We start from the raw sequence: 139,461 nt of genomic DNA, 5'->3' as shown, positions 1-139,461 counted from the left end.
GCTGTTGCTTGTCGTTGGCAGACGGTCAGTTCCTCTCCATGTGGACCTCGCCACAGGCTACGTGCGTGTCCTCATGACGTGGCTGCAGGGTCACCCCAGGATGGGTGAGCTGGGAGAATGAGGCCAGAGTGGCCGTGATGAACTGCGTACTTTTTTCCCCTCCTCCCACATTCGTATGTTGAAACCCTGATCCCCCAACGTACTTGGAGATAGTGACGATGGAAGGTGATTGAGGGTAACGACATCATGAGTTGGGGGCCCTAAGCTGAGAGGGCTGCTCCCTTTCTAAGAAGAGGCAGCAACCAGAGCCCTTCCCCCCTCCGGCACGTGAGGGCACAGTGAGAAGGCGGCGGGGGTCACAAGCCAGGAAGAGAGCTCTCACTAAACGTCGAATCTGTGGGCAGCTTGACCTTGGACTTGCCAGCCTCCAGGACCGTGAGAGATAGATTCATTTCCCCTGGTGACGGTCTGCCTGGCTATGGGGTCACGTCTAGCAGAGCTATCTGCTCGGCTTCAGCTTTGATTACAGTAGGTGGTAGAGATCTTAACTTCTGTGCCTCCATTTCTTCATCTGAAAAATGGACAGAAGGGTACCTACCTCCTAGGATTGATGTAGCATTAGGGGAGATGATGGGCAAAAATTGCCCAGGACAGCTCATGGTATGTAACAAAAGGTCACCATGAGTACTAGCAAAAAGCCCTCTTGGGTAGAATTTAGGATGTGAGCGGAGGGGTAGTGAGATAGAGCTAGGAAAGCATAGTTGTAGAGAGGAGCTTTTTTTTTTCTTTTTTATTGAGATATAGTTGATGTGCAATATTATATGTTACAGGTGTACAACATAGTGATTCACAATTTTTTAAATTTATTTTTTGAGGGGGAGGTAATTAGATTTTTATTTATTTATTTATACGGAGGTACTGGGAAATGAACCTAGGACCTTGTGCATGCTCAGCATGTGCTCTACCATGGAGCTCTACCCTCCCCTCCAATTCACAATTTTTAAAAGTTATACTCCATTTATAGTTATTATAAAATACTGGCCATTTTCCCCGTTGTGTGATATATCCTTGTAGGTTATTTAACACACAGTAGTTTGTACCTCTTAACTCCCCACCCGTTTTGCCCCTCCCCCTTCCCACCCCCACTGGTAGCCACTAGTTTGTTCTGTATATCTGCGAGTCTGTTTCCTTTTTGTTACACTAGTTTGTTTTTATTTTTCAGATTCCACATATAAGTGATACCATACAGTATTTGTCTTTCTCTGTCTGACTTATTTCACTTAGCATAATGCCCCCGAGTCCATCCATGTTGTTGCAAATGGCAAAATTGCGTTCTTTTTTACGCGTGAGTAGTAGTCCATTGTGTATATATGCAGTTTACCTTCTTTATCCACTCACCTGGTGATGGATGCTTAGGTGGCTTCCATATCTTGGCAGTTGTAAATAATGCTTCTGTGAACATTGAGGCACATGTATCCTTTTGAATTACTGTTTTGGGTTTTTTTTTTTTTTTTTTTGGCTATCTACCTAGGAGTGGAATTATTGGGCCATATGGTAGTTCTGTTTTCAGTTTTTTGAGGCACCTCCATGCTGTTTTCCACAATGGCTGCACCAGTTTACATTCCCAGCAAGAGCGTAGGAGGGTTCCCTTTTCTCCATGTGAGAGGAGCTTGTTTAGTGGGGTGTGAGGACCGTGCAGGAACCTCAGTCGGGGGTGTCTGCTTCCAGAACCCTGTGGGGAGGGGACTGGAGGCCTGAGGGCAGGTCTGGCCGCTTGGACTGTCCTCGCAGGGCCCTGGTGCAGCGTTCTGTTTGGACTGGTTTTGTTTTCTACTTCTCCCAGCACATTCAGGCCAGTGCCTAGTTCAGGGAGCAGATTAAGGATTAGGGCTCCCATCACTGGATCTGACTGAGCTGTACACAGCAAACAGGCACAGGGAGAGCCAATGGTCTGTTCACTGCAGGGGGCATCCTTCTGGGGGACCTGTTTCTGACTGTTCTGATCGTCCCTGCTGGCTACTGACTGCATGAGTAAGGGGGGCATATTTTTCTAACTGGTCCAGCAGGGCCATCTCCATCAGATGAAAAGAGCGTTGATCATGAGGTGGAACTCTGGGCGAGCCATGCTGAAAACGAGGTAGGTCATCATAGCAGCTTCTTATCTTTGGTGTGCCTTCCTCCAGGGTGACCTTTAGCACCACGGGAATCCTTACTTTGGTAAGTCCTGTCCAAGATGAGAGGGATGTGTGGCTCTCCCCGGTGGCCATCTTGCCCGCGGAGACTACAAGTCCCAGCATTCACTGCACGAGTCTCAGCCACAGCCCTTGTTGACGGCAAGGCCGTGGCCCTCCTGCGCCTCCCCCAAAATGCCCCTCTGTTATCTCTGGCAAGCTGGCAGCCTGCCACCCTGGCCTTGACTCGGCACATGCTTTGTTTCGGTGCAGTGGTTGTGATCCGTTCTGCCCGCGGTTTCTTTGCCCCAGGATGAGACAGGAGAAGCAAGATCTCTAGCAGAGAGCTGCCCCACTGCTCATTCACCCAGCCAGTCACCAGAACTCTGGCAAGACCGAGGGTTTCGTCAGATGGGAGCTGTGGTAGTGGATAAAAAAGTGAAACCAGATGTTCCCCCTCCAGTTGCTTCACATCCATGCAGGGGCTTGGAGGAGGAGGCTGTAAAAACGTCTCAGCCCTTGATTCCCCGAGGCCCAGATTTACGCTTTGGGTAACCTCACGCCATAAATCCACAGCCTCGCTGGAGCGTCAGCTTCCGAAGGGACCGAGCCCAGCTGCAGCGGTGACCGGAAGCTGAGGACAGCGTGGAAGGGACGAGGGTGGGGAGCACAGGGGCCGTGAGCCGGACTGGGGACTGGCACTTTTGCTTTCCAAGAATTTTCCAGTGGGCAGAAGATGTTACAAGATTGGCTTGGAGTTTGGCCTTCTTGGGAAACAAGCCAAACTCTGTCTCGCATTTTAGGCTGAAAGGGAACTTGATTTCTCTTTGGCCAATACTGGCAGATGCCAGAGAACTCAGTGGGAATGGAAATCACAGAAGCAGAGTTTTCACTGCAGGTTGAAGTGCCTGCAGAGGGAAGGACAGGTGGGCAGGGCCCAGACCCCACTGCCCGAGGGAGCCACCCTCCAGATGCTGGAATTTATCCTGAGTGCCATGGGAAGCCATTGGACTTTGGCTTTACCAATGGTGACTCTGTCTGCTGGGTGGAGAATGGACGGCGGGGCTGGAGCAAGGATGGACGCTCAGGAGGCTGTTAGACAAGGCCAGGTGATGATGCTGGCTTGGGCACGGTGGGCGCTGGGAACACGGAGAATGGCCCATGGGTTCAAGGTCTGGTGGCGAGATGGGAAGAATCAAGGAAGCCTCCCAATTTCTGGTGTGAGCAGCAGAGAGGACAATGGTGATGCCTTTGAAACGGAAGCCTAAAGGAGGGTCAGGTGTGTTGAAGGGATTAGGACTTCGGCTTTGGACACGCTGGGTCAGAAGCGCTTACAGGCACCCGCATGGATGTCGTAAAGGGACAGTTCGAGGTGTGGCTCTGGAGATGTGCAGAGAGGTCAGGGCAGGGATATAAATTTGAGTGTTCAATTATGGGTGATAATTGAAAAGATAGAAACGGAGCTGCTGGTCAGGCCACAGGCGCCCTGTACTATGGACACCACGACTGTGGTCACCTTCTGTCTGCGTAGACGCCGGCCAGAGCCTGGGGCCCTGGGTCACGTCCTCCTCCCGCCCGAGGCTGGGTGTCTGCCTCATCTTTCCAGCTGAGCCCGCAGGTGGCTCCACAGTTTCCCCGCAGGCTCCCTGGTAGGGATTGTTGGCAGTGCCAGCGTGGCAGGAGGACTCCTTCCCCTGCTGACCCCAGACTGGCAGCATTCTCCCCAGGTTCTCCATTTTTGTCTTTTTGCATCATCTGGCTCACATTTTCTGCTCTCTTAACATTTTCCCAGCTTGTTGACATTTTTACAGTGGGTATAACCTTATTATTTCACTATTAGTCACTAAACAGAAAGGATTTACTTTTTCATTTGATCCATGCTGCTAAAAGCGTTAGATTACTTTCTAGCACATTCTAAATGGCCAGGCTCTGAGAGCTGACTTGCAACAGTGCCTCTAGAGATGTGTCTACGCAGCTGATGGTCAGGCTGCCTCCTGGAGGTGGAAGATGCCCATTTACGAGGATGCAGGTGGCTGCAGACCGTGCGGTTCACGCTTATTGGCCCCGTGCAGTTGCTACTTTGCATGGCAACTGCGGCTTTTATTTGTTCTAATTACATAGGAACAATGTTCTGTTCAGTGGAGTCTCTGTATAGAATGACTCAAACTACCCCCCTTCCCCTGCCCCCGAATAAGGCTGAAAACAGATGCTGCTTGTACCGCAGTTAAAACCTGCACTTGTGTGGCCAAAGCCGGAACATATGTGTGGGAACAGCTGAGGGGCTTTATTGTGGGCCAGCGTGGAGCCCGTGGGCTGGGCGATCTAATGCACCAGCGGAGGCGGGAACTAGCACCTCGCTGGCTCTCTCTCCCTCTCCCCCCACCCCACCCCCAGCCCTTCTTCCTCTCCTTCAGTGCTCGGCCTTTGCTGGTACCTGGGTGACTCCTGGGGCTGGAGCTGCAGATATCCTCCCCTTTGGGGAGCCTTGTGGCAAATAACTGGGCTAAAATGCAGATTTGGGGTGTCTTGAGAGCATGTAGATGAAAGCGTATAGGAGGTCAGATTGCTCATGGAAAGTGTGCAGAGGGAGACGCGGAGGGAACCAGCACGGAGCCCTGCGAAGGACCAGTGGGTAGGCAAGGAGCTCACAGAGGAGACGGGCAGACAAGGCTTCTGTGGGGGGGTGGGTGCACAGGCAGTGAAAACCAGGGGAGGGGGTCATGGAAGCCCGGGAGAAGCAAATTTCGAGAAGGGACAGTGATGAGTCAACACACTGCAGACGATTACTAAGACGAGCAGTTAAGTGTCCCTTGGATTTGGAAATTCAGCGCTAATGGGTGACTTAATCAGGGCTGGTTAGAGGGAAGTGAGGGGGCCAGACGCAGCCTACGGGAGGTGGGAAAGTGAAGCAAGGAGACAGTGGGGGAAGTAACTCTCAGGGAATCTGGCGAAGAAGAGAGAAGGTCAGAAGCAGAGGAGCGCACGGGAGGGATAGAGGAGTTTTTCTGCTCGTTTCTGTTTGCCTGGCTTTGCAGGTGGTTGGGGTGGGAGTCACTTCGCTTTCATCTCCTGTTACAAAGAAGAAAAGTCAAGTGCTATCGGTGATGGCCAGGACTGTCTACTCTTGCTGTGTGGATTTTTCTGTCCCTTATCGTGATGGAGACCTCTGGTTTGCCCTCTCAAAGTTGTCCTGTTTCTCTAGAGGTGTGTCTGGAGGGGGGTTAGCCGAGCCGTGGTCAGGGGTGAGCCTGGGCAGGAAGTTCAGTGAAAAAATCTGTGATTTTCCCTGCTCCACAGGCAGGTGGCAGGATCACTGACTGAGGGGAAGACAAGATGTGGATAAACTGGGTGAAAAAAATCTGAGTTTCAGATGTTGTGGGGCCAGGAGGGGCTTCTTCATTGCTGCCTTGCTCGCCGAGGTCAATGTTGTGTGCAAGCTGACCCTGGCACCAGTGGTCTGGAGTTCCCCATCGGTGCCATCAGGATGAGGGAAGGATGGGGGTGTGTGGGGATCAGAGGAGGGGCTCAGGATGGGAGGGCAGGTGAGATCAAGGGCCAGGGGCAAAGGGGGTAAAGGGTTCCCACCTGAGCCACGTGGTTCCTTGCCCTGTCACTTTCCCACCTGCCCCCAGTCTCTTCACTGAAAAACTCGTTTCACTCCCTGTGCTTTTATCCAGAGAGGCCTTCGGGGTCACTTTCACTCCTCCTAGTAATTCACACCCTGAAACAGTGGACTTGGGCTGATGGCGACGTGTCAGTGTGGGTTCATCAGCGGTAACAAGTGCACCATCTGGAGCAGGGTGTTGCTGGTGGGGAGGCTGTGCACACGGGGGCAGGGGGCCCACGGGAACAAGGTCCTCCTGTGGGGAAGAGCCAGGAAGGGAGGTGGGCAGGCGGGCTGGGGGCTGGGAGTGGAACGAGCAGAGCCGCGCTCACAGACCAGACCACAATAGTGCTGATTTTCTTAATAGGCTTTATTTTTTAGAGCAGTTTTAGGTTCACGGCGTAATTGAGCAGAAAACACAAAGATTTCCTGTACCCCAGATGACCTCCCACACACTGCCCTCACCATCAAAGTCCCCTTCCATGTGGTACGTTTGTTACAATGGATAAACCTACACTTGGCACATAATAATTGCCCTGAGTCCACAGTTTACCTTAAGGTTCACTCTTGGTGTACATTGTATGGGTTTGGACAAATCTCTCCACCATTATAGTTTCATACAGAATGTTTTCACTGTCCTGAAAATCCTGTGTTCTGCCTGTTCATCCGTCCCTCCCCTCAACCCCTGGCAACCACGGGTCTTTTTTACTGTTGCCACAGTTTTCCCTTTTCCTGTCTGTTACATAGTTGGATCATATAATAAGCAGTCTTTTCAGATTGGTTTCTTTTACTTAATAACAGGCATTTAAGATTCCTACATGTCTTTCTGTGGCTTGATAGCTCCTATCTTTGTAGTGCTGAATAATACGTATTGTCTGGATGTGCCATGGTTCATTTGTCCATTCAGCCCTTGGAGGGACATCTTGGTTGCATCCAAGTTTTGGCAGTTATGAATGAAGCTGCTGTAAATATCTGTGTGCAGGGTTTTGTGCAGACATAAGGTTTTAACTCATTTGGGTAAATACCGAGGAGTGCAATTACTGGATCATATGGTAGGAGTATATTTAGTTTTGTAAGAAACCACCAAGCTGTCTTCCAGAGCGGCTCTGCCAGTTTGTGTTCCGCCCATCAATGGATGGGCGTTCCTGTTGCTTCACGCCCGCTATTGTCAGTGTTTTGGATTTTAGCCATCCTGACAGGTGTGTAATGGTTTCTCACTGTTGTTTTAATTTGCATTTTCCTGATGATGTGGGCTGTTGAGTATCTTTTCATATGCTTATTTTCTAATTGTATTATCTTTTTTGGTGAGATGTATGTTCAGACCTTTGACCCATTTTTAAATTGGGTTGTTTCCCTCTTGTTGAATTTTTTAAAGTTTTCCTGTGTATCTTAGAGAACAGTCCTTTATCAGATGTGTCTTTGGCAAATATTTTCTCCCCACCTGTGCTTGTTTTTTCATTCTCTTGACAGTGTCCTTTGCGGAGCAGAAGTTTTTAATTTTAATGAAGTCCAGCTTACTGATGATTTCTTTCATGGATAGTGCCTTTGGTGCTGTATCTAAAAAGTCACTCTCAAACCCAGGGCCACCTAGATTCTTTTTTATGTTATCTTCTAAGACTTTTATAGTTTTATATTTTACATTTAGATCTATGATCCATTTCGAATTAATTTCCATGAAGGACGTAAGATCTGGGTCCTGATTAATTTCTTTGCCTGTGGGTGTCCAGTTGTTCCAGCACCATTTGCTGAGAAGGTTATTCTTTCTTTTTTGTCAGAAATTAATTGACTGTATTTAAGTGAGTGTATTTCTAGGCTCTCTGGTCTGTTCCATGGATCTAGGTGTTTGTTCTTTTGCCAGTATCACACTGTCTTGATTTTAGGGCTATTTGTGATTTATCAATTCTAGGTAATGCCTGTTGACTTACTTGGGATTAATGAGAAAGTAGCACTCTTACACTCTCTAATTCGTCTCTCCCCATTCTCCTCATATCTCTGCTTTTAATTAAATCACTCTTCTGTTTATAAAACCCAAACTATGTTGATATTGTCTAGAGCAAGTCTGAGTGGCGTATTATGATTCTATTTTACAGCCATTTGTTTTCCCTTAAGTTACCTATTTGCCTCATTTATTACTCACATGCTATTTTTATATACACATTTGTGGCAGTTTATATACAAATTGTGGCAGAAATCCACAATTTCTTTGATGCTCTTCCCTTCAAAATGTAAAGCCCTACGTCACTTGCCTTGTGTGGGGGCATTCCATAGTGAACCTCTTCTAACACAGAGAAAATGGCAGCAGTGAAGGCGTGTTGCTCCTGAGACCAGGTCCTGGAAGGTAATGCAGGCTCCTTCCTGACCCTCCTCGTGGGTTGTTTGCTCAGGAAGAGAGCTGCCGTGTTGCGAGGCCACTTAATTGGCCCCGTGGCCAGATCCACGTGGGAGGGAGCTGAGGCTCCGTGTGCGAGCCACGCTGGAAGCCAAGCCAGGTAGTGGCGCTTCCAGTGGCTGGAGCCCCTGCTGACCCCTTGATCACAGCCTCCGGAGAGGCTCTGAGCCAGAGTCACCCTGCCACACTGCTTCCACCTGACCCTTAGACCCTGTGAGACAATAAATGTTTATTGTTTGAAGTCTCTAAGTCTTGGGATAATTTGTTATGCAGCAATAGATAATTAATATGGCTTTAATTTCTTTCTTTTTCTAACAATTATTTTTTAATGGCAGCACTGGGCATTGAACCCAGGGCCTCATGCATGCTAGGCATGCACTCTACCCCTGAGCTATACCCTCCCCCTTTAATTTCTTTCTGATTATCGCTTTGCCACCAGACTTGCCACATGACCTACTCTGTCAAGTCTAAGTATTTTTTTCCTGGCTCTCTCCACATTTCTGCTCCCACTGGGCTGGTTATTTTCGAGACCTGCCGCCTAGTTGTCATCCTCCCCACCCTGCGGGCTGAGCTCACTGGCTCTTGGATCTCTTGGCCTTCCTTTTCTTCGTTATTATTTCTTTCCCTGAAACCCATCAATCACTAGCTCTTAGGAAAAGGTGTGTGGGAGATATATTTCCTTCATCCTTGTTTGTCTAAAAATGCTTTTACCTGCTTTCATTGTTGATTCATTGTCGATCATTCGTTTGGTTGATCCCTGAGTTCAAGGTAGAATATCGTCTTCTCTAAGATGGTGATGTCACTGATTGCTCTTCCAGTGCCCGATGCTGTGTCCAGTACCATTTTCGTCCTTGTTCCTCTGTGTCTTTCTGAGCTTTTCCCTTCTTGGGAATTCTAGGCTCCTCAGTCTGTCCCTGGTGGTGTGCAGTTTTGTGATGTTGGGCCTGCCTTGTTGTTTCAATTAGGATGCTTTGCTGCAAGTGTCTTCACTAGAGCCCAGCTAGAATGGCTCCTCTGACACGTGGATTTGTTCACTTGCATAAGAAGTACTGAGATAAGGTGGCTCTAGGGTTGATCGATTTAGTGGCTGAATTACATCATCGGGACCCAGGTTTTAAGAATCTGTTTGTTCTGCCAGAATGCTGTAGGTAGCTCCCGTCATGGGCAAGTATGGGAGTGGCTTAAATTGGGACTGTGTCTTCCTCTGACTCTTTAAACCTGTACAATATTGGGGGGAGGGTATAGCTCAGTGGTAGAGTGTGTACTTAGCATGCATGAAGTCCTGGGTTCAATGCCCAGTGCCTTCATTAAACAAATAAACAAACTTAATTACCTCCCCCCTCAAAACAAACAAATAAAGATTATGGCTTAAAAATCATAAAAAAAAACCAACAACAACTGTAGAACATTTTCCAGAATTAATCCCATCATTGGCGGACTTTCTATCAAGGCCCCATGTCCAAAATTAGATGTCACGGCCCTTCCTAAGTGAATCATGAGACAAGGGAAATAAAATTAATATGATTGTCTTAGACTTATCAAGATTTGCTCCTTGGTGGGGAGTATAGCTGAGTAGTATCGTACGTGCCTAGTATGTACAAGGTCCTGGGATCAATCCCAAGTACCTCCATCAAAATAAATACATAAACCCAATTAACTTCCCCCAAACAAACAAACAAAAAAATTTAAAAAAAAAGAAAAGAGTTACTCCCTGGAACTGAAGATGGGGTGGGTCTTCCCTGACACCATAACTTGGCAGTGGAACCTCAGGACATTAAATAAAATCTGAATCCTGTTACAAGGAAGAATAAGGCAAGGGTTACTGGTGGGTGACCAGGATTGTCTGCTACAGCAGATGTGGGTTCTTCTGTTGTGATGGGGACCTGGTGATACGTCTTCTGAAAACTTGTTGAAGTCTCCTGTCTGTTAATATCCCCTCCTGTGCTCTTTGTCTTTGTGGGTTTCTGCTGTTTTGTTCCTTTATTACCATTTTAATAGGATCTCTGAAGGGAGAGCTGAAAAATGTGTGTTCACCTGTCTCCCTGTTTGGACGCTCCCAGCCAGTATCTCTCAAATGGTGAGTTGCAACCTGTTAGTAATCTACATCCAGTATTTTAACAAATGAAGCAGAGTCGAAAACGCCAGATTGTCAATATTGCACGGGAAGGTTAAATATTGTTTCATGAAGCGTTTAGGTTGAGGATGCCTGTGTTGTGTGTACTGGAAACAGATGTAAAATGTATTTCTTGCTATAAGTTGCATACAAAAAATATTGGGAAAGCATTGCTTTAAAGAAATCTCTTCTGAGCATTTTGTGCTGTGCAAGACCATCTTACTTGGGCTTGTTTTATAGGTATGTGAGGCTAAGAGAACATAGCGAGCCCAGCCGACTCTAGTGGTGTGGTGTAAGGAACTAGTATGTCGTGTACGTGTAAGGAAACAGCTCACTCTCACCGACTAACTCAAAATCCCGCAGAAGCATTGTTATCATCCTGTTCATTTCTTTTTTCCCGAGGAAGGGACTGCTTAAAGCCCGAGCAGGGCAGCTGGCAGGTGGGACTGAGAGGCACATTTCTGGACCCTGAACTTGGAGCTTGGCTAAGAGCTGCCCCCCCCACCCCGCCCCGTGGTCAGGGCTGGGTCACGGCAGGCGCTGAGTGTCCAGGGTGACCTCAGCAGACATCTATCAAAAGTTGGCATTCCCCGAATGTTTGGAGAGCCTCTGACCAGAGGGGATGCTAAGCTTCTGCTAAGTTACATAGCGTTCTGGGATCAAGTTTGCTTTTCAAGGCCGATTTTCACTCAGTCTTGCCCTTTCCAGGCAGTTGTCTTAAGCAAAGACTGATGGGTGTATTTCCTACGCCTGAAGATTCTCAGGGAGTGAAAACATCCTCCTGTCTGGTCGAGGTCACGTCAGCATGGCCACCTGGTACCTAGTTTCTGTCCTGGGGCCGCAGGGCCTGTCGGGAGGCCTCCTCCGCCCGGTGGCCCCACCTCCTCCGCCCGGTGGCCCCGCCTCCTCCGCCCGGTGGCCCCGCCTCTTCTGCCTGGTGGCCCCGCCTCTGCCTTGGCCCTCTTGTGGTGCTGCTCTGCCTCTTATTACGCTGCCCTTCCTCGTGTGTCCCCCGTCCTTCTTGCTGCACTGTTTTCTGCTTTCCATTAAAAATTTTTTTTTAAAGAAATATGTTTGACATAGAAAAATTATATCTCTTGAAAGTGTATCACCTGATGATTTGATATATGTACATATTGTGAAAAGATCACCACAATCAAGCTACAAATGGTGGCATCTCCTTTTTTAAGGGTGAATATTTAATATATAACCTTGTTTCTGACGCCTAGGTGATTGGAGAGCAATGAGTCCCAGTCCTTCCTCATTCCCCGTCTCAACAGCCAATATCCTTTCCTTCTCAATAGTTAAAAATTAAAACAGAAAGACTTGGTATTCTTTTATAGATCATCCAGCTTTTCAGCTGTTGTCAGGGGAAATCTAGTCTGAATGCCTCGCCCAGCGCTGTTAGAAGTTGGAAGCCCTCCCGACAGCGTGAAGCTCCCATTCAGTTCCAGGCGTGTTCTATTCTAGATTGTGAGTGTTACTTCTATAATTAGCCTGTCCCCAGTTTAGAGGCTCCACAATCCCTTTCACTTGAAACTTTGGATTGAAGGAGGAGGGAGGAGCGCCCAGAGGCTGATCCCGACGGCCACGTGTACAAAGCTGGGGATGCTCGGGGGTCCCGGCACAGTCCGTCTGGCCGCACTGCCTGCTAGGGACCACGACTGCCTTTCAGTGGGCAGGAGTTGAAAACCAAACATACGTGAATGGTGCTCAAAAAACCAAATCGCTCCGTAAAAGAAATGTCAAGTGTAGCACTGAACTATGAACTATGTTACATAGCATCTCGCAGTGCGGGGACTAGCTAAGGACTTGGCTGTGGGTTTGAGGCCAGGCAGCATCTCCAGGAGGAGAAGAAAAGAAAGTGAGTTGGGGGGATTGAAGCGAGAACCTGGGGCCTGTGCGCGTGCCGAGACCTCAGTGTGGGGACTGCGTCACCTTCAGTTTGACCCTCAAACCTGCCCAGGCCTTTTAGGACAGAGCCAGTCACTCAGAAGTCCCTCAGGCCTGTGGCATCGTGGATGGGGCTGCCCCCAAGGGCTTGTGGGAAGAAATGAATAAACAGGTGGCACCAGTGCCCTTGCTCCTGCCTCTGCTGACCTGGAAGGGGCGAGGACCGTCCACAGCTCATGTTCTTTTCAGCACACCGGCGAGCTCTCCCCTCAGGCGGGGTGCCCCGTGAGTCAGAAAGAGGGGTGCTGTGCCGGAGGAACAAAGGCTGGTCCTCATTGCCAGGAGCCCTTTGAGATGCAGAGCTGTTCTTGCAGGGGGGGACCTAAGCGCCAGCTCGAGTCTGTCTGTCCGGTGGAAGGATGCCAGGTTCTTGCGTTTCTGGCAAGGCCCCGGGCGGCGGGCTGGGAGGATGATATGCATCTGTTCAGAGCCAGGCGCTGCTCTCAGAACTGGGTCACCTCGTAGCCTGGCAAAGACGATCTCTCCCGATTGGTGAGGTGGATCTTGTCTTTCCTCGGAAAGCCCAGCTGTGCCCCCAGCGTCCGCCAGCATCAAGGCGTTCTTTTGTCCTCTTCTTCCTGAAGGCGGAAGAGCGAAGGACACAAAGGGAGTGGTCCTCAAGTCTCCTGCCCTGCCGTTTGAAGTCTGGGCACTCACACCCGCTTCTTGTCCGAGGCCACGGAGCCCATCAAATGTTGTCTAATGGGGCAGGAGGTGCCGACCTCGCTCAGAAACCTGTGTCTCCCCGGTTGGTTTTATATTCCTAGCATGTGCTGGGACACGCAGCCTGGCTCTTCCAAGAGCAGCGTCTCCCTGGCACAGCGCCAACTTGGAGGGATGTTCCTCCGTCTCCCACCCCGCCCCTCCCTCATGCCTTCCTCACTTGTTTTTCTGCTGACACTGGAGCCCTAGTGCTGTGCTCTCGGAGACACCCTGTAATTGGAAAAAGGCACCGGCTCGAGCTATGACTTATCCCACGCTGCCCTCTAACGGCTCCCGCCTGTGCCGTTTCCAGGCTCCCTTGGCAACAGCCGCCCCAGGCCTTCCTGGAGGGTCTGCAGCAAGATTGCTTCCAAGTAAGCTGGATTTTTCCCTCCAGGCAGCTCAAAGGGCCAGTCCTTGCTCTTGAAAGGGGTTGGGGCGATGTCAAAAGTCAGGCAGCTTTGGCGTGTCTGGCTGTGGGGGAAGTGGTCCAGTGTTTCACTGCCAGAAGTAAAAAAATGGGCTCTTTAACCAGAAGCCATCCTTGGACCAGCCTATCCTTTGGCCCATGCTTCCAGCAGCTCCTTGCAGCTCCTCCGTGCTGGGGCTGGGGAGTGGGGCGCAGTGCCCGCCAGCTGTGCCCACAAAGCAGCCTCCTTCTCCCACCCTTCTGGGGAGAGGGGCGCAGGATGAGGCGAGGAACAGTGTATGTTGCACCCTCGTCTCCCCCCATGGAGCCTGGCAAAGCAACTCAAACACTAAAAGGGCGAGGGAGGGAGGACACGCAAACCTTTGAAATAACATCTGTTGAGTTAATGTTTGAAGAACCTGAAGAAATTGGTTGGACATTGCCCAGTTCTGTTTTGAGGGGCATCTGGGACCTAATCAAGGAACAAAGTTCGTCGGTGTGGGAGGAGAGACTGGGAAACATTTTGTTTTGGTAGCTGGAAAGCTTGTCTCCAGAAGCTAAAAGAGGAACTCGTGTTTTTTCCTCCAATGAGCCCAAATCCGGCAAAAGTAAAGCCTCGTGCTACAAGTCCTGTGGCTCGGCAGGAAAAGACAGGAGCGAGCGTTCACGAGTGTACAGCGTTTTACAGAGCGAAGCTCCTCAGGGAGAAAAGACTCAGTGTGGAACAGAGCTCAGAGCTGGCCTTCTTCGGTTTTTCTTAAATTGGGGGTGGTGGTCATGAGGTTACAGTGCTAGTTCCCCAGGAATCGGAACCACTGTTTGGTCAGAGCAGATCATTGTTCTGCACTGACCCAGGGAGTGGGGATGGACGAGCAGGAAGTGGGTAGTTTGGGTGGAAATTCGAATTATAAGCCTGGTTTTCATGTGAGGTTTAAGTCACTAACCACTTGTGATATGATCACTTTTTGTAGGCATGGAAAAGAAGCAGGTTTTAATTTTGTATTTTATTTATTTATTTTAAATTTTTATTAGGGTCTCCACGCTGCAGAATCTTATCATTAGGAAGCATATCTTTCCCCACTCAACTTCTAAAAATGATTTTTTTCTTTTATGGGGAGGATATAGCTCAGTGGTAGAGCACATGCTTAGCATGCATGAGGTCCTGGGTTCAGTCCCTGGTACCTCCGTTTAAAAAAAAAAATTAACAAACCTAAATAACCCACCACCAAACAAACCAAAAAAAAAAAAAAAAAGGGGTGGTGGTGGTTGTTTCTCACTTCTGAAACCCTTCAGCAAATCCTGAAAAAATTAAAATTGAAGAATTTCCTCTTTTGACAGAACTGACTTGAAATTTGGGCTTGTCTGTCTTTGGGTGCCTGTTGGCACTTAGTCAGCCTCAGATGTGTGCAGTGGCTTTCTGGGTTTTTTGTTTGTTTGTTTGTTTTTTAAATTTTTTGGGGGTAATGAGGTTTACTTATTTGTGTATTTTTTTTTAGTGGAGGAGGGACTGGGTATCGGACCCACGACCTCGTGCATGCTAAGCATGTGCTCTACCCCTGAGCTACACCCGCCCCCTGTGTGCAGCCGCTTTCTAAAGGTAGTTGTATACATCCTAACCAGGCTGGACGGAGACAGCGGGTCCTGCTCCGGATTCTAAGGGCCTGTCAGGCAGAGGGTCAGGCTAGCTCTGAGTGCTGTCTCCTTCAGGGACCAGATCTGGGTCTGAAATAACACGTATGTTGTCCACCCCAAGATTTGGTTTGTTTTATAGTCTCCCCTGCCCCTCCAGCATTAAGATGGCTCCGTGTGGCTCTGGGAGATGTTTTCTATCCGGTGCAGCAGGGAACCCCGCCTCAGATGCAGAATGGGCTTCTTCGAGCCCTGTGCCTCGCCTGGACTTGTGGTCAGATGAGGGGAGGAACTGAAATCAAAGCAGAAGTAATACTTTGGGAGGAAGATGAGGAAATGGAGAGAGCAGCGCCAAGACCTCTTTTTCTTCTAGAGAAGCTTGTTCAGATCACAGCGTGAGCCCGTGACGGGCTGGGGAGCAGACATTTGGGAAAGAAGAGGAAGACAGAGGTCAAAGCCGAGGAGCCAGCTCTGCGTGGGGATCCGGCAGAGGATAGAATCTGGCAGAACCCCGGCTTAGGGTCTGGATGCCTGCGGAGAGAGATTGTGGCTGGGAGTAGAAAAGGGGGGCAGTGGGGGGAGCCAAACTGGGAACCAGTCCAAAGCCACTAGTCTGCCAGGCCGAGAGGGGCCTTGGAGCACCAGCCTGTTAAGCGCCTGATTAATGAGTAAGCTGTGGGCTGTTCAGGTAAGGGTGCACCTGTGATTTCCCTAATCCCCCAAAGCTCGTCCCGGGGGCTCCCCGCACACCCAGGCGTTTTTCACTCTGACTGCGTGGCTAAGCCCGAGTTGTGCCGATCAGCCCTTGGTGGGAGGGACCTCTGGGAACAAAGTTTTTTTTTGTTAAATCTGGCTTTTGGTGGTTGGCTGTTCTTGAGCGTTAAGAGAAGTGGCTATGAAAACAAAACCAGTTGCTTCATAAACTTGGGAGCCCCAGCAGCTGTCGGGGACAAAACGTGAGCAAAAGTTAATAGTCTGTAGAATGTCATTACAGATTTTAGATTCTCTTTCGTCCTTGTGGCCTTTCCTGTATTGTCGGGTTTTTATCTTTGTTAACATAATTTCTTTTAATCTTTTTAAGTATCACGGCGAGTAGGGGGAAGAATTGGATAAAGGCAGTTGTTTTACAATAGTTAAAACATTTTTTAAAAAGTGCATTCAGAAAAGTGCCAAAAGTCTAAATGTATAATTTGCTAAAGGTTCACAAATTGAACACGCCTACAAACGGCACTTAAACTAAGGAACAAAACTTGACCAGCTCCTAGGCGCCTCCCCACCTTTCCAGCACCAGCTCTCATCTAGTGCTGTAGTTTTTTTTTCCCCTTTAAAAAATAGTTTTTAATTGTGATGAAAAGCACAAAACGTGAATGATTTCTAAGTGTAGAGTTCAGTGGCATTAAGTACGTTTTCATATTGTAGAACCGTCACCACCATCCGTCCTTTTTTCATCTTCCGAAAGAGAACTCCATCTCCACTAATCACAGACTCCTCATTCCCACTCCCCAGCCTTGGGCACCCACCTTTCTATTTTCTGTGTCTACAAATTTTCCTTTCTCTGGGGACCTCGTGTTTGCCCTTTTGTGACTGGTTCATTTCACTGAGCATCATGCCCTCAAGGTTCATCCACGTTGTAGCCTGTGTCAGAATTTCCTCCCTTTTTAAGGCTGAATAGTATTCCACTGCATTTATACCAGCTTTGTTTCTCCAGTCATCCACTGATGGGCACTTGGCTGGCCTCCACCTCTCGGCTATTGTGACTAATGCTGCTATGAATATGGGTGTGCAAATATCTCTTAGAGGCCCCACTCTCAATTCTTTTCAGTGTCTACCCAGAAGTGGAATTGTTTGGTCACGTGGTAATTCTATTTGTGATTTTTTGAGGAACCTCCATGCTGTTTTCCACAGCTAGATTTGCCTGTTTTTAACTTTACATACATGGAACTATTCAGTATGCATAGTTTTGTCTGGCTTTTTTTTGTGTGTGTGTCTTTGTGAAACTCAGGTTTTGTTGATAAATATTTTGGGGGGTAATTAGATTTATTTGTTTATCTATTTCTTTCTTTTAATGGAGGCACTGAGGATTGAACCCAGGACCTTGTGCATGCTCAGCACGCATTCTACCACTGAGCTATATTCCCCCTCTTTGTTGATAAATTTTTAACAGCCATCCAGGGTTGTAAGAAGTTACTGTGTGCTTGATTTTTCTTCGTGTGTTTCCCATTCTCCCATATCATATTCAGCAGGGTTTTTATAGTAGATCCTTCCAGTTCCATTATTAACTGGGCAGCATTTTGCGAGAGCATTGTGTAGCACATTTCCTCCTTGACTCTCAACAGAAGCCTTTGCCGGCCACATCTGTAAGAGTTCTGTTAGGTTCTGGGCTTCCGGTCCCCAGTGGGGACATGAGCAATTTCTGCTGATCTCGCAGATCTCACAGCCCGAAGAGCAGACAAGTCAGATTCCTGCATGTTCGGGAGCCAGGCCTACTCAGACGGCAAATGTCCTTTCCAATTTGAAGATGGATTCTATAATTTTATGATGAAGTGTTTGACCAGTGGCTCAGTGACCTTGGTGATAACCGACTGCTTGTGATAAAATTGCTCTGTATTTCCATACCTACTCAAAACCATCTTTCCTAGTGGGAGGGTGTAGCTTAGTGGTAGAGTGCGTGCTTAGCATGCACAGGATCCTGGGCTCAATCCCCAGCATCTCCACTTACAAAATAAATAAGTAAACCTAATTGCCTACCCTCCCCCTGAAAATAAAATTACAATTAAAATTGGAAAAAGAAAAGCTTTCTTAACAAACCCTTCCATCCAATTTAAAAAACAAAACAAACCTGCAGTTGGAATCACATATTTGCCAAACCCTTGAGGCACCTTTGGGTTTCACTGAATACGTTCCTTTTCTTAAATCATTTATGTAGAGAACTGAGAGGAAAAGTATTTTGTAAGTCAGATGTGTTAACCTCAACTTCTAACAAGGTCCTATTTAAATGTTCCAGCAAGTTCCAGCTACTGGAAGGGAATACAGGAAGTGTGTCCCAACTTGGTCAGCTGGAGCGTGGCAACTGCCTAACAGTAAGAATTTCCTCAGAGGAAGTCACTTCCAGGAGTCGATGAGGGCCCGGAGGTCTGGCTGCCCCTTCTGGGCCCGTCAGCATCGGGCGATGGGAGCTGACAATTGTCCCTGCATGCTCGCTGCTGATTCGGGGCAGGGTGTGGAGGAGGGGTGGAGTCAGGGGTCCTGGTTCTGGCGTCTCCTCTGACCCCAGAAACGTGATACTCAGCAAGTCTCTTGACCCCACAGGGTCTGGCTTTCTCCACTTGTGGAAACAGCATAATTTATCATCTGAATTTTAAACTGCATGTTGTCCGTGGTCTTTTTTTGGTCTCCATTCCCAGAAGGTCAGGTTTTCCAGCTCCTTATCTCGCCAGAGGTTTGCAGTGCAGGGCAGAAGGCAGAGTTTGCCTGACGCCAAACCCACCATCTTGGATTTTATTTTGAAAGTGTGAGGCATTTAGGAGATGATCCTGGCTGGTGCCCAGAGGATGGGGTGTGTGCTCTGGAGAGAGGAGGCATTGGGGGTGGTGATTGAGACTCATGCTTTTCATTTTGTTTGGGTTTTGATTTTCGGTAAGAGGAAAAACTGCAGAGAGAGTGCTATCCTGAAACTCGGGAAGACTGGGTGGGCTGGGGATTCCAGGAGCAGCCCCAAGAATCAGTCCTGTGCTGTCACAGTGCCAGCTCTGGGGAAGGTGGCTGAACCTCGGTCCCTGTTAGCAACATGCAGACCCCTCCAAGGCATCAAGGGGGCCAAAGCAGTGGCACATCAGGGGTGACAGGGGGCTTTGCTTATGACTCTGAAACCTTTGCCTTTTGAACAACCAAAGAAATTGGGGTGAAAAGTGGTAGTGAAGAAAAAAGGGCCAAGATGGAATTAAATTGATATGATAAAAATGAAGACGTTGACAGTTCTTATGACCTGAGTTTCTGGAGCAAAATTGCTATTGGCCACATAGAGATAAAATGGAGACAGCCTGGGGTTCAGCTAACGTGACTGCGGGAATTAAGAGACGTGATGGTTGTGGGAAGCACGTGGCAAATTGTGATGCTCTCCTCCAGTCCCTGTGAGGACCTGGCTCTCCTGGCTGGAGAGGAAGGCGTGGCCTCGGGCTCTCCTGCAGGTCGATGGGAGTGGAAAATTACCTTGGGGAGGCAGGCTGTCCTGGCTTCACCGGGGGTGGGGTGGGGGTGTCCAGGGTCTGGATGTCAGTGACTCGGGCTGCTTCCGTTTGGGATGGAGCAGGGCATTGGCTCTGAACGCTGACATAGCAGATTTTGCTGTTTGTTACCGAGGTTAGAGAGAATCTGACACACCTGGGGGCGAGTGTTGGCGATTTTCTGCCGGGACTCTGTGTCTGCTCCGTCACGCTTCAGCTGTCTGGCCTGCAGACAGTCTGACAGATGCTTGCTTTGCTTGCATGGCAGTGAGTCACTCCCAAGGAATCTGGACCACCTGAGCTGGGAGGACCTTGGCGGGCAGCGTCTAGACCTGTGCTGACCAATAGAAATCTAATGCCCCACAGGGTGAGCCTCGTATATTATTTCAATTTTTTTAAGTAGCCACATTATAATAATAAAAAGAAGATTTGACACCAATTTTTATAATTTGTTTTATGTAACCCAGTGTATTAAAAATACAATCACTCTAATCAATAAAAAGTATGAAAATGTAGTGATATAAAATATTCATGAGATATTTGCATTTTTTCATTTAAATATTTGAAATCCAGTGTATATTTACACTCACAGCACACCCTGGTTTAAGCCAGCCACACTTTACATGCTCAGTGACCCCACCTGGCTTCTGGGCCAGAAGGTGCTGGTTTACAGCAGGGGTCCCCTGGGGGAAATCCTCCCTCCCACCAGGGTTTTGGGTTGTCACAACTGGAGGGGATGCCACTAGCATCTGTTGGGTAGAGACCAGAGATGCTGCCAAACATCCTACAGTGCACAGGACAGCCGCCCACCCCCCAGCAAAGAATCATCTGTCCCAAGATGTCGGTAACACTCAGGTTGAGAAACCCTACCCTGGACCAGTTCCCTCTCTCCCCCTTTTTACCACAGCAGTAAGAATGAGGCATCAAGAGTCAGTTGGTGGCAGGACAGGTGTAGACACACAGGCCTCCTGAGTTTAGTCCCAGAGCATTTCCTTACATCACCTGTGGCCTCCTTTGGGCAGTGATGGAAGTGGGTGTTCCCCACCCTTTCCCCTGCACAGCTCAGTGGATGAATATAAGTGACAGGGCACAAGCCACGGGTGAGAAACCAAAACCCCAACAGAGTTGCACAGCACAGAAGTTTCTTTTGTGTTTTATGAAAATTTAGGGAAAATCCGTGCACTTGTCAGAACCTGAAGACTAGCCTGAGAGTCACGGGAGATGCTGAAACCAGCAAGGAGTCTGCAGCTGGCGCGGGACCAGCTCTGGACGTGCGCTGCAAAGCTCGGGGTGTCGGTGGGGGTGGGCGCGAGCATCTTCCGATAAGCACAGGCTTCTTCCTCAACTACTGAGGACCGGGAACCGTTTTCTGCATGTCCATTTAAATGTTTACTCTCATCGGTCAGTGAAAAGTGCCCTTCAGTGGCTGGAAGCCACAGCTTACAGGTACGATGCCCACGTGTGCTTCCCCTCCCTTGGTCTCAGGAGAGGTTTTTCCCCCAGCATCGGTTTGGGTTTGCAGAGACGGAGTTTCTAGAAATGTTTGTAGAAGTTGGTAGGAGAGTGAATGAGCAAATGAGTGAATAAACCACATGGAGCAGTTTCAGAGAGAAGCTAGCCTCCCTCTCTGTTTGTTTCAATGTTAAGTAACCTTGTTCTGTGACAGTTATTCTTTCTTGACCCTGGGCCTCCTTTGCTGGCGTTGCTGCTGCTTGCCGTCGTACCTGGAGTGGTAGCGTCCAGCCCCACCTGCGTCCCTGCATTAGTTTGGGTGGCCCCATCGGAAGTGAAGCTGGGAGAGGTCCATGGGCACCCTCCTCCGCAGCCCTGGTTGGGGTTAGAGGCTCCTATAGAAAACGACCTTGCTCAAGATCCTCTGCCCCTGGAGACGATCAGACCTCACCTCCTGCATTGGTGACCTCCGGGTGCTCCTGGTGCCCGACCAGCATCCATCAGAGAAGGCGCCCTTTCTGTGTGGTCCTGCTGACCGGAGCCCTGCAGCCCAAGCCAGGCATACTTTCCACCTGCTGTATACTCGCTGCTTGACAAACTCTAGGCAGCCTTTTGTCCACTTTGTCTGTGGGGTGTTTTAGGACTGTTGCTTGTTTGTGCCGCCTTTGCACGTTTTGCAGCCCATCAGCTCAGGGGAGGATGAGTAGCAGGGCTGAAACCGGCTCTGGCCAGTGTGCCGTTACCTCGTGTTAAGGACAGAGTTAGAGAGGCCCTTAGTTTAAAAATGAGACTGATGGAGAAGCCGTGCGGCTCTCACCCATGGCTCCTTCCCCAGCCCTGCCTGTTTAACGAGCGGCTGACCGCTGATGCTCTCTCTGCCCAGTGGCTGCATCCTGGCCCTACTCCTCCATGGTCCCTATTTTCTTCAGGCCATCAGTAGGAGGTTGAGGGGTCTCCAGCTCCACTGGGTGTATCGAGTGTTAGGTCTTGAGGCTCCAGGACAACAGTCCCCGCCCTGGGATGTGAAAATATGGTGCCTTAAGCAGAGAACTGGAGGCACGTCTCGGGAAAGAGGAAGAGCACAGTACTTGGATATGGATCAGCCCCCTGAGTGACCACCAGCCGTGGAGACAAACTCCTGGAAACACAGAGACCAGCTTCAGGGGCGTGACCAGCACACCAGCTCTGGGCTCTGTGCAGCTGCCACTCTGCGCAGGTGCGTGGTGTGTCTGTGGAGAGGGATGCTGGCCCGACCAGGGGACCGCTCTGTCCGCTGATCAAGTAGAGATGAAGCCCTTTCTGGACAGCAGAGCTGTTCTTCTTGGGGAACTAAAGGATGGCTTTGAAAATGGTTTTCCTTTCTTTTTCCTTGCCTCCTCGCTGTTTTATTTATCTGAAACATGGTACACAATGCCTTTCTTAAAGGAGACGAAGCCCAGAATCCAGGGGTCTGTTTCAGGGACCGCAGGTTTCCCCAGATGGCTCTGCTTCATCCCGGCAGCCTTCTGCCCTCCTCAGCTGAACCAAGGCCTGCGGGTGAGGGCTGGTTTGCCTCGGCATCTCTGGGGCAGCTGGGCAGGGCCAGGAAGCGGCAGGCAGAGGATGCTTCCCTGCTGCTGTGCAGCTGTTAGCAAACAGCCTCTCCAGGCAGGCAGCTCCTGCAGCTGGACCGGTGGCATGCAATTATGCAGCTCTGCCTGTGATGCAGACCGAGGGCAGGACCGGCGCTAACTCCTTAGTGCAAACAGTGAAAGTAACAGGAAAAAGCATTTGCTTTGCACCAGGTCCTGGTTTTGCAGGCGCATTTCCTGACCCAGCACATCACGTGAGCTGCATCTTAATGAAAACATTTTTGGACGGGGCTGAGTGTCACGGGTGCTCTCACTCAACTGATGTCAGTGTGCCGTCGGCCCTGGGGCCCTGGTCCTCACTGGGATACTGGGCTTCCTCTAGTGGTACTGAGCAGCCATTTATTCCTCGAAGTGGCCGCCAGGAAGTTAACGCCAAAGAAGGTCCCCCTTCACGCTTCCTGCCCCATCTCTTTGCTCTGCTGGCTTTATTTTTATTTGAAGAGACAACACGATGTTTTGCCAGAGGGTGAAAGTCTGGGAGAGTCATTGTCAGGGGGAGGGTGTGGGGATATTGGCACAAAGAAAACCTTCTGTTCTCACTGCGTTTGTTTTTCTGGGCTTTTTTCTCTGGTGGCTCAAAAAGTTGGAAGTTCAGACCTTAGGAAGGGTGGAAGCTTGTTTTCATGGTACACAAATGGATCCTAAAACCATCCACCCCCCAGCTGACCTGGGTTGGAGGCCAAACGGCGCTATGAAGCTGTTCTGTGCGGGGCCACAACGCTGCCTGATGCTGCAGCCCGCACCCCACTTTGGAAGGGCGTTCGTCCAGTCTGGGCTCTTACATGGGTCACTGCAAGTCATTACCGCTCACTTTTGCACGCCTCGAAGCATCTCCCGGAAAGAAGACACGCTCAGATGCTGGATCTGGCCTCTCTCTCCTTCTGTGTCGTTTCCAGGTCTCTGCTTTGCTGCTCTCTTGCCCCCACCCCTTCCCTTGCTGAGCAGAGCAGCCTGGGTTGGGGTAGCCCTGGATGCCCACTCACCAGGGTGTTTCCCAAGGAGCCGGTGTGGGAAGGACTGGCCGGCGTTCCCTCTCTGTCATGCCTGCTGCCTGCAGCCCCCAGATCTCTCTTCTTGGCACTGAGCTCATTTCCCACCCGATTTCCAAACACAGAACTAGATTCAGATCATGGAAGAGCATGGCTTGTGGGGAGGCACATGCTAATTGGGTTGGGGCCCCTGACCAGGAGCCTCACCCTCCTGGGCTCTCCAGGTGGCCCCTGGCCTGGCTCTCCTCAGGCCCCCTTCACAGACCACCTCCGCCAACCCCTGAGCTGCGTGCGCTGGAAAAGCAGAGGGCCTGTTGGTCTTCCTCTTCCGACACGCTGACCACGTTTATCACAAACCCAGAAGCGTTCAGTTGGTCATGCAGCTCCGGCCTGGTCAGGACGCGCGGGGATGGGGGACTTGGGACTTCAGTGCCCCCAGGAAGTGGTAGAAGCTGAACACGTAATTAGGTTAAAAAAAAGAAGGTGTAGATTGATACAGATGTGGCCAGTTTGTGGGATTTTCAAAGGGATCCAGGCATTTCTTGTAGGTAAGCCTATGCTGTGTAGCAGGGGGCGGAAGGATGAAGCAGACATGGTCCCTGCGTTCAGAGAGCTTCCAGTCTGGGAAAGAGATGAGACGTGCAACCGGGGAGCTGGCCAGTGAGAGAGCCCCCTGCCCCGGAGACAAGCTTTCCTGCTCCCTCTGCTTCCGGGCCTTTCTCAGCCCAGGGTGGGCACAGGTTAGACTCCAATGGTCTTGAAGAGTCGTGAATATGTTTGCTAAACTATTCAGGAGGCTGTGAAGCAGGGAGGGACTGGGTATCACAGGGACCAACACACTGAGAATCTCAGGCAAAGGCATCTGCTGACCCACCCACCTCTCCAGGTCCAGGCCTCCTGAGACGGTGAACTCTCTCCTCGCATAACTGGCCGGTGTCCTGCTGCTGGGCCATCTCGTTCTTCTCTCCCCTTGGCCAGCCTCGCACCGCCCCTCCCCCTCCCCGGCCCCCTCTGGTCCCACAGATGCTTGCTTTCTTTTAAGTTGAAGTGCAGTTGATTTACGATGTTGTGTTAGCTTCTGGTGTACAGCAGAGTGATTCAGTTACACATGTGTGTTAGTTTTCATGTTCTTTTCATTATAGGTTATTACAAGACACTGAATATAGTTCCCTGTGCTCTACAGTAGGTCCTTGTTGTTTATCTATTTTATATATAGTAGTTTGTATTTGCTAATCCCAAACTCCTAATTTATCCCTCCCCCCACCCTTTCCCCTTTGGTGACCGTAAGTTTGTTTTCTATGTATGTGAGTCTCTTTCTATTTTGTAAATAAGTTCATTGGTGTCTTTTTTTTAGATTCCACATATAAGTGATATATCATTTTTCTTCCTCCTTCTGACTTACTTTACTTTGTATGACAGTCTCTAGATCCTTCCGTGTTGTGGCAAATGGCATTATTTTATTTTTTATGGCTGAGTAATATCCATATATATGTGTATGTGTGTATATATACACACACACATGCGCCACAGCTTCTTTATCCAGTCATCTGTCAATGAACATTTAAGTTGTTTCCATGTCTTAGCTTTTGTAAATAGTGCTGCTGTGAACATTTGGGTGCAGGTGTCTTTTTGAATTAGAGTTTCTTCCAGGTGTGTGCGCAGGAGTGGGATTGCCGGGTCATATGGTAACTCTGTTTTCAGTCTTTAAGGAATCTCCAGACTGTTTTCCGTAACTGGCTGCACCAAACTACATTCCCATTAACCACGTGGTGGGGGGGTGTCTCTTTTCTCTGCACCCTCTCCGGCAAAAATAATAAAAATTCAGTCACCTCCTCATGTAAATGCAGAGTGAAGGTTCCAGAGAAATTACAGCAAAATGATGACTGGATGTCACCCAAGGGGAAAGGAGCGGGACGGAGGGGGACTTTTCACCTAGCAGTGAGTGTGTGTTCATTCTGTGTTGTTTGGTTTTTATTATCTGTATGTATTATGTTGTTTGTATACTGTTTTTTAAAAAAGGTTAAAAACCAAACACATACACAGAGGCACTTGTCCTGAATCACACGAATCTGAGCCCAGTTCTGACTCCAGAGCTGGAAGCTGAGGGCCTCAGGGTGCGGGGCTTTGTGGTGAAGGACCACAGTGGCCTCCCCAGCGGCTCCAGAAGCCAGGCAAAGGGGTGGGGACACTCCGCCCGTGTTCTTCTGGGCTCCGGCCACTCTGGTGGCTCCACAGGTCACGTGGGAGCATACACCAGTGTGGAGGAGTGCCGCAGACTCTCCCACCTCCCCGTATTATTTGGCTACCAAGCTAAAATGATTGTGGACATTCTGTTGTTGTTGTTAATAAGTGTTTTCTAGTGGCAACCAAATAATCTGGTTTCCTCTTGATCAGTGGTTCTTAACTAGGGGCAGTTTTGCTCCTCAGGGGACACCTGGTAATGTCTGGAGACACTGCTGGCTGTCATGGTCTGAGGGGAGGAGGTGCCACCAGCAGCTGGCGGGCAGAGACCAGGGATGCGCTCTGCCCACCAAGCATAGGACAGCCCCTTGACCGAGGACTGTCCTGCCCCAAGCGTTGCCCGTGCCGAGTGGGAGACCCTGATGCGGACAACACTGCTTTCACGACACTCTCCGGTCTTATTTAAGAGATAAAAAAACCCCATCCAGCTGGCTTTAGTGACGGAGACTGATTCTCACAGAAGTCTTCTGTCTTTAAATGTTACAAGCTGCAGTGTGGAAGTAGAAACAGAAGAGTATTCTTCCTGTTTCTGGACAAAAGTTGGTCTTGGGCTGACGCGTGGAGGGCGAGTCTGGGAAGTTAGGTGCTGTGGTCGGAAGACAACTCGGCTGGGAGCTCGGCGCCCTGGGGTCTAACTCCAGCTGCCTCAGGCACCTGCCACGCGTCTTTGGGAGCTCGGCCCTCCTCGGGGTGGGACCCTTCAAGCTCTCTCCTGGCTGTAACAGGTTTTATTCTCCGACAAGTCCGGGCACGAGTCAGGGTGGAGAGTTGCTGAAACACGACAGGAAGAATGAAATAGGGAAGAAGCAGCCCGGGGAGCAGCCCTGTCACTCCAGGCGCTGCTCCCTGCGGGCCGGCCTCCTGGCCCCACACGTGCTTGAGGGGCAGCTGCTGGGCACGGGGCAGGTGGGGGCAGGCAGGGAGGCTGGCCGGGGTGAGGTCCCCGGCCCGGGGACTGGTCCTGTGAGAGGGGGCCGGGCAGGAGTCCTCTGTGGGCCTTGCCTCCCCAGTTGTTCTCAAGACAGAAATGATGACTAGTTGTGACATTTCCGTGTCACTCTTTGAGAAGGCCTGTACCTTTTTCTGGGATGAATTACAGCTCACTTACCATATTTCTCATTAGCATAACTTTTCTTTAGTATTTGTTAAAGAGGTTTGAGGCTTTTTTCCCTTAAACAAGTAAGAGCAGGTGATTTAAAAAAAATCTGCATGTTAGGCATTTTTTATAGACCGTCAACACCCAGGGTAAGACGTTTACATGTGGAAAAGGGTGTGCAGTGGAAGATCAGCCTTCCTCCCGGCTCCTCGCTGGGTGCTCCTTGGTTTCTTCTCAAAACGGCCTTGGGAGAACTGAAGAAGTTGGAGAGTTGCTGCTTTAGGGAAGTGAACACCAAACCGAGGAGGCTTTTTCTCATGAGAGCTTAGGAATGGAAGGTGGAGGGGCCAGAGTCCAGGAAGACGGCACTGTGTTCCGGACAGACATCCACGGCACGGTGACTGTTGCACGCAACTTAGGTGGTTGCCCTGCTGCTTTGTTGATAGAAGAAAGGGGGAAAAAATCAAGGGACAGGAACGAGGTAAGAAATTGAGGCTTTCAGGCTGGAGTTTTACTGATTTTCTTCCAGAATAGGCCACGCAGGTATGTTTGACAACCACATCCCTTTTTCCTTCTATGTCACCATTCTCACGGTTAAGTGCTTGGCACATACAGGGAAGTAACACAAGGTAGGAAGAATAGGATAGGGTTTCTTGGTCTTCTGTGTTTTCTTAGAACTCTATCGTCTTCTTTCTGTCCTTAAAGCAAGTTCTGGTTTGGATGGAAACCATGGTTTCTCGAAGATGTCAGTGCCCCTGACTCAGAGTAGGTGTATCGTGCTGGAGTCTCACTGGACTCCCGGGCATGTGGGTCCCCTGGGGCTCTGTGCCCATGGCATCAGGGATGTATGAATGGGGCAGCAGGGAAGGGTGGACAAGTATCTGTGTCCTCTGCTCATGTGCATGCTCAAAGGTACATTTATTAGGAATTTCAAGATGGCGACAGCAAAGCGTTAAACCAAGTGTGGGACCCTTGTGAGCACAGGGCCCTGGGACACTATTCAGACTGACGGCCCAGGAAGCAGCTCTGCTGGTCTGGATGTGAAACCAGGGCTGCTAAGGGCTCTGGAAATCATGAGACAAGATGCCTGAGGCCAACACCAGCACCCTGAGGATGGTAAAGCTGAGAGCTGGAAGGAACTTGAGTTCCTGATGACATCATTGACCCACTGGTTTTAATCCCCTGGGAGCTCACTGTGCTACAGGAAAAAAAAAAGGGGCGTGAGAGGATGGCCATGTCCTGGGTCTCAGGTAAGTCCCTGGGACACGCCCCACCAAGTGGGGGTCCTTGGCTTCGCGCAGGAAAGAATTCAAGAGCAAGCCATGGTTGAGTGAGAGTAGATGTATTCAGAGACATGCGCACTCCGAGGACAGAGTGCGGGCCGTCTCAGAAGGGAAGAAAGGCCTGGGAGAAACACACGCCACAGGCAGAGTGCGGGCCGTCTTCCTCAGAAGGGAGCGTGGCGGCCTCAGAGCACGGGGGCGGCCAGGGAGAATGAGGGCGGCCACGGGGGTGGGGGCTGGTGGCTTTTATGGGCTCGGTAACCTCATATGCTAACTAACAAATGGGAGGATTATTCCAGCCACTTCGGGGAAAGGGCTGGGATTCCCAGGAGCTGCTCTGCCCGGGAGCTGTCCTGGCGCCCTGGGAGGGCCGGGCAGCGGCTATTGTGTTTTAATGGGCGTGTATTGAAGCTCAAGTTCTCCTGGGAGCTGACTCTTCCACCATCTTGGTGCTCATTGCTGCGTCATTCTTTTACTGGCTGTGCCCTGCCCCCTTCCCTCCTGTCTCAACTGGACTTCTTATCACCTGAGATAAAAAAGCCCTTGTTTGTGGGGGAGGGTGTAGCTCAGTGGTAGAGTGCACGCTTAGCATGCACGAGGTCCTGGGTTCAATCTGCAGTACCTCCATTAAAAAGAAGGGAAAAAAAAGTCTGTGCTTGTTTTTAAAGCTGACTGGAGCTGAGTGTTCTGCTTCTTGCAGATGGAAGCATCCGAACGCACAGAGTGGGACATTCTGTCGTTCACGAGTCTGCTCCCTGCTTTTCCTCCCTTTTCCTACTGGCTGCACGTCTCTGTTCCTTGCTGTTGACGAAGGGTACATAACACCAGGGGCCACTGAGTCTATCCAGATAAGACTTTGGAACTTAGACGACTGAAGGGGTGGAGCTGGCAATCAGGCCTTGCATTCAGATGTCAGGCGGAATGCCCCTGAGAACAGTTCCCCAGCCAAGACATCTGCCCTCCTTAACCATGCTGCATTTACATGCGCTGCCCTCTGTAGGCAGGTGGATGACCTCGTAAGAGTTCTCTGTGACCCGAAGAAGCCTAGCCCGGTCACATCCAGGGTTAAATCAACTTCTCTGTCTTCATTCCTCGGGCTTCCAACTTCAAGGTCACCGAGTTTAGTAGGTTAAAATATAATGGTAAGGGGGCAGGGTAAAGCTCAGTGGTAGAGCACGTGCTTAGCATGCATGAGGTCCTGGGTTCAATCCCCGGTACCTCCATTAAAAAAAATAATAATGGTAAAAAAAATTAGTAAATCTGAGACCCTCAGAATGTGACCTCAGAAAACATTAGCTAAGCCACAGAGCAATAGCAAATCCTTGCAGATACCTAGACAGTTCTACCAGCCCGCAAATGTTTATCCATCTTTCCTAGACTAGGTACGTGCCCGCACGTGCTGAAATTGCCTCTGGGAATTGTTGTACAGACTGGCCTTACGGACTCAAAGCCATCCCCCCGTCTTTACAAGCAGACCCCAAGCTCTGCCAGTGGCCTAAATGTGTTACTCACATCAGAGCTGAAGAATATTTAGGGGGAATGAACACGAGTAGCCGGAAATTGCTAACAAGGACAGTTTGGCAACCTTGTTATCAACATTCTTAAGCACCTGCAATGCTTGGAATCCCAGAAGTTTGTGGCTGGAAACGTCCCCTCGGGGCGAAAGCCCCACCTGGTCTAGCTCTGCCCTGGAGGTGGCTGCGACACAGGTGCGACCTGCGCAGGGTCAGCGGTGACTGCGCCCTGGGATTAAGTGCTTTGATCCCTGCCCAGTGCTCCTTCTCCCCCACGCCACCGCTCCCTTATTGCTCACGCTGATTTATTACAGGTCCTGGGTCCACGGTCTCCTCTAATTGGTTTACACTCACAGGACACTCTCTTCGGGATAAGATTACGCTTTTTTTCATATCACTTCCCCCTCTTCCCCCACCTCCCCCAAAGCTGCAGAGTCTCCAGCTGAGATAGTTCAAAGGGACTTCCTGCCAAGTGACTTCTGTCCGGGCAGCGGCAGCCGGTGTGCAGAGCTGGGTGTGGAGGGGCATCTTGGCTCTATTCTTTCTGATATGTGTTACACATCGGCCCTGAGCTCATTTTGTTCGGCTGGAAAATGTGCCAAGCAACTCTGTAAACACTCAGAACGTCAGACACAGAGATGTCGGATGTGGCCCTGCATTTCTCTGTGTCCAGGGAGCCCTTGGGGGGGTGCCTTCTGTTTGACCTCTAAGAGCAGGTGGGCTGGGGAGCCGAGTAGACCGTCATTCCCTCCCCGGAGTCATTTTATTCATCTGGGGCTCTGGGGAGGATTTCTCCTGCAGAAAGGTTTCAGTGCTACAAAATAGTTTATAATGATGGATCTAGTCCAGAGTTCTCATTGTGACCGAGGGGAAATGAAGGCTCAGAAGGAGGGAAGGAGGACTGTAATCTCTCTGTGCAGGGCTGCACAACTTGTTAGGGACAGAGCAGGGCTGAAAAACTGGTCTGTAGACTCCACCCTGTGACCTTGCAGAGATGACCCGGTCTCTCTAACAAGCGGTATGTTTGGCTTGGTGGAGAAAAGGACAAACTCAGAATGCACTGAGTGACTCCTGGGTACACTGAAAAAATATACACATGCCCTGGCTCAGAGCAGATTCACCCAGCCCCTCTCCCGGAGCCGCCCCTTGGAACAGACACCCCGCTGTCTGACTTCCCTGGGAGCCTCATGACAGGCAGCAGGGAAGCTGTGACGTGTCTCCAGGGCGCAGGCTCGGAGAGGGGCCGTGACTCACAGGGCAGCCTGCAGGCCAGGCAGGGGCAGAGCCACATCCGGGCCCGCATCTCTCGGACCCCAACCTGTCAGGCTGGGCCGCACCACATCTTAAGACACTTTTCATCTTTTTTTTTCTTTTCCTAAGGCTGCCAGTTGCATTTGAGACTTCCAGAGACATGAAACTCAGTTTAAAAATCAAACAAACACCAAAATCATAACTTGAGTTTTCCCTGATCTATTTGGAAAGTGGCAGCCTCTCCTCCATGCCAGCTCTCTGGGGGACACAGCCTTTGATAACGGGGTCCCCTCGCAGTCCTGATCTCCTTTCTCCCTCTCCATCCAGGCTTCTGTGACTCACCACATGCAGCCCAGCCCCGCCAGCTCCCTGCAGAAAACACTGTTCATCTTGCGTTCAGCTCCAGGCGGGTCTAGAGCAGCCTCCCTCCCCAGGACCTGGGCGAGGCCAGCGGGGGCCTGTGAACAGGTGATGGGAAGATCACAGTTGTGCGCCCTGGGGGGAGACGTGCCTGCGGCTGAGGCCAGTTTTTGGTGGTGCAGGAAGTTTCCCATTGTCTTTTGAAAGACGGTGTATCTCAATAGAGCGCCAGCAGCTGCTGGAGATAGTTCAGCCCTTTGCCCCATTTGAGGCTTCTCCCTCCTAGACCTTGTCCAGCCTCTGGTCATCTAAATACTCTTCGCAGAGACCAGGAGTCATTTCGAATAAGTGGAACTGATGTGGGTGCCACGAGGGGAGGGATGATGGGGAGAGGAACGGGAGGGGAAGCCCAGGAAAGTCTGCTGACTCTCCTGGGACACATGGTGGCTGCCATCCCTCCGAACGCTGGCCTTTCAGCCTGGGAGACCCAGGCTTTCCGTCGATTGTGAGACATGGTGGGGGGTCCAAGAGGGCATTCCTGGGGGTGGGTGCTTACTGGGCAGGGCCCCGGTTGCCGAGGGGAGGAAGGCAGATGCCCAGGAAGCAAAATCTGCCAGCTGGACCCGTGCTTCTCAGATGTCGGGTGCATTCGGATTGTCCAGAAACCTCGTTAAAACACTGATTCTGATCCAGTAGGTCTGGCTGGCCAGTGACTCTGCAGGCTCCCAGGTGACTGATGCTGCTGGTCTGGGGACACGTCCAAGGGTCCCAGGGTCCAGGGAGCTGTGCTGTCCAGATTTCTGTGTCTCTCTGGGATGACTGCCTTTTCAAATCATCTTCTTTGTTCCAACCCTGACTTAGTGGGGCTTCTGGAAACCCAGGAAGTGGCTTTTGCCCTTTGGACAGTTTAGAAAGAGGAGCAGTGCCTCCCTGTGGCCACATGATGGAGGCGGTGATGAGGGAGAGGCCTCGGAAGGAACTCTAAGCCTTGGGCTGAGTTACACGAAGAAGCCATTTGCATAAGTGAAGTGGTGAATTATTGGCTGTTTCATTAGCTTGCAGTTATTAAATCTGGCCACCCGTCCCCCGAGAGTCCCCTTTCAGTACTAGACTTGGAACGTCTGCTTTTCTGGTACAGATCCCCCAGCAGGGCTTCCCGGACTCTCCCACTCACATCCCCAGGCCTCAGAGGGACATGAACCCCGGGCGTGGAGCCTGAAGCAGGCAGCAGAAAGGCTTTTGAAGTCTTTTTTCTTTTAATAAATAAAAAATCTTACAATTTCATGTGAATTAATGGAATGTATTTAGTATAATATAAAAATAATTTCCTTCCCAAATATCTGGGTAAAGCTGCTGCCTCAGGAGAACCACCTTGGATGGCTGGGTGACCTGGGAACAGCCTCTCCCAGCTGAGCAGTGTTGCCCCCACTCCAGCTCGGAGATGGCTCACCCTGAACTCCCACCTCCTACTCAGACCCTCCCGTTTCCTCACCCTCACTGACCTCTGTTCCCTCCAAGTTTCCTCTCCCAGCCTATCAGCCCTCTCTTCACTCTCCGTCTCTGCCAAGTGTGGGTCCAAGGTCAAGTGTTTCAACTGTGCTGGCAGTCATCTCCCACGCCCAGGACCTCCCACCGCGCCCTCCTGGGTGACCCCACCCTCCTATGTAGAGCACACCCCTTGGGTAGACCCCCCCCACCTGGAAGGACCCCACCCCCCGGGTAGACCCCACCTTCCTAGAAAGACCCCCACCCTTCTGGATGGATCCCACCCACTGGGTAGCGCCCACCCCCTGGGTAGACTCCACACCCCCCAGGGAAGCGCACCCTCCTGGATGGAGCCCACTCACAGGGCTCACCCCCACCATCAGTTTTCTCTCAAAGGGCTTCTGGGGGTTAGTATTTTGAGGTGAAAAGGACACTGAGGATTCCCCTAAATTTCATGTTCTGCGGCCTCTCCTGGGCTCTCCATGCTCAACCCACCGTTTCTCCAGACTTGCCTGCTGTGAAGTGTACACTCAGGCTGTCCTAACAGTGCAGAGTTCTGGTCTCGTCTCAGTTCTGGGGAGGAGTCGGGGCATCTGCATCTTGACGTCCCTTCTGGGGATTCTTCTCAGGAGGCAAGCTTGGGAAACATGCTGCAGCTTACCCGGGATGCCCTCCCCCGGACCCCTCCCGCCACTGGGACTTGTCCCCTCTCCGGTTCAGTCCTCCCCCAGCCCCACCCGGGCCAAATTCCCGGGCCTCCTTTCCCACTTGGAAGATTAAGGCCATCTGCTCTGTGCTCCCTGAAGTTCCCACCCTCCACCCTTGACATCCTCCACCCGCCCCACTCTCTCCGCTTCTCTCCCCTGAGCCGGGTGCCCTCCTGCCCACCTCCTCTGGCACCTGGTCCTTCATCACCTCCTTTTCTGAGCATTCAGTGTCTCCTGCACCTAAAGATTGTTTTTGTTTGTTTGTTTGTTTTGATTGCACTTTTTGACTGCACTCCCTAAACAACAGAACATCTTCAGTAACTTGGCTTCTTCCTCCGGCCCCAGCGCAGACCCCGCCTCCCTCTCTCCCCAGAGGGTCCATCCCCCCACCCCCCCTCCCCCCCAGCACTCTCTCCTGTCCCCATGTCCCTGTCTGGTCACACAGCGTGCCTGCACCCTGCTGGCAAGACCTTGACAAGTCCCTGGGTGAGCCGGTGGGAAGCGGAGGCCACCCGCCTACTGTGGACTGAGCAGTTGCCCATGTTGTTTCCCCGCCTGGCTTGCTCTGACGCGGAATCTAATAACCACAGACAGCCCACGGAGAAGGGGAAAAAGCACTGCCCAGTGGCTCTGAGGCCGGAAAGCTGCTGGGGCCCACAGGTGGGGAGTCAGGGAGCATCTGGGCCAAGTGCCACCGGTACTTGGGGCTGGTTCCCAGCACTGAGTGTTTGCATTCCCGCCAGCACCCAGCAGCCTGATAGATAATTTTTGTTGGACTTTATTATAATGATCTATGGAGGATGAAACTCACATAACATAAACTAAACCGTTTTACGGTAACCGTTCAGTGGCATCTAGCGCATTCAGTGTCGTGCAGACACCACCCTGCCTAGTTCCAAAGCGTTTTCATCACCCTAGAAGCAGCTCCCCCCATTCCCCTCCTCCAGCCCCGGCAACCACCCATCTGCCTTCTGTCCCTGCGGATGTATCTGTTCCGGAGGTTTCCTATAATTGGAATCATACAGTTAAGTGGCCTTTGTGACTGGCTTCTTTTTTATAGCATAATGTGTTCGAGGTTCATCCATGGTGTAACATGGTGTAATGTGTAGCAACACAGGCCTCATTCCTGTTGTTTCTCTCAGAGTATTTCATTGTGGTCAAATACGTACAGCATAGCGTTTGTCACGGAAACCCTTTAAGTGGACGGTCCAGTGGCATTAAATAAATTCACTGTTTGCCACCAGCGCCCCCTCCATCTCCAGAAAGCTTTTCCTCTTCCTGCGCTGAGACCGAGAGGCTGAGACTGTCGGAACCTAACACCAACTCCCCACCCCTCCCCCTGCCCCTGGCAGCCACCACCCTGCACGGTCTCCATGAGTTTTCTCCTCTAAGTGTCTCAGAGAAATGGAATGAGAGGCAATTCTTCAAGTAAAAATAGGCTCTCATCAGGCCTCCATGTCCTCATATAGCCCTGCCGCTCGCTCAGGGCTTCCTGCACGTCTCCCGGTGATGAGAATTCCATGGGGCTTGTGCAGCCAAGGATGACACGTGGGCTGGAAATCCCACGTCAGGGGAGACGCCAGCCGATTCCGACCGGGAACCAACGAAAAATCCCGGAGAACCCAGTGCCTTCAGATCCTCTCCTGAAAAACCTCTGTTTCTAGGCAGTTCTGTAACCATGATGTGTGGTTGGAGAGCGTTCTTTTATTAGGCCCTTATTACTGCACCCGCTTCTGGAAGGAGAACAGGTCTTGGGGAGGGAGCTTGGCTTTCAGTGGCTGCAGAGCAGGCTGTATCCCAGACACACCCGGGGCTCTCCCACCTTTCCACTGACCTCTGACGAGAAGCTATGATGGCCGGGGCCCAGAGCAGAGAGAAAGTTCATCAGAGGAGGAAGGGCTTGCAGTCACAGGGTGGCCCTGAAACAGACTTGTCCATCTGCTAGTGGCTCTTCGGATGAGGCCAACTGGTGTGCCCTGTCCAGCTCCCCTACCTGTGTCCCTACCACGGGACCCCCGCCCCCAGCCCACGGCCACAAGTTTAGCTCGGGAAGACAGTCTGGGAGTTGTGCTGCCTTCTTTCCTGTGTCTGCAACATCCAGTGCCATGCTTGTTCAAGTCAGAACCCGGTAAATGTTGTGGATAAGCCTGGGGCACTTACTTTTGTGGCACCCCTGTTAACCGTAAACAATTTCATTAAAAAGTGGATTACAAAATGTTTGGGCCCCCGGGAGGCATCATGATGGACTGACTGATAGACTTAGTGTTCTGGGTACAGAAGATGCGCTCACATATTTATTTATTGTCCTTTACGAAGATTCTTCTTAGTGTCCAGGTACCACTTCTTTCTGTTCAGGTCCAGGAACTATGTCTTCAGGTTCTTTTTTGTTAAAAATCTTGGCTAACTGTGCATCCTTCATGCAACATGATTACTACTTCACGGTACTGAGGCTCTTCCAAGCTTGCTTTATTGAAATGACATAGATCCTCTTGCCTCTGCAGGCTTTAATGCTATGTGTCTTTTTAAATTGAGGTATAGTTGGTTCACAATGCTGTGTTAGTTTCAGGTGTACAACCAAGTGATTCACTTATACATATACATACATACTCTTTTTCAGATTCTTTTCCATTATAGGTTATTACAAGATACTGGGTACAGCTCCCTGTGCTGTACAATGGGTCCTTGTTGTTCATCTCTTTTATATATAGTAGTGCATATATGTTAATTCCAAACTCCCAGTACCATGTGTTTAATGGCAGTTACAGGACCACTCACAAGGCTGCCTCGTCTGGTGTGTACTGGCTTCTGCTGACTCTCGAAGTTGTTACTGTGCTCTGTTGATGAAGGTCACAGTCCCAGGTCTTACTGAGAGCAGGCAAAAAATGTGACCAATGATTCTTCCTCTGGTTATGAAATGCATCATTCTGAGTTTTATAGTGGAGGGGTTCAAAAGCCACAGATTTCCAGTTATAAAATGAGTAAGTCCTGAGGATGTAACACACAGCATGTGGCTCTAGTTAGTAATACTGTATTGCATACTTGAAAGTAGTCAGGAGAGTGGATCTTGAAAGGTCTTATCACAAGAAAAAAATTTGCAACTATGTATGGTGAAAAATGAAATATTTATTACTGCTCAAAAAGCAGTGAATGTTATAGAATAAGGGCAGAAGAGCACATCTTTCAATGACATCTTCTCTCAACTCTTCAGACTATAATCCTGCGTTCTTAGAGTGTGTTCTCTTTCTATGTTGACCCCAGCCCACCTTCCACATGTCACCACCAATGCAAAGGATAGACCAGGGGCCCTGGGTGCAGCAACCAGAGAGTCCCATTCAGCAGGGAACGCCCAGCCCTCCCCCGGCACAACCTGAGCCCCTGCAGAGTGTGACATCTTCATATCGATGAAGTCAGGAGTGGGCCTGGATTGGAGCGGCCCATTGGCAAGGCAGAGTGATGGCTGGAAAGCCCTCCAAGGGCCTTTCCAGAGCCCCCAGGAAACTGCCTGACATGAGCAGGGGTGGGGAGAGCTGTTGTGTGGGCCACCAATGTTGCTTAAGCCAAGGGTCTATGAAAGGTCGTTGTCTGCCCAGAGCATAGGACTCATCCTAAATGTGATGTGAGTGTTGTCTACCACGCACCTGAGCGGTACCCTGCAGGCCCCATCTCATGCCATCTGGAAGCAATACCACAGAAGCCAGCTGGAGGATTCTGCTCAGGTGGGGGTTCCCTCCTGGAAGTGGGGCCTGATGGGGGTGCCCAGGACAACCCCTAGGCACAAGTCTAAGAGCCCTTCAGAGCATCTGTTCAAACTCACGCATGGGGTGGAGGGGTGGAGAGTGTTCCAAAGGGGAGATGGGGACTGGTGCCCACCAGGTCTCAGACAGGCCCAGGAACCCTGCCTGGGTGGTGCCGTCAGCCTGACCAACCCCACGCACCAGAGGGGAATTTACAGAGTTGGAGAAGGTGCCCCTGCATGGGCCCCTGAGACGTGGGAGCTGGCCCAGGACCCGGCCTGCCTGGATCTAAGGGGAACTCGTGGGCGACGCAGGTGCCAGCTCAGATTCTCCAAGAGGCAGACACTGAGACAAGATTAGATGTGCAAGAAACGTCTTCAGGGAGCATCTAGGGGAAGTGGGGCATGGGGAGGCTGAGTAATGCCACACAGATGTCCATGTCCTGGTTCCCAGAACTTGTGAAGATGTTACTATGCATGACCCAGAAGACATGGGAGAAGTGATTATGTTAAGGGTCTTGAGATGGGGAGAGTTTCCTAGCTCGTCTGGGGGGCTCACTGTGATCACAGGATCTTACGGTGTAAGAGGGGAACAGAGGGGCAGAGCGGGAGAAGGAGCTGTGATGATGGGAACAGGGATGCGAGTGACGTGAGGAAAGAATGTGGGTGGCCTCAGAAGCTGGAAGAGGCGGGGGATGGCTTCTCCCTCCGAGCCTTCAGAAGGAATGCAGCCCTGATGGTCTATTTCAGACCTCTGACCTCCAGACTGTAAGATGCTAGTTTGTGCTGGTCTAGATACTGAGTTTGTGGTGATCTGTTACAGCAGCCACAGGAGGCTAATACGGGGAGGAAGCCAGTGGGGGCTGGGAAAGAGTGGGATGTAGCTCCGACCCCTCCTGAGGAGGCCTCTGTGCTGGCTGGACATGCAGAGGCAGCAGGAGCCCCACTGGCCTTGTAAATGAGTTCACGCAGCGGGGCCTGGGCTAGCAGCTCATGCAACTCACTTGTGCTCTGTGGTGCTGCCCAGGTTTGATCTCAGATGTACCGTTTCCATCTTAGGATGCATCTTGTCCCGTCACTGACGCCTCCAACCTCGTGGGTCCACCAGATCACATGGCTCCCGTGGTGGGTGTGCTTGCATGGCAGTTTGGACCTCCTGCAGGCTCCACTGAGAGTTAACATCCTCCTGTGCCACCCAGGCTGTGGGCTGGAGCAGTATGTCTAGGTGTAGAGTGTTTTGCCTTCAGAATCAAATGAGGTACACCTGGCTCTGTGCTTCCTCTTCTGTGAGAGGGGATGCAAGATGTAGAAATGTGTATTTTACTTTGGAGACAGCATTCAGGAATTCCCTAGCCACTGGACTCCTAAAAACTTTATTGAAATGTAAGTTCCTGAATCTTCATAGGGTTTATCGACCCTCTGCCTTAGTGCATGCATTTTACCAAGGTCTCAGTGAACTGGCCAATGTTACTTCTTCTGTCCAATCACCATGATGTTCTGTAGGTTGTTCACATGGTCCACATATCATCATATTTTACAAAGGTAGGAGAGTTCAAAAGGCAAGAGGCAAAGCGCTAATTGAATACTGTTTTCCATCCCACATGAATGCAAACTGTTTCTAATCCTTTTTGTTCATTGGAATTGAAAATAATTCATCTGCCAGCTCGATGATTGTATGCCATGGACCAGATCCAACACAGCACCTGCGATCAGGGCTCCTATTTGTTTAATGTTTAATTTGTTGTACATTATATTCATTCCCTCACATCTACTCAGTTTCTGCAGGGACCAAACCAGTAAATTAAATGTACATAGGATGGGTACCAGCAGTTTGCACCCCTGAGGTCTTTGGTGGGGTACAAATTTCTGCCATCCCACTCAGAACGCAGTATTGGTTTTGATTTACTGCCCTGATGGCTAGTGGGTATTTCCAGAGGTTTCTATTTGGGGTTCTCCACTATGATGGCATTTATCCCCAAGGCCAGGGACCCAGTGTTGAAGCTGGTGGAACCGCCAAGTCTATCCATTACAATTATGCAATCAGAGAGCAAGGGGATGGCCACAGGCATGTCAGTGGAACCAGCAGGACCACTGTGAGCTGGACATTAACCAGGACTCCACTTACTGCCCGGCTCTGCAGGCCCTCGCTCCAGCAAGGGGGCCATGATGACACTTAGGGTCTCCAGGTGTCAATGTCAGCCTGAACGCAATAGTCCCTGAATTGTCTAGGTATTTCCCTTTCCTCAGTGATTAGCCACTGAGGACCATGGGGGTTCTGTTATTATGATTTGAGTTGCGTACCCCCACCAAAACAAGATATGTTGAAGTCCTAACCCCCATACCTGTGAATGTGACATTGTTTGGAAATAGAATCCTTGCAAACTTAACTACATTTGGATGGATTCAGTTCCTTAGGGTGGACCCTAATCTAATGTAACTGGAGTCATTATAAAATGGGGCAGTTTGAACACAGGGACAGACATGTGCAGAAGAAAGATGATGTGAAGACACAAGGAGAAGTCCGCATGGAGACGGAGGATTGGAGTGATGCATTTCCAAGCCAAGGAATGACAAAGGTGGCTGGAAAACCACCAGAGGCTCGCAAGAGGCAAGGAAGGGTCGCCTCCAGGTTTGGGAGGGAGCCTGGCCCTGCCAACACCTTGATTTCAGACTTCTGGCCTCCCAGATTGTGGGAGAATCCATTCTCCTGTTGTTGGCCCCCTACTTCTGGGACTTCAGGAAACAAACGCACCCACTGTCCCAGTAAACTTGCCGTGATGTTGCAGGTTCTGCCTCTTTAGCCAATTGGTTCCAAATCTGAAAACTGGCAGGAATCTAGAAACCAAACACGAAGCCATGGCATTTCACTGGGGGCGGCCCCGCAGCCTCCTGGTCCTCCATGGTTGCCTTTGGTGCTGTTGTAGGCGTTACTCGGCTCGCTTCTTAGCCGCCCGTTGATTTCGTCTCCCTTGGGAACACCGTGCCCTGTTAGCCGTGTCTGCATTTCCCTGGTGGTCAGGCCTCTGTGGCTGCCTCTGTGACCTCACCAGTCAGTAGGGTCATAGCAGCCCCGTGGCTTCTGGTGGTTAAACGCAGCCTCCTGGCTGCCAGTGCTCTGGGCTTCCTCCTCATTCTGACCACGGATATTCATGAGCCCTGCTCTGTGACCACCTGGCCTATGATCAGCAGAGCAGAGCCATCCTGAGCATCTTGGGAGGCTGGTGCCCCCTTCCCAGCACACCCCCCGCGGCCTTGGGCCTCCTGTGAGCGTCCTCTTCTGGTGGGTCTTCTGCCCCATCTACTGTGTCCATCCCAGCACACCTGCTGCCTCTCTGTCCCTTCCTCAGCCACCTGCCGGGGCCGCCTGGGCTTTTCTGCTTCACCCAGCATTGCCCATCAGTTTCTCCAGCAGAGAATTTGTCCATTCCCTGAGGTCTTTGCCAGGATGTTAAATCCTAACTCTGGAGCAATTGCCCTTGAGTTTGTGATTCTGATTCAGCCCCTGAAACAGTCTTACTACAGTGTAGCAAGTGATCTCTGAAATGAAATCTAATTCCTGCACAGGATCTAGGCACTGCTTGGCTCTCTGTCCCCAGAAAAATCTTTGTTGGGACTCCCAAGACATTTCAAGTCCACATGAACTGGTAGCTACATTTAGTGAATATATTCTGTAATTTCCAGGTATTCTGTTAGGATGCTATTATCCAAACAGCGCTGAGCAAAACTTCAGTTCATTGGCAGGGCACTCATTTCCTTGGGTTCTTTGCCAATTTTTGACTTAGGGAAGTTGAGGGTGGAGGCTGCGGTAACCATAGTGAAGAGAGGAGGGACAGTTGGATGTGGATGTGCAGAAGGAGAGTGGGTGGGGCTGTGGGGTGCACTGTGAATTCTCTGTGGGGGAGGGGAGTGGAGAGGAGGGGATTCCGCATCTCTGGGGGGCCCAGGGGATTCAGTGTCAACTGAATGCAAGTTAAGGAATACTGTGTTCTGGGATTCAACTTTAAAGGCTCCTGCACTTAGGAGTAAAATGAGGATGAAAGGAGAGGAAAAAATTTTTCTTCTGTCTGCTCTTTCCTCTTTGACTCTCCCACTGACTCAGACTTGCCTTGGGCAGCTCTCCTCCAAGCAGCCTGTGCTGGCTCCTCCTGAGATACAGACTCACGTGCACGCACATGCACCCCCCCACATGCACACACAGTCACACATGCACAAAAACACACGCACACACATGTGCAAATACACATGCATACACTCACATGCACACACACACACACACACACACACGCACTGTTTTCAGCATTGTTCCTACAAGAGTCATTGCAAGGAGGCTGGAAGGATCTCCGTGGTCAGTCAAGCTCCAGGCTGGGCCGTGTATTAATAGCTCACCAGCTGACACGCAGCACAGTATCTGATCACAAGGTCTTCCCATTGCTTGATTTAAACATTTTTTTTTCTTTTTGACCGACAGAGGAAATGGGCCGCATTCTCTTCCCTGCCTCCTTTCCGCTCAGAACTGTCTCCATGTACATTTTTCTGTTTAACTCTTTGGTGTCAAGGAAGAGGATTCTCATAATTTTCAGGCACACAGACTTCTGTCTGGAGACCTGTTGACCTTGAAACCGAATCCTACTTGTCTTTGGACAGCCTCAGGGAAATCTCTCATTGTAGCCCGTTTATCCTTCGGCGGGAGAGCTGTGTCACGGACGCCTCTCTGGGTGTGAGCTGGTTACGATGCAGGATTTCTGTATTTTCCGTATGCTTCATCCCCACCCCACCCCTTGCTCCTTGTAGGATATCTTTACATCCTAGAATTTTGCTGATTATTTCCGATAAGTGTCCTTTCAGATTTAAAGGGGTAATCTTTTTGTGTGTGTTGGGAGGGGAACAGAAGGAGGCGGGGACGGAGAGACAACCAGCTATCCGGAAAGAGCTACAGCCTCTCCGCCGGGCCAGCGATTTCCCTCAGTGCTACTGACGGAGTGAGCTGGGAGCGATTTTCTACAGCGGTGCGTTGGTGGAACAGGCAGGGGTGGCTGTTTGACTCTGCAGAGGACAGTGTAGCCCAGTTACAGAGGACTTGAGTCACAGGACAGGAAGTCTGCATTTAGCGGGTGGCGGGAGCAGTGGAAGCTGTGTGGGCCTGGAGACCCACGTGTGGGCTGCACTGGGGCAGCGGGGCCCGGAGGTGCGAGGTGCAGGGGTGGCTGTTGGCGCCCCTCGCGCAGAGGAAGAGAGGCCCCGACGGCGGTGGGGGCAGCAGGAGTGCCACGGAGCCCACCGACCGGGGCCACTTCAGAGGCCACTGCCAATTGGATCCGGAGTCAGGGAAGTGGGAGGTGGCTCCTCTCGGGTCATGACGAGGGAGGCCTGGAAGAGGGCAGGGCCTTGGGGAGGCAGGAGGTCAGGACAAAGAAGAGATTTCCCGTGGCTGGGGGTGGGGGATGAGTTTTGTTTTAGATGTGTAGCGCTGACAGTGCCTCCAAGGCACCTGCAAGGAGGGGTCTGGTCTGTCACTGCAGGTGTGGGTGGGACCGCAGGAGAAGGGTCTGGACCAGAGACGTGGAGACCAGCCTCATCTGCTTCCAGGTGACGGCTGAGACTGTAAGAGGCGGTGAGGCCCCTGGGGGGTTACGATTAGTCAGAAAATTCCGTGCCCTCAGCTCCATCTTGACATTTTCCTTTGTAGGATGGATTAGGTATATAGACAGATGACAGACATCTGCCATGAGCCAGATGATAGTGTGTCTACGAAAACGAGATTTTGTTGAGATTTCCTGGCTGTCTGCCTGTGCTCACAGAAAATTTACTTCTGTCATCAGAGGCTTAGACTCTTGGTCTTCAAGGGGCTCCAATTACTTGTTGTTAATTGCAGGGCGGTCCTGTCCAATGGAGGCGACCCTCCTCTCATGATGTCCCCTTCTCTGCTGGGCTGTTTAGGTGCTACATCCACACGCCATCAATCAGGATGCTTTGGGTTGCACATGTCTCCTGTCTCAACTGGGGCTGTTGACGGCTTCCACCATGTTTCTCCTAAACCCTGGGGAGGGACGCCTTCAGCCCCGCTCCCAACACTCAAATACACTCAACCTGGAAATGAGGGCCAGTGGGGCCCGGGCAGGGGCCAGGGGATAAACACTCCCGCCTCTCATCCTGCAGGCAGATGGTTCTGAGATGCAGTGTATACGCGTCTCCTTCCAGGTACCCACCGTGGTGGGTGAGGACACATCTCTGTGTCGACTTTTCCTCCTTCCCTCGCTCCTGCTCTGGAACCTTCTTCCCCAACAAACCACTGCAGGTGGCACCTGGCCTTCAGGGAGACCTGGGCTGACGCAGATCGGGTCTTAGAACTAGCCAGACCACCTGAGTCCTGGGTCTTTGCCTGGGGCTCCCAAGTAGGAATGGGGTGGGATGCGGTGCCGTGGTGATGGTGGGGAAAGGGCAGACGCCCAGCGGAAAGGAGAGCAGAGGGGAAATGAGCTGCACAGACCAAGAACAGGAGAGAAAGAAAGAGAAGATTACGCTCCATATATAAATGACCTTGAGTGGGGGTCGAGCTAGGCTTCCAGGAACGTGATTCACTGGGTGGCTGGGCTGGGAGCCACTCACAGTCGTGCTGCAGTCCCTCTTCGGCCCACCCATTAGAGGGAACAAAGCAGCCACGTTTCTGATGAGACCATTGTTCTCATTGTAGAGATGGGAAACCAGGGCCAAGTGGTTAATTGATCTCCCAGAGCCGGGAAAGAAAATTGCTTCTGGGTGTGGGATTACATTTCGGGCTTCCTGCCCACGGCCGCCAAGCCCCACCTTTGACTGGAACCAACCCTAGGGAAGGAGGTTTGTGGGATTCCTGGAAGGCAGAGGTTGGCATTTGCATGCCCTGTGCTGGGGCCTGTCACCTCATGGGCGGGAGGATGCTGTAGCAGGTGTGCCCCACGAGGTGCGGGGGAGCCCATCTGGGCTGCTCGCCCTGGGCTCCGGCTGTGTCATCGCTGGCTGTCTACCCAGGGCTGGGCTTGCCTCTGCCCGGAAAGAGTCTCTCTGACTCCGTCCATGGACACCAAAGGGCAGAGTGGAACTCTGCAGACTTGAGTCATTAACATATTATTCTAAAAAGATCACTCTTTGTAATAGAATGCAGAAAAAATTGCTCCCCAATCTTAAGATGTTATTTTTATATGTTGGTGAAAAATAATTTTTCAGGAGAAATTGTCCCCTTCTCAGGAAACTCTGAAATATAGACAAGAACATGCTCTTGTTCTCACTTTGTTTCTCTGGGTTTTTTTTTTTTTTTTTAAATTTTCTGAGTTTTCTGATTTATTTTCAGCCTTTGGGGTGAGCTTGGGGGCTGTAAATTGAGGCATGGATACATGGGGGGGTCCAAAACGTGTTTGGCTTTTATGAATAGCATTTCCATAGGTTGCTTTATTTATTCTGTTTGACACTCTGGACTGTAATCATCCTTTTTGCTGATGAGCAGCCTGGAGCTCAGAGAGGATGGTCACAGGGCGACTTAGGAGAAAACCACCACCCATGCCTCCCACGCCTGCCCCAAGCCCGTGCTGTTCTGTCTGGTGAGCCTCCCCGCCTCTCCCCACAGCCTGGCTCCCTAACCCACAAGGCTGGCTTCCCGCACGGCTGGTTCACGCTGTGGACTAGCTGGGTGCATTCTGGAGGGTTGACAGCCACGATCATCCCAGATCATGAGTTTGCCATGCTTTTTTTGAACGTGGTCTTTCCTACTTTTTTTTTACGGGTGTCAGATTTTCCTCCTTCTCCCCAAGTTATTTTTACACACACACACACACACACACAACCCCCTCTGATTCTGGGTGGGGGAAGTGGAGACGGGAGACAACAAGAGCACGTGTTAAATTCGAGTGATCCCACGTCCCAGGCAGTTCCGGCTGCTGTAACAAAGTGCCAGAGACTGCGTGGCTTACAAACATCAGAAATGTACTCCTCGCAGGTCTGGGGGCTGAAGGACGGAGCTCAGGGAGCTAACAGGGTCGGGCAAGGGACCCCTTCCGGGCCACAGACTTCTCATTTTCTCCTGGCATGCACAAAGGGGCGGGGCGCTCTCTGGGGTCCACCTTTATGACCCGGTCCCCTCCCTCCCAAAGGCCCCACCCCCTAATACCAGCACATGGGGGGTGAGCATTTCTACATCTGAATTCTAGGGGGACACAAAGTTCAGTCCATAGTACCCATTTCATTGATTTCTAGGAGGAACACTGTCTGTGCTTCCCCGATTCTGAAATCTCCAGGTCTTCCTCTAGCTGCCCACTAGGCAGCTGCGTGTCACCGGGTCGCTGCCACTGTATGGGCATCAAAGCTTAGAGAACGGGTGTCAGAGGCTCGGAGGAAAATCCCGAAGACAATTGTGGACCACTTTTCAAAGAAATACGGCCTTACCCAAACTCTCCTGAAACTCATGGGTCAGTGGTGGATGGAAGACAAGGATTCCAAAGGTCCTGCATCAAAGAGTGATTCCAGAGAGGCAGATTCTGCGTGTGGAAAAGCTCTAGGTACACCTTCACCAAGCCATGGAGCCTACATTTCCCTTTCGTGCCTGCAGGAGAGTGGTATGAGATTTAAAACGGTCTGTGTTCAAGTAGATCTAAAAGATCTCTTCTAACGTGTTTAAAGTAAAAATCCTAAGTGTTTCAGAAAGCTCGGTGACACACCTAGTCAGTTAGCTGTCAGCACTTTCCCTTGCCGAGTGCTTCGTTAAGTATCGCCATGTCTCACACCAGTGGAGCCTCAGATACCAAGAAATACGGTAGTACTTATGCTTCAGTGGTTATCAGTCTGTGTCTAATATATTCATGGAGAAGTATGTGAGCCATCTTGCCATTAAACCATTTTCAAAATCTCGTGGAAGCCTACCAGTGGAATTTTATAATTCAGCTAAGAAACTCTTTTGCTTTTGGGAGGGGAGTTTCCAATACCATGGCTATGTCTCTGGGTGTATTTTTGGTTAAGTTTTTGTTAATCCTGGCTTTTGTCTAAAATAAACAAACAAATAAAAAATAGATATAAAATATGTAAAAGGTGGAAAAATAAATCAATAGATGAAATTTATATATAAATGAAATAAACACAGAGCTATAAAATACTCGTGTTATAAAACGTGCCCTTTGGAGAGAACAGTCATTGGTGCAGATCTGACGTGGCTTTGATAAAAGTGTTCCTGCTCGTGCACTGACTGACCCGTGCTTAAGGACATGTGGGTCCTTGGTTTGTACTCATGGATTTGTTTATTAGTGTATTTATATAGAAAAATTTAACCTTATCATCAGTGCTGCAGGTGTATATGTATTTATACTATCTTTCCTTTTAGTAAAACACTATTATATCATAAAAATATTTCAACTTTAAATGACTCCCCTCCAGCCTCAAGTTTCGTGCTGTCCAAATCTGGGCACAAAGAGAAATCAGTCTGTTCTGGCTTGAAGGGCGCTGGACTTTGGCCTCGTCCTAAGTTTAGAGATAACAAAGGCTTCCCATAAAACAGATCATTCTTTCCGTTTTGTACGATTCCTGTAGTCCTGGCGCTGCCGTTCAGTTGCTGTATCTGAGTTGATGGAAGTTTCCAGGCTGGGAGGAAATAGCATTTCTAAAAGGGCAGAAGGCAGGCATCCCCCAGTTTATGTCCACCTGCCTTCCATCTAAAACTAGCCCCTGATCTCAGATTTGGTGGCCTGTTGGCCTTTTGAACAAACAACCCCTCTCTCCCTCTCACTCCTCAACTGAAGCTGAAATTCTCAGGGTGTCCCTCCCTGTGCACCGTGGGGTGAGCCTTCATGAGTACCCTGCCCCTCTGCTGAGTTACAGCCACGTCCCAACTCCCCACGGGGAGAAGGGTTCCCCCTTTGTGATCAGGTGGCCTCCCTGCGTAAAATGTTTTCATGGTGCCCTGTTGCCCTCAGAGTAAGTCCAAACTCCTGAGTGTCTTCCCAAATCCTCCATCATCTCCTCTGGCTTCTGTACACCTTCCCCAGGCCCACTCTGTTCCTTGGCCCTTCTTGTCAGTTCTCCCCCAAATCTGGCCTTGGTCCAGTCCCCCCTAAACTTACCATCAGGCTTTCCCTGACTCCCAGGTCCAAGCCTCCTTGTTTTGCTGGGAAAATACATTCCAAACCAACTTTCAAAACCACATCTGGGGCATAGGACGCAGTAAGCTGGGGCCTCACAGGTTTTGTTATGGGAATCCAGGTACATCAGAAGAGCCTGGGCCCAGCAGGGGCCTCCTGCCTCCTGGAAGACCCCTTTTCAGAGCTTTGGAAGCTTGGGCACCAAAGGCTGACCCATTTGGCACCTGCCCCACGTGGCCTGCGAAGGAAGGCATTTGAAATGGATCTGGGTGGAGCCTGAGCTCACTGGCAGCCGGGAAATAGGGCAAGTTCTCACAAGATGCCAGGTGGGGAGAGGCAGCACGTGGTGAGCAGCACACCTGGTTCACCTACAAGCAACACCTGGGGCTGGAGCGAGCCCTCGCTCGGGGGCGAAGAGGTGTGATTACCAGTTACCCATCAGCACTCCGGTGCAGTGAAAGAGGGCTGGTCAGGGTGAGCCCTGGATGGTGGCGGGCCAGAGTCAGGGCCATCCCAGGGGCGCAGAGTCCTGGGGGCTGAACCCCGGGTGGGCCCTTCGGATGCACTTGCATGCAGACGGAAAAGGGAACCCCCCAGGGCATCTTGGCTGGAGCAGAGAAGAGCCTCTCAGCTTCGGGGGTGGGAGTCGGGTGGAGGAGGAGCCCTCCATGCCTGAGTGTGTGTGTGTGCACGCGCGTGTGTGCACCTGGGGGCCATGGGTGTGATGAGCTCCAGCGCTCGCTCAGCATCTCCTGGTGAGTTTGCTCTGTTTCACGACCTCTTCCCAGGGCAAGTCTGTCCATGGGAATCAGTTTCCCGGGGGCTCTATCCAGCTCAGCGCTCTCCTAAGGACTTACCCCCAGGATCTCATTTCACCCTCACCGCAGTCATGTCACCTGTGAGGTCAAAGCACAGGTTGGAGAGCTTATGCTGCTTCTCCAAGTCCGGAAGCCGCGTCCCACTGATGCCACAGCCCGCAAGCTACTCTGCCATCACTTGTCTTGCTGAGGACTCGGTGGGGCTGGGGGCTGCGTCCCCTCCACAGACGCAGAGAGGGAGGAGCCTGAGGCACACTGCCGGTCTGCACAGTATGTTGTGAGAAGTACCATGAATGGATGCTGGGGTTCAGGACAGAGGAGAACGCCCTCCGTTTTCTCTCCATCACCAAGTCTACATTCCCTTCCATCAGCCCTCTCATCCCCCTGCTTAAAACCTCTGACTGCCCACTGTGCTCGGGGTCAGGTCCGGGCTCCTGGAGTGGCCTTCCCCAATCCCCCAGAACCCTTCCCTGTCTGAGCAGGCACCCTAGTCCCATAGTTTAAAAGGTGGCCATAACGCCCATTCAGTTAAACACCTCTCGGGAAAGGCCATCGGACTGTGTCTGCGTGAGGGAGACACTTGGGCGTCGCTGGTAGAAGCACTTGGTTTGAGTGACTCGGGACTTGGGAACAGCCCTCTTAACTCAACAGAACAGCTATTCAGCTTCTAGTCATTTCCTGCAGAATCCCCCGCGGGTTCAGCCTTCCTGGAGCTGGGACGTGATAAGGTGCAAGGCTTCAGTGTCGGGGGATGAAGTGTCCACTCCCGTCCCCTAGCCCGCAGTTCCTCTCACTGCTGGGAAAATACTTACTGAAGGTCTGGCTACAGCTAAGACGGTCTGACAACTTGTAAGGCACAAACATTCTTTATCTGCAGGATGAGGTTCGTTTCTGTTTGGGGCTGGTGTTTTTGTAAGAAGGAAATCGCTTTCATAAGCATCAGATTAGATCCAGGAAGCATCCGCTGGGGCAAAGGGTCAGGGTTTTCTCATTGGTCACGACTGCCACCTCCTGGCTGAGCCTGTAAATTACATTATATGGACTTCCCTAGGGAAACAGTGCCAAGAAAGCTTACTTACCTCATTTTCCTCCTTTTATAACCTGTGTGGTGCAGAAGGGAAATGAGAGGAACGTTCTTTAGGTAGAGTATTTATTTGCATACTTCATATTGGCAGCGATGATGAAGCAGACACAGCAACGATGAATAAAAACACAGGGGACTATTCTGACCTGAGGCCACAAGGGAGAGGCTCCGTCAGAGCAATTTATTGCACCTTCTGACTCAGTACTAGCTTTTCCAAAGCAAGGGTTTACTTCTTCTCCGAGTTTTTTAAGACCTGCCTACTCTCTAAAGCTGACTTCTTAGCACATTTAGATTACCCTACCAAACACTTCTGGAAAATTGGTACAAAATTAAGGGCTTAAGTGAAAAGTGCAACATAAAAAAATTATCAGCCCTAAGGCAGGTCTTAAATTATGCAATAAAAAGTATAAGATTTGGTATCAATCCTCATTGTTTCTTCATATTGATTTTATTCTTAAGATTGTACACTCTAGAAATTCAAACTCTAAGTCAGGTAGAGGATTATTGTAACACATACAATATACATACATTGACCAAGGAAGAAATACATTTTTCCCAATTATTTAAAACATTTTTGCGGGGGGGAGGGGTAAGGGTTGTATTTTACCTTTAATATCAAATGCGCTGAGATCCACAGGTGGGTGATTTCAGAGTCATATTAAGATGTTGGCAGGACTTCTCAGAACCCTTTGCTTTCTTATCCCTCAACAAAAGAAACCACAGACTCTGAGCTGGCCCGTGGCCTCCGATGAGACCACAGCCCCGGCTGGCACTCTGATTTCTGCTTTGTGAGAGATCTTGAAGCAGACGGTTGAGCTAAACTACACCTAAATCCTGACCTGCAGAAACTGCGAGAGAATAAACGTGTGTTGTTTTTAGCCACTAAATATTGGTGTAATTTGTTATGTAGCAACAGATACTTTGTACAGTCCTCTATCCAAGGTCGCCCATCAGAGAAGTCACAGGACTCCTGGAAGGAGCCTGCTCTAGGATCACTGACACGCTGAGGCTGGGAGCAGCCCGCGGGAAGCAAGGTCTCACTGCAGATGTGTATAAAATACAGGCTAGATTATGAAGTTTTAGTATGAAAACAGGAATGTAAACTTTCCCTGATATTTAAAAAAGTATTAATTACATTTTGAAATGCTAACACTTTTGGACATAGGGTGTTCAATAAAGTATATTATGGAAAGTAATTTCACCTGTTTCTTTTTCCTTTTAAAAAATATGGCTTCTAGATCATTTTAAATTATATGGATGGCTTGTACGTCAGATTTCTTTCAGAAGACATGGGGGTAGGCAGACAGGTGAGATGGGGGTGGAAACATACATCAGGAAATCACGGTCCAGTTGGTCAGTAGCTGGTGCTCAACAGGGGCTCAGACAAAAAAGCCAGAGGTTCGGGGAAGGAAATCTACTTCCCAGGGTGCAGTGGGTTCTGACACAGTTCAACTGCACAGGTGTTGACTGGGGTCAAAGGGTGGTCCTCTCAGGGATGAGCACTGGGTCATGTGAGTCTGAAGACAGGCTGAAAATCTGGGGGCTCCCCATATTCTGAACAGTGGAGGCCTGGAGAGTGCAAACCAGCGTCCAGGGTGGAGTCTAAGACCCAGGGCGGAACGTACTGTTAACAGGGGACCAAATAACGAGTAGTTATCAGGGACCTTGACCAAGAGGGCGGCAGTTTGAGGGCAGGAAATCCACTTCTGGGGCTGGTTGGTTCCGACACAGCTCAAGTCCACCGGTATTGATCAGAACTTACTAAGTGCCAAACCCCCTTCTAGAAACTGGAGGAAACCCGGTGCCCGCCTGCAAGGTGCTCCCAGTTGAGTGCGGGAGACAGCGATACACAGGTGATCATGGCTCAGGGCGGTTCGTGCTGTGACAGGACGTGCTGGAGCTCACTTCAGGGAAAGCAGCTCCATCTCGTGGGTAAGGAGCGGATCCCCAGAGAGAGAGCACATCTCGACGGAGACCTGTGGGAGACCAGCCAGGCAAGGAGGGAGACGCACACTCCAGGTGAGGGGGCAGCGTGTGCAAAGCTGGGAGGGTGGGAACACTCTGCTCCAGGAGGTGCGAGCTGTCCGGTGCTGCTTCACAGCACGGTGGGGATGCTGGAAGGTGGGGATGCTGGAAGCTGGAGCAAGGAGGAGAGGCCGGGTTACAGAGGCGGTTGCATCCCAGATGGAGGGGTTTGAGGGCACAAGGCAGGGGGATTTAAGAACTTTATGCAGAGGAGTGATGTAACTAGACTGTGCTTTAGAAAGATCTCTCTGACTACACGGGTGGGGCGGTGGTGGTTCTGGTAACCGGGTAAGATTAAACACTGCTCCACTGAATCTCTCCACTGAAATCAGCCGTAAAACCTGGACAGAATGCTCGGAGCACTGATGTGAGGACTCTGAAAAGTAAATAGTAGCAGGTGGATTGGGGGAGAAGAGCAGGTCTGAGGGGCCACTAAACCAGGGAGGAGGTACATCTTCCCCTCTGCTATTTCCTGGGCTCAGCGCGGCCAGAAACAGGGAGGCAGCATCAGCAGAGAAAAGCTCTGTAACCCAGGAGACGCTCTCAGGTTCAGGCTCAAGGAGTGGGGAAGGGACTGCCTTATGCTAAGAGTGGGTGGAGAAATCCTCATTTTTTCCCCCCTTTTCTCCATTTTCTTGCATCTCAGCCCCTAAGCAATCCTGAGGCAGCAGCAGGGACAGTGGCAAAACTGGGGAGCCCAAAACTCTAAGGGAGAGCACGTCTCAAGTTGGAGGAGCTGTGGCCCCAAGAAGGTGGGTTGAACCCTTGTTGCTTTTCTTTAAAACCTCTTCCATCCTTTGGTCCCAGACACGGACTCAGTTGCAGCAAGTGTATGGCAGAGTGAGGCACATGAAGCCCCAGCTTTCTGGCTGGAGACTGGAAAGAGGAGCTCCAGGGGGTCAGAAATTCTTAGGGAGATCCCAGAGAGGAAGGAGCTCAGGAAGGTGACAAAGTTGTTTATGAACGTCTGGGATCGCCCCTGAGCTGTCTCACATGGATCTGACCCTAAACAGAATGGCACACAGCTTGAGACGTGACCCATGGGGTAGACCAGAGCTCAGCCCCAGACTGTCCACTGGGTGGCACACACGTAAGACACGGCTGGATAGCACTTGCAAAAGCTGGAAATAGTGGCGCCATTTAAAGCACACCAGGAGAAGGCTGTTCAGAACTTGCAGCCTGAACTCCACAGCGTCTGCGAAACAAAGCAGTCTGGCGGCCTATGCAAAAACGGCCACATTCCCCACAGGCTTGAAGTTAGGCCCAGAGCCCTGTAATATCCAACACAGCCGGGAAAGAATCCAAAACTACTCAGAATGCAAAGAACAGGAAAATCCCAGCTTGCCAAAGCCAAGAGGTCTCAGATGTTGGAAATATCTGACAGAGATTTAAAGCAGCAATTACAACAATGTTCCAAGAAGTAAGGGCAAACCCTTTAGAAATGAGCGAAAAGTTAGAAATTCTCAGCAAACAAATAGAAGATACTAACTGAAAAAGAGAACCAAATGGGAATTTTAGAAGTGAAAAATGCAGTAGCCAACATTCAAAAAACTAAATGGGCTCCATGCAGATGATAGAGGAAAGAGTTGATGACTTTGAAGACACATCAATAAAAATGATCCAGAGGGAGGGTGTAGCTCACATGGCAGAGCACGTGCTTAGCATGCACAAGGTCCTGGGTTCAATCCCCAGTACCTCCTCCAAGAATAAATAAATAAATAAACTGAATTACCTCCCCAAACAAAAAAGAAAAAGAAATGAAATGATCCAATATGAATAATAGAATGTTCAGCTTCTGACATTCAAAATAGACTTTAACAGTCTGACAATAGGCTTTGGAAAAGCAAAATATCTTCTAATATTTTTTTGCTCCTATTTCACATCTCAAGAACCAAGACTGAGGGGCTTAGATCTTGGAGGTCATTCCATAGTGTACAGAGGGTGCCTGTTTCAGCTCACTGTTCTGGGTGGAAGAAAGAGGGAAAATTCAACCCTTAACATCCTTGGAGACGATAAGATGAAAAGCAGTGAAAAAAGAGGCAAAAGAAATACCTGGTTAAAAGTGGTTTTTTTGTTGTTGCAACTTTCTATTTTTATGCTGAAGGGGACTGAGAGTGCTGGGGTGTCAGAGGTGTGTTGGAGCTGGCTTGGACGCTCCTGAAAGCCGACTGTTAAAATTTCAGGAAAATTTTCAAACTGATCGTTACACAGTTGGCAGCTTGAAATTGGACATGGTGTGAGTATTTGCGCCATGATAATTGGCAAACCCTTCAAGTCCCTGGAAAGCCTGTCGTCCAGCTACCAGCACCACAGGTGACAGACGGATCAAGCAGAACAGGGGACTGGCAGAGGGCGGGGCATCCTGTTCCTCCTCACCTGGCGGAGCCCTGGAGGAAGACACCGTGCAGGGACTCAGGCCAGCACGGGCCGGTCTAGCACGGGGGACGGCACGATCGGGCTGAGAGCGAGTCTAGTTAGCACTCTCAACTCTACCGAGTTTTCCACATGGCGTAAATGTGGAGCTGAAAACCCGTGAGTTGGCCAAGGGGTAAGAGCCTGGCCAGGGAACGCAGACTCTGTGATCCAGGACCCACTGGGGAAGAATGGGCCACAAGTTCAGGAGGACAGGTGGCATCAGCAAACGGGCAGATCCAATAGCAAGATCAGGCCAGCGCTACCTTAGGTGGGGCTGGGTTGGTCAAAACAAGTACTGGACTGAGGAGGATTCCTGGATCCCAGCCCTCTTCATTCTGCCGCCATGGGGTCACAGGATGCCTCCTCCCCCACACACTAGACGGGCATGGAAGTAAGGCGACTGAGATAAAATTCTCTCCAGGACAAACACCAAAGGGACTGCTTAAATCGCTGCATCTAACTAAGGTTGAAAACCAGTCTGTACGTTCATTGCCTTTCTCTGCTGTCCAGCAGGCGGGAGCGCAGGGGGGAAGCCAGCTCCAGCGGAGACCAAAGCTAGAGACCACGTTTTCTCTTCCTCTCTGACTGGCAGTGCAGGGTTGTAACCCAGCCACATCTGTAAAACAAGCAGAGGGCTTCACTTGTGTTTTTATTCAAATGTGTAATTCAGGAAGTTTTCTTTTTTTATTTTCTTGAAGCTCAGTCATTCTTCGCAAACTGAAGTTTGACTGCACTTTACTTTCAGGTGGAGAAGAGGCTGGAGTTCATGGCAGTGGAGGGATTTGACGACAGCGTGACTGAATCTTGGGTGCCCCCTCCATGAGGTGAGAGGCCAGAAGCTGAAGGGGGTTCCGTGCAGCGGCGGCGGGACACCAGCACAGGTGGGTACCCCGGGGTCCTCTGCTCACACTTCGGGCTCTCCTGCTGCGACTGCCCGTCACACCAGGAGTGCCCTGGACATGCGTGCTGTGCCCGCCTCGTTCGCACCGGGCCCCCCTCTGTGGCGGGGCCTCCTCGCCTCCTGGGGGAGGGGCGGTGAACACCCCCTGAAGACGCACCGCTGACCGGGCGACGCTGTGTCGCCCAGGGGAGGGGGAGGCAGGCGCCGCGCTGGCCCGGAGCACGCGGGCTGAGGGGCGCGGCCTTCACGGGGGCGTGAGGAGCTCGGACAGCAGCCCCCGTCGGGGGCCGACGCCCTGGCCGACTTACACGCCTGGTGTCCGTACTTTGTAAAAGTGGGATCCTGCCAGGAGTAGCTCTCCGTAAACTGCCGACCAGACACCAGTTTCAGTCGTGGTAAATGGGTTGTTTATTTAACCTCCTGGAACTCAGTAAACAGATCTTTCAAGTGGAGATAACATTCCATTACCGGGTAGTGGTGGCTCTCACACGACCTGATTTATGAGAAGGCGTCTAGCACGGTGCCCTTAAAAGCAAGCCCATAATAAGCACCTTTCTGAGGTTTTTGAACAAATTCGTTTGCTAGTCTTGCATCAGAGCCCCCTGCTTCCTTCTTTTCTTTCCTTTAGAAAAAGAGAAAGGGAGAGGGAGGGGTGTGCGGGCAGCCGTGCTACTTCTCTGTGTTACAGACTCTGCGCTCCTCTGATAAGAGAGAATTTTCTGTCCCATCGAGAGTCTGAATTCACTCCCAGACTCAGATAAAAGGACTGCTACCCTTACAAAGAACAAAGCATTTTGAGAAAAATTTAAACAATGCCTTGGAACATGTTTTTATTATAGCATCAACGTCAGCCAAAATCTTGGGATCAGAGAAACCTGAGTAGATCCAGACAATCGTGAGCATTTTGTAAAAAATGTGACGTTCTTGGGAAGGGCCTGTTGAATATTAAACATTAATGGTTCCACTTTGTTTTCCTTGCCCACTAAAAAAAAAAAAATAGACTCAAAAAAATAAACAAATAAAATAAAATGAAAAAAATAGACTCAGAATGAACCCCTTTTAATTTTTTTAAGTTAGAAAAAATTTTGGTAAACTCTACATAACATGAAATACACCGTTCTAACCATTTTTAAGTTCTCAGCGCCATTAAGTACATTGACTTTGCGGTGTACCCATCACCACTGTCCATGTCCAGAACTTTTTCACCAAACTGACCTTTGTGTTTTTTAAGATACAAGTTGCATCAGCAAATTTAGAGCCCACATTTTCTTCTTGACTGTATTTAGAATCGGTCCAGTGTTCTATATAACCTCAGGTGCTTGTCGGAACGCAAGCAGTTAAAAATGACTTGAAGGGACAAAGGGCGGGAAGACGAGGTGTTTATTACCTGCCTGTGAAGCCTGATGTGTCACGGATCCCACACAATGATCTGTGAAGCAGGAACTGTTCTCTCGTTTTGCTGGTGAGGAAGCTGAGACCTAGAAGAATTAAGCAGTTTGTGCAAAGCCACACAGCAAAGGGATGGAGCTGAGACCTAGCTCCAACCTGATTTTCAGCAGCACGTGCTCCCATGCTTAGGGCAGCTCCAGCACGAAGGGAAGGAAGAGGAGGAGTCTGGGTGAGACACAAAATTTAGGACTGTTGATTTGCTAGTTCCTGAAAGGTCCATCCAGAAGATTGTGGGCTTGGCTTTGCTGGAGATTTTAAAGGGCTCAGCAGTCATCTCCTCTCTTACCCTGGGCATCCTTTGATTGAAAGGACCTCTAAAGAATTTCTATGATCTGTGGTTGCATTAACGTAGCCTGGTTGTTGCCCGTCTTTGTGAAATGGTGGCAGTAAGGTTGGAGACAAGGAAGGGACAGAGGCAGAGACTTCTGCGGTGATGGGCTTCTCGGCGGAGGGGAGGCGGTCTGGGCTGGCCACTGCTCCTGGACATTCCTGTTTTGCTCAGGTTCTCATATCTGAGTTGAAGGAGGGAAGTGTTGAGAAGGAAGCAGATGCTTCTTCATGAGGGTGGGTGGACTTTGCAAGACAAGAGATAAACCGGAGATGATGCCCCGTTCCTGAGTTCTGCTGTGTCCCTGGGGCTGCTCCTTAAGAAGATGTAGTTAGAGTGATAACATGACATGACATTAGCTGGTTTTTGGCAATCTCTGTGCTAACCACAGAGATGGTAACCGCTTTACTTGCATTATTATCTCCAAAAGACAGGAAAACTTAGGTTCTGTTATTGTCCCTCTATTACAGACGAGGGGATGGAAGTCACGTGATCCAGAGGTGGCACTGGAAGGATGACTAAGGTCCAACTGTCTGCATCCCACGTCCAAGTCCATCTTCGCCGTGACACTGACTGTCTAGCACTGAAGTCACATACACTCAGGGAAACTTGGCTTCACTAATTACTACCCTGTGCTTTCTTACTGAGTCTTAGTTTTGTAAAATTATGAACAATGGGAATTGTACTATCCACTTCATGGGATTGCTATGAAGATCAAGCAAAATTACCCTCCTGAACATGCTGGCGAGGTGGTAGGTTAAGTGTTATGAGTTGAATTGAATCCCCCTAAAAGATGTGTTGAAGTCCTAACCCTCAGGACCTTGGAATGTGACCTTATTTGGAAATAAGGCTTTTACAGAGGTGATCAAATTAAATGAGGTCATTAGAATGGACCCAAATCCTATTGGGTCCTATATGACTGATGTCCTCATAAAAGGGGGAATTTGGACACAGAGACCGACATGCAGAGAGGGAAGGCGACATGAAGAGACACAGGAAGGAGGTCATGTGAAGACAGAGGATTGGGGTGATGCGTCTCCAAGCAGAGGAACACTTGGGGTCCCCAGAATCTAGGAAGGGCACCGAGTGATTCTTCCCAGCACCTCTAGAGGGAGCAGGGACCTGCTGACTCCTTGATTGTGGACTTCTGGCCTCCAGAAGTGTAGGACAATACATTTCTGTTGTTCGGAGCCACTCAGTTTGTGGTCTTTGCTACAGCAGCCAACCAGAGCAGAGCACCACTGACATTATCTTTCTTTCCTAGACCATTCATGCAACAAATATTTTAAGCCAAGTCCTGGAATTTGCTTAGAGGTGAGTAAGACCTTGTTTCTCGCTCAGGTTGCTTATGTCCTCGTGGCAGAGACAAAAAGTAAATGAGGAGGAGGGGATGGCTCAGTGGTAGAATGCATGCTTAGCATGCATGAGGTCCTGGGTTCAACCCCTAGTACCTCTTAAAAAAAATCAAATAAAAAATTTCAGAAGACACTAACAAACACATCTACAAAACAGAAACAGACTCGCAGACATAGTAAACAATCTTATGGTTACTGGGGGAAAGGAGGTGGGAAGGGATAAATTTGGGAGTTTGAGATTTGCAAATATTAACTACTATATAAAAAATAGGTAAAAACAGATTTCTTTGGTATAGCGCAGGGAACTACATTCAATATCTTGTAATAGCCTCCAATGAAAAATAATATAAAAATGTACATATGTATATATATGTATGACTGGGGCATTATGCTGTGCACCAGAAATTGGCACATTGTAACTGACTTCAATTAAAAAGTAAATGAGTAATTATGGTAGGATGCGGCCAGTGTCACATCACAGTGAAGCCAAGGGGAAGATGCGGGGGAGCCCCAAGGTGGACCTTTAACCCAGCCTGGACACCAGAGACAGACAGCGTCTCAGAGGGAATGATGTTCCAAAAATGACGTAGTGGCATTTCGGATCATGGAGCAAGGTTGTAAATGACTGTTTTATAACAGAATAAGCTGAGTTCCAAGTCGATATGAAAAATGTCAAGGAGCGAGCAAGGTTAGAGAGACGTTAGTCAACGTGTTTGTTTCACTTAGCAGTTTTGCCTCCAGAATAAGTCTTAGCTAGGTGCCCCCTTACTAAGTTTGGTTGGTTGGTAGAGGTGAGTGGGGACTGGGTAGGGTGGGGTGAAGGTGAGATCAGGGACCACCAATCAAGGGGCAGAGACTGATGCCTTCTTGAGGCAGCATATTCTTGTTATTTAGCCTTCTTTCTGGAACATACACCTTGCGGCGGGAGAGGATTCCAAAGCTTGGCTTGAGTCACTGGGTAAGGTTGTGTAGGTTGCTGACTGCACAAGAGGAGACTGGAGACTGAAATCCAGCATGTGCTCACTTACTAAGTCATGTGTCTGCCCAGAGGATCGGTACCCCTTTTCTTTGCACAAAGGTGTCATCTTCTTGCCAAGAGATAAGTAATGAATCTGGTTCCCCTGGGAAGGGGCACTCAAAGGTGCCATCTATCCCAGTGGGACTCCCAGGCCTGGCGTTGGTCTGGCTACAGGACAAGGCATTTGTTTTTTGAAATAAAGCCTGTTCTATACATTGGAAGGCTTGTCCTTATCATAGTTAGAGTGGATCCAATGGAAACTCTAATTGTATTCTCATTAGCTTAATTACTACCTCCCAGTTAACTTGCTAGTCTGAAACTTTGTTATATGGCTTTTGGCTCATGACCCTGAGGTTGAACTGGTATCTGGTTTTTGTGGAGCCTGGAGAGGAAGGGACCGAAAAAAGCTCCAAGCGGTTAGCGAATAACTATTAGTTATAAATACTGCCTGTAGCTAGGACCATGTTTCCTATATATTTCACTCTTATCACCTACATAGAGGTCTAATACTTCTTAAGTTACTGAGAGTTTGGTGTTTCTTCTCCAGTCAACACCCACCCCCACCCAGCCCCGGCATATTTGCTTTGGGAGTGAGGTGAACTGTAGGGGGTGAGGGGGTGCTCAGTCCAGAACAAAGACAGACATGAGATGAGAGTCTAATGCTTATCCCAAGGAGGAGGGTGAGGAAGGGACTCTTCACAGCAGGAGCAGCACATCCTGCCTGTCGTCCAGCAGACGGAAAACAATCAAATGAGGACAGTGCGGAGGTTACAGGAGGTCCAAGAGGACTCCCCCGTGTCCCTGGAGAAACAGAAGGAGGTGGGGAGGGAGCGCTTGGTGAGGAAATGAGATTCCTATCCCGGAGTGGCTCTGGGGGAGGGGAATCCTGCCCACCAGCAAAGCTGGAACGTCTTAGGTGTCAATCCCCAGGTTCCTATAAAGACGCTCTGACGACAACCACTGCATCAAAGGTCACGGACGGATCCCTCCACTTGCATATTAGGGAATCTCTGCGGACTCTCCGAACATTCCGTGTTATTTCTGGATCCTCTGTCAGCAGAAGGGCAGTGCTTTCCTATCTCATTCTCGGGCACCTCCCCCGGGCCGTTTTCCAAGCTCTCAGGCTGCAGGAAGGCGCGGCATGGGGGCAGCAGGGCGCCCGGGCCCAGGCCTGGCTCTCCCCTCCCCGCTTTGTGCCGGGTCCCCCGGGTTCGTGCAGCAAGCCCTGCTCTGCTGTGTCACACCCTGTATCCCACTGCCAGGGGGGCCCCCACAGAGCACCCTGGGGGCCCGGAACCCCTGGTGAGTCAGCTCCTCGCGCAGACTGGCTGCCGCCTCTCTGTCCCGGAGGCGCGGCGGCGCATGCGCGGGGCTGGGTGGGGCCCCGGGACGCCAGGCCCTCCTCCCACCCCGCCCCCGCCCCCGCCCCCAGAGCTCGCCCCCAGGGCGGGGCCGACGTCACCGCTCCGCCCCGAAACAGCCGGAGGAGTTGACACGGTGTCCTTTGCTACGAGGAGGGTTGGTTTCCTTCTACAGTTGTGCTGGTTTTTAATTCCCAGTTTTTAGGGCTGTATGTCTCCAGCCTCTGGGAATGCGCCCCTGAGCGGGAGAGCAGGTGAGCCCCAGCATCCAGAGGTGCCCTCAGGGGCTTGTTCCCGAGCCCCGGGTTCTGGAAGCCTGAATGTGGCTGTGAAATAGTGCAGTCAAAACACGTACAATGTTGAACAAAATATTGAAACCCAATGAAAACAACTGAACAAAAACCAAACAACTGCAGACAGACAGCCCTCAGGCTGTGAAAGTGAAGGGAAAAAACCCCTCGACTCAGACAAACGAATGGTCTGATACCCTGGGAGGCAACAATGGGCAAATCCAATATGATGATGAAGGATTGTGACCAGGGAACGAGGCAGGAGTGAAAAGCACCTTTGTTCTTCTAAATGACTCCAGATATGACATTTGTCACCCAGATTGGCAGAGAGAGTCATTACTACTTGCTGCGGACGTGGGCAGGTGAATAATACAGGGATTTTTCTCCTTTTTTACTTTTTAAAAAAAAATTGAGTATATTGACATACTACATTGTGCAAATTTAAGGTGTGCAAGGTGTTAATTTGATACATTGGCACGTGCTAATCCGATTGCTGTGGGAGTGATGTTTAGTGCTTCTGTCACATTACATAATTAACCTTTCTTTTCAGTGGTTGGGATAATTAATTTTCAGTAGAGCAGTTTTGTGTTAAGCTGTCTTTCCATTCCTTTCATTTCATTGCCAAAAATGAAGTGAGAGAAAGAAGAATGGAGATCAGTGTGAGGTCTGAATGTTTGTTTGTGTCTCCAAAGTTTGGGGCTCTGGTAGGGGCATGGACTTGGGTGAGATCTGGGCCCACAGCTGACCTCAGTACACACCTACTGACATTGCTGTATATAAAACAGGTGAACAGGAAGGACCTGCTGTACAGCAGGGGGAACTATGATCAGTTTCTTATAATGAGCTATAATGGAAAAGAATCTGAATATATATATATATATATATATATATATATATATATATATAAAACTGAATTGCTTTGCTGTACACCTGGAACTAGCATTGTAAATCAACTACGCTTCAATAAAAAATAAGAATTTAAAACAAAATAAAAGAAAAGGGAAAACAAAAACACCTGCTAAATTGTTGAGCTCCTGGAGTCACAACTTAGTATTAACAAAAAAGCCTGTGCTTGGGCAAAAGCCTTTGTCATTTTATACTTTATTTTGTCTGAAACAGTTCTAATGGCAGAAATGCAGCTTGTCCTGGTCCTTGGGAATGAACCACCAGGGCTGACAGCTGAGCAACCAAAGCTGAGACGGCGCCAGCCGTGGGCGCCGGGACTGCTAAAGTCCCACCCATCCTGACAGCTCACGTGCTCCGTCCACCATGAAGCCAACCCGTGTGTCATCCCCACCAAACCCACGTTTGTTCATCCTCCTCTTCTGTGACTTACCACAGGCTCCCCATCCTAGGAGACCTTCAGTACTTTCCTTCCTCCCTTTTCCTGAACTGTAAGTGGATTTCGGACAGGAATTGTTTATTATTCATTTTTATATTCTCTGTTCTATATTTTATGTTCTGTTTAATACAGTGGCCAGCAAGTAGTCAGTGCTGAATAAAGATTTACCGGAGGAAGGAAGGAAAGAAGAGAGAGAGGGAGGGAGGGAGGAGACTCAACATGATAAAGCCTGGTCCACTCATCTGCGTGAGTTTGACTGCAGATGATCAAAGTCTTTTTTTTTTTTTTTGGTTGAAAAGCAGAGTGGCATTCCTCCAGATCATGGAACTCAAATCAGGATACTCCTTGTGAGCATCCACGGTCTTTTTTGGGTGGTGGTGGTGGTGGAGGGGGAGTGTTCTCATCAGTGAATTAATCTGACACTTTTTTACTCTACCTTGTGTTTTTAGCCTGTTTGCTGCTTGGCTTGACACCGTCTGCAAGCCCTCACCACACGGTGCTCCTCACTCTGTAGTCTCCAGCCAGCCAGCCAAGGCAGCGTCAGATGGCGAGAGGCTGGGGTGGAGTCAGGCAGCTTCGAATCCTCGCTGCTGAACCCGTGAGCCTGGGGAAGTGGGGGCTGACTTCCTTACCTGGGAACCGTGGGCTGGTACTGAGATGAAGTACTGAGGTGCAGGTGAGAAACCTAGCCTAGAAAATGCTGAAATAATTGTGAGCTTTTAAACAACTGCTATTACTATTTTTCTTGTTCTGCCTTCCCAGTTGTCTTTCTATATCACATATTTTTAATCGTTTTAGTCCACCTTTCTGTGGAAACCTTGCTGTGTCCCTTTGATCACATCAGTAACATCCTCTGGCCCCCTCTCAAATTTTCTTCCACCATTTCTGATTAGAAGAAGAGGAAGAGAAACCAGAATAAATAATAGATGGAACAGGCTTGCGTGGCAAGGATGTTTTCTTTCCTTCCATCCTTGGTTGGGTTTCGGAGAATCCATGAAAATATTAGTTGGAGGAAGAAATTATTCTTTTAAGCTGAAATAACATCGATGCACACGTTCTTTTCCTCGGGAGTGAGGAGACTAAGATCCTGGAGGAAAGAATCTGGTTTTGTCACGCAAAGGAAAGCCGGGTTAGAGGAGAAAAGAAAATCAGGCTGGTGCATTCGAAGGCAGCTGAAGGCTTCAGTTCCAATGGAACAACTGAAGTTATTTACAAACTAGATGGCAAAGAGCGCTTTCCCAGCTCCTCGGGGCCCCTGCTTGCCAGATGGAGGGCCCAGGAAACTAGACGGGGAATTTGTCTGAGAAGGGCGACTGAGAAAGTGCAGCTGATTCAAACTGAACTGCTGGGATAACAAGCTTTTTCTCCCCAGCGAGTCCAGGTTAAAATCAGGATGTGGCCTCTTCTCTCACTAGCTATTTTGGGTGATTTTTTTTTTTTTTTCTGAAGGCAGATGTAACTGTTAAATTTGCAGATGTTACATTTAGTTCTTCACATCTTGAATGTGAATCTTTTTTTTTTTAAACAGGAAACAAGTTTAATTAAAAATTACACACATTTTCTTTCCTAGGTATTTTTGGCCTTGGTATAATGTTTCTATTTCAGGGGAAACTTGTACCTGAATGTGTCCCTTAAATTCTCTTCAGAGTTCATGGGCTGAGCCCGCAGCTCAGGCAACACGCCCCCATCCCAGGTCTAATAAAACCAGTTGCACTTAGAAGAAATTGAGGTGCCGAGGGGCCGCGTCAGGACTCAGAAGGGAAGCCGGGCTTGCAGGTGAAGGGCGCCCCAGTGCGGTGGGCGGACGTGACAGGGAAGTGAGGGAGCAGGGCTTCAGCTCCAGGGCGCACGCCCGCCTGTTACGGACTGAACGTGCCCCCCACCTCCTCCCGGTTCATATGCTGAAATCCTAACCTCCAGGGTGATGGTGTTGGGGTGGGTCTTTGGGATGTGAGTATGTGATTAGTGCCCTTCTAAAAGGGACCCCAGAGAGCTTCCTCACGCCTCCCTCCATGTGAGGACACAGGGAAAGACAGCTGTCTCTGAGCCGGGACGTGGGCCTTCACCAGACCCTGAATTTGCCAGTGACTTGGTCTTAGACTTTCCAGCCTCCAGAAGTGAATGAGAAAAATGCGAGAAATAAATGTCTGTTGCTTATAAGCCACCCGGCTTACGGCGTTCTTATTACAGCATTCCGGGAAGACGCAGGCACCTCCCTACGTAATCACAGCTCACACTCGCTGAGTTACGTGCCGGCGCTGTCCTGAGCATTCTCCGTGCGTCTGACTCTCATGGTATTTCTGTAAGGCAGGTGTTAATATCGTTGACACTTACGGATGAGGACACAGAGGCTTAGAGAATCCAAGTCACTGGCCCAGTTAACAGCTGGGGGAGTTAGAACTGAAAAGCTGGCCCGTCTAATTCTAATCATGCCTTCCACCCCTAGCATCTTCCCCCTTTTCCTCCCTTTGCCCTTCCCAACGCCCATTTCCTTCAGGGAGTGGTGTGGTTTCAGTGGGACCAATGCCAGTCCAGCTCTGGGGGTGGGTCATGTGACACAGGGCGGCCAATCAGCACAGGGCCAGGGTGACTGGCCAGGAGTTGGTCATGTGACCCAAGTCATCGCACTTGCAGGTACTGCCGGGCTCTGGAAGAAAGGTCTCTCTCCCTTTGTACTTGGGACAAGTGGGAGACTCTTTGCTGTTACAGAGGCCGTCTGAGGGCAAAGCCGATATTCAGGGAGGCCAGAGGTGAGGGAACGGCTAAGAAATAGAGGCACCGAGGGCAGTGGGAACCTTTGCAGCAAACCACGGCTGCTTCCTGAACCACGTGGGGCTCCGCTGTCAGGGCTGAGCTGTATGTGTGATCAGACCGAGCTGGGTACAGCCACACCACACTCCCGGGGGGCGATCACACCAGCCAGTGGGTCTGCAGGGTCTGCCTGGACCCTAGCCGGGCAAAGCTTTCCTTGGGCACTGGCATTCCCTTAAAAAAAAAGATATATACATACATACGCGCGCGCGCGTGTGTGTGTGTGTGTGTGTGTGTGTATGTATATGGAGAGAGAGAGAGAGAGAGAGGTTCCTTTAAAATACAAGGAAGAGCCTGTGGACCCCAGATGACTGAAGCTGGCTTACTCCATGAGGGTTCTTTGGTTGAGGGCACAGCATAATCTTTAATCAAACTGATATAAATTTTTTTTTTTTTGTATTTTGAAGCAGTAGCAAACCATTTATGAGAAGACGAGATGTGATTAAATTCTCCACCCCCAGCCCTGGCCCTGCCCCAGGCGCCCACAGACAGACAGACAGCCTGAGGGGCCTGAGGGGGCGTGCTTTGGGTTGCCCACCTGCCCCTTAGCACCTCCTGCTTCCTGGGATGACAATTCCAAGCTGCATCTTAGTCACATACGACGTTCTGCTGGAGTGTTAAACAGCAGCAACGCTTCTGGCACTTCTCCTGCCAGGACTGTTTGCATTTTTTAATAGGAGGCTCATAAACAGTGAAAAACGTTCTCAACTTGCAGGATTGGAACTCAAGTGAAATTTAAGGCCCATGACTGGACACTAAGGACAGGCATGTTTTGGGGGCAGAAACACTTTTTTTTCCTGAAATCACACCTTTAGTGTAACTGCTGTGTGCTCCTGTGTACTCAGTGAAGGAGAGAGCCAGCTCGTGCATGTGTGGAAACTCCTGCTTAACCAAACCTGTGGCATCTAAACTCTGGCAAATACACACACACACACACACACACACACAAATACACACAAATATACACATACACAAACACATAAACACACACACAAATACACACACATACACAAACACATACACAAACACAAATACACACACAAATATACACAAACACAAATACACATACACACAAACACAAATACACAAATGCACACAAATACACAAACACACACAAATAGACACACAAATACAAATATACACACAAATACACACACAAATACACAAATACACACAAATATACAAATATACACACACACAAATACACATAAATACACACACATGTATGCACGCTGTCAATGAACTTTAAGAAAAGAGCGAAGAATAGGAGAAGGGACAGCTGCCTAGCAGAAAAATAAAAAGTGAGCTGGTCCCCTCCTTCCTGTCCCTGTCTTGGGAAGGCTGTGACAGCTGTCCTGAGCTCCCAGAGCCTGCCCAGGGCCCTTGCTGGACATGGGGATGTTACTGAAAGAGGGCGTGTCTCTCTGGAGGGAGTGGTGCCCATCAGCCACTGAGTTTGCTGTCTGGGTGTGTAACGCTGTGACCCGTGTGTGCTCAGAGGTTTGCCCCTGAGCCTGGCGCGGCCACAGCACGTCTTCTCTCCGAGCGTTTTGGGCGTAGCCGCGGTCACTGCTCTAATTTTGTCTCTCCACAACCCAGAAAACTTCAGATGCTGGTCTTAAGGTTTCGATTCACCAGGCATTTACGGCCTGCTATTCCGGGTAGTTCAACCATGTACAGACAGTGATTAATAGCAATGGCCGTTTTTAAACTCTGCATTTTCCTCCTCTTTTAACCTCTAACATGGTGGGGTTTTAATGGTGGTAAAAGACGTGTTGATGAGAAAGCCCTCCCAGTCTCGCGACTCTAGCCCTTTGGCCAAAGCAAGAGGGCCAGCCTTGGGGCCCAGGGATGCTGGAAAGAGAGGGACAGCAGGGAGGGGAGAGGGGAGGGACGGTGGGGCCCACCATGAGGTTCTGCGCATCCAGGGACATGAGAAGACGGGGTTCCCCAAAATGCTCTGGAACAGACAAGCAATCTGACCATCTACAGAGGACATTGAAGGAGGTGTCTCTGTGTGTACGTGGATGTGGCCCCTGGTGGCTATGTGGCTGTTTGGTATCTCAGGATACCAAGCTTCATGAAGGCAGGGAGTGTGTCTGTTTTCCTCCCCAGAGTATCCTAAGTGCCGCTCACAGGGCCCAGTGCAGGAGTGACCGGCAGTGGCTCACCGAGTGAATGAACGAATGCAGTCGTGAGAGCCCCAGTGCGCTGGTGCCGGGACGGCCACGCTTTGGGGGAATGAAGTTAAAACTCAGTTTGTTCAGGTGAGATCGTGACGTCACTGTGGGGCTTCATCAGCTTCTGGCCCACACGTCCAGGGCAGGGCTTCCCTGGGAGAAGGAGCAGCTGAGTCCCCGGTGCCGTCACCGCAGCCGGGCCATCATGGTCCTGAATCTGTCAGCGTCACTTCCTCTGTGGCAGCGGCCAGCACTGGATGCGGAGGAAATTAACGTTATAGCTCTCAGGGTTGTACTAAGACTTCGAACAGAACACAAGGCACAATTGTGGGCTGGTTTCTTTATTCTGGGTGACTGAAGAAGGGCCCCCCAGGAGCTGAAAAGCAGAGAGCGGTTGTCAGGCGAGCACTTGGGGAAGGAGGACGGACCCTGAGACCCTGGCGACCCCCAGGAGTTCCTAAGGAGCAGGTCCTTGGGGGCATCACTGCATCTGTGGAGTCTGGGGACCTCTGGTCCTGGGCCTGAGATCGGTGCCTGCACCTTCCAGGAGCCTTCCTCTGCTGTCAACTGGTCCTTCCTCATGGCAGGTTCAGCGGGAGGGGCTGTGGTTCTCCGGAGACAGAGCTGGTGGCGCCTGGAGATGCTCAGGAGCAGGTGACGGTGGCGTTGGCGCAGGCCACGGTGGAGTGGTCTCTGTTGTAGAGCTCCAGCAGGACCTGGTACTCTCCCTGGAGGGGTGCGGGGAAAGCGGGAGGTGTGTGACCCACAGAGGCATCGACGTCCCGCAGGTGGTGTGCAGCTCTGCCCTGCACAGGCTCTGTGCTAACCTCGGGGGATGATCCGCACCCCTGGGGGCTCCCAGGCTCGCTGGGAGGGACAGCCCAGATGAACATCTCACATTTCAGATGGAAGTCCCACAGGGAAGGGGCGGGTGGGGATGCTGGGTGGCCCAGGGGGTGGTGGGGGGCTGGTGCTGGTTTGCAGTTTTAACTAGGGTGGCGAAGGCAGGTCCCCTGAGAAGGTGACCTTTGAGCAAACCTGAAGGGGATGCGGGAGCATTCCACACTGTCCAGGGGTTGGCGGCCCTGCATTGCAGGGACAGTGAGGAGGCTCATGGGTCTATGGGGAGAGGACCCACGGGGAGAGGGGATGAGGTCAGGGAGGTCCTCGCTCGCCGTGGTGGGGTTGCTGCTTCCTCGCTACGGAGTGGCCTCTTCTGTCCACAGGGGCCCTCTGGCTCTTTGCTGGGAAGAGACTGCAGGGGAGAGGCAGGAAGGAGTAGGACCAGGGACGAGGCGGTGGCAGTAACAAGGCAGGTGGGAGATGGCAAAGGTTTGGAGAGGGCGGTGGGGATAGGGAGAGGGGTGGGAATCTGGATAGATTTTGAAAGAAGAGCCGATGTGATTTACTGGGGAAACCCATGAGGGTGGGAAAGAGACGGGTTAAGGATGACTCCAAATGTTCTGGCCTGAGTAGCAAGAAGGCTAAAATGTCATTTTCTGAGATGGAGAAGTCAGCTGAGGGAGCCAGATTCAACTGCATGAAACCAAAGCGCGCTCCTAGGAAAAGAATCCCTGCCTTTTAGGTTTTCCCTTTCTGGCCATGACAGTCCGTAGAGGACTCCCTTGGTCCAGCTGGCAGCCAGGCTGCATGTGGATCTGCAGGAGGAACCCAGGGCCGAGCCACGTCTGTGTTGTTCATCGCTGAAGCCCTGTCCAGCCCCACCGGCCACGCGGGGGTGTCGTGTCTGCAGACTCTCTGGAGAAACACTCTGGGTGGTGGAGGTAGCGGTAAGCAGGGCAGAGGACGCTCAAGAAACTCCTGGAGCATCTTTGACGAGCCTGTCACCCGGGGAAGGAAAGGGGTTCAATCTGCATAAGCCGGAGGGAAGGGCTAAATCAGACCACTGGGTAGATGTTGCATGAGAAGTGGTTTTGGTTAGAAGAGAACTTTCCAGCAATTAGCAGAGGTCCAGGAGCAAGCGGGTTCCCCAACACTGAAGACGTCTTGGGTGTGAGGGTTGATGAGAGTGACCTAAGGCACCCCTCACCCCGAAGATTCTGTGACGGTCTAGGTTCCCGTGAGTCTGCTCAAGTATCAAGCAGCTGTGATTTCAGAGGCAGTGTTAGGACTTCAACCCACAGTGTAAAAGTTAGAGAATTAATTCTGAGTAAAGACCAGCTCCCGTTTGCATCTGACGGTGTTTCATCATCACCATCCGCATTATCACCATCGTTTACTTTTTAAAAGAAAATTGAAGTATGGTCAGTTTACAGTGTGTCAATTTCTGGTGTACGGCGTAATGTTTCAGCCATACATGTGCATATATATTCGTTTTCATATTCTTTTTCCTTATAGATTGCCTGTGTCTGTGATTACTTTTAACCACTTCCCTGTGTGTTGAAGTGCACACCACGCAAAATTATTGAAAAGCAACTGAAGTTTTCGTCATTGCTTTATCAGGAAGGGGTTCTGGATCACGAATTAGAAGGTATATGTACTCTGGTTTAAGGGGCAAGAGGATTCAGGCAATGGTGCCCGTCTGCAGGCAGGAGGAGGGACAAGCTAGAAGGACAAGGGGGACAGGGGAGGGACAATGGGCAGAAGCAGCGGCCTTTCTGCAGCTGAGGAGAGCCCTGGCTTTGCGACTTAGGAGTTGTGCCCTCTGCACTGAGGCTGAGTTCGGGCTGTACCTGCAAGTTGTCCGTGCGCTTTGGGCGCCCAAAGGGCCTCTGGGTTCGAAGTCAGAATGCAGCCGTCACAGGTGGATGCCTGCTGCAGGCAGGACTTCAACCAAGGGGCCGGCTGTGTTGTTGAAAGAAAATAATACCAAGGCCCTGCAGACTGACTGCTGCGCGGGAAAGTCTGTGGCCGCGCGGGGATGGAATTAGCACAGAGCTCATCTCGGGGGATTTGGTGGGAGGAGTAGGGAGCGATCCCGGGTAGGTCTTTTAAAACCAGAAGTCTTTGCACCATTTCTGTCCCATATTAGGAAGCAAAGTCTCCGAGCCTGGCAGGCTGGCTGTCGGCCCGGAGCCTCTGGGCTGACTGAGCTGGTCTTGGGCCAGCGTGGGAGCCCAAGTTAGGCTTAAGGCCTCCAGCTGTCTCTGCTGCATATGTGACAGGTCACATGTGTCCCCTCCAGTTCTTTCCCTTGTCAGGCCTGCCTGGGGCAGGGCAGGGCTGGCCGGATTTCTGCCTCCCGGGCGCCGGCCTCAGAAGAGGAAGAGATAGGAGGGCCAGGCAGAGAGCGTCTGCAGATGTTTAAACAAGCAGGCCCGGGGCCAGGCGAGCTGGCCACTGTCTCGGCCTCACATTGGGCCGCATCCCAGGGAGCCCTGCTGGTGGTCTTCGGAGGCAGGCGGTGGACCCACCCAAGCATCCTGGGTGGTTGCAGTACAGCTCTTGACATCTCTGCTACTTTTCTTTCAAAGGGATCCTGAGACTCTAAGTTCTTTCCCCTCTGTTTCCGAGCAGTTGCTAAGGATAACTGGTTTTAAAAATAAAGTCAATAGTGCAAGACAAAAATCAGTTATTTGCAAATTTTAAGTCGCTCTCCAGCCCGGGGGGGTGGGGGTGGGGGTGTCCAAAGGAAAAAGGGGAAAGAAAAAGCATTCAAATGGCAAAGATTTGAAGAAAAATCTTACTGGGAGACATTCAGCCTCACATCCTAGACGGGAAGAGGGTTTGCAAAACTGTCATATTCTCCTGAAGAGTCTGTGGAGGAGGACTCAGAGAAGGAAGGGAAGGCTGGACACCTCCCAGCTGTCAGAGCAACACCAGCGCAAAGTCCAAGACCGCCTGAAGGCTTGATGGCTTTAAACAGGAGACCCCAGAGGCTGGGACAGAAAGGAAGCATACAGAGGGATGAAACAAAGTTCGGCAGATTCTTTATGAAGGAAATACTTTTCTAGACTCACACACAGGTTTTGAAAGATTGGAAGAATGGAGCTGAAAACCAAATAGTTAAAATTGTCACATTTTGGTGACCCTTCTGCTGCTGTTCCATAGGGTGGCCTCGGGAGCAGCGTGCGGAAAATGGACAGCTTATGTCGGACCTGCTGGAATTCAGCCGTTTCTTAAAGTCACAGTATGTTGAGTAAAAAGGAATTAGTGGAGAAGTGTACCTTATCTGTGGGCCTCCCTGGTCCATGTGCAAGTCGTGGGCATTTCATTTAGTTGGTGACCACTGTGCAAGGACAGTAACTGAGGGACCTTTAGGCTTTCCCGGCTGTGTTTTTCTTATTTTTCTCTGAACCATATTAGATGGGTCATATTTGTACAAACATGTAGTTGCTGTTTATCAGAAATTCAAATTTAACAGGGTGTCCTGAATTTCATCTGGCAACCCCAGTCAGATTGGAGCTCAAGACAGAAAGTTTCACAATACTAGAGGAAAGCCAGCTTCCCACTGGCTGCCTCCCTCGCCCTGCCCCCAACAGCTCTAGCCACCCGGCTGTCCCCTAGACATCCCGCAGGACAGGCCACTGGCATCCTCCTCAGTGGGAGGTGTCTTCCCAGAGGATGCTCCAGGACAAAAGTGTTAAACACCGAAATGCCAAAACCCACGTGTCAAGCATTAGTGCCCAAGATGAGGGGGCAGCTTCGCTGAGAAAGGGTCTCCTTAGTGCTGGCCGACACAAAAGCTCTGAGATGTCAGCTTAATTCCCACCTCCTCCTCTTCCTCCTCTGTTCTCCTCTCTCTCCCGCCCCCATCCTCTTCTGCATCTCCTCCTTCAAGAAACTGCTCAATACAATAATCAAGAAACAAAAAACAGAAAAGCAAAATCTTACCACGGGAATTTCGAATCCAGGATTATTGACAGGGCCGGCATAATAAATCTGCTCTGGAAAAGAGACAAAACACACATAATGTCACTCAATCATTTAAGACAAAAGTGATTCACTCTATTATCTGTGCCCACTGTGCCCCGGGGAGCCAGTGATGGACGAGAAGGTGTCAGTCCTCACGTCGCAGGTGTTCTAATGAGGAGACTGACGGTATGGAAACCATGCAGCGAGAATGCATCTCGGTCCTAAAAAATGCTGGAAGGAGACACGCAGGTAATGGGAGTTAGGCAGGTGGAGTGATGGCCAAGAGGCCAGGCTGGCGCTGGGCTGGGCGAGGCTAAATCCTAAGACCGCTTCCAGTGGCTGCCTGCCCTTGGACAGTTACTATCTCTTTGTGCTCACTTTCCTTTGTTTTTTCATTGGTGGCGGTCGGAGGGGTGGGGTGGGGTGGGGAATAGCTTTATTTATTTCTTTAATGGAGGTACTGGAGACTGAACCAGGACCTCATGCATGCTAGCATGCGCTCTACCACTGAGCTAAACCCTTCCTCCACAGGTTCCTCATTTTTAAGATGGGTATAATAATGACAATAACAGAGCTGTGAAGAATAAAGAAAGTTCATCAACATAAAGCACTAATAACAATGTCTGGAAGGCACTGGAGCAACTGTGTTGAATGCAGCTGAGAGTCTGTGTAAGGTAAGGACAGAAATGTGTCGTAGAGGCTCCCACTGCCCAGAGTCTAACGCAGAGCACGGGTGCAATGTATGGTTATTGAATGAGGTTATCGAATGAGCAGAGGTCCAGAGCCGGGATACGGGCCTGCCAACCAACTTCCTTTTGCTCCTGCTACTGTAATCCACTTCCCGCTGGAAGGATCCACGCCTGGGGTATGCTGACGCAGGAGCCTGGACGAGGGAAGGAGCCATTCGGAGCAGCCAATCTGGTGATGAGGGCGGAGGGACGGAGGAGGAGGATGCCGGAGAACAGATGCTCATTGGTTTATGGATGGCGCTGGGTACTGGGCTCTCTTACTGGTACAGCGACTTCCTGCCTCACACAGCACCTGACACTTAACAGATGCTCAGTTAATATTTGGAGACAGACCAAACTCTCCCCAGTTAAAGGGGCGGGGCCAGGGGCTCTGTGACTGGTGCCCAAGCAGCCGCTCACGTGGAACAATACCAGGGGCACAAGGATAATCTCCTTTAAAAAGGCCTCCCTGGAGCCAGCCGAGACCTGAACTTCTACCAGGAGACCTGCTCTCAGTGTAGCCTTTGGCGTCTGTTAAATGCCCATATCCTTAACGTAGCTACCCTTCCTTCCGGTGGTCGCTCCCTAGTACCTTGCGGGGATAACACAAACACATGGTGGGTGCCAGATGGAAGTTCATTGCTTTCAATATACTGATCCATTCATTGTTAAAAAGAAACATATGTTTGGTTGTGGGTATAAGCAAGAGGTTCACTGAAACTGTTGCTCTGTGTGATGTGGTATCAGAAGCAGAAGTCTTATAGTCCTGGGTGTATACTTAGGGGTCTCCCAGGGCAGCTGGGGAAGACACAGCATCCGGCTAGAGAGCTGACTGTGTGAGGAGTAAGCGGAGCGTGTGGGCGGTGTGCCTAAAAGAGCAGCGGTGCGGGGGTGCTGCCTGTGGTCCTGGTCGGCCTACAACCCAGGGCCGACCGTTTGTTACAGTCCGTATGAATGGACCCCCTGGGGTTGTGGGACACGGAGGCCCAGCTACCAGCACGTGGTTTCTTTTAAGGAAATTGTCAGAGCAGAGAGAGAGCTAGATATGAGCAGAGAAAGGGGGGCCCAGGCCAAATGGCAGAAGGCCATACATCATGTGAACAACAGGGATCCTTGGGCAGACAGAAAAGCAGGAACCTCGGGGCTGATAAGAAATCACACATTTTGGGGTGACAGGTGTCCTGGAGGCAGACAAAGAAACGTGGGGAAAGGCAGAAATCTCTAGTGTCCGAGTGTAAATTTGCTCATTATGGCCTCATTATAATAAAATTAGCCTTGCAGATTTGAAGTACCCATCATGCACCGAGGCCGTAACACTTCCGATCCAGACTCAATAAGGACAAAAATCCCTCCTCCCCACTGGAAGGTGGAGCTGGGATGGAAATCTGGGAATAAGACCCCAGTCCCTTCCCTCCCCAGTGAATATTCCAACCATTCATTTTTACGTCCTATGTAACCAGCTTGCCAAAGAAACTCAGCGCGGCCGCTCGCCTGAGCCTGTCGCTCCCGCCTTGAGAGTGTCCTATCCATCCTTTAATAAGTCCTCACTTTACTTTCTTAACCTCCGTGTCTTGTCTCTGAATTCTTTCTGCAGTGAGACAAGGACCTAACCACCAACAACAAAATAATCTGTTCTCTCTTCCCTAGTGGATGCTCTGACCCACGCTAGGACAGTCTGAGCAGAAGCACAAAGAGACCCAAGACCCAGATATTCTTCGTTTCAGCTGTCCAGTCTAGACCTGTCCACTCTCTGCCTTGCAGCCTTCTCACAAGTTCTGTGACTCCGAGGTAGACTTTCAAGAAAATCCCGTTGCTTTTGTTGGCTGGAGTAGGTTTCTGCCGCCTGCAGCTCAAGGACTGAGGTTGCCATGGGTATGGACCAGTTAGAGTCACTCCAGCTGGCTCTCAGGGCACGGGGCGCGTCTAGCTTGGAAGCAGAGTGAGTGTGCCCGTCCACAGGTCTGGCTGGATTCCCTCGGACGCATCTTATGCCCACTTCATGCTTCTACTTGCTGTCCTAAGGGGCGTAGTGCAAACGGCTTGACCTGGAGGCAGACCGATGGGTTCAGGACCCAGCTCTCCTACTAAGTGTTGGTGGACGATTTGCTTAACCGTCCTGTGATTCAGCTTCTGCATCTGCCAGACAGAAATAGGAACGCCTCCCCTCCAGGGCATGAAGGGGACTAGAGAGGTTGCAGGTAAGCCCGCGGAGAAGAATGGGGTCCCCAGTTGCTTGTTGTACAGTTATTCAGCAGACGTGAAGGACAGTGATGTGATGAAGGCTCACGTGGGATACTGGGAACCACACCGAGGCTGGGTTTGGAGACCTTTTTCCTGAGCCAGTGTGCACAACAGCCAAGTTCTGCTGGTGTCTTGGTTTTTTTTTTTTTTAGCTTCTGTTTTAAAAAGTGGATGAGTGCTGCTCATTCTTCAAAAAGAATACCAGTCAGATGATCCCCAACATTTTGTTACGTTCTTTTAACGTCCTGAGCTTTGCTCACTTGTGCTTCACCGTTAAGGTCCTTTACTGGGGCGAGAAACTGGCATGAACTCCTTCACTTTACAGTTTCAACTGGAGCTTTTCTGGGGGCCCATGAAGTCCCTGAGAATTTCCGCAAGTAACTCATGAAACTGTCTTTTTTTTTTTTTAACCTGATGAAACAACACCTAAAATTAAATTCTCCCTCCTTCCTTTTTCAGATCATCTCCGATTCTGAGATTCCTTTAATTAACATCCTCACACTCCAGTACTATAAAAAGAGCCCCAGTGTATCTGTACCCGCTTCCTCCTTTCCTTCGCTTGGAATCTTGATAAGTTTTTCATGTGCAGTAGATTAAAAAAAATTCACCTTCCTGCTTCTGAACACATGAAGTCTTTTCTGCCAATTGTCTTTATTTTTTGGACCCAGATCTTTGTGTGCTTTGTACCTAGTGTCTTCTGAGAGAAAAAATGGATTTTTAAATTGTGGTAATAAAAGATCCCTAAGGGTTTAGGTTTAGACCAGCATGAGGCCGGGCGCTGTGTCCTGCCCTCCAGCGTCTTGTGCTCAGTCACCAGCTCACATGCTGGTCCGGAAGGAAGTGCTCGCTGAGTGTGTGGATTCCATTATGCGGAATTGCACCACTTCCTAGACCTTGCTAGTATCTTACAGGAATCCCCTCCATTCTTTCAAATTTATTACAAAAATGTCATCAGTATTTAAGTATCAGGAGGGTCTTTGACAGTATAAGAAGACTGAGTTATGATTGATCATAAATAGGCCGATTAGTGTGTTCAGAACAAAGGTGGTTTTTTTGGAGGGGTGGGTATTAGGTTTGTTTGCTTATTTGTTTGTTTATTTATTTATAATGGAGGTACTGGGGGTTGAACCTAAGACCTCATGCATGCTAGGCAGACTCTCTACCACTAAGCTGTACCTCCCCACCCAGAACAAAGATTTTTTAAATCATCATTTATTCATTTACTCACATTGGAGCCCTGGAGGCTGGGGCGCAGTGTTGAACTAGGACACAGCCCGCATCCTGTCCTCCAGTGAGTAGGAGGGAGTGAGGGTCTGGGATACCCCTGTACAGGGGCTGCTGTGGGCAGTGGTCCCAGGAGAAAGAGATAAGGGAGAGAGCATTTCAGGCCGACTGAGAGCCTCATCTCTGCCTTTGGGTGTTTCCTTAAAGGCACCAAATTGGCCACTAGTGGAGGCTCAGGCACTGCCCCTCACCTCTCAGGCTTTGACCGGCTCTGACTGGCTCTGACCAGCTCTGCTTTCTCTAAACTCTCCGGTCCCGTGGGGCCCCACCGGGCTAGAGAGTGAAATTTCCAATATAAATTCATACAACTGAACTCAGGACAGAGAGTTAAAAATATTTAAAGCAATATAGAAACTACCAGGTCAGCGATGTGGATGTGCAGGAGAGCATTCTGTAAAGATGGGAATGTTCTGTGTCTGCATCATTAAACATGGCAGCTGCAGTCCACATGTGGCCACTCAGAGCTTGAAAGGCGGTGAGTGTGGCTGAATGTTTAATTTAATTTAAATGTAAATGATTTAAGCTGACACTGGTGACCAGTGGCTACCATACTGGATGGTGCACTTTTTGGTCCGCACTGTCTAATAGAAATATAATGCGAACCACATTTCTAATTTGTGTTTTCTAGGGGCACAGTTGAAAAAAAGGAAAAAGAAACAAGTGAAATTAATTAAAAAATCCATGTATATTAATCCAAATATTAAAAATATAATTTCAATGTAGAACCAATATAAAAAGTATTAATGAGATATTTTAAATTTTTTTCATGCTATTTTTTATACAAAGTCTTCAAAACTTGGTGCCTGCTCTATACTTAGAGCACATCTCTCTTTGGACTGCTCACGTTTCTGCTGTTCAATAACCACATGTGACTAGTGGCTGCTACACCGGACAGGGCCAATTATTAAGTTGTGGATGAGAAATTGCAGCCCAGAAGGTGAAATAATTTCCTTCAACTTTATTCTTCCTACAAGAGCTTTTTGTCTTAGCTGCCCAAGTCTCCTCTGTGAAATATATAACTTCTGGCAATGAGAGAGGAAGGAGGATTTAAGTTTTTTTTCCCCCCTACCAACCTATTTCTGGATTTCTGTAGATAAACACTTAATACGACTCTCAAAATACAAGTTGTGAATTGGTGGGCTGATTGGGTTCCCAGAGATGGAAATGAAGAAGATGGTGATAGGAGGAAAGAAAGAAGAAATTGAGCTGATCTTCAGAAACCTGCGGCAGCCACGGGGAAGTGCTCTGTGATTGGAAATAATGAAATAGACAGCACGAAGGGTGACCTTTCTCAGACTGGCGGCCTCTGGGGCCCATGCCCGCCCGGCAGAGCTCTGGGGATGTTTATTAAAATGCAAACACCGGCAAGCCTGGCCGGAGGTTTGAAGTGGTACCCGGGGGTGGGGGTCGGCCTGCTCAATTAACTTCCTAAACGATTATTGTACAGAAGTGTGAGTCCTTCAGCCAGATTTATGAAATTCCACAACTGGATCCTGTATTGTAAATTTGTAAAGGATCCTGTATTGTTTTAGAAAATTAAAAATGCTTTGGTCTTAGGCCATTGTTGGTCTCAGTAGCGGGGCTCAACAAAAATAAAGAACTGACGAGTGTCAAAGGACGGGTTCAACACATTCCTGGCTCATTTACAAAGACTTCAGTTTGAAGGTGGAGGGAAAGCTCCCAGGGCAAAGGATTCCTTAACAGGCTCGCTCCTTCCTTCCTTCCTTCCTTCCTTCCTTCCTTCCTTCCATCCATCCATCTATCCTTCCTTTCTTCTCTCTCACTTCCTTCCTTTCCTTTCTTAAAAAAAGTCCTCTTTCTCTTGGTCATTGCTGGTACTCACTCTAGAGGGATAATTATTTCTCCTCCTCCTTCTTCCTCTTCCTCTTCGTCTTTTTTTGCAGTTCAAGGGTGGCATTTTCTGCTCATATGAGAAGAAATCACTGTTGCTGTTGATGCTCCATGAATTTGCAGCAGCAGCATCTGCCCGGCCATCACAAGTGGGAAACCCACAGCTGCTTGAAGTGTGCAGACAAAGACTAAAACATGAAGAGAGAAAAGGCAGGTGGCTGAGTGGCTGGTGCTTCAGATTTCCAGTTTCATGAGAAACGCAGACGAGACTCTCTCCCCAGAGGCGCGAGGGGGCCACGGAGTCTCGGCTTGGCCTGGTCAGCCGCCAGAGGGTACACAGCTCGCACCGAAGTCAGGTTCCTGCTACCCCTGAGGAGCAGCTCTTAAACGTCTAAGGCTCCGAGGCTCCACCACGCCTCCAGGCCTGGTTGAAATGCAGGTTCCACTCTGAGATTGACGACTTCAGGGGCTCAGAGCCCTTCCTTGAGAAACCCCTAATCAGCTGCGTGAAGTAGTAACCATTGATCACTTCTGCGGTGCTTACTGTGTGCTGGGCTCTGTTCCAAGGGCTTTGCAGAGAGCAGCCCAATTTAGTTTTTTCTTTTTTGGGTGGGGGGAGGGAGGTAACTAGGTTTATTTGAGGGACTGGGGATTGAACCCAGGACCTCGTGCATGCTGAGCATGAGCTCTAGCCACTTTGAACTTTACCCCCCACCCCGCCGGCTTTATCCTTATAGCAGTGCCATGAAGTATCTTCCTTGTCGTACAGATGTGGAAACTGAGGCTCAGAGAGACTGAGTAGTTTGCCGGAAGTCACATAACCCAAGTGACAGTAAAGGTCCAGCTCTCTGTAAGTCTGGCTTCCAACCCTGTGCTTACTTATAACTAGGCTTGTGGTTGCCAAGCTGTGGTCCCCGGACCAGCATCTTCGGCCTCACCTGGGGATGCACATTCTCAGGCTCCTCCCCACCCCCAGGTGTGCTGGCTGGGAAGCTGTGGGTCGATCCTGCAATCTGCGGTTGGACAATCATCCGGGTGATACTGGTCCGTGCTCTCCAAGGCAGCCTGGCGGTGCGGCGAAGCAGGGAGCAGGAAATTCATAGAGAGATAGCGGTTTGGGCAGCAGCCGCCTGCAGTTATAAAGTGACAGCGGGGGTGAGGATGGCGGACAAACTGCAGTTTCCCAGGTGGCGGAGAACCATGGAGAACCACTCCCTCCTTGGAGCTGTTGACTCAGCATAGGAAGTGGAAGCAAGACGCACTAGTCCCCACCTGCGCCACCTTGTCCCTGGGCTGTTAGCTGCGGTGGGTGAAGGACAGGCCCAGAAGCCGGGACTAGGGAGAGACTGAGAATGAGCACAGGGCCAGCGGAGCAGAAAGCCTGAAGCCAAGCAACTTGGAGACGCAGGAGGTCTGCAACGGCAAGGAAATCAAACGGAAGAGAATAGGCAGGGGCTGCCACCCCAGAGAAGATGCGTTTTAAGCTGGAGGCCTCAGATAAAGCCGCTTCTCCCCTTCTTTTACAGCAGAAATCAATGAGCGCGTTCCTGGACCTGCATTTGTTACTACGTGTGCGGTGAATGCAAAACAGTGTGCTTGTCGGAGGCTGTTGGGTCGTGGGCAGAGATTAATGGTGGAACTTCTTCCAGGCAGCACTTGCCTGGAAGGTGCTTTTTTGCCCTGTCTTCTACTACAGCGCTGCAAGGTAGAAGGCATTTTGTGGAAAGCGTTGTTTATGGAAGAATTTCCAAATCTAGGCAATTTCCAAATTTCCTCCATTTCTTAGACCTGTGAAAAGGAGCATTTAGAAACAGAGATAGTGAAGTCTAAGGAACTTGAGCTGCCAAAAAGTGAATTGCTGATCCAGATAGCACTGTTCAGACCGAAGTTTGAATAATTGCAGACAGTGAGGCTGAGAAGCGTCTGCGAAGACTGATGCTCGGGGAATCCTTGACAATGACTGATCGCGGGGGACGGTCAGGGGCACGTGCTCAGCGTGAACCAGAACAGATGGGAAACGCCCAAGTGAATGAAAGGGGTGGAGGACAGGCGGCCACGACGAGTACCCACTGCACTTCCACCTTGTCTAATTTGTAGGTGTGAGATCAGTGAGATTCAGAGCAGAATCCCTTAGTCGCTGTCAGGGGTACCACCTGCCCGGCGGGCACTGCCATGTCAGGCTTGAAAACCAGCTCTCAGCAGATCTTCTTTGCTATACGCTGAAATTCACCTAATCATGACATATTCCCCACTCTGGACAAACAAAGTAGGTAAGTTCCGATTTATGCGAAAGATAAACCAGGGAGCGTTATGTCTTTGACTTAAGGACTCCTCAGCTTCCAGCGGTGTCATTGTCATATTTATTTTCGCTACAAGCTTTCCAGATGCTACAGAGAAACAGTGGTGGACTAAATTTTAAATGTATCTCACTATTACTGTTGTTATTTCTTATTTAGTCTTCCAATGAAGTATTCTGGTTACTCCCGTTTCGTGGATGAAGTAAGTGAGAAGCAGGGATTAAAAAGTCTTTCAGAAGGAAAGGGCTCTGCCCTAGCCTGCAGGTGGCAGCCATGGGGAGGGGAGGAGCCCTGCTCCCTGGCTTATTCATCAGGTGGTCTTCAATTTCCTTCCTTCCTTCCTTCCTTCCTTCCTTCCTTCCTTCCTTCCTTCCTTCCTTCCTTCCTTCCTTTCTTCTTTTTCTTCTTTCTTTCTTTCTTTCTTTCTTTCTTTCTTTCTTTCTTTCTTTCTTTCTTTCTTTCTTTCTTCTTTCTTTCTTTCTTTCTTTCTTTCTTTCTTTCTTTCTTTCTTTTTCTTTCCTTCTTTCCTTCTTTCTTTCCTTCTTTTTCTTTCCTTCTTTCCTTCTTTCTTTCCTTCTTTCTTTCTTTCTTTTCTTTCTCTCTCAGATCTGTGTTTTTCCCCATGTTTTAAAAAATTGAACTATAGTCAGTTTACAATGTTGTGTCAATTTCTGGTGCATAGCATAATGTCTCAGTCATACACATACATGCATATATATATGCCTTTTCATATTCTTCCTCATTGTAGGTTACTGCAAGATATTGAGTATAGTTCCCTGTGCAGCACAGAAGAAACTTGTTTATCTATTTTATGTGTAGTAGTTAGTATCTGCAAATCTTCAACCCCCAGTTTATCCCTTCCTACCCCCTTTTCCCCTGGTAACCATAAGTTTGTTTTCTATGCCTGTGAGTCTGTTTCTGTTTTGTAAATAAGTTCATTTGTGTCTTTTTTTTTTTTTTAAGATTCCACATGTGAGTGATATCATATGGTATTTTTCTTTTTCTTTCTGGCTGACTTCACTTGCTGCAAATGGCATTATTTTATTCTTTTTTATGGCTGAGTAGTGTTCCACTGTAATATACCACGGCTTCTTTATCCAGGCATCTGTCGATGGACATTTAGGTTGTCTCCATGCCTTGGCTGCTGTAAATAGTGCTGCTGTGAACACTGGGGTGCACGTTCCATCAGGTGCTCTTTCTTCCCACCATCCGTCTCTGTGCTAAGTCCCCTCTCTTTGTCCCAAATCTAATTTGTTGGCATGTGCCAAAGCAGAGTCAATGTCAAGTCGTTATATTTTCCTGAGAAGCCTGGATCTGAATTTTATCCCGAACCTTAGGTTGGTGTTCACTGTAACGAAAGCCAGAGGGTACGTGTGTTCACAGATCTGATGAAGAGCCCTGAATTCTGACTGGCTTCACAGCCGTCTTTCCCAAAGGCAAGTCTGCTACAGAGGCACCTCTGGCAGGGCTGGTGATTTCCAGCACATGGGCCAAATCCCACCCAATGCCTGTTTTGAGCAGCTGTGAACTAAGAATGGATTTTACATTTTTAAAGGGTAGGAAAAAACTCAAAAGAATAATATTTCATGTTGTGGAAAACCTAGGTGGAATATTTAATTTCAGATAATAGTGTCCATAAATAAAGTTTTATTGGGACACATCCACGCCCATTCATTTCCACGTTGTCTGTGGTCATTTCACGCTCCAACAGCGTTGGTGAGTGGTTGTGGGAGAGACACGTGGTCTGCAAAGCCTGAATGTCTGCTGTCTTGCCCTTTGCAGAAAAGGTTGCTGACCGGTGACCTAAGGGCTTGTTAACATAGGGCGCTAAGCCCCAGCCCAGAGTTTCTAGTTCACTGGCTCTGGGTGAGGACCAAAAACGTGCGACTCTAACATTTTCCCAAGATGTTGCTGACGTTGCCGGTCTGGGGACCACACTTTGAGAAACACGGCCTTATGTAGCGGCTGGTTACACCCAAAGATGATTGTTTGATTCCTGTAATTTGGTCATGCATTTAAAATCTTTTCTCTAGTCCTGGTAGGGGGCTGAAATGAGTTATACATCTACGGCGGCAGTTCCTTTGTGTTCAAAGAGGGTATGTAGCAGATGGGTTTAGACCAGGTCCCGGCTCCCTAGCCTGCTGGCTGTGTGACCTAGGGTAACTTACTTCACCTCTCTGGGACTCAATTTCCTCATCTGTTAACATGAGGTTAATAAAGGTAGTTTCTATACTTCAAAAGGTTGATGCCAATTAATTAGTTAATACTCACAAGGTGCCTGGAAAGCCCCTAGCACACCTCACGTGCTAAGAGGATGCTGGTTGCTATCGTGCAGTCCAGTCCCTGCCTAGGGCCAAGGTTTCAGCCAAGGCTGTACTTACGCCTCAACCTTGGCTGAAACCACCTGGCCTGGGTGCTAATCCCAGAGATTCTGGTTTCATTGGTCTGGGGTATGGAGTTTTAGGATCTTCAAAAATTTGAAGGGGACATTATAATGTAGCACTGTTCTCACAAAATACAATGAGAACCCCATGTGTAATTTTGCATCTTTTAGTAGCAACGTTGAAGAAGGTGAAGTTAATTTTAACAATGTTAAATATCATGTTTTATTGTTCATAATTAATAAGTGATATATTAATGATATGTTTTATTTCACTCAGTATATCCCAAACATTATCATTTCAACATGTACCCAAGACAACAGCGATTGAAATGTGCAGCTTTCTTTTTTCAGATCAAACCTTTGAAATCCAGTGCGTATTTTACCTTTACAGCACATCTCCATTTGGACTGGCTATGTTTCCGTGGCCGAGTAGCCACATGTGGCTAGTGGCCTCCACATAAAACAGCATGAATCTAATGAATGTGCAACCAAGATTGAGATGCGGTGGGGTAAGGGCGGTCCGTGACTGTGGACCCGACCAAAGCTGTCTAACAACATGCAGATTCTACTGGCATCACTGTTAGAAGTTGAGTATTAAGGCGGTTTACTGAAGCTTCCCTCCTCAGGGTTAGTAACTAGTTGTGGTCATTAAGGACATTCAGCTGAATGCCAGTTCAGTCTTAAAAATTGGCAGAGCGAGTTTGAAAGCATCAAGATCAAAGAAAGCAAATGCATCTGCATGACTTGATGCCGAGAGTAGAGAAAGGAACGAGGGAGCAGTAACAGAGTAGGAAGCAAGACGGGGGCCTGTTTAGCCCCTCTCAGTGAACCCACAGCCGGTAAAGGGGGCCGCAGGCACCCAAGGACAGAGCTCAGAGTGGACATTACACGAGCCCTTGACATTCTATGCAACACTTGGATTCAGATTTTGCTTAATTCCAAGTGTCACTGAGTATTAAGTAGGTTATGATTCTTTTTGTGAAAACGTACTCACATTGGGAAGAGAATTCATCCTCCTTTGTCTTTCCTACAAAGATCAACTAAGATTGGAAAGAGTAACCTTGTACATTGATTATAAAAGCAAAAGAGATTTCCAAGGAGACGGAAATAAAGCTCTGCAGCGCCACCATTTACAGGTCCTTGCGATTAAGCTCCTAAGTGCGTACGATCTCGGCGTTTTCCTGGGCGTACACACTTATACGCATTTCAGTAAAAACAGGATCCAATAGTGAGCCCTCGTTTGTGGCAGCTTCTTTGTCACTTAACAATATTCTTACGAGTATATTTTCCTGTACTTTAATAGTCTCCTTCAACCTCACTTCAAAGCACAGCATATTGTACCTTTATTTGGCTGAACAGTGATCTACCCGGCCACTTCCCTACAATCGGACGTATAGGCTGTTTCCGCAGAGTGACCCATCGCATCGTAAATGGCAACGCCACACGAGCATCACTGGGCCTTCCAATCCAGCGTGCTCTTGCCTTAGAGGAGGCAGAGGAAGATGCAGAAGAAGAGGAAACGACATTTCGTATGTGGTCCCACTAACCTGACCTGTTCTGCAGTTTTACCTGGCTCGGAGAACAGCCAGTAGGGTGCAGAGAAATGCACCGTGATGCTGTGCAAACATCAAACAGCTCAGCTGCGGCTGAGACCGTGACGGGCGGTCAGTGGGCACCAAGTCGCCTCACTTCTCTTCTAGGAAGGGCCTGCGACCCCAGAGGGACCCCGCTTCCAGCTTACATTGTCGCATGCTTGTGACATGCTTGTGCTCGGTTTGCATTGACTTCAGTTCCCCTCAGCGCCACGTTTTCCCCTCTGGTCTTAGAAAGAATCACTTCTTTTCAATAGAATCATTCCTGCAGTAGGTTTGCGGGTGGGCTGAAAAAACTTACATCACCCCAGAAGAAGCCTCCGAATTTAAGATTTTACTTTTCCCGGCTTATGTAATTTCCATAATCATTTGTTTATGTGGCCTTTGTGTATCACTTTTCAGATCGTTCTTATACTATTTAAAATTTCCTAGCAATTCCCTAAGTTCGGCTTCTCAGCCTGCCTGTGCTGTTATCAACCCGACAGCAATAAAGCCAATAAATGGCTTCAGAACCGCCCAGCATTTGGCTACGATAAACACCAGCCTTTGAAGCTGCTGAACTGAATTGGACACTTCAGTTCCTGGGAACAACAGCTCTTCTCTTTTATTAATCCTGTCAAAACCATTCACAGAGGGAAAAAAAAGTTTGGTTTTCTTAAACTTGGAGGACCAAGATACTCTACTTTTTGCTAGATGTGATGCGCCTCGTCTGTGGTCTGCATAGGTGTCCTCAGATGGTCACTTTGGAGGCGGGCTGGTGCACCTGCATTCAATCCGTCGTATGCAAATACAGCACCACAAGCACTTACTGCATCTTTCGTCTGTGCCAGGCTCTCTTAGTCAAGTCTGCAGGGACAGCCAGAAATATTCCTGCCTTCGAGGGGATCACGGTTGAAGCGTCTGCCTTCAAGGGACACACACACACACACACACACACACACACACACACACACACACACTATGGTATACAATTCCGGCCAAGGTAAGTGGGAATGGAATATTCCAAGAGGGTCCAGAAGGAGCAATTCATGTGGCGGGGGACTGGAGGAGGGCTTCTGAGAAGAGGTGATGCTGGAGTTAGGTCTGGGTGGAAGACAAAGGGCAGCGGGCTTTCGAGGCTAAGGGACCTACTGGCACGTCATGTGTGAAAACACAGGGCGTGGTCAGACAGTGGCAAATGACGCACGTGGGGCAGGATGTGTCTAGAAGCAGGGTAGAGTCAAATTTGTGACAGACTTTGGTCCCTAAAGGACTTAGACTTTGTTCGGTAGGGATGGGGGCGCTTGGGACTCTGGGGAAGGTGGGTGACATGATCAGATCCGTATGTGAGAAGACCACCCTGGCAGCAGTGGGGAGGCAGGGGACCAGTGAGAAGCCGTTTCCCTCATCCAGCAGGTCGGGAGGGAGACTCGATCCAGGGAGTAGCAGGAAGGAGTGAAGGGCAGCCCAGTGTGTGTCCTTTCTTACCAACAAGGTGGTACTGCAGAGCCGACCTGTTTCCACATTTGGGTTCAAGAATACTTATTTGGGGGGAAAATTTGAAAGATAAGCCAAAGACAGGAGATAGGACAGTAGATGCCAACTAGAGGTGGCAGCCTACGAAGTTGTCTTTCTTGTTGGGTTTGTGGTTTAATTAGCAGCTTAAGATGCTTTGAGTTCCTCCTAAATGTTACATAAAGTCAGGAATGCTCGCAGACCATCAGCATTATGATGTTATTTTATATACAGCCTCTAACAGGCTTTTAAGTAACCTGAAGGCAATCAGGAAAGCAGTTCTGTATTACATTGTCCAGATTGCCCATGTTCCAACAGGTTGAATCCACTGGGAATGAGCTGTGCCCTTCCAGTCTCCTTGGCATTTTATGCCTCTTTAATGCAACCTGGGGGAGTTGTTTTTGAGTCTCTAATCTCTTCTCGCCCATCACGAATGTCCTTGAAGGCAGAAACTGTTCTTGGATCATCTTCAGGCTCCCCCAGGTGCTGGCACAGAGGAGGGACTTAGTGTTGGAGGAAGGAAGGCGAGGGGAGGAGGGAAGGAGACTGACAGTGGGCGAGGAGGTTGGGACGGGCATGGCTAACGGCAGGTAGAGAAGGTCAAATAGTGACCAACTCATCAAGAGTTCCCCGTGGGGGGAGAGACGCGAATGCAGTCAATTAATCAGAAGTATTTCCAGTAAGGTGAGAGAGGAAACCTGACTAATCATTCTGTGGTAGGTTAGCTAGGAATTTTTAAATGTCCTGAATTGAAACCAAGTCAGATCACTGGCCAGAAAGAGTTCTTAAAGGATAATTTTAAATAAACTCCTGGTCAAAAGGCACGTTCATTCATTTTGTTGTTTGTCCTTTTGTTCATTCATTCCTTAGAAGCTCAGATCCTGGGCTCTGGGGTTGGCCCGCCTGGGTGTGAGTTGTGGGTTTGTCACCGGCTCTGGGATGGCACAGGTCCTAAAGCTCTCTGTGCCTCGGGTTCTGCATCCGTGAAGTTAGAGTATGAGTAGTACTAACTCTTAAGTTCGGGGCAGGAAGTAAATGACTTACTGGACGTAAAGCTCTTAGAACAGCGCCTGGTCCGAGTGCTTAATAACATTAGCTGTTTCACTCTGTATGGCGTCCTGTACTCAGCACTCCCCATAGCAACACATTTAAAATCCTGGAAATGAAAAGACGGAGATGATCCTGCCCCATCCGCAGGAGGCTCCTAGTCTATTGGGGATGGCAAGTGGGAATGAACGATTATAGGCCAGCATGGCGGGTCCGTGACAGCGTTACGAGTCCCACCCTTCGGGGAGCGGGCAGGAGGGCGGGCAGGGCGGGCTGAGCGGAGGCTTGTCCTCCACATGTCACAGCCAAGGCCACCTGGCTTCGTCCCGCCTGCACTCCCTCACATTCCCTGCTCTCTTGTGCAAACTTCCTTTGTCTGTATCCCTTAGTGTGGGAAGGGGACCCCAATCTTCTAGGTCGTCTGTTCAGAAGGCACAGTCGGGTGATTTTGCTGTGGTTTCCTTGATTGTGGAAGTAGAGAAGCGGTGTCTCTGGGGTGTGGGGTTAAGGGTCTGCTCTCCCTTGGCCAATGGCAATCAGAAGGAGACCCTGGGAACGGGGAAGAGGAGAGCTCCTGGTGAAGGACAGGCACAGATCAGATCCAAGTTTTAGTTAAATAAACAGACACTCAGGGCTTTGGTGAAGATGGCGGGTGAGGACAAGGGGGAGTGGAGGGGGACAGGCCAGAGGAGGGGTTCCTGTGCTCTTTGAGGGGACCCACAGCAGAGGGTTGGGGGTTACTGAATTGGACAAAGAGGAGATAATTTGGTGGGTTTTATGCTTCTGAACTTTGAGTCTAGACACTTAATGTCCCCCTCAGCCACTGACTCAAAGGGAACCACCAATAACGGTTAGAAAGCTTCATTTTTTCCCCCCAGAATCCATCAAGGAGACCCTGCCACTGAAGAGATCGCTGAGGAGAAACCTGGAAACGCTTTGCATCTCGGTGGATTTGGAGAGGCTACTGGTTCTTCCTGTCACCAGGTGATTTTTCACGAGGTCCCACCACCACCAATTTCTGTTCATAAACCCGATATGCACCTTTCATTTGATGGTCACACTCGCCCGGGAAGGCAGCCCCGTGGGACCGGCCGTGTGTCACTGTTATGTCCCCCGTGCTGCCCAGTGAGGTTAAGCTCGTCCGCTGGTGAGGGCGGAACCCGGACTCCTGGGTGTCCTGACCTGAGCCGCGAGCTCTGGTCCACGTCTCTCTGGGCCTTGGCCCGCAGCAACCAGACAGACACCTTACCTCCTTTCTTTCTTCCGCAGAAAGAAAACTTGGGAAGATCCACTTCACAGACGGGGTAGGAGAATTTCAGGATGGACGAGCCTTTGGCGAAGAGAGCGACGTCCAGAAACAGCTCCTCGATGTCCTCTCCTGGAGGGAAAGGGAAGACCAGCTTTCCTGTCAGTGTGAGTTTCGCTGGGCACCAGAGATGTCCAGATTCATAAAAGCATGAGCCCGGGGACTTTTATTTCCATCAGTCTGCGCTCTGTGGAGAACAGTTTTCTCTTCTTCTTGGTAAAAGCATTTGGGCAAGGCGACTGGGGACTGCGATGTTACCGGGACAGGCCTGGGTGTGAGGCTCGGCCCTTCCACGGATTTTGTGGGCTTGGAGCAGGGAGTTGCTCTGCTGTCAGTCCTGCCCTGATGCCCTGGCCTCTGGCTTCTGAAGCTCCTCAGCTACGTAGTCTGGGTGCCTCCCCTGAGAACGGCGGGGCTGTGGTCCAGCCTGCCCACCCCTACCGCTGATGCCGGGAGGTCATGCCAGGAAGCTTCAGCTGCTCTGCAAGGCTGACTCCCCACTCTCTCTGCCTTTGTCTCCATCCCTCCCTTTAATTTTCCACCCACTCCTCCTTCCACTTCTCCTTCCTCTCTCTCTTTCTCTTCCCAGAGCATTCACTGAGCTGCTGCTATGGAACCCAGATACTGTGCCGGGTCTGGAATGATGCATGAGAGGTGTTGGCCTCCGGGAGTGGTCCCTCCGTTTCTCTAGAATGACTCCACGTGTTCAGGCTATTAAGTCCTTCTCCTCTGGCTCTGATGCCACGGTGTTACAAGGGGGATCGTCTACGAGCCACAGCAACACACTGACTATAACGGCACGACCACACGGAAGCACATGGTCAGAAAGCATGCTAGCGCATCGATGCGGGAGGAGGGAGGCGCTCTTCCACGTCTGGGCTGCTGTCGAGGTTTAGGAACTTATGTGAGCGATTAGGGGGATGAAATCATGCAAAGCTGCTGGTAGGAAGTAGACTTGTTTGTTGCTGAGATAACTAAGCAAAAAGGTCTCTCTTGAGCAGACATTAATACTTAGGCTCAAAATATTCTCTTTTTTTTTGCTGGATATACTGATTTCAGGTGCTTATGTCATCAAATGAGTGTCTAGGGTCTCTTCAGTACAAAAGCACAGCAATAAATGAGAATTCTGCTCTATCTGGATATTACCCAGAGAGAGGGAAGAAAGCGAACGTGGAAATAGCTCATTCTGGAGGGTGATGGGAACAGTGGTTTAGTGGCCACCGCAGTGAATGTAAGTGACAGGGTGTGTGGGCCAGGAGGAGGTTGTGCAATGCTTTATATGATGTCAATAATTTTTACTTACTCAGAACGATTCCAAATCGAATGTTGAGATTTGGTTTTAATTGTTTGGAACACTGGTCAGCAGAAAAGCCAAAATCTTGTAGCGGGTCTGCCAAGAAGAAAACAAAAGATCAGGTGTGAGGACACTGTATATTCTGCAAACTCATATTCAAAATCCACACCAATTATGTTACTTTTTTCCATATGAATTACCAAGATGAATTCAACAACGCATCGCCCAATGCTTTTCCTGCAGAAGTCCCTAATGCTTTCAGCAGACCCCCCAGGCTCTGCCAAGTCTGTGTCATGTCCTTTCCGATGACAGGTCTCAGTCTGTGAAATAAGCACAGTGTCCTGATGGGCGGATTCCATCCTTCCTCGTTAAAACTTTTATGACTGTTTGAGTTCTTTTATTTCCTGAACTGTTGGCCTTAAACCTGATTGCATAAAACATTTCACAAAGCATTTATTAGTATAATTAAAACAGATGAAAATATGTACAGATTTTCAAAGTGAAGACCTGCTTTTATAATCCCATCCCATCCCATCCCATGCCATTCAACGTAGGAATTTCTTCCAAATATTCCACTTTCTGCAAGGCACTGTGTTAGGTATCAGGGCTCCAAAGGCAATATTTTTCACACGCAATTTCTGCTCATTCAGAAAGCTCCAGTGGCTCGTCGACGCCTTGGAAGAAGAGTCAAGAAATGTTCTGCTGGCCCCACCTTCCGTACCGTACATGCCGAGTCCATCCTGGAGATCTGGGTGGCGACGGAAGCTCTCCAGCCAGCACGTTCTCCGGCAAGTCACAGGTGCCTTCTCCCGTTTCTCGTGGTCTTAGCGCTTCTGGCCATTGTCTAAACACTAAGGTCTTGCTCATTCCTATTTTTTTGTGACGGCTCCCCTGACAGTCCCCCAACTATTCTTTTGCTTCTCTGAATTCTTAAAACATTCATGCCTGCAATAGTTTTTGACGTGTACAAGCATGTATGGCGGTGTACTTTGCTCTTTGACTTGTCCCATAATAATTCATCTGAACACGGGACTCCTAAAAGGCAGGAGCCAGGGTTTTGTTCTGTTTCCGTTGTTATGTTTTCCTTTCCCTTTATGTTTCCGAGAGAGGACAGCTGACTTGAACTGAGGGTCTATGTTGCTAGTCACTGAGCTGCATACTTAATTCCCCAGGCTCTGCAGTGCCCAGCACAGAGCCTTGCCCTTGGACGCGCAGTCACCTCTCCCCAGATGCACAGAATGAATGGAAGGGTGCTCCATGTGTTAAGCTGTGGTCTCTCAGCTACAGATCCAGCCTCCTGGCTTCTGCGCTGTGCAGCTAGGGGCTCTCTGCAATGACCTTTCTCCTCTGCCATCAGCCAGAGACATGCCGGAGGGAGACCGAGGCTGAGTGGGGGGACGGACTTGCTCCTTCTTACATAGTCACTCATCCTTAAGTGTGTCCCTGGTGATGACCTATCACCCTGCCAGTGGCAGTTGGTTCCAGTGTCCAGCCCTCTTTTGCACCTTCCTGAAATCAGCTGAGCTCAGCTCTACTGGCCCCTAAGCTTCTCTGATGACAAGACCTCAGGGGCTGCCACCTGGCAGCCTGCATCTCAGCTCCACAGGCTTGTCTTTCAAACTTCCAGATTCTAAGAACCCCAATCTCTGTCGTCTGCTCATGGCTCTCGGGTGGTAGCTGCTTCCTCCCCACCCCCCACCTTTTAGATTGAAGTTTAAATGTCAGTTTACAACGTTGTGTTAATTTCCAGTGTACAGCATAGTGATTCAGTTATACATATACATATATATATATATTCCTTTTCATGTTCTTTTTCATTATACTCAGCACCCTTTTTTTTTTTGCCTTTCTGGTCCTCTAACCACCACAATTCCCTGTGTTAAATGTTCTCTGTTAAATTAACTGACACCGTCTCTGAGTTTCGGACTGGACCCAGACTGTTGGAGTGAATGCCAGTCATCAGAGACAGGCATGACTTTCCTCATTTCTCAGCTCAGGAGAGTTGGGGATAACTTACCCAGGTTCAAGAACTAGAAAGTGGCAGAGCCAAGATTCAAACCCAGACTTAAAAACAAATAAATAAAAATTTGCCGTCCAGTATTGTGCAGAGGCGTTCCCAAAGTAGAGACTTGAAGACGTTTTTTGTTGATTATTTGATTTGTGAGAGTGCCTGGAATATTCTGCGTGCAGGCATGTGGCATCTGGTCGTTCTGTTTCATAACTGGCCTCCATTTCTGCTCAGCTACGCGCTCGCGTCTGTCAGCGTGAGGGTCCCAGACAGTTAAATCGCCCGCGTGGTAGAGCTGGCGGATGCATGGCTGTTGGCGGCGTCTGCTGTGGGGACGATCACTGGGGCTCAGCCTTGCACGTCTGATCCAGGCGCGCCCCCGTGCGAGCGAACCCTCTCTGGCCCGGGCACTGGTTTTATTGGGGGGAAAAGCCGTTTTCCCTTAGGCTCCTGCTACTTTCCCATGAACATCTCGTGCCTCCCAGGGTTTATTTCAGCTCAGAGAATGGGGGCAGGGGGCACGCAGACACTCGTTCCTGCTACATGTTTGGCGCTCAGCATTGAAAAAGAGGCCAACTCATAGCCATTTAGGAAAATGCATCCTCAAAATTGTGTTTAAGTTGTTTTCTGAGGAAGGGTGAGAGAGGCTAAGCATGTGTCGCTCAGCTAATTAGCAATTACAGAATCATGCTGTCTTCTTATCAATATTTTAAAGGTATAGCTGGAGAGAGCAAACTAGGGGCGGGAGAAGGAAACAAAACATGTCCCTGGCACAGGAAGAATATTCTTGTTAGGAAAATCATCCTTATTAAAGGAACAAAGTCTCGAAGAAAGCAGTAGGCTGCTTGTCTCTGGAGACGTGAATATAAAAACAGAAAGATCGCTTAAAACGCGCTTTGGGGCTTGGTGATCTTTCCTTGCTGTTATTTCAGCTTAATATTTGAGAGTGAATTTTACGTTTGAGAGCGAATGTGCAGTTTGCAGGCGTCTCGGGGAAAGTGCCATCCGTGCCTTCCGTCCCCCACGCGCTTGCAGCTTCCCCCCGCTGACTTGCGTTTTCACTCAGGCGCTTAGCACGCTCTGCGCTGCGTTAGATTTTCTTGTAAACCGGTCATTCCTCTGCGAGATCCTGCCAGGCAGGCTCCCCGCCTCAGGGCCCAGCATAAGGTCTTAAGATTGTACCAGGTTCCAGGTAGTGGTTTGTTGAATGAATAATAGGGCTTAGAGGTGGTCAGCTTGCTGAGAGCTTTAAAACCGGGTTTCTCAGCTTTGTTACTATTGCCATTTTGGGGTGGAAATCCTTTTTTTTTGGTGGGGGCTGACCTGTGACTGTAGGATGTTAGCACACCTTCACGCACCAGATACCAGGAGGACCGCCCTCTACTCCAGCGTGACAACCGAAAACGTCTGCCACGTATTCCTGGGTGGAGAACCACTGCTTTAAAGAATTATTTTCTCAATTGCCAGGCAAATGCCTCCAAAACACCTAGCAAAATAAAAGACAGCAGGTTGCATTTTTTAAAGTAGTTTTTCTTACACCGTATAAGAATTGAGGCATCCTTGTCTGGCCTGAGTGATAGCCTTCCTCTTTGATCTGGAACCTACTATATGACACCTAGGAACATCCTGAACTAAATATAACCCCAGGGAAATATAAGAATACAGGTGAGAATAAACATCAAGGTAAAGATGATAAAAAATAAAGTTGACGGGGAGAAGGCTTTCCCTTGGACACTGGCCTCGGGTAATTTTTATCACATATAAATTGGATTATCTGCATCTGGAGCTCCTGAAAGAACACAACTGGACAGTTCACGAGAGCTGATGTCCTGGGCTTTGAGGGCTTTGATGTTTCTTCCAGACCCTTCATCGTGTGGCCGCACGTGAGCTGAGGAGAGAGGCCAAGCTCCGTGGGGAAATCCGCGATCTGTTCATTCACATCTTTTCTCCTTAGACTCTAGGCTGCAGGCTCTTTCTGTCTGTTCTGTCCACGTGTGCGGCGTCCGCCCGGGGGAGGGTGGTACTTACACTGAGTGAGCCTGACGTGCCCCAAACTGCCTCGCTGCCCCCACGCCCCCGGGACACGTGTGCCTGGAAGGCAGGCTCCTCCAAAGAGCAGATATAAATCCTGGGGGCGGGAGGAAGTGGGTGGGGAAGCTGCCAGCGGCGACAGTCAAACGTGTCATGGGCCCGTTCCGCGCTCCCCCGTGGAGCAGAGCGGACTGAGATAAACACGTGGGCTTAGCGTGTGCGGAGTCTTCACATGTCTCTGCTCCAGAGCCAGTCTTCCGAGCTCTGTTGGTGGCCTGTGGTCTCCCGGGCGGGGCTGGACCCGGGGGGGGGGCTGCTGTGTCTCTGACTGGGTGGTGTGAGGGACAGAGGAGGGGCCAGCTCTCATGCGGCCCATCCCATTTTCCATATTTCATAGCTCTGCTTGAGCTTTCTTTGAACTTTGTACTTTGAAGTTACGGTATTTTCAAAGGAAGTTGCAAAAAGATACAGAGAAGTTCCAGACATCCTTCACCAAGCATCGTCCCACGGTGACACCTCCCGCAGAGCACAATATCCAGCCAGGAGGTCGAAGCTGGCACAATTCACAGAGCGTCTTCAAATCTCACCGGTCCTACGGGCACTTGTACAGCGTGTGCGTGCGTGCCTGTGCTTGGAGTTCTATTGCTTGGGTTTTAAAAATCATTGCAAAGTGGGTGGAGCGTTGGCTTTCTTGCTCCCGTGGGAGGACGGAAGTCCTTCATCAGTGTCACCCTGGAAAAGAGCTGACAACCCTCCAGCCTCTCCTCTGCCAGCCTTTCCCATGTTCCGGTCCAAGTCCACCCAAGGTTGTCCGTGTCCTTCCTGCTGCCTGAAGGTAGTCTCTCTCTCCTCTCCTTCTCCCTTCCTCTTCCCTCCTTCCTCCCCTCCTTCTTTCTCTGTGCTCCCCGCCAGCACTTTGATGGACCACATCTTGAGATCCAGAACACTGACTTGCTTCTAAAATACCTTAACATTCGTGGTTCCTTCCCTGGGACCCACATGACTTTAGGAGCTGGTGTTGCTTCCTGAGAGTGCTGTTGGCAGGAAACAGGCTGCCCCAGGGGTGTTACATACGACATGGTGTGTTTCCAATAGAGGCGAGCGAGACTCGGTGAGGGTCGAGCGCACAACAGAGGCGAGGGAGGGGCTTACCCTCAGCCCATCACTCAGAGGCACCGTGAACTCGACTCTAACAGTTTATGGAGGGAAGGAAAACTTGGGCCAACAGATTGTGAGCACAACTGGTCTGCTTCTGGTTGGTTCATAAAGTGGCGCTGGTTATTTCTTGTTATTTAATAAGACCCAATATGTTACAGTTCTTCAGAGAAACAGAAGCAATAGAATAGATACATAAATAGGTGCTGACATAGATACAGGGCATAGAGAACATATGTCATGTACAGACACAGAATGTACACAGCTTATGCGATACCTGTCGATCATCTGTGGAGAGATTTAGTGTAAGGAATCGGCTCCTAGGATAGGAACTGGGTGCAGCTGACAACCTGAAATCTACAGGGCAGCCCAGCAGACCAGAAACTCAGGCTGCGTTTCTATATTGCAGACTTGAGACTGAGTTGCCTTTCTTTCAGGACATCTCAGTCTTAAGGCCTTCACCTGATTGGACGAGGCCCATACACGGTGGAGGATCACCTGCTTTATTCGAAGTCTGCTGATCGTAGAGGTTCGTCAGCTGGTTGGATAAGCAGAAGGAGAGGAGAGAAGGTCGGACAGTCTGATGAAGGCAGAAGGGAAGTTGGGCTTTTACCTCCAGCTTTGATGGGGGCTGGTGATTACTTGGGAAGCCTGAGTTTCGAAGCCAGTGATGGTGATTTCCCCCTCCCTTAGAAGGCTCTTTGGGAAGGGGTCGGTACATCACCGTTATTACCGTAATAACAGGGAATATTTGCTTTGGCCCTTAGGATGGAGTTCCTGAGTGTGGCTGGAAATCTAGTCCCAGGCCAGATGTCAGCAGATGTACCTCTGCCATCTTGCAGAATTCTTTTCCAAATAAAACAAAATAACAAACAGATCTTGCTTTTGACTTCTTCCCTTAGGCGGGGTGTTTGCCAGTCCTGCAGGACTGTTCTCTGTTTACAGTCCAGGCCTGGCTGGGCCTGGTTCTGAAAGTTTGCTATCCCGCACGGCTGTGTTTTGATTGGGGTGTTTTCAATGTCTCGTGTGATTCCTAGGATAGCATTCAAGGGTCACTGTGGATCTCTCAAAAAAGACTGTGAGGAAGGCTTTGGCAAACTGCCATTGCTGGAAATCCATTACCATGGCAACACAAAATTAATTTCCTCTTTTCTGTCCTTGCTGAACTGGGGTGAGTTCCTTTCCCCCTTCCCTGACCTTCCTTCCCCCACCTTCCTTCCCCGCCTTTGAAGAAGAAGACTTACAAGGTGGTAAAGGTATTCTAGCTCATTGTTCTGTTGTTTCCAGATTTTTCTTTCTGTCCACCTGTCAAATCTTATTACTAGAGGACAGTACAGCAAAGCCCCCTGATGGGCCATTATTTCAAATAATTATAGCCCCCCACCCCCGCCGAAGTCTCCCCATCAGCATTCCACTGGGAATCGGCTCACACAGCCAGGGTCGGATACACGATCTAGCTTCCTGCGTCTTCAGCTCTGCTATGTGGAGTGGGTGTGCAAAGTGCTTAAACACAGATCCTGATCTCAAACACACCCAAAGTACAATGAACACGGTCACAGTGGAACATCTACTGTGTGCTCGTTACAGAGCGGGCAGGAGGCCCTGCGCCCCGCGGGCTGCCTGCTAGACTGGGGGGTTCATCTCCGAGTGGGAAGGTAGCTTTGGGCCGCCACGTTCAAAATTCTGGCTCCCTCACCTTGTCTGCCTCTATATGCAAAAGAAATGGGAGGGGCACGGACCTGCCTGTCCCCCTTGGCCTCTGAAACCCACTTCCTCGGAATAACCCCGAGACTGGCTTCCATGAGCTGAGGAGGAGATGGTTTCTGTATCATCACAGAAACATTAGAGACAAAGAGATAAACGGCAGTGAAGACACGCTTTCATCTACGACCCCCGCCCGAAGCCTCCAGGAAGGTAACGCTACCTTGGGCGTAGACGGACAATGAACACTGAGTGCACGGTTGAACCTTGGGTTACCAAGGGGGTACCACGTTGCCACGTGGAATCTCAACTTGAGGGTCAGAGCAAACTTGACCTTATCTTACAGGTGACGGAGCACCTTAGTGGCTCCAGGATGGAAACTGTGACGTAGCTTCTCATTCCTTTTACCGAGTTCCTGGCACAAGGCAGAAGAACGCTAGGCCTCGGGGACACAGACAAATCAGATGATGCTGTGTGACCAAAAAATAGGCTCAATAAAAGATGCACGGATACTCGAATCTCTCATTTTGTAGTCAGTGTCGAGTCACCCAGGCTTCCGTGGGCCGGGCATGTCTCCCATGGGCTCGCTGCGCCCGACCTGGCCTGGCCCCTTTGCAGTTTAAACTCAGTCTTAGTGACAGGGTTGCTCTTTATTCTTTCAACAGTATTTATTAACTACCTGATGCGGGCTGGACAGTGCTCACTGCTGTGGGGCTATGGCAGGGCCAGCTCCCGACCAGGCCAGTTTCCCCAGAGCCCAGAGCCCAGAGCCCACAGCCCAAATGACCAACTTCCCCCACGTCTAGAAGCACCGGGGGTTTGCCTGTTCGGCTTGGTGTTGATAACTGTTTAACGCTCTGTTACTAATCTGAGCTCAGCCCGTGGGAGGCAGGAGGACTGAGGAAAGCTAGGCTGCTCTGTCTTTTTCTGGAAGGTTAGATTTCAGAGTGTGCGTCTGCACTGCACGTCCAGGGTGAGGATTTGGACTGCGCTAGCAGGCAGACCCCTCCACGGAAGGCAGTCTGTGGGCTCCTGGATTCCTGGGCCTAGGAACTGTGGGAACCATGGCAGCGTTTGGTGACACCAAGACACAGCCAGTGTCATATCTTATGTCCGCAGGTCCTGCCAATCTGTCCCTGCTCTGACAGGGACAAGCCCCGGGCCACGATGAACAGGGCGGTTGACTTGACGGTGGGTGACGTTGTGAAGATGCGCTCTGGGGCTTTCCTCAAATGCGGGAAGTGCTGCAAAGGAGTCCCCTCCTGCCTCTGAAAGTCACGGACGGGGCACGGCTCCAGAGAGACAGCTAAGATGTTTGTCCCCAGCATGACGCATGGGTGACAGGGCTTGGCAACCTGGCTGGGAGGTGACGAGTGACATCAGCCTGTTGTTGCTTATTTAGAGAACAGGATTTGAACCCAAAGTACCAGGAGATTCTAACATTTTTTTTTAATGGTATAAACTTGTTTATCTATTTTATATATAGTAGTTAGTATCTGCAAATCTCAAATTCCCAATTTATCCCTCCCCCCTCCCCTTTTCCCCCAGTAATTAGAGTTCCCTCCAGAGACATGCCCAGGAGCGGGACTGCTGGATCACAGGGTATGTCTACTTTTAGTCTTCTGAGGAATCTCCACACTGTTTTCCACAGTGGCTGCACCAAACTGCATTCCCACCAGCAGCGTAGGAGGGTTCCCTTTTCTCCACAGCCCCTCCAGCTTTTCTCCCTTGTGGACTTTTGAATGATGGCCATTCTGACTGGTGTGAGGTGACACCTCGTTGTAGTTTCGATTTACATTTCTCTGATAATTAGTGATATTGAGCATTTTTTCACATGCCTATTGGCTACTTGTATGTCTTCATTGGAGAACTGCTTGTTTAGGTCTTCTGCCCATTTTTGGATTGAGTTGTTTGTTTTTTTGTTACTAAGTTGTCTGAGCTGTTTGTGTATTCTGGAAATGAAGCCCTTGTCAGTCGCATCATTTGCAAATAGCTTCTCCCATTCCTGGGTTGTCCTTTTGTTTTTGTTTGTGGTTTCCTTTGCTGTGCAAAAGCTTATGAGGTTAATTAGGTCCCATTTGTTTATTTTGGCTTGCATTTCTGTTGCCTGGGTAGACTGCCCTAGGAGAAATAACATGTATTTGAATCACTGATTCTCTCTCAGCCTCATGAGTGGCCAGGGCGTCAGGTATTAATGTCCCGTTTTGTGATGCAGGGGCTGAGATCCAGGGCAGCCGAGTGACCGTCTCAAGTCTCCAGACTCAGCCTCTGTCCTCACACTGCTGTGCACGAGAGACCAAAGGCAAGGGAGGCCGACTAACTGAAGAAAGAAGCAGAACGTGGGGCAGAGCCAAGAGTCCAAACACACGTGCCGAGTCCCTGCTTCTGTCACACCTCAGGCTGATCATGGGGAGGGACAGGGCAAACCCAGAGCTGCAGTTTTCCGGGCTTGTTGGCTAGGATTGCACAGGCCACTGTCATCTGCAAAGGGACAGCTGTTTCTCAGCCCAAAGAAAGCTGGAATAGCCAGAGAACAATGCAGAGGCATTAGAAGGTATTTGTAGGAATTGAGAAAAATAATGCATGGGAAGCATCCAGGCCAGTGCTGGGTGCATAGTGGACCCCGGATAGTTGAGGAAAAAAGGTAGATCCTATTGGAAACGCAATATTCTCACATTTCTGCAGTTGCAGAAAATGAAGCCAACCTCTTTTCAAATTTTTCTTCTTAACGCAAGACCACTCTAGGTTCAAAATAATTTCTGTAAGCGCAAGAGATGTTTCTGAAACAAAACCCAGATGTCAGCTAGGCCCTTGCAGCCCTCGAGGTGGAAGAAGGATCATGCCAATCGCCATTTGTGTGGGGGATGGCTTTCTCCACTGGTTCCCCGACCTGGCTGCGCAGTGGAGTCTTCCTGGGCAGTTCTGTACAGTTACTGCCGCCTGGGTCCCCCCCAGGGTCCCGGTGCTGCCTGGGCGCCGAGGAATTCACCCAGTCTTGTTGGGAGCCACAGCAGTTCTGTGCGCACTCCCCGGTGGGGGAGCTGCCTGCGGGGCTCCTAGACCTGCTTTGCATCACTTCAGGCTGAAAGTTTACCCCCTTCACGGATTTCCTAAGAAATCTCCTTACAAACCTTTTCCCAAGTTTCACAGAATTTGTGAAGATTTAGGGGGTTCAGGGAAGCAACCCCCACCCCCAGGCTACCTGTCATCCTGTTCCTGTTTCCTTCCCTCCGTTTTCATCTCTCTAACCTCCTTCTCTAGAGAAATAACAAAATGTTTCTCCTCATCTCTGTGCTGAGCACTTGGAAGCCACCAGGTCCCTGGGGCCTCAGCAACTCCCGGAGTGACTTGCGAAGGAATTCTTGCAAGAAAGGCAGGGATCTGCTTAGTTAGAACCCTTGTAACAGCCCCTAAGGGATTTTTTTTTTTGTATTTAACTTCAGGAGCTTTGTCTTAATGCCAAACACTAACTCACGCAGGGAAAGGTGTGAGATGGGGCGACCAGGGCTGGGCAGGCAGAGCAGAGCAGAAGATGGACAGTCAGCTGTGGGGTGGAGGCGGTGCACAGGGCAGGGCACAGAGGGTGGGGCAGCCGTGCTGGGGAGCCTGGGGCTGGGGAGCCGGGACCTGCGGGGGCTCCGCAGAGCCCTGAGCTGAAGGGGAGAGCGATCATTTGTGTGTGGGGATCCAAGCAACCCTCGAAATGCAACCAAAACAAAAAAACAACTTGTGTTTGTAAATAATAGACGTCAGCCTTAATGAAGGAAATGCTTAAAACGCCAGCCCCGTCTTTTGTAGCCTGATCAGCTTTACTTTCCAACGGCCTCTGTGCTTAGGAAAGCGGCCCAGGTGCTGGGTTGGGTACCACTCTCGGCGGAGCGTGTCGTGTTATGTCGTGCACGTCTGACTTCTGTCTGCAGGCGTCCGTGACCTTTGGGGACAGAATGTCTACTCGTCTATCAACTCTTTCCCTGAGCATGATTTTCCTTACTGAGCAGCTGTTTCTGTCCCTGGACACAGGCACAAATATAGGCTGTACCCCCAAGAACAACTTTTCCTCTTTCAGGAAAGAAGGTTTAAGCTATAAACAGACAATCCAGATTATATCTCCCTACGAATTTTAGAATGAAAGGAAAAACCCAACTCACAGCTCCTTTACTGTTTCTGAATTCCCCACTCTGACAATTCCTTGTCTGGCTCATTGCACTATGAGAAGGGGGCTGGATAAATGTTTGTTGAGTGAATGAAGGAACATTGATAAACAATCACATGGGGGGTTAGGGTGGGGAAGTAAGGGACCATGTCACCTTAGCTGTAACTGAACTGATGTCGGAAATAGGTCACCTGGTCCTTTAGCTCCTCAAATGTTTTGCTGACATGTTTCCTTTTTAATAAGTCTGAACCTCAGTTTCCCCTCTCCTTACACACAGGCATAAAGATTACTCTCCCTGTCATAGTTCTCTGAACTCAGTCCGGGGAGGGGGCAGTAAATAGTCCTCCAGTTCCGCTGTGTTTGGGACACACACCTGAAACCAGAGCAGCATTCACAGTGTGCCCGCAATTTAATTCTTCCTATTTTGGGTAGATGCCGAGAAAGTAAGAGCGGGAGGGGCTACTTCAACATCTCCGACAAAGAGCTGGGTACCCGTCGCGTGGGCCTGAATTCCTGCACCCCTGATTCCTGCTTGACAGCAAGCCGGGTTGCCTTTGCAGCCCTTAAACACACCCACCACACACATACACACCCACCACACATATACACACCCACCCACAGAAACAACACCCCCGCCCCGTCTCGCTCCGGCCGTCCAGGCTGCTTTAGGGAATTCTTTCTCAGCGAAGTTCTAGGAACAGCTGCTTCTACTTAGAATTCCGTCGGGATGACAGCCAGCCATCACCCCGCCTCCCTGCGCTGCCTCACCTGAAAAAGGAGGAACTTGGCACCATTTTAAGCTCCACACTTTCTTCTGGTGCCAGCTCCTCAGATGCGCTAGAGGCCAGGGCTGGGGAGTCTGCACTGTGTGTGGGGTGGGGACCTGCCCTGCTGACAGTATTCCTGAAAATGAGACGCTGGCTCAAAGTTAGGGGTCAGGTCTTTTTTTAAAAACTATTTATTCTGAAATACTGATAGACTTACAGAAAGTTGCAAAAGAGTACAGAGAGGTTCTGTGTGTCCTTTAGGAACCTCCTGTCACGCTAACGTCCTACATAACTGGATCTCAAAACCAGGACATGGACACTGATGCAAGCCACAGACCACTTTTCACATGCGTTCGTGTGTGTGCGTGCACACGTGGGCATGTGCAGTTCTGTGCGATTTTATCCCATGTAACGACCAGCATAATCAAGATACAGACACAACCTTCCTCATGCTGCCCTTTGACAGCCACTCCCACCCTACCTCTCCCTTCCCTACCCTCGAAACCACTAGTCTCGGCTCCATCAATACAATTTTGTCATCTTGAGAATGTTATATAAATAGAACCATACAGTAGGTAAGCTTTCTTCTTAACTTGCTATATATATATATATATACATCTTATAGATATATGTGTATATATGTAATTGAAGTATAATTGACTTAGAGTATTATATAGTTTCAGGTGTATAGCATAGTGATTCAATAGTTTCATACATTACAAAATGACCACCACATATGCAGCCTTTTGAGATTGGGGCTCTTCATTCTGCCTAGTACCCTGGAGCCCCATCCAGGGGGTCGTGTGTGTCAGTAGCTAGTTCATTTTTGCCGCTGAGTTGTTTTCTGCAGCGTGGATGTAACTCGTTTGCTCCCCTGTTGAAGGACCTCTGGCCAGTTTGGGGCTATTACAAATAAAGCTGTTACGATCTTTCACCTACAGGCTTTTGTGTGAACATAGTCTTCATTTCTCTGGGATAAATACCCGGACTGAGATTGCTGGGCGAAGAATATGCAAAAGTAAGTGCATGTTTGGTTTTATAAGAAACAGTCCGTTTTCCAGAGTGGCTGTACATTTTACACTCCCTCCAGCATTGTAGGCAGGTCCTCTGAAGAGAAACTCTTGCCAAAGAATCTTGTCCCCTGCGAGAAATCAGGAGAGGGGCTTGCAGTCAACGTGAGGGTCAACAGCATCAATGCCCACTCAGCCTTCAAGATTCTGGCAAAACTCCCTCCATGATAGGAGACTGACGCTCCCAGGAATGATGGAACACCAGGAGCCGTGCTGTGTGCACACAGCCATGGCTAACTGTTAACGCCTGGATGGGGCAGGGCAGCCTGGAGGACCAACCGTGATGGGGTTTCCTTCTTTACCATCCCCCCTTCTTTCCCAGTGCTGCGTTCAGGGCCCCCGAGGCAGTTTTGGTCACACTTTGTCACCTGGAGTCCTGAAGAACAAGGGATAATTCTTGAGAGTTGTTCCCCCAAGTTCATTCTAGTGTGAGGTCAACTTACTCTATATTTCTCCCCCTCGAGTGTTGCTCTCCCCACGCTTGGTAATGAATCGTCCGCTGCTGCCTCTGGTCCCCCATCAGACCCACATGAAGAAACATCAATTTACACCCTTCCTAGGAAGCAAGCCTAGTGACGGAGCCGATGGGCTATCCTAGTCTGTTGGGCTGTCATCACAAAATGCCACAGACTGGGTATTCATTCATTTCTCACAGATCTGGAGGCTGGAGAGTCCAAGATCAGGATGCTGGCTGATTCGGGTCCTGGTGGGAACCCTCTTCCTGGTTTGCAGGCTTCTGGATGTGTGCTCATATGGCAGAGAGAGAGAGTGTATAATATATATACTAATATATGTATTAGTAATAAGGGTGCTAATCCTATTACAGAGCCCCACCCTCATGACGTCAGCTAACCCTAGTCACCTCCCAAGACTCCACCTCCAAATACCATCACATTGGGATTTAGAGCCTCAGCACGGAACTTTGGGGGAGACACGTCCAGTCTATAACAGGTGGGAAGACCCTCCTCTTCACTGTTAGCAGTCGGCAAAGGGGACACTATTTCTGAATGTGACCACTCTGATTTAGGATGAGCACAGGTGCCTCACAGAAGACACTGGAAGGAAGACAAAGTGTTCAAGGGGGATCACAGACTCATTCTTCACCGGAGAATAAGAGGCAGTATCTCTAGGACATGAAATCAACTCTTCCTAAAGATACCATGGAGATTTCCCGAGAAGGTGGAGTGGGTACCCACTGGGAGTTCCTGTGTCCTGTACTGAAATCAGGGGAGCCAGATTCCTCATCCCACTGCATTTCTCACATCATGAGGTGGAGCAGCATGGGTCTGCTGGATGTCCCGACCTGGCAATAAGTCTGTCCCTGACGGGAAAGTGGGAGATGCTTCTCACTGGTGTGACACAGACCACCCAGAAATAGTCTCCCATGGCGTGAGTAGCAGGACTGCAAGCACTCACTGGTCGATGCTGGAGGAGGAAAGAACCAGCTGCCTTTGGCTTGGACCCTCTGCCAGCAAATGAGATTCCTAATTAAGAAAAGGACTCATTTCTCTGCTTCCTGAATCAACACAATCCTATTATTTCCCTCTTGATTAGAGGATTAAAAATACTCTTGCTAAAAATATAAAGAGAGTTCTGTTGGAAGATAGCAAACTGGCATGAAAAATAAGATGGGAGACCTGGCTTCAGATGAATAAATGCGAATTGTGCACCTGCAGAACAAGCACAGCCTTCCTGCCCCCACGGACCAGCACGCGAGTTCAGTGCAGCCTGAGAGCTGATCCCAGCGAAGTCTCACTCAACACCTCACCCGTCGCCTTCGCACCACCGCTGGAACCATTTGGATATCTTACAGCCTTTTCTTGCCATCTGTTCGTGTGTTTTCAGAACATGGCATTTAAAAACTATTACTGTATGGAAACATTACTAGACAAAACTGGTGAAGCTAGAGAAATTCTTCTACATACCTTTGCCCAGACTTAAGCTGCAGAGAAATGGAAAGGAGAGTCTTGGGCTGGGAAGCTTTTTCTGACACAAGAAGACATAGACGCCCATGACAGTTAGTCACTGTGAAAAATTGGAAGAACCTAAGTATTTATCAAAAGGAGAATGTATACAATTGTAGTCTTTGCAAATAATGATACACTCCACAGCTGTGAAGACGGGTTAGCCAACGCTATGCATGCTAGCTATGTCTTGGAATCACGTAATATGTTAGTCCCAAAATAAACTGTTAATTCAACTCTCTCATTAATTCCAAAAAAATTTTAGATTAGGTTTTTCTATGTCAGCAGTCATACTGTATGCATGTAATAATATTTCATATCCTCTTTTCAAATCCTTAAGCATTTTATTTTTCTTGGCTTACTGTGCTGGCTAGGGCCTTCAGTGCAATGTTGAATAGAAGTGACAAGGGTGGGCACTTTTGCTCAGTTCTTGGTTTTAAAGGGAATGCTTCCAGTGTCTCACCGTTAAATGTGATGTTGACTGGCGATCTGTCTTTTAGGTACATTTCTCTAAAGAGTGGAGATATGGTTTTTAAAATTCAATCTGGTAGACCCTCAAAAAATTAAAGATAGAGCTACCATATGATCTAGAAATTCCACTTCTGGGAACATGTCCAAAGGAAACACAAACATTAACTCAAAGAGATATCTTTACCTCCATGTTCATAGCAGCATAATTTACAAGGGTCAAGACATAGAAACAACCTAAATGTTCTTTGAGGGATGACTGGGTAAACAAGTTGTGATACATATATATATGATATATATGTATTTTATATATATATAAAATGAAATATTCAGACATTAAAAACTGTGAGATAATAATGTTTGTTGTTTTAAGCTAACTTTTAGGTTAATTCATTACACGACAATAGGAAAAATACATTCTTGTTTCGAATTAGATACTATTATCATCCTCCTCACATTTACTGCTTATTTAAATTTCTCAATCTTTCCCTCCCATTCCATCTTGTGTTTCAGAACTTATTTCTGGGATCATTTTATTTCTTTTTTGAAGTACGCTTTATAAAATTCCATCCCTGAGAGTCTCTTGGTGGCTTTAGATTTGGTTGTCCAAAACAGCCTTCAGTTCCCTCTTATTTTTGAGTGGTATTTCGCTAAATACGGAATTCGAGGTTGACTGGTGTGTCCTTTTTCCTCAGTGTCCTGCTGTTGCGATGAAACCTGCTGTCAGTCTACACAGGATTTCTTGCCGCGTGATCTCTCTTGCTGCTTACACCAGTTGTCTCTCCTTTGTTAGCTCGTGGTTTTACTCCGATGGTCTAGCTGAGGAATGCTTCTCGTGAATCCCACGTGGGAATTGTTGGCTTGCTGAATCTGAAGATTCATGTCTTTTATCAATTCCAGAGAATCCCAGCCTTTCTGTCTTCAGAAGTTGCCCTTTCCCTGTTTTCTCTATTTTGTTCTGTAGCTGGAGCTCATGTCTCTTTGTTTCTCTGTGATGCATTTGGAGTAATATCTCCAGATCGTTCATCCAGTTCATTAGTTCTCACTAAGCTATTTTTAAATCTGTTTTAACCTAACCCTTATATTTTTTTAGTTCAACAATTATATATTTTATTTTAAGGGCTTCTATTTGATTCTTTTTCAAACCTTTTGGCTCTTTTTTTTTTTTTTTGACATTATATTTTTCCTTGCTCACATTTTAGTTTCCCTCTTTTAACTTTTAACAAATGACATGTTCTTATTTTATATTCTGTAGCTTGTATTTTCTAAATCTTACTTAGTTAGGGATACGGTTCTGCTTTTCGTTTTTCTGATGACTTTCCCTCATGGTCATTTATTTCTTTGTGTTTTAAAATTTTGCATTGTGAACTCAATCTTGAGAAATCATGTGAAATCTGAACTGAAAGTGTGTCCCTCCAGAGATAATCTACATTTTTTCTTGCCAGTTGGCCCCAGGTGTTCCCAATCAAGACCTACTTTAATTAAATTTCTAGGCTTGGGACTTCCTGGATCATGAAGATAACATACATTTAAGCCCCAACCTGTGGTGATCTCAGGTCTGGGGCGACTGATTCTCAGGGAAGCCCTATTTCTCCAGAGGCCAGGCAGAGTCAAGTAAGTTTCCTTGTCTTCCATTTTGCTGAAGAGTGGATTTTTTTTCTTACCCACTTTTTTTATTGTGTCTGTAACTCTTTGAAGGTCCTGGCTTCATGGTGGGACTGATTTCCATCTTGTGCAGCACAAGGCATGGTTGCCAGGCTCCCACACAGCCGTGGAAGCCACGTCTGGCTCCTGGAGACCGACAGCTGTTCTGGGGGCGGACATGGCTTAGGTGCTGGCTTTCACTCTGCTTTTGTGCTTTCTCTTAGTTTTGGCTTCTGGAGACCTCCCACTTATCCTTTTGTCTTGCAAGCTCAGCTATGCATTTAAAAATATTTGTGCCCCATTTTACCCAGGTTTTTTGCAGCAAGGCTGTTTTCCATGATGTGGAGACCAGAAGCTTGCTCGCTCTGTATGCACGGGTCATTTTTTGTGGGTTGTCTTGGTCTCTGTTCCGCCAGTCTCCTCGTCGTGAGAGCTTCTGTGTACGTGAGTGATTCCAATGCACACGGGCGCTGCAGCAGAGTGCTCATTCCCTCCAAAGCCTTCCTGCGGTCACCTAAGGCTCTGCCTGAGCACTTTCTGCCTTTAAAACCCTTTCCCTGAAGGCCATCGGGGAGTCTGGGTGTTCGGAGCACTGGCCATCAGGGACTCCTTGTTTGGTGCCTATAATAAACGCTGCCCTTTCCTTCAGCACAGCCCCGTGCCAGTAGACTGGCTTTCTGTGCATGGACGAGTGGGCCCAAGTTTGGTTCAGTAACGTGACCAGACTGAACTCTCCCCTCCCTACAGCAGAGGCTGCACATGGCTAGGCCCTGACTTGCTCTTAGCTTTGAAGAGGTGCTCTGTTGGCCTGCACCAGGTTTAAAAACACTCAGACTAGTTGCCAAATTCATAAAACAGAAGATTGTGCTTCTAGATCAGGAACTTTTCTTTTGAAACATGAGACGAGGCAGACTGGACACCCCAGGCCCCACAGTCCGACGTGGTGATCGGTTGGAACTGAACCAGACAGTCGTTTCCACGTGGAGACGAAACAAGGGCTCCTGTCACTGTCACTTTCTGTTGTTTGTTACAACTGACACACGTCACTCACTCACAGTTTGCCTTTTCCATGAGGGTACTTGAGCATTTGACCCAGGCTCTACATCTGGGATGGGCGGGATGGAAGGAGACGGGGAGTTTTGCAGGAACCACATGGCCTGCTCTCTCTTGCTGCTCTCCTGCCCCACTTCTCTGGAATCCTGAAGGTCTGCTCCCCAAGGAAGGCAGCTCTGCTGAGACCCCGAGAGCAGGCAGTCTTTGCAGTCACCTCCTGCTCGTCATGTTGGTTGCTGGCTCTGAAACCCCAGACACAGTTGCATTAGGACATGATACTTGCTAGCTAACTTGTGCTGCTTTTAACCTCTGGTCCAAGTCAACCAAGAGCCATGGACAATGTTCTCCTCACGCATTTTTTGGGCGAGGGGAGGGCTGTACACTGTCACTCACACAAAAATTGTTCTTTCATTTAGTTAGAGCCAAAGCCAAATGTGAGGCGGAGGGGCCGTTCGCCCTGGAAAACAGTCTCTCTGCCCGCTCTCCATCTTGCTTGGATTCCGAGCAGCGCCGTGTAGGTCAGGCCAGAATTTAGCCTCTGAGAACTGAGGCTCCTAGGATTTCCCTTCTGGAATAGCCATCATCCAAGAACCAGAGCTGAGCCTGCCAACCCCAGTGGAGGTGGGGTGCGAGGACTGGGGCATCTGCCTTGGTGGCTGGAGCTGGTTGTACTTGGCAAGATTTTCTACATGTGGAGGAAGGAGCAAAGGAAGCAGGCTGCTGGCATCAAGCTTCGGGGCTTCAGGGGCCCGAGTCACCTGCTGTGTTTTCATCAGGGGTCCTCTGTTACGGTTACTTGTTTTCTAAGTGGTGTTGGAATCCTTAGTGAGGCTTGTATCACCGAAGGAGGCAGCTTTTATTCCAAGTAACTTCTTGCCTTGTCTGCGCCATGAAACGATGTCATTTCTATGGAGTCTGCAATGATATGCATTTATGGAACGAAATGGTCCTCTCAGTATTACAAATGAGCCCCCGTAGGTCTCTCGTATGTAGAAAGGTCTTGTTTCATAGGGGCCTGGCTAGAAGGGACGTGGGTAAAACACCTTAAGAGAAGGGCCGCCTAGAAAGGGGATCCTTTGCACTTCGGGGCAGAGGGTATGAAGGGGAAGGTCTGGTCTTGGAGCAGGTGGTCTCTGTGACCTGAAATTGAGTGAGCTCACATCACGGCTCTTAGGCCAGAGAGAGGACGGGGAGCTGGCCTGGGAGGGTCCTGCTTTGCGGCTGTGGTCGGGACACGTTGCTTCTTGGGCTTTGAGTTTCCTCTTCTGAACACAGAGGTGCTTGGACTGAAGCCCTGAGGTTCTGTCCAGCCAGAACATTTCCCAGCTCTGTAAGAGGTCCCCAGTGTACCCTGAGCCTGTGGGCGGGGGCTGGAAGGATGCCGACCTCTCCCCACGTGCCTGCAGAACACCAGGCTTGTGGAGAAATAAGTGGTCATGTGACAGCCCCTGGCCACCCTGGCTCCTTTCAAAGCCAGTTCACATCCAGGACCACAATAGGTGGCCACAAAGTTCCACTGTCAGAAACTGAGCCTTCAGCCTCACAGCATAAGGCTGCGCCCGGGAGCTGCTCTAGGAACCCGGCCCGGGGCTGGAACATGCGTCCCTCCCCGCTGTTTGCAGCCAGACAGCAACTGCAGACTGCAGCGGGGAAGACCTCCACGCCGGCCACGGGCCTGGGGACGGACAGCAAGGCAGCGCACGTGGGGCTGTTTCCCACCTGTGACTGGGAGCGTCCTCTCTTTTGCCGACGGGGGCAATACTCCCAGACAGCTTCTGGGGCCAGGAAGAAAGGCCGTGCCTGTGGCTTTGAAGACCTCATCTCTCCTCATGCCGTCTAAGAACCGCTTAGCAGACCTGTCCGGGTGACGCAGCCTGAACAAAGATGAGGAGGAAGCTGGGTCGCATCCTAAGCACTGGATGAGCGCGAAGCCTTGTTCTTAGTTATTTGGAGACTCAGGGCGTTTTCACCAGACTGGATAGACCAGAGAGAGCGACACCATTTTTTCTATCTTTGTAAGTAGGTGGGAGTAAGGACGAAGAATTGTGAATAAGCTAGGGGGGAAAAAAGTATATACACACACACACGTAACAAAAGGACTCAGAAGAAATTAGAACAAAAGGACCAATCCGCCCAAGTGGTCTCACATAAAACCTGGGCTGAAAGCTGGACCAGAGTCACATCAGCACCAGCAACCACAGAGAACATGCAGGTCGCGAGACAGTCCAAAGCCACGTTCTAAGAGGATGACTGGCAAAATGTTGTAAAGACAAGCCTCCTCTGTGCAGACGGAACGCACCACCTCCTCTGAATGACCCCTCTGATTACATCTTTGGCACTGAGCTGGCAGGGAGGCCTTTCCAGCAACGCTGACAGGCCCGCCTAATGCAGAGCAGCGCTAGGACAATGAACGACATCGCAGTGACCCAGGGGAACCCACACCGACTGACCACGAGAGCGCAGCAGGGTACAGGGAGTTCTGTGCAAGGAAGGGGCTTAAAGGGTCCTCAGGACGTAATAGGTCAAGTTTGAGGGCCGAGAGCTCGACTTTCTGACCAGCCACCAGGCCCAGGGTCAACTGACTGGTAACTCAAGGCCTTGGCTGGTCTGAGTGGTAGACTTCACCTTTGGTCTGGAACATACTCGACACCTAGGAAAATACTGAGTGTACTGAGTATATTACTGAACATACTGAACAAATACCGAAAATACTGAGTACGTTGCCATAGCCCCAGGAAAATACAAGAATCCAGGGAAGAATAAATATCAATGTAAAGATGATTAATAAAGGTAAACCCACAGTACCAATATTTTGACACCAGTTTAGGAAAAGGTTACTAGTAGGTGGACCAAATACTGTGATGACTTACGCTGGCTTTGCCTGCTTTTAACGATTTTTAAAGCTTTTAAGGAATTTGTTTAGATGCTAAAGACAATTCTATGAATACATTTGTGACCCATGTATAGATATGCCTGTGATACAGTTAACTGGCTAAATTTACAAAATTTTGATTTATTAATTATGCAAGTAGAAGTTTAATTGTTCGAAGGGATATTTGTAATACTTACGGGAAGCACTGAACTGAGCACTAAAACAGACAGAGAAGCCCTCCCTCCCAGTAAGAAAGAGCTCAGCTGTGGGGAAGGCTTCTGACAGCAGATAGGCAGAGGGAGCCTGGTCGTTCTAATCTGGGGTTCTCACTGGGGCTGGCACAGCTCCTCCTGGCCAGAGCGGAGATGTCAGGCCTCAGCTGAGGGAGCCCGTGAACGTCACTGGCTCGGCCGGCAGCCTGTGTGAATCTCACCGTATCTGTGCTTGGAAGTGGCTCTTTCTGGGCTGAGCATCCTTTTCTTTTTCCTCCCAGCCATTGGCTTGGTTACCGCTCACTTCTGTTCTGAAGGCAGATAGGCACTGCAGGGGGAACTGGCGCAGAATTCCAAGAAGGCACGGAGGCACAGTGAGGCCTCCTTGGACCCCTCACAAGGAGGCTGGCAGATGCTGGCGTGCAAGTTGCCCGCCGCGCAGCAATCACCGCAGCGCGGTCCAGGCGGGGGCGGGGATACTGGGATGCTGGTTTCCCTGGGAGACCCCGGCGTACTTCTGGGGGGGCTCACTTGTCTGCTCTGGGACCCCAGAACGAAATGCTGGGTCAGGAGCCTGGGCTGTCACTTCACAAGGCATCCCAGACAAGGAAGGAACGCCAGCCCAGAGGACACGCAGTTTCTGGGTGGGTCGCCTTTTTCTTTTAATTAACATTCACCCCTAGCCTGTTGTTTGGGGTTGGGGTTTGGAGGGGAGTGACTTCCCAGCCTCCCACCCCTCTAACCTCGAGCTTGGTGGGCACGCCCCTTTGTGCCTTCCAAGTGCTCTGACCAAAGAGGGCGCTGCCAGCTGGGGGTGCCTGGGTCTCGGGAGCCTGGTGCCTGCCGGGCTTTTCCAGGTGCTCCAGCCACGTGAGCAGGGCTCCTTGCCTTTGGTCCTGCACTCCCCCTTCTGCAGGCCTGAGTCTGCACCCTGGTCCAGGACCTCACGCTGGCGGCTGCTTTGGGAATATATCCTCTGTGCTGTCCTCTCTGTAGAAACAGCTGCAGCGGGGAACAGCCCTACCCCGTCTCTACCTTCCCAAAGAGGCTTCTCCCCAAACGTGAGCTAAGCTGCCCCTCTGATTTTGCCTGAGGATGGAAAAAGCCTCTTCCACTCACAGACTCGACTTTTTTCTGTCCAGAAGTCCCTATTCAGTTAAGTTAGCATCTCTTAGAAAGCACTCAGCCACAAAGAGAATGAAATAATGCCATTTGCAGCAACATGGTTGGACCTAGAAATGATCATACTAAGTGAAGTAAGCCAGAAAGAGAAAGAAAAATACCATCTGATATCGCTTAAGTGGAATCTAAAAAAAAAAGACACAAATGAACGTATTTATAAAACAGAAACAGATTCGCAGATATGGAAAACAAACTTATGGTTACCAGGAGGAAAGGAGGGATGGGGAGGGATAAATTGGGAGTCTGGGATTTGCAAATGCTAACTACTACATATGAAATAAACAACGAGGTTCTACTGCACAGCACAGGGAACCATATTCAATATCTTGTAACAACCTATATTGGAAAAGGATATGAAAAGGAACATATACATGAAACTGAATCACGGTGCCATACACCAGAAACTAACACAACATTGTAAATCGACTATACTTCAATTAAAAAATCAGAAATAAAACAAAACAAAGCAAAGCACTTAGGAGAAGTAACGTTGCCTTGGAGGCTCGGCCATAGGTGATAACAGCCATCGGGAAGCAGGGTGGAACCCCGGAGGGCTTGCAGAGGCACACCTGAAGGCGGGGCTGTGTTTCCAAAAACTCCTGCCAACTTTTTACTTTTTCCTGTTTCCCTTTTTAAAAAATCTGCATCTCAGGGCTGAAATTCTTCTTTTTCTTTTCTTTTCTTTAAATCAACTTCCTGTCTTTAAGTGTGGGCAGAAAGGCTGCACTTTCTGCTCAAGGCTGCTGGCTGTTTAATCCTGCTGCCCCAGGTCGTCCCTCTGAAACTGCATCTTTGTTTCTCCGGCTGTTTGTTTACTTTTCTTCCCTCGCCCAGCAGTTACATCCCTCCTAGTCTAGGAAAATAAACAGAGCAATTGCTTCCTGCGGATCGTTTTTTTAAAGTATTGTTAAATGACCAAATAACTGGCCTGTGATGTTTTCCATTTGTATTGTTATTTTTTGATGTCATTGCTTCTTTTGGGCGTCTTATGCTCTGTTTACTTCGGAATTATTAGTTTTTGAGAAAAGCGGGTTTCCCCCCACCCCCGCCCTTTCCTTCCAGGCTGTTTGAAATTTTCTTTTTTTCTGTGACATTTTATCAATGTGCTGTGCCTTCTGCTCTGCCGCCGGGCCTTTGCAGTTCACCCTCTGTTTGGAAGATGCTGCCAGCATCGCTTTGCATCCTTAGAGCCGTTCAATGTCCTGTGTGACTATCTTGATGGATTATTCAGGTGCGCCTGACCTGATTTTGACTTTGTCATTGAGGACTCCTTGGAGGTCAGATAAAGTGGAACCTATATGGGGGGGAAGTGAACAAGGCTGATCCCTTCAAGGAGAGAGAGCAGGTGCTGATTGAAAGTTTGAAGCACGGTGATCAGATGCCATGGTCCCCTGATCCTAGAACCTCCCGGGTGGCCCGTCCTGGTCCCATGGGGACCGCTTACACCCTCAAATTACTGCTGGAGATAGGGCTGCCCATCCCCTCCACCCCACCCCACTCATCAACTTCCCCCTGGAGGAAGATGCTTTCAGGTGTGGGGGAAATAGGATTTCTCTCTGGAGGAATCATGATGCCTGCCCAGGAGGGCTTTGCTATAAAATATGCTGTCCTTACTTGCAGGAGAATGGCCTTTCATTTGCTTCTTTTAATTTGAGAGATGTCATTTCCAGACACCTTGGCACAAAAAAGAACCTGGTACCCGAGGCTGAGAAATGTTGGCGCGTGTGCTCCTCCTCCTCTGTGGCTGCTGGAGGTCCCTGGAGGAGGCCTGGGAGGAGCCAGACTGGCCTGATGTGTGCAGAGAGGGGAGGCTGCGGGGGAGGGAGGGAGATGAGGAAACAACCCTTGAACCAGGAGACAAGCCTCTCTCCTCCCTCTCCTCCTTTCTTCCTGCTCCTTCCTGCCTCCCCCCGCTTCCCCTCTTTCGTCCTCCTCCTCCTTTTTTTTTGCTAGTACTTAAGGTTTTCACCTCTTTACCCAAAGGGTCAGTTTTTGAGCTGTGCCTTCTCCACGTCCCCACCTTTGATTCTGGGATCAGCTGGCATGGCTTGCTCGGGATCAGAATTCTGCGATCGGCTTTAAGTCACGGGCGCATGATGACTTCAGGTGTGTTACTTTGTTAACATACTTAAAATGCATGTGCTTCAGTTTCTGTATCTGGGAAGTGGAGATTCACATCCTACACACCTCGTAGGGCTGTTTGTACTGAATGAGACCTTCTAAGCGGAAGGACTTTATACACTACAGTGTTCTGCAAAAACAGGAGGTTGTTATGACGTGGTGATTCTCTCCAAAGTAGCCTACAGATGCTTTGCAGTCTTGGTGGGGTTTGCGTCAGGCTCCCTTGGCCATGCGGTCTCTCTGTGGCTGGAACTGCCCAGACCAGAGCCTGGTGAAGCGCCTGGGGGATTCTTCCTGATCTTTACCAGGGAGCAGCAAACTTTTTCGATAAAGGGCCAAATAGTTACTATTTTTGGCTCTGTGGGCCGCCCGTGCCTTGTCACACGCCTCGCTGTGCTGCTGCAGGCCTGCTGCAAGCGGAGACCGGGCGTCGCTGCCGTCCCCTCCCCGCTCCCCCAGCCCCACCAAGCGCTCAGGCCGCTCACGCACACCTGGAGCCTTAATTTCCCACCCATGGAAAAGGATGTTGAGAAAGCCCTTACCGCAGCTCTGGTAGAGCACTTCCAAGTTCCCGTCCCTGCAGGCCGTGTGTGCGGGCCAGGTCTCCCCGCCGCCCTGGGGAGAAACCAGGGCCCAGACGAGGAAGGCGGCTGCGAAGCCCTTCATGGCGAGGGCCCGTGTGTGACCAAGGGAAGAAAAACTGGCCCAACAGAAAAGGCCCCAGGGTGCTTCCTCTCCCCTCAGAGAGGGGTGACTTGTTCAGTTTCACTTCTCACATTTCACGCTCCTGGGGGGTGAGATGCAAAAGGCAGTTAGCAGAGGGGCCTCTGAGTGCAGCTCCCAGAACCTCCGGCGCTTAAATCTGCGGGGTGAGGCCAGTCTGGGTCCGGAGTGGTGGATGTTTGACTTTCTCAAAGGAGGAGACAGCAAGTGCCATGTGACCTTCCGGCTGGGCCCCCAGACAGCCCTCCATGGAGGGTTCAGTGGGGCAGTGAGCTCAGGAAAGCCAGCCCACCGGCCTCCACGTGCTTCCCACCGCCTGGCGCCCGTCTCCGCAGGCCTCCGATGTGGTCTGTGGACCCGGGGCCTGGCCGGGACCGGTGTCCAGCGTCTGGCATTTGGGGGCGCTGCAGAGGGACCTGTGGGGTCTGGAAGGAAGCTTTTGCCTGGTTAGCACTTTTCCCGCCTCTGGCTTCAGCTCTGTCCTCAGGATTGGAATTTCAGCAGCAAAATGTGTGCAGCTGTGAGAACAGGGTCGGGTTCCGGGGCGGCCGCTGTGGTCTCTGGAGACCGGGGGAGGGGACGGTCCCCAGAAGTGAGCTGGGTTCTATTTCTGGGCTCAGCTTGCAGGTCAGGGCAGGGAAGGGCGGGGAAAGATGGGGAAGTGAGCACCTCCCCTTGAAGATGGGGGTGTAACTGCCTGGGTCATTGGGGGGATTATTAATGACATGTCCCACTTTCTTTTCAAAGCCAAGACTCTCTCTCCCTGTTCTGCTGCCTCTGGGGTCCTGCCTCGTGACAGCCAAGTGTCTCAGCCTCGAGTCCCACCCCAATCCCAACTCTGGCTTAGCGTGAGAGACCCGGGGTCAGGGCCAAGGCCTGCAGGTTTGACAAGCAACAGAGAACACTTTCCCTGGGAGGAAGACCATTTCTCTGAGTGCGCTGGGTCAATTGACTATTTCTGTCCATGACTTAAATCATAATTAAAGTCACCTCAATGCTTTTTTCAAAGTAAGTGGAATTTAATTACCAGGAAAGACAAATACGTTGACTTAATTGATGGATACTTTGGATTTCTGGGGAGACAGCAGGGTGTGGTCATTTGGGACGTGTGTTTTAGGCACTCTTCTGCAAACAGGTTCAGTGATGCTGGCTTTCAGCAGTGATCCTCCCAGTGCAGTTCCCGGCCGACGGCATCAGCTCCAACCAAGAGCCGGTTAGAGATGCAAGCTCCAGGCTGCGTGCAAACCAGCCGAACCAGCAGCTCCTGGCTGCGCCCAGCCCTCTGCTGTCATAAGCCCACCGGGTGGGTCTGACACTTGCTCGGACACCCCGGCTTTTGTGAGACCCGTGGGGAAGTCTGAGGCCCAGAGGAGAGGTGGGTACGTTGCTCTAAAAGAGACAAAGTAGCCCCACCTGGTCTGTGAGGGCAGAAGGGCAGCGCTCAGGAGGGGAGAGCTTCCCGGGAGAGCGGCGGACCCTGGAGGCAGCCCGCGACCACAGGCGATTCCAGGGCAGGATCGTGGGGCCCCAGGAGCTGCTGGGACAGCGCCAGCCAAGAGTGAGGAGCACTGCTGAGGCCACGCCCCGCGACCCCTGCAGAAACAGCGGGACCGCCCACCAGTCAAGGACCCTGCAGGGCAGAGCAGGGAGCAGAGACCACGAGCTGCCCCGACAGAGAAGCCATGTCGTCTGAGGCCCGGGCTCCAGATTGTTGTGAGTCAAAGAACCTAAGGGATGAAAATAATCATAACTCAGGGCCTGCACTGGCGTCTGGAAATACTCGAAATGGGCTCTCCGGGGGCTCTGGAGGCACGGTGGTGCTAGAACTTGAAAGGGCAGCAGCATTAGCTGGAGGGCTCCTTCACACAGATCCCCGGCCCCACACCCAGTCTGGGGTGGGGCACGAGAACCTGCATTTCTAACGCAGTCCCCTTGCTGCTGGTCTGGGGGCCACAGTCTGAGACCCTCCACTCTAGATGGTGGGGTTTGGTCTGTTGCAGAGTGCACAATTTTTAAAAAAATCATCTAAGCTCCTAATAAAATGTTCCTGTACTAAATGACAGGCACCATCCTGTGTAACACGTAGCACACCCACATAGGCATGAGGAGTGAGCCCTTCTCTCTCAGGAGCCCTGCTACTGAGAGCCAGGATTTGCCGGAAGCCATCAGTGGGGCTCACCTGGTCCAATCGGTGCCTAGTGCCTGGAGCTTTGTAAAGGCAGCAAAAGAGTTTGTTGAGAATGTCCTGTTCTCTAGCTCCAAGATACAATTAGAATCAGTTGATGATCGTTATTTAAAATATGGCTGCCTGTATGTAGGTGGTAATCAAATACCCCAGCAGGCTCTGACGCTGACTTCCTGCCCCTTAGCACATCGCGTTACAGAAGTTGTGCTGTTCTGCCCTGTTCAGGTCTCTCCTCTACTCTTGTATTTTATTTTTGGGGGATTGAGGCCAGGACCTCATGCATGCTAAGCACGAGCTCTACCTCTGAACTGTGCCTTCCCTCCTCCTCTACTCTTTTAAATAGTCCTCGTCGTCTGTGTCTCAAGCTTGCTTTCCGTAGAGGTCTGCTGGGGGCGGTGCCTTATTTTTCTCGCCAGGTGGAGATGTGCTCATCACGATGGCTGTCACTGAAAGTGCTCTTAAGAAAGCTCTTCTGTTTCAGGAGAGACTTAATAAAAGGGAGACGGAGGGCAAGAGTGCAGTGACTTAAGTCAGGGTGATGCTGAAACACAGGAGGAAATAAGATGACATCTGATCCCTGGATTTTGCCGCAGAGAGCAGAGCGGAAAGAGAGAAAGGCGGGAGGGAAGGAGGGGGAAGGAGCTGGGGAAAGGCTGCCACTGGGGGAGGAAGCAGCTGCCTGCAGTGGGACGAGCCCAGGGTCTTCTAAGGATGGATTCTGGGTGGTTTGCTGTGGGGTGTGCTCTGCGCCAGCTCTCTGCCCTCTGTGACCCACACAGGTCTGTGGCGACATACACCCCAGGAACGTGTGTGTACTGAGAAAAGGGCGGGGTCTCACATTTGCATCAGCTTGTGTCTCCCAAGGGACTACAGGTTCCAGCTTGCGGGCGGGCACTGCATTTCCAGTGCATGGAAGGGGCTTCGGGGCGGTTTGACTGATGTCCCGTGTGCCAGCTGCGGGCAGGCAGCCGTGACCGCACAGCACAGCTGGTAGAGCCCCCTTGTCTCCAAGGGCAAACATGTCTTCGTCGTCATTGTTTGCATTCAACTGCGGCCGCTCTCCTCTCGTGCTCCTCCAGCGTTCACGGTGTGAGGTGACATCTGCCTCTCCTTCCGGCCCTCGCAAGTGGTCCCTTTTCTCTGTGGCCTGTCCCTGTGTTTCTGCCCCACTGCGGTGGGGCGAGACAGGTGTGATCGCTTCTTGCTATTGTCTTCTGGGTTGGACTGAGTGCGGCCTAAACGCAGCTCCCCAGGTGCAGAGGGCAGGTGCCCGGCTCCTCGCTGGGACTGCCATGGGGCCGCCCCCTGGGCTGACAGCTGGTGTTTTACTCTTTGGCTGTGTTCACACCTACTGCTACGAAGGCTGCACGGGTATCTTGTAGAGCTGGTGCCAGCCGGCTGAGCTTTACAGCAGAGTCTTTCCACGGTCTCCCAGACTTCTGGAAGCCTCCTCCCCAGGAAAGCGTGAGATCTCATTAAAACCCCTTGGAGCCTTGGTATCATGGAGTCCATGCACGTATCACATAGAAACATGTAGAAACAACCTGCTTTCTATGGAAGGCAGGGCAAAATCATCGATTTGCCTTCTTGCTTCAGATTCACTCACTCATTTATTCAGCAAGTATTCATTAAGCACGTCAGCGAGCCCGAAACACACAATTCCAAAAACCAGGAATACAAGGTCCTTTTCACCATTGAGCCCCCTACTTTCGAGTGGGAGGAGACAGCAATCAACACATTTATCTAGTACTATTTTTAGTAAAAGAGACTTTGCTTCCTAAAAAAATTGCTTGGGTTTCACACAGACAATTGGACCGAACTTTCTGAAATATTTTCAGCTTATTGCATATACACACCTAACCTTTTCTTTTTTTTTTTTTTTTAATTTGCCCCAGCCTGGTAACTCATCAGGGTTTTCCAATAACTGTTCGCTCCAGCAGATACACTGTAGCAGTTTCCCCAATTTCCTCATTATTGCCGCATTTACTATTTAATGTTGAATTAAAGTTTATTAATGTTTAATTATTCTGGGGCCACAATATGCAAAGCACTTGGTTCCTAAATGAACCTGTAAGTTCTATGAGAAACCAAAAATAGAAGTGATTTGGCTTGATTAAGGACTGTGTTCCTGGGCCAAGGATGAGGTGGGCTCTGTAGCTCAATCTGATCCATCCCCCAATGAGGAAAAGAAGAAATTGTGGTGTTTGATTAAGGCAGAAGAAACTGCTCTGAGACTTGGGGAGGGCAGGTCTCGTCTGAAAGGACTGTTGCACATTGCCTAGAAATTCTCTACGGAATGGGACAAATTAGCAACTTGTAGCTAAATCCCTGCTCAAGTTGAGAATGCTCTCAAGATTTCATTCTAATGAGACTGAAATGATTTTAATAAACGGGAGGAAAAGCATTAGGGAGGAAACCGGAAGTGTGGTAAAGGGCGGAGAGTGCGCTTTCCCTGGTGTAGAGAGGATTCCCTGTTTGCTGTGGCCGCTGGCATCCGCGGACCAGGCTTCAGCTGCCTCCAGCTGCAGTTGGTTCCATCGCTTCCGCCGGTCATTACAGCATTTGTTCTTGCCACGTGGAAGCCAAGTTGAGAGCACATTTTGCTGGGCTGGCAGGTGGTAGTTGGAATAAAATAACTTCCCCGTTCTCTGCCTCCGACCCCTGGAGGTTTTCTTGATTCCTCTCTGTTGGCAGTGGCTGCTGGATCGACCTAGAATTTTTCTGAAGAGACATCTTGGAGAGCTTGCTCTTCTCTGAAATAGCAAAGCCATCTCAGTAGAAATTTTGACATATAAATAATAATCTTTGAAGTAGCCTGTGTTTTTTCTCCTCTGGAATCAATAAGGAAAGCCAAGTGGGCTGGACCCCCGTTGTGCACTGGAGCCTCTTCTAAGCACTCCAACATATATATATATATATATATATATATATATATATATGTATGTGTGTGTGTGTGTGTGTGTGTGTGTGTGTGTATATATATATATATATACACACACATACAAAGTAGGTGAGGCCCCATGATTCTTCCATGTACAACTTTGAAATCCCAGTCTCGAAAAAAGAAAAATTTTTTTTGAAACTCTTTTGGTAGAAACTCTGATCTACATTGATAAGACTTTAAGGTCTCATGCGTCTAATAGTCTTAATTTATCATCTTAACTCATCTCACCTAGGCGAATACTAATTTGTCTCACGGCAGAAGTATTCATGTGACTGACTAGTGGGTGGTGGGTCCTGCCCCCGACCCCACTGGGGCTGTTATGATATATAAACCCTATTGCTTTTCTAAAATCAAGAAATTCTGAACCTTAAAATATGTCTATACCCAGAGATTTCAGGTAAGGGATTCTGGACTTGTTTTATGACAATCCTTGTTCTCCAGGTGAGGAAACTGAGACATCGTTAGTAGCAAGTCCAAGATCAAACACGTTGATCAACACAAGTTGCAAGTCAGACAGTTAGAGCCCGGAACTCAAGGCCTGGGCCCCTGGGGACGTGATCTCTTTCGCACTGTGCCTTTCTGCTTGCTTATCTTCCCCTCTAAGTGATACTGAAGCGAATTATCTCCACCATGTGGAGGCTGATGGGCTCGGCCTGTGCAGTTGCAAGGAGTGGCTGGACCCTGGCTTCCCTCGGTCCGAGCAGAATTGCAGCAGAAGGGGAGGAGGGCCAGTTAGAGTCGTGCAAAGGGAATGGGTTTGTGGCCAGGGAGGCCTGGGCTGAAATCTAGCCTCTCCTGTGTGTTTTCGGCAAGTCACATAACCTCTCTGAATGTAAGTTTCTTCACCTTTGAAATAGTCGATCATAATAAATGGTAGACTTTTCCGCGAGTACTTTTATTTTTCGAGGAAACCAGGACACTGGGGGATGCCCTCAGCGCCAGATTCAAGAGTTTCTCAGGTATCTCGCCTGCAGACTTTTCTGTTCAGCCAAAGCCTGGCCCTACACCCCAAGGCAATGACTAAATGGGTGGAGCTAGGTGGGTCATAAACATCTCCTCATTAGAAGGAATATCTTCCAGGCGGGGCGAGGGTCGAGCTCAGTGGCAGAGCGTGTGCTTAGCATGCATGAGGTCCTGGGGTCAGTCCCCAGTGCCTCCTCTAAAAATAAATACATGGATAAATAAATAAGCCTAATTACCTCCCCCTGCCAAAGAAACAAAAAACAAAAGCAACAACAAGAAAAGAAGAAGCATCTTCCCACTAGAAATATGAAGTGACGATGAAAAACAGGACGTTGAAATCTCAGAAGAGAGAGGCCACTGGAAGGTGGCCAGCGGTGACCAGCCCTGAAGGGGGCTAGTCAATGGTACCTTTCCTGTCTCCCCTGGACGCCGCTGAAACAAAGGGTCAGACCTCTTCACGGCAAGACGCTTAATATTCACAAACCGAGCGCTTTGCTCTTGCTTTGAAGCTTGGATGTGTCAGCTCCGATTGTCAGGTTATTGACGAAAAAAGTGGGAAAGAGTACTTTGTGCTTTTCAGGCAAAACAGTGCTTTCTACGGCTGTGACCTCTGCTCACCTGGCATTTAATTGTGTTAGACTCACGGCCCTGAGTTGTCCCTTTCTTGCTCAAAAAGCTGGTCTTTCCTTTGTTCGAGCTTTTGAACCTGAAGACTGGAGACTCCCCATCAGGGAAGTCAAAGATGAAGTCGCTTAAAAATAGTCTGTCCGTCACCACCGGCTTCCGTGGGACTGTGTGCAGATTGCTCTTGACAGTGAACACGATTCCAGACAGTTGCTGGTGCAACTTCGAGTGGATGGTCTCCTTGGAGACCCCCCCGGATATTTGGGAAGAGCAACTAAAGATGTGTGACCAGTTCCGTGTACCCTGAACAAACAGGAAGCACTATTGCTCAGCAAATGCTCTCGCCTAAGCCCCCACCAGGAGAGGAAGCTTTGAAGGCGGTGGGTGGAGTCACACTGACCTTCATCCTCAGTCTGGCCCCACCACTGACCACTGTGTGACCTTGGCAAGTCACAGATTCTCATCTATAAAAGGAAGCTTGCTAAACCCTCGTTTCAGGTTTGAAAACGAAACTGGATCGAGTAGGTATGGAAAGTGCTTTTTATATATTTGGCCCTAAAAACCTGGTAAACCCCTTTGTGGAATAACTCTCACTACACACTGGGGGCCGGGTTCTCTGTGAATGAGTGCAGTAATTCTGCCCAGAGGACGCAGTGAAGAAAAACATCAGCACAGCCCTGGCTCCTAACAGTGGGATTCGGAAGATTTGAGCTTCTTGGGAAACAGGCAGAAACCACTCTTTTCAGTTAAAGGAGAGTGAGTTACTCCCACTCACCTCAGAGTGAAGCCTGCCGATTTCAGGAGGGAATGACTGGCCCAGAACTCCATTCGTGGTTTGGTTACTGTGTTTTGCCAACAAAAAAGATTGTACGCAATATGGACACTGACATGGCAGCACACACTTCCACCCTGGGATTTCTCTGGTTTCTTACTTGAGCTTCGCAACAGCTCGTTTAGATGGGCAGTCAGATCAGTGTCCGGCTTCTCCGCTGAAGAAGGGACTTGGCCATTTATCCTTGAGCATTGTTGCTGCCTTGAATGGTGTCTAACCCACTATTCATGGTCCTTAGTGTTAGTTGACGATAATAATAATAATATCATAATAGTAATACAACTAATATTCTTGAGGGCTTCCAAGAGGCCAGATGTGTGTCTGACAGGATTGAAGGCAGGTGTTGTATACTTCTTATCTACAGATGAAGAAACTGAAGTTTGGAGCAATTAAGCGATTTGTCCAAGGTCACATAAGGGCAGAGCCAAGACTCCAATCTGGGGCTGATACTCAAATCCACTTCCCGAACCACAGCACTCTGTTGCTCCAATAAACAGAGGAACTGTGTGATCAAGGAGTGAAGGCAGGGTCAGAAGGGTTCCAGCTCTCGCCTAACTTCACAAAGGTTGTTATCGGTGAGTCTGGGATTACAGAGCGCCGTTTGCGTCCCTTGAGCCTCCCTGCTGTAGCCGCTCCAGCCGGAGGCGCTGGATTACTCTGCCTTACCTTTCCTTTACAATGACCGCCTAGCACCTGGGCAACTTAAAACCAAATTTAAAGCTAGTGTTCAACTGGTTGCTGCAAGCAGAGATGGTTACTTTCATTTCTAGTATCACTTCCTCAGACCATGAAGAACGTCTACACAGGGGCCCCAGCCCGCTTCCCGTTAGAGGGCCACCATCTTTGCGTTTCTCTAATTGTCACACTTTCCAGAGCAGGAGGAAGTTTTAAAGTGATCAGCGTTTTTGATTTTTGCAAGAGGGGGATTTTTTTTTCCAGCTGTAATGAGTTGTCTTGGGAAGATTAATATAAGATGTTAAAGGCCTGTCAGGAAATATTTAAATAAAATGACATGTCTTTGTGAAAATGGAAATCATGGAAACACATAAATAGTTCCTCCTTTATTGAACGGGAGAAGAACAGCTCTCGGAGCACACCCCAGTGTTTGATTTTTCCCCGAGGACGGAGCTTCACACAGTTGGAGAAAACGGAAAAGACACACGTGGAATAAGCACATTTTATCAGCTTAACCTCCAGGATGCGTCGGGGAGGGCACAGCTCTGTAGTAGAGCCCGTGCTTGGCATGCACGGGGTCCTGGTTCGCTCCCCAGCACCTCCATTAAAATAACAAATAACTCAATGAACCTAATTACCTCTCCCCTAAAACAAACAAACAAAAACTCGCACAGACCTCAGTATGACCGGGCCCAGCCTGGGGAGAGAGGCAGAGCCCCTCTCTGGGAGGCAGACAGCAGGCCACCAGCCCTGGGAGGGCTTGGGGTCTGATCTCAGCAGCGACAGCGAAGCCTGTTGGTCTCGCCCATTTTTACGGAGAAGGTCAGTTGCAACCGGGAGCACAGGCTGCAATAAACTGCTTTCTACAACCTTTTTTGGCAACAGCTTTCAAATCCGAGACTGGTGACCCACCTCGTTCAGACTGGGAACAGGTTTTAAAATGTCAGGGACAGCTGCGGAGTGGTTCTGTCCAAATCCCAGGGCTCCACGTGCTTGTCAGGCGGGGAAACCAGGGACAGAGATGCTGGCCTCCAGCTGTTCAAGTAGAAATCACATCTCCAGAAAGTTCCCCTCTAACCGGCCTGCCCCCTCCTTCCTGTGCCCAGAGAGGCTCTCGGCTTCCAGGGGGTAAACTTGGAAGCTGTTCTTGACTCAACTGCCTTGGCTCGTGTGGCGGTGTGGGCGGTGCAGCGGACGGACGTGACAGTGCCAGCCCCATGCTGACCTCCTAGGACCTGAGTCCCTCTTCTCAGTACTCAGTACTGAGTACTGCTTCTCAGTAGCATCAGTCCCTGGGGCCTCACCCAGACCACCTGGATCAGAACTGAGAGGGTCTGGGTGTTCTGATGCAGACTGAAGGCTGAGAAAGATGGCTTTAGAATCACGTTATCCAATATGGTAGCATATGGTATGTCGGTATAATAAAGAACTAAAATACACCAAGATAAACTATTCTTATAAAAGGACGGAGGGTTTTCCTGTGTTTCTTCTGTAATTCTGATTTGTGTCCTCCTCTTCCCTTTCGTAAGAACGCTCTATACTTATCACGAGTGCCCTGATGTGGGGGAGACCAAATCCACATTCACTCAAGGAAGGCCACTGGCCTCAAGTTTACACTTTCACTCCAAAGGGTAAACGGGGTGCCCTCTATTTGCTGAGTATGATTATTTTGGAAACATGCTCTTTAATGAAATAATATACATGTACATGTATATGTATGTGTGTGTATACACATGTGTACGTATGTGTATTCAGTGCCCTCAGGTTGCTTTTGAAGTAAGTAACACAGGAGAGGAGAGACCCTGATGGCAGTGCCGTTCAGTCAGCAGCACTAAGATAAGAGCCAAATTATTCCACCTCCTTAAATCATTTTTATCTAGCTCATGAAAGGAAGTTAATTTAATTTCAGGAGATTGGAAGCCTTGATTGAGCTGTGAGTCCCTGAGGCATTTATTAGACAAATGAGACCAATGGAAAAGAAATGTGATTTTCATCTTTAATTTCCATACGAGATTTATAGCCAAACATGGGAGAGTTGATTTTTAAAATGTAACATTTCCCCCCGAAGTTGTCACCCATGGGGCATTGCAGTTGAGGATGTAACAGAGGAGCTGACAAAAGGTGGCCCTTGGGTCTCACGTGGTGTCATGGCCTCTCCATCCGGCAGCCTTTGTTCTGAAGCCACAGGCTGCAGCTTTGAGGCCCAGCCACTGGCCCCGTCTGCTGCATTTCTGGTTGCACAGAACTTCAGCAGATTAATTATAGCCATTATTACAGGGCACACCAGCTACACAGGATTTTTTCCCTCTAGGATGAAAGAGATTTAAAAAAAATTTAAATTCAGCTCTAATAAATGTCTCAATTTGGGCTTAGTGGAGATGAGAACGGAGAATTTGTCTCCGGGCATTTCAGCCTTTTTCAGTGTTTAACTGTAAGGAACGAAACAAAGGACCGTGTGGGACCCGCCTCCTCCTTCTCCCCACCAGGCTGTGGCACATCTCTCTAGTGCCATCTTCACCCACACCAGCCAGCTTGCTCCCAACCCCAGCCGCATTCACTTACCTGTATTTATCCGCACCAAAGGTGAGGATTCCTCCTTAAGGGAGGGGAAGGAGAGAGGAGAAGCCCAGGCTGTGCCCAGACTGGGTCCCAGGTGTGACTCCAAAGGGACACGTCTATGTCGGGCCCCCTGGCCAATTCCGCGCAGGTAGGCAGCCTCATCCCTGCTCTTTTAAAGACTATTTGGAGTCTTCTTATACTTGCAACTTTTGGTCAACACCTCCTCTGGCTGTATCCCAGATACGTCATGGCTGCCAAGCCTGAACAAGGGAGAGAATCCTTAAAGTGAGAACCAAGGCCAGTTCAGCTCCGTTACTAGGAAGTACGTCCTCCTGACCAAAAGGGCGCTGCTGGTGAGAATGGAGTTTGGTGCAGACGTTCTGGAAAACAGTATGGAGGTTCCTTAAAAAACTGAAAATAGACTTATCCAGCAATCCCATTCCTGGGCATATATTTGGAGGGAACTCTAATTTGGAAAGACACACGCACCCCAACGTTTGTAGCAGCACTGTTTACGATAGCCAACACATGGAAGCAACCTAAATGCCCGTTGACAGATGACTGGATAAAGAAGCTGTGGTATATATACACAATGGAATAGTGCTCAGCCATAAAAAAGAATAAAATGATGCCATTTGCAGCAACATGGATGGACCTGGAGATTGTCATGCTAAGTGAAGTAAGCCAGCCAGAAAAATAAAAATGCCATATGATATCACTTATATGTGGAATCTCAAAAAAAAAAAAAAAAAGACAAATGAACTTATTTATAAACCAGAGGCAAAGTCAAAGACATGGAAAACGAACTTGTAGATACTGGTGGGGGGAGGGATAAATTAAGGAGTTCGAGATTTGCAGATACTAACTACTATATATAAAACAGATAAACAACAAATTTCTACTATATGGATCAAGGAACTTTGTTCAATATCTTACAGTAACCTATAATGAAAAAGAATATGAAAATGAATATATTTGAAATTTATTTCATAAATTTGAAAACTAGGAAGAAATGCACAATTTCCTTGAAAGCAAGCCACCAACACTCAAACAAGAACAGGTAACCTGAACATACTTATAACGATTAAAGAAATTGAATTTGCCATAAAAACTACCATGAAAAACAAATCTTTAGGCCCAGATGGTTGCCCTGCGTGTGCTGGGGGTTCCCAGGACGGTCACTAGAGGGCCCCACAGGACTCAGCATATTGCTGTTCTCATGGCAAAGACTGATTACAGCAAAATCAGCAAAATCCAGGGAAATAGAGAGTAAACTCCGCAAAGGGACAGGCCCCTGGGGCAAAGCCCGGAGGATACCAGGTGCAGGCTTCCGAGAGTCCTTTCCCCGTGGAGTCACACAGGTCTTAAATCTTCCAGCAAAGAGCTGCGACAACCCATGTGATGTGGGCTCCACCTGGGACTCTCGCCCAAGCCTCAGAATCTCGTCGTTTCTTTCTTTTCTAATTGGGGTTACTCACACAGGAACCCCGGGCCCGTGTGACTGACCACGGGCATGAAGTCCCACCCGCCCAGAAGGAAAGCAGTGTCAGCATCGCCGCGCTGCCCTGCCGGCGTGGCCACCACAGCCACTCCACGCATTTAGGGAAGGTGGTCTATCGCCGGAGGCTCTGTTTACCACCCGAGTTCCCAGACACCAGCTAAGGGACAATCTCGCAAGCAGGTCTTTGTTAGAATCACAGTGTCAGGTCTGCGGTGTTAACTCTTTCCTGCACACTGGAGAATTCTGTAACACTAGCCAAAGAGGAATTACAGCCAGGCTTGCACGATCTCTTCTAGAAGACACGAGAAGGAGACGTGTCCTAATTCATTTTTGGGGGCCAGTATTATCGTGATACCAAAACCAGAGAGACAGTCCAAAAAAAGAACCAAAGACCAATATCTCACAATGAATGAGATGCAAATATCCTCAACAAAAAATTAGCAAACCGAATTCAACAATGTATAAAAGGAACATAGAAAGAACTCTTAAAACCCAACAGTCAGAAAAGGAACAGTCCAATTAGAAAATGGGAGTAGGATGTGAAGTGTTAGTTCACCGAAGAGGAATTACAGTTAGACAGTGAGGATGTATAGATGTTCCCCATCAGAAGCCTGATACTGAAAACACCACACTAAGGTTCTAAGAAGTTTAATTTAACAGCCCAGTCTTGAATAAGCTCAGATGTTCTTTGCCAGGCGAATGGTGAAGCCAGTGAGTGCGTGCAAACTGTGACTTGGACAAGTCTGCAGGGAATTATGCTGAGTAACAAGTATGTCCAATCCTGAAAAGTAATAAACTGTATTATTCCACATTCATGTAATATTTTTGAAGTGACGACGTTTTAGAAATGGAGGACAGATCAGTGATTGCCAGAAGCTTGGAGGAGAGCTGGGTGTGGTTGTAAAGGACAACATGAAGGTTCCTGGTGGTGGTGGAACTGTTCAGTGTCTTGACTGTGGTGGTGGGCGTCTGAATCTACAGATGATAAAATTGCCCAGAGGGCCCCCCCCCAACACTAGTACCAGTAAAACTGGGGACATCTAAACAGGATCAGTGAGTCATGTCAACGTCAGTATCCTGGTTGTTACACCGTAGTGTAGAAAAATGTTACCGGTGGGGAAACTGAGTAAAGCAAACATAAAATCTCTTAGTAGTATTTTTCACAGCTGCATGTGACTCTGCAAATATTTCAAAAAAAATTTCAGAAGAAAAGTTGTTCCAGTTTCTTTCCAAAAGCAAATGAAAGCAAAACAATGAATAGTCCTCCTCACCCGGCACTGTCACTTTATTATTGATTTCTGAATCTTTACGGAAGGAGGAAATAAAACAGTTTTAGGAATCCTGTGGAATATACCAGAAATCTTCGGGGACTGAGCCCTCTCTGGCTCGGGCAGATGCTGGTAGGGAGCCCTCTAGTGGCTGTCTGGCTGCTCTGCACCTTCTCACCAGGCTCCTGGAATCTAAGTCAGGAGGCAGGTTTCCTGGGCTCAGTCTGCACACAGCGGACATCGGGAGGCGAGGCAGGAGCCTGCTCTGCTCTGCACCTGGTCTGTGTGAGCCGCTGCAGCTCCTGGCTGGGCTGGCTGGGCACGTACACCCCCTGGGGCCCCGGTATAATTTTCCTCAGTTAGCTGTGCCCCTGCAGGGATGAGGGCAGGTACCTCTGCTCCAGGCTGCGCTGCAGCAACCCATTCAGCCTTGGAGAGAGGCGCCTGCAGAGACGGGCTGGAGCGCCTCATCAGTACTCCACCTGCCGGACAGACAGAGAGTTCAGTGTTCCCGAAGAACAACTTACTGGCAAGGACCTGGCCGGGGAGACGAGGGGAGTGGGGGAAATTTGGTGCACAGGGCCAAACAAAGGGCTCCAGTTCGGAAAAGAACTGCTGGCGTTTTCTGCTCCAGAAAGTCACCCGAGTGCCTCTAAAGGGGCTTTGCCATTCTGTCTGTCTGTCCGGCGCCTTCGGAGACAGGCATCCCAGAAGGCTATTTTGGCCGGAAGAAGCCAGATGGACCTGACACAGGATGGAGAAGTGGAGGTGTTGGAGGGGGGTGACGAGTCACTCAGCGTTTCTTCAGGAACAGTGGGGAGTGCTCCCATCAAGGGACCCCCCTACCCCCGGACTGGAGTTTTTCTGACAGCTTTGGGCGTCGCTGGCCATGTCTGGTGCTATGAGTGTGGGCCAGAGCCTGCCATTGCGATGCTGAGTGAATCGTAGTTAGTGTACTATAAATCTGAGGTCCAGAGCAAATAGTCCATGAACTTTCATGCAGAAGTCCTCAGTCTCCCTGCCGTACATTACATCCCCATGGTCTATTTATTTTATAACTTGGAAATTTGTATCCTTGGGCCCCCTTCACTCATTTCACCCTCATCCCATCTCCTGAAATTACATTTCTTAAAACATTTAGACAACAAGCTTCCTGCTTTTGCCCTCGCCGTCCACGCCGCCGACGCAAGGGTGAAATCGCCTTTCGAACCCAGCACTCCATGCGGGAAGTTAAAAAAAAAAGTCCCAAATAAATAACGAGGAAGCCGTGGACTTTGCTGCCAGAGTGTTCGAGGGTGGCTGAGGAGCCTCCAGCACAGAAGAAACGTTAGCTGGAAACAGAAGCGCGGAAATGTTCCCACGTGATGCATCAGCCAGCAGCGCAGAGCGAGGGGACAGGGGGTGGTTCCTACAGGAAGGCGGTGCGGGGAGCGGTGGGTTCGCAGGGGGGTGTGAGGGAACCGGGCAGTCGAGGTAGACGACACAGGGTTGGTTTGGTGGCTCCCTGATGCCATTGGTCCCTGCCTTCCTTCACTCTCTGCTCAGAGCTCGTGGGCCCACGGCTCTAGTCTTCATGGTTTCAGCCTCGTGTTCAAACGACGGCGGGTCACCCCAGCTCAGCCGGGTGCCTGCATTCCGAGCAGGGAGGGGCAGGCAGACTCCTGCCGGTGGGGTCTGCCCCCTTTTAGGAAGCATCGCTCGGAGGCGTCTGCGCCCCCAGAGCTGGGTGACCTGGCCTTCGGCGCCGCCCACGGGCCGGGAAGCCCGGCTGCGCGCAGGGCCGCGCGGGAAGCGGGACGGCAGCGGCCGCGCGGCCGGCGGCCCGGCGGGGAGGGAGGGCAAGGTCGGAGCGGGGCCCGCGTCTGCGCAGGTCTCTGTGCGGCACCGTTAACCGTTTACCAGTTCCTCGCACATTGCTTTTCACGTTGGCAACAAATTGGGCCACGACTGACGGGCTACGTCCTACCGACCCCTTGCCCAGGTCAGCAGTGGCCCCTCTTGTCTCGAAGGAACCTTCAGATGTTTGCAGTGGACACCAGCCCCCGTGTTGCGCTGCCCAGTGTCAGGACCTCGGGGCGAAGGCTCTGACTCGATCCTCTCTGATGAGTCAGACGCGACCTTGGTTTATCGATGCTCAGACCTCAGCTCCGTGGAGTGTCTCCCACCTCTTCAACGAGGTGAAAAGCCTTAGATGAACTCAGGACGAGCTGTATCCTGGTGGTCTCTGCGCCCCCGCGGCACGGCTGCAGCGCACGCTGCTGTTCCGAGCAGCCAGCACGTCGTCCCCCGTCTTCGCTCTTCTGAGTATGTCGCCTCTCACGCTGCCGCGATGGCTGACCCAGGACTGTGAGGCCGTTACAGCCGTCACTGAGGCTCTCTGGTGGCGGGGGCAGCCCTTTCCGGCTCGCGGCCCCGTGCCCAGGACGCGGACCTGTGCCAGGCAACTGTGCAGGAGACAACTTAACCGTCTACCCCGAGTCACAACCTCCCTCTGCTGCCTCGGGTTTTGCTAGGAGCTCAGTCTTCGTAGACCTGGCTCCTCCTTCGCGATGTGTAGTGAACGGTCCCGATCACGCTGACATCTCTGGTCTCTGGGAGCAGAAGCCGAATCCGTTTGAATCCATCTGTTCTCTCACTTCACGGCTCGTCTTCAGCTGGATCCAGGTGCCGGTCCTTGTATTAGATGCGTGGAGAGGAGGCTGAAATAAGTAAACCTGTGATTATTGGCCCCAAAAAGCTGTCAGATTGGGATTATTGTCCCTCCCCCTCCCCCACCCGCTCTGCTCTATTTCTTCTTTAGGTCTGATTTGTCCTTCCCCCAGGATGAAAGGAAAATACTAGTGTTCCTCATTTACCCCAAAAAAGGCATCCTTCCACTTCCTCAGGCTTGAACACGGGCTCACTCAGGACGCCTCTCGGGTCTTCTCCTGACCCTCACGTCAGATGCACCTTCGCACCCTCCTGAGTTATTCTTGTGGACTTCCGCCTTCCCTTCTGCACCCCAAACTGTGGCTCCAGTTCGTAATGTCACAGGTAAATCATCACACTGTGTCCTGCTTGGTCTTCTCTCCGCTCTCCCCCTCCGCCACCTCCCTCTTCTCCAGATCACTTTACGTCAGATTCGTCCAGCAGTTCTCCTGTCAGCGGCTTACGTCGCCGACCTTCAAGGTCCCCCGCTAGCTGCCCCCGCCCCAGTGTCCATGGGCGTCCACTCCGCCCGCGCTGGTCTTCTGGTCTCCTGCACGTGACCTGCCCGTCCCTGCGCTTCCCGTGTGCAGCATTGTCATCCGGTCTGTATTCCTTTCGCCTTGCTGTCGACACTTGTCTTTGCCTCCTACAAAGCCCAGCTTGAGACACGGTCCCTGCGAATCCTCCGCTGAGTGACTCCTCCAGTCTCCTTTGCTCCTTGGTCTCAAGATAGCGTGAAATTGGAAGTATATGGTTGTATATTTGTTGAGATGCTGCTTCACAGACACGTTCGACACCCCTTCCCCTTGGAGGTCCTTCTCTCCTGCGTTGGGGGAAACAGATGGAGCTCGCGTTCATCTTCCATCTCACGCCGTGCTCGGCTCAACTCACTGAGCTCAGCAGGTTTTGAATTCATGTTACTGGCGACTGACTGATTGAGGTGTCTGAGTCAGCCTTAACAGCCTAGCCCCCCTCATTCTGTTTCCCTGGTGAGCTGTCAGTTAGCGAGAACAAGATGGCCGTTCCGTTGTGGGTCTAGTTCCCTCAGTGGTGGGTTAAGGTCGCAGAGAGAAAAGACCTGTCACGTGATCACCTGCTGCCCTCCTCCCTCCCAACCACCAGCTTAACGAGTCACCCTGGGAGCCTTGTGGGAGGGAGTATGTGGAACTCAGCCCCAGCCCGCTGCTCTCCTTAGAATCATGGCTTGAATACACTAGGTGATGGATTTATGATGGTGGATTAGAAAGTGATTTCCATAAACATGCCAAAATCTCAAGGGGTTAAAACAATAAAAGTTTATTTCTCAACCACTTAAGGTCCAGTGAATGATGGGCGACTCTGAGGGTAACCGCCCTCCATGTGGTGACTTGGCAACCCAGGATGCTTCCGCCATCCTGTAACGCTCTTCTCAACAATTGCCAAGGCTGGGGAGGGGGGCTCCCAAAAGCTGGCTTGGGAGGGATGCAAATCACTTCCGCTTACAGCCTACTGTCTAGAGTGTCACATGGCCCTACCTAACTCCAAGCGGGTGAATGTTTAGTGAGCAGTGAATATCTTTGTCCAGATGCAATTTAGCTTCAAAGAATTAACAGATTTCAAAGTCACCTGACAAACCATCTTGTCACGGCTGGCCGTCTGAAACAGCGTGCTGCACACACACTTCCAAAGTGGCACTTGTACGCTCAGTTGCTCATCCAACGTGTAACTAGACTTATACAGATTTTATGGTAAAGAATCCTGGCTAAAGATGACAATTAGTTCTTGCTTAGTCAACTTTTCCTTCTGCAAATAAATCACGCCACTCCGTGCTGTCAGGCATTGCTTTATTGATTGCTTTATTGCACTTTCTTTTCACCATGACCATGAATTTGTGTGTACAGTGAATGCTCTATGAGAAGTGAAGGCTTTTTTGCGGGGTGGGGGTTCCTTATTTCTGAAATTTAAAATTTCTTATTAAATTTTATATTTTTCAAAGGGATATCTGTACATCATTAAAACAAATTATATAAATTCCCGAGGGCTTATCACCCCAAACAGCAGTGTCATTGCCTCACTCCTCATTCAGATTCCCACTACTTGTTTTAACTATTCAATAGTGTTTTTGAGGATCCCCCTTTGAACATATAAATGACCAACTGTTACTGCTGTTTCTTGATTTTTCCCCCCCAGGTATGAACTCATATGTTGAGTGATGACCATGGGGGATAAAGATTTAGAGCTCAAATTCACCTACTTTTTTCACATGCCCCATCATCCCAATAAAGTTACATATCATTTTTGGTAAATTAATATTCAGAATTTATATTATCATGACCACAGAAATATTGTTCACAGCTGAACCCAGTGTTACACTGTGATTATACTTCCTGTATTGTACAACTTTTTGTTTTTCCTGGAGTTTATAATTGACTTATTTTTTAATTTTTATTGCTCTCTTAGTCTTCTCTGTCACTAGCAATGTTTCATTCCCAGTCAGCCAAGGACTTTCCTCCAAGTACATTCAATTCCATTTGCCAGTTTCATCTTCTAGAAGCAAGTCCATAGAAGGCCTCTGTGCCTCATCCTGCCCTTCCTTCTCACCTCCAGGACTGCAAGCTTGCAAACTGCATTTTCAGCCTTCGCTGCCAGCTGAATTCCACTTAAGTCTGCCAACTGGAGGCATTCACAGAAACCAGCAAGAGTGAAAAGACAGAAGCTGTTCTGTTTCTGGCAGGCCCTTTATCAGCGCCAATGCCATGCACTCCAGCTCAGTGATAGCAGAGGGTGATTGTCAGCTCCCACAATCGTGCCAACAGTTCCAACACCACCAGCAGCTACAGGTGAGTAGGCTCCTGCCTGGGGTAGCCCACAGTTGACCATGAGCTCTCTGAGCAGCTGGACAACAGTGCAGGCTGAGTGGAGTGGGCTGACGTGCACACTGGCTCCTGCAGAGCGTGGCAGCAGCTTTCTGCAGCTCTGGATTTCAGGAAACAGCACACCTTCCTGTTTGGCTTGTCTAGTCCTTTTTTTTTTTTTAAATTGAGGTATATTCAGTTACAATGTGTCAAATGCTGGTGTACAGCACAATGTCCCAGTCATGCATATACACAAATATATTCATTTTCATATTCTTTTTCATTGAAGGTTATTACAAGATATTGAATATAGTTCCCTGTGCTATACAAAAGAAATTTGTTTTCTTAAAATCCATTTTTATATATAGTGGCTAACATTTGCAAATCTCAAACTCCCAAATGTATCCCTTCCCATCCCCTTTCCCCCCAGTAACCATAAGATTGTTTACTATGTGTGTGAGTCTGTTTCTGTTTTGGAGATGAGTTCATTAGTGTCCTCTTTTTCTCTTTAGATTCCACATATGAGTGATATAATATGGTATTTTTCTTTCTCTCTCTGACTTACTTCACTTAGAATGACGATCTCTAGGTCCATCCATATTATTGCAAATGGCATTATTTTATTCTTTTTTTTGGCTGAGTAGTATTCCAGTGTACAAATATACCACAGCTTCTTTATCCAGTCATCTGCCAATGGACGTTTAGCTTGCTTCCATGTCTTGGCTGTTGTACATAGTGCTGCTATGAACGTTGGGGTGCACGTGTCTTTTCTAATTACAGTTCCCTCTGGATATGTGCCCAGAAGTGGGATTGCTGGTTCATATGGTAAGTCTATTTTTAGTTTTCTGAGGAACCTCCATACTGTTTTCCTGCTCTTCTAGTCTACAGCAGTAACCTCATTCCCCATATGAAATCTCCATCCTTTTGAAATACCTAGAGTAGTTTCTGTTTTCTTCTTTGGAAATTGATGGGTACAACCTGGCCAGGCCTGCTACCCTGCAACCTTGTGGTAAGAAAGCAAGAAATAAAACACAAAAGTAACTAGGTCAGTGACTATGGCTCAGTGATAAGTCTCTTTAGATCAGTGTCACCCAATAAAAATACAATATAAGCCACATTAAAAATTTTTCTAGCAGCCACATTTTAAAAAAGTAAAAACAGGTAAAATTAATTTTGATAATATATTTAACTCACTATATCCCAGTGTCACTTCAACATGTAATCACTATGAGACAATCATTAATGAGATAGTTGACATTCTATTTTTCATACTATAGCCTTAATACCTGGGGTGTGTTTCACATTTACAACCCGTCTCCATCAGACTGGCCACATCCAAGTCTCATCACCCACGTCTCCGAGTCGTGGTCTCACAGTCTTTAAGGCTGCTGTGTTGGCCAGCTCAGCTTTCAGCCCACAGGGTTGAGATGAGACTCCCCAACCCCAAAACAGTCTACAAGGCAGTGCTCTTGGGGTCCAAAGCTCCGGTCAGGAGGATTCCTCATGCTGTGGGATGCTGAGATCCCTGAACTAGGGGGAATGAGGGAGGGACCAGAAAGCTGTGTCCACTGCACCAGCCGCATGCTCGACTTAGTGCTCTTGAAAATCTTAGTGATTTTTAAACAGAGGACCTCACATTATCATTTTGTACTGAGCCTTTCAAATTATGTAGCTGATTCTGCCTGTGACGAATCTTGTTGTTTTATTGCTAATTGTCTGTCTTTTTGCTTTTTTGTTCGACTTCCTGGGGGCTTCCCTAAAATTTTATCTGAACCCTTCCGTTGACCTTGCACGGTAGCTGTCATACTGTTTTAACCTCCAAGAGGTTTTTTTGTCTATCCTCCGAATACTCCTTTCCTTGTGGCATCTTTTTTTCAGGTATGCAGTATCTTTTTTCCCCGGCGCCTGAGAATTATTGATAGTTTCTTAAAGTTTCCTGTAGTGCCCCATATTTTCTGTTTTGAGTTCTTTTTTTTTTTTGCTTTCTGTTTTGTTTAGGCTAAATATTTTATGTTAGAGGTAAGAGGAGCTGCATTTGGTTTGGAAAAGACTAAAGAGTTTTTCCCTTTGAGGTAAGAGACAAAGAGAAGATGGGAGATAATATAATATTTTAAGGGCAAAAGAGGCAGCACCAAGGAAGCTCCCAGGAGGCGAACTTCATCTCTGGGAAGTAGGAGAATTTGTTTTCCAGACTGTGAGGTATTGTAAGGGCAGGAGCTGAAGATCAGAAGGAGACATTTGCAGTATCTGCAATGCAGGAATCAACAGATGTTGAAAGCATTAAGTTGCAGGGAGGGCTCATCCAAAGTCCAAGCATTAAAGTTTGCCGCTGGCCCGATCAGCCCCCAGTGCGGTGACCTCCGTGAGTCTGGGCCGGGTGAGGTGCCACACGAGAAATTCACCGAGGGTGTCAGCCTGGACTGAGGTAAGGGGCAAAGAGGAGAGGGGCGGCAGCGGGGTGAGAGTGTGCCAGAGGGAGCCCTGATAAGATGGGGCACTGAGGGAGACCCTGCTCCCAGCTCTTCAGGCAGCCGGCGGCTGTTGTGCAGTCCCGAGGGAGTGAGAGAGCTGGTTGGGGCCAAGAGATCACAGGGATGTCAAACAGTGCTGCAGCTGGGAATCAGGAGGCACCATTCCTGTCCCCGCGCGGCTGGACCTGGGAAAGGTCACGTACCCAGTCGGCTGCATAGCTGTGAATCGAGGAGGCTGGCTTTTGATCTTGTCTCTTTCACCTTCGAATCCAGCAGCCCTAGAACAGACTGCAAAGAGGGGCTTTTCAGTTGCAACATAGAACAGGGTCCTGTGGAGAAGCCCCTTGCACGACGAGACGTTTACACGGAAAACTGCAGTATGAAACTCGGGGCAACGCGGGGCCGGCTGCAGAGCCCGCTCGCTCGGGGAGCGGACGTGGACCATTACATCACTCCCCGGTTCTCCCGCACAGGCCCGCACGTGCCGACCACAACCGCCAGATGGCGCTGTCGGCCCAGGAGCCGGCGCCTTCGGGCCGGGAGGTCCCGGGAAAACCTGACCTGAATCTAAAACTTCACCGCATTTAATTCAAAAGCAAAACAGCAGGAAAACGCTGCGCATCCCAGGGAGGTCAGAGCATAGCATCTCACGGTACTGCGAGGCCCACAGCCGAGCAGCAGTGGCTATTCAAAGCCTGATTTTAGGAAAATGACTTCGAAATGCAGAGCCCGGGGAGCAGGCGAGCGCGGGCGGGCGCTCCTCCCCGCAGCCCCGACGTGGAGCCTTCCCGCCGCCGCGGCTGGCGGCGCGCGCGGGGGTGGCGCGCTCCGGGGGCCCACGCAGCGTCTGTGCGCGCGGGGCCCAGATGGCCGGGGCTGCAGAGGCCTCCAGAAACCTGCGGCTCTGCCGCATTTCTCCGACTCTGGCCCCCGCGCTCCCTCGCCCCCCAGGCTCGGGGGCTGCAGCGTCTGCGGGCTCTGGTCACCCCCGCGCCCGGAGGGGCGGTGCGCTCTGGCTGCGCCGTGGTCGGGGATCTGGTGGCCGGGGAACTGGTGGCCAGGGAATAGGTCCTGGTCAGGGGTGGGGAGCGGGGCAGTAGCCAGGGCCAACCCGTCTACACACTCGAGGGTCCTGGGGGCCCAGGGCGAGCTTCCCACTAGCAGTTTGGAGAATAACCAGGGTTCTCAGGCGGGCCGAGCCCACCGCGCATCCGGGGTCGCGCGGCCGCTTTAACGCCCTCCTGCTCCTGCCGGGGCCTGTGCTGCGCGCGGATCCGGGGCCGTGGGCCAGGGCAGGCTGATGAATTTTTCATCGCAGTTCACTTGGCTGTGGATCAGAAGGCGGCCTCCAGCGCAGGGGTCCTGTGGGACCGCCCTTCCCCCGACCGCGCTATTGCTGACCCGGGAGAGGGGCCATCCCTCACACCAGTGCACCTTCTGGTCCCTTTCCCGTTTTGATCTCCCGAGGAAAGCTGGAAGCCGGGGATTCCGTGGAGCAGGGGCGGGGGAGGGGCGGGGCGTTTGCGGGAAGCCCCCTCCGGAGTCACATCCCAGCCCTGCAGGAGCTGCCGGCCACCTGCAAAACCGACTCACAAAGTAAGGGCCCAGCAGTTGAACGAAAATGTGCCAGGCTGTGTGTGGAGGGCCTGCTAAGCGGGACTGTGAGCAGCTCGCGGGTCCAGGGGAGGGGTGGGCTGCGTGGAGGAGGCAGCAAGGGGAAGGGCAAGGCAGACATACAGAGGCGGGATGGGGAGGGCCTCACCTGGAGTGGGGATGGGAGGGAACACGGCAGGTGCTCCTCAGACCACCCAGCCACAGGCAGACCCACCAAATGTCTGGAACCCGCATTTTCTTAAAGCCCTCCCCTGCCTCCCCTTACATAAAAATACAGACATACGGGGGGAAATCACTATCCAGAGAAAAATTCTTTTTTTTTTCAGGGATGGGGGCGGTTCTGGTGTTTTTTGCCATGTGAACTTTTTTTTCACATAATTGTTAAAAATACATACATAAATGCATGGTGTATGGTAAAAATTTTACATGTAAGTATTTAAAAACATGATTTCTAATGATAAAAAGTATACATCTTTGTACATGTTTGGAAAATAAGGGAATAAATGAAGACAAAAATAAATATTCCCCCAGATTCCAAGCACATCATAACCCTTTTGGTGTGTTTCCTTCAAATGTTTTTTTCTGTGCCTGTTTAGTTTAGTGGGGACCATGCGATACCAACTTTCGGACGCGGTCAGCTTGCAGAGAACAGAAGGCTGTGTGAAAAGGGTTGCCTGATCTCCAGGGCGGACAGCATCTCAGGAGTTCTGAGTGCTCCTTTGAGCTACCCCAACCCACTCCCCCAAAACACCTGAGATGCGAAAGCCCGCGGGTGGGACTCACAACACTCCAAAAGCATCCGCGGAAGTCCCCTTCACAGAGAATCCCACTTTCCCGCTGCTTGCCGTCTGTCTGTGGGAGGGCTCGAGTTCTGAAATCTCCTGTCAATCACCAGCTCAGGAAATCCATGCGGACACTGCTTTGGAGCTGACCTCATTCTTTTTGGTGTCTTGCTCACAATAGAAATGTAATTCATTGGGACACCCGTGACGAACACGAATCAGGCTCACCTAAGAGTTTTCCTCCAACACATTAAATGCAAAAAGAAGGTGGAGCAGCATCTACAGAATTTTTAGGAAAAGGTGTTTGTGAACCAAGAATTTTGTTCTGCATCGTATTATCTTTCCTATTTCAAGCCAATAGAAAGACATTTCCATTAAGTAAGAAAATAGGCCACCTGGTACATTTCTTGGGGAAAAAAAGACTGGAAGAGGATTTCCATTTCTGGCTGTGAAGGAGCAGTTTGTATCAGAATCACCTTCGTGCTGAGGAACTGGGAAGCGGAACAAAAGAAAATGGAAAGTAGTCAGAGAGCATCAGAGACAGTGAAGGTAGCCAGGATTCGGAGGGCCAAGGTGTTAGGAGTGAGATGCGCTGAAGTGAGGCCTTCCTTTCCAGCTGCCCTTCTCCCCTCTGGAGCATTTGCTGGTTCAGCCTCTGTCACGGGGTGTGGACCCCAGATGGAAAGTGACGGCTCAAAGCTTGCCGCAGTCAAAACGATTGGAGTGGAGGGTGCAGGGTTGCTAGGGCATGATGGGCCGCTCACCTAGAGAAAACAGAACCAGAGAGAATTGGGTCTGTGGGCAATTTCCCTTCAAGACATTCCCTGATCCCTCAGCTGTGACTGTGAAGGGGGAAAGGCCAAGAAGCTAAAAAAAACCACCTGCTCAGAGACTTGAAAGCTGAGTAAAGATGCTGGCACACTCCTGCTGCTAGGATGCTCACGAGATGCCTGTGCCCCAGTGCAGGTGATGCCCATGAGACAGCCGGGTCCCCGGTGCAGGTGAAGCCCATGAGACAGCCGGGTCCCCGGTGCAGGTGAAGCCCATGAGACAGCCGGGTCCCCGGTGCAGGTGATGCTCGTGAGACATCCGGGTTCCTGGTCCAGGGGATGCTCGCGAGATGTCCGTGCCCCAGTGCAGGTGATGCTCGTGAGACATCCGGGTTCCTGGTCCAGGAGTTGCTCATGAGACAACCAGTCCCTGGCGCAGGAGATGCCGTGAGGAGCTCTTGGCTCACGGTGCTGGGCAGACACAACTCTCAGTTCAGACCGTCAAGGAGGAGGAGGAGAAAGTCCTGTACACAACTCACACGTCAGTTGAGGCTCCGAAGACAAAGCCACGGGAATCAGGGCAAAAAGCAAGAGGGCAGCCCTCACATGACGTCCAGCACTGAGCTCACAAGGCCTCAGTTTCTGCTGGGGTGCAGGCCGACTGCCTTCGTGTGTTCTCTCTTCTGCCGCGAGCAAATTGAAGCCTTCTGGAGGAAGATAACCTGTGCAGTGCCTTGCATTCAATGCAGGTATCTTGCATTCAACCAGCCAAGGAATCTGAGGGGTAAGAGACACTGGCTGCCCAGCTGCTCCCCTGCCCTCCCCTGCCGGCCAGCTGACGGTCTGCCTCCTGATAACGTGTTAAATAAGTAACCAGAATTTTGTGCTT

At 49.8% G+C, this 139,461-nt stretch overlaps 1 protein-coding gene and 3 long non-coding RNA genes across 13 annotated transcripts; 2 read left to right on the top strand and 2 right to left on the bottom strand.

Moving 5' to 3' along the window:
* Window positions 1–34,033: 34,033 nt before the first annotated feature.
* LOC116658181 lies at window positions 34,034–47,165 on the bottom strand. Its single transcript, XR_004313390.1, has 3 exons — window positions 47,155–47,165; window positions 41,849–41,851; window positions 34,034–34,207 (listed from the first exon to the last, which is right to left on the bottom strand). It is a non-coding gene; the product is annotated as an uncharacterized LOC116658181 (long non-coding RNA).
* Window positions 47,166–50,719: 3,554 nt separating this feature from the next.
* On the top strand, window positions 50,720–76,684 carry LOC116658177. 9 transcript variants are annotated; one of them, XR_004313381.1, is made up of 11 exons: window positions 50,720–50,950; window positions 51,603–51,708; window positions 54,117–54,252; window positions 57,314–57,363; window positions 61,193–61,467; window positions 61,865–62,091; window positions 68,765–68,897; window positions 70,418–70,496; window positions 71,350–71,470; window positions 71,753–71,895; window positions 73,597–74,600. It is a non-coding gene; the product is annotated as an uncharacterized LOC116658177 (long non-coding RNA). The 9 variants fall into 9 exon arrangements; XR_004313379.1 differs by lacking the exons at window positions 50,720–50,950; window positions 51,603–51,708 and having other exon boundaries at window positions 54,040–54,252; XR_004313382.1 differs by lacking the exons at window positions 50,720–50,950; window positions 51,603–51,708; window positions 54,117–54,252; ... (1 more) ...; window positions 61,193–61,467; window positions 61,865–62,091 and adding an exon at window positions 67,129–67,722 and having other exon boundaries at window positions 67,992–68,897.
* Window positions 66,732–113,913, bottom strand: LY86 (lymphocyte antigen 86). Its single transcript, XM_006181095.3, has 5 exons — window positions 113,682–113,913; window positions 88,748–88,834; window positions 87,388–87,516; window positions 71,201–71,253; window positions 66,732–67,134 (listed from the first exon to the last, which is right to left on the bottom strand). The coding sequence occupies exons 1-5, from the start codon at window positions 113,803–113,805 to the stop codon at window positions 67,051–67,053; spliced, it is 477 nt and encodes a 158-aa protein (XP_006181157.2). The 5' UTR covers window positions 113,806–113,913; the 3' UTR covers window positions 66,732–67,050.
* On the top strand, window positions 87,422–98,362 carry LOC116658179. Of its 2 annotated transcripts, none has more exons than XR_004313388.1 (4): window positions 87,422–87,551; window positions 88,034–88,264; window positions 89,389–89,537; window positions 97,849–98,362. It is a non-coding gene; the product is annotated as an uncharacterized LOC116658179 (long non-coding RNA). The 2 variants fall into 2 exon arrangements; XR_004313387.1 differs by lacking the exon at window positions 97,849–98,362 and adding an exon at window positions 94,370–94,779.
* Window positions 113,914–139,461: the final 25,548 nt, after the last annotated feature.

The sequence above is a fragment of the Camelus ferus genome, chromosome 20 (genome assembly GCF_009834535.1).
Source record: "Camelus ferus isolate YT-003-E chromosome 20, BCGSAC_Cfer_1.0, whole genome shotgun sequence".
Classification (NCBI taxonomy): domain Eukaryota; kingdom Metazoa; phylum Chordata; class Mammalia; order Artiodactyla; family Camelidae; genus Camelus; species Camelus ferus.
Note: the sequence above shows the minus strand (reverse complement) of the source record. Positions and strands in the feature narration are given on the sequence as shown.

Excerpts from the sequence above, each read along its gene's own strand:
- LY86 (XM_006181095.3), bottom strand. The coding sequence starts at position 113,805 with ATGAAGGGCTTCGCAGCCGCCTTCCTCGTCTGGGCCCTGGTTTCTCCC. Across the intron at positions 88,835-113,681 it reads AGTGCTCTACCAGAGCTGCG|ACCCGCTACAAGATTTTGGC; the intron begins GTAAGGGCTTTC and ends TCTTCTTGGCAG. Across the intron at positions 71,254-87,387 it reads CTGCGGAAGAAAGAAAGGAG|AGCAGATTTATTATGCCGGC; the intron begins GTAAGGTGTCTG and ends TCTCTTTTCCAG.